At 42.5% G+C, this 144179-nt stretch overlaps 5 protein-coding genes across 8 annotated transcripts in view; 3 read left to right on the top strand and 2 right to left on the bottom strand.

The window, feature by feature from the left end:
• Nucleotides 1–9620, top strand: part of LOC138981325 (kinesin heavy chain-like) — a 40004-nt gene extending 30384 nt beyond the window's left edge. For 2 of the 3 annotated variants that reach the window (XM_070354208.1, XM_070354207.1), the window contains 2 exons: nt 3311–3435; nt 5518–9620. In XM_070354208.1, coding sequence (XP_070210309.1) covers nt 3311–3435 — 125 coding nt within the window. In that variant the 3' untranslated portion in view covers nt 5518–9620. The remainder of the gene's footprint in view (nt 1–3310; nt 3436–5517) is intronic. The other variant, XR_011460610.1, reaches the window with a different exon arrangement.
• An 841-nt stretch (nt 9621–10461) lies between these two features.
• On the top strand, nt 10462–47507 carry LOC138981322 (lysosomal acid phosphatase-like). 2 transcript variants are annotated; one of them, XM_070354201.1, is made up of 12 exons: nt 10462–10786; nt 11692–11853; nt 12234–12326; nt 17130–17216; nt 21267–21410; nt 22839–22931; nt 25447–25533; nt 26024–26147; nt 27608–27693; nt 45347–45518; nt 45885–46004; nt 46407–47507. In XM_070354201.1, the coding sequence occupies exons 1-12, from the start codon at nt 10655–10657 to the stop codon at nt 46580–46582; spliced, it is 1476 nt and encodes a 491-aa protein (XP_070210302.1). In that variant the 5' UTR covers nt 10462–10654; the 3' UTR covers nt 46583–47507. The 2 variants fall into 2 exon arrangements, with proteins under 2 accessions (XP_070210302.1, XP_070210301.1); XM_070354200.1 differs by having other exon boundaries at nt 11632–11853.
• Nucleotides 47508–63160: 15653 nt separating this feature from the next.
• Nucleotides 63161–91507, bottom strand: LOC138981319 (zinc finger MYND domain-containing protein 11-like). Its single transcript, XM_070354198.1, has 14 exons — nt 91377–91507; nt 86604–86897; nt 84468–84617; nt 79607–79687; nt 78871–79051; nt 77894–77952; nt 75596–75673; nt 74297–74415; nt 73705–73778; nt 71310–71566; nt 70697–70828; nt 69221–69454; nt 68312–68497; nt 63161–65331 (listed from the first exon to the last, which is right to left on the bottom strand). Exons 2-14 carry the CDS (start codon nt 86886–86888, stop codon nt 65209–65211), a joined length of 1959 nt encoding a protein of 652 aa, XP_070210299.1. The 5' UTR covers nt 86889–86897; nt 91377–91507; the 3' UTR covers nt 63161–65208.
• A 35-nt stretch (nt 91508–91542) lies between these two features.
• On the top strand, nt 91543–118707 carry LOC138981320 (formimidoyltransferase-cyclodeaminase-like). The gene is made up of 14 exons (XM_070354199.1): nt 91543–91684; nt 92209–92392; nt 93619–93747; nt 95967–96055; nt 96507–96680; nt 99478–99615; nt 101269–101400; nt 102035–102096; nt 103820–103946; nt 104308–104469; nt 106688–106731; nt 107064–107202; nt 108645–108740; nt 109254–118707. Exons 1-14 carry the CDS (start codon nt 91631–91633, stop codon nt 109338–109340), a joined length of 1617 nt encoding a protein of 538 aa, XP_070210300.1. The 5' UTR covers nt 91543–91630; the 3' UTR covers nt 109341–118707.
• A 478-nt stretch (nt 118708–119185) lies between these two features.
• Nucleotides 119186–125909, bottom strand: LOC138981317 (uncharacterized). The gene is made up of 3 exons (XM_070354196.1): nt 125317–125909; nt 120991–121458; nt 119186–120370 (listed from the first exon to the last, which is right to left on the bottom strand). The coding sequence occupies exons 1-3, from the start codon at nt 125576–125578 to the stop codon at nt 119754–119756; spliced, it is 1347 nt and encodes a 448-aa protein (XP_070210297.1). The 5' UTR covers nt 125579–125909; the 3' UTR covers nt 119186–119753.
• Nucleotides 125910–144179: the final 18270 nt, after the last annotated feature.

The following is a 144179-nucleotide window of genomic DNA, read 5'->3' as shown; positions in this document are numbered from 1 at the left end:
ATCAAATTATCAGATTTTTTTTATTTAAAAAAAAATTATATGAAAACATTAAAAAAGTCAATTATCTGTGTTTGTGCTGATATGAAAATATTGATCAGAACCAAACTGTCAGACTCATAAAAACCCAACGGATGCACTGATTTCTTATTCCATTGCATAGAAATGATGCTTCACAAATCATCAACAACATTACATAATTATATATATACACAAATGGAACAAAGCTATCAAGCCATTCAAAAGTTGCAACATTTTAATTACAGTATTTCTGTGCTCAATCCTAACACTGCAGCAAATTTCTGTAAAGCTGAATGTCCCTTTCCATGTACCAACATGGTCATACGCGGATTATTTAAAATGCAACTGTACCACCCGAAGCGTTGCAAACACCGGGAGAAGAGTAAACAACTGCAGACTTGAATGGACACTCATATGCACTCCAGATGCAGGGCCTGTGCAAATCCTTGGGCTGATGCATCACCTTCTTTCATAATCAGACTGCTATCAGACAAGCATTCAGTACAGGATATAGACCTTTCAGCGATAGATTGAGCTGATCAATGTTGACAAAAGCCGAACACATGTCAGCGGAGTGACGTTGCACAGGACCAGTATCCATATCTGCTTGTGATGGGTCAGAAGATGGCAAAGTATCTGTATCTTCTTATGGTTGGTCAGAAGATGGCAAAGCTGATGTTTCTGCTGTGGAAGAGGGTAGTTCCGGTTTAGCAAACTTTTCCATCAGGTCAATCTTTCTCCTCGCTGCCACCACAGGAGGACTGGCTCTCCCCTTGCTCCAACCTAATAAATACACAAACACTGATTTAATATTTGATACAACTGTCCATGGTTTTTGTTTGTAATAAGCTGCAAAATTTAAGACTCAATATAAACGTCAACAAGTGCTTGTACTTTATTTTGCAAATGACCATGTTACATGGGGTGTACCTCAACTTTTTGGCTAGGCCGGTAAATCAGAAATCCCAATCAGCCCCCAACCACTGAACCAGGCGGGTTTTCTTACAACCACCTCAGCGGCTCGTACCCACATATGTCGGTTGACGAACACACACACACACACACACACACAAAAGACATTCATTAATTGGCCCCTATCACAAAATTTACATGTCAAGTTTACTATGGGATTTGAGTAACCACACAATCACATACACACAGGAACTAATACTGAAACTAGCTGAATTATTTTCTTTCTTTCTTTTCATATTTTTCTTTTAAAATTAATTTATTTCATCACACTTGCTATGTATTTGCTTGTTTCTTGTCTGTTGTCTGTTTTGTGTGTGTGTGTGTGTGTGTTCTGTGTGTGTGTATACATTTTCAGATTTCCTAAACCTAGCACTGTTTGCAGGTGATCTTTATGCTTTTGATTCATGAGTTGCATCCCCAGTCCTTTAGTTTAACTCTTTTTTTTTCTTTGGTGAAGTAAACTGGATCTATTTTTTTTATTCCTTAGTTAATGGAAAAGATTTGACAACAATATTGCTGTCAATGATAGGTTGGTCAGCCATGCTGGTGTAAACCAATCCTTTAGAATTAGAGAACGCTCTCTAGTAGGGTACTTATTTTCCTACGGTCAATGACCAGAAACAGAAACTGTGTCAGTCGTACATCGCTCAGATGCTGCTTCTCAGTTTGACCCCAGACAAAGAATAATGATGACATGTTACACCATAGTAAGCTCTCAAGGACTGGCCAGCGAAGAACAATAAAATAGGGGTTGTGAAGACGATATCACAGAGATGATCGAGGGAGGGAGCGAGGGAATGGTCCTCAGGCGAGCGGCATGGTCAGTAAATTGGATCAAGAAACACGCAAAATACTTCAGACACAAACTGTTTATCATTTACCTGCAAACCCTAACACATTCTTACAACAACAACAACATAACAATGTGCAATAAATCACGTTGTCAAACAAACAAGATCGAAAAGAGAAAGAAGCAAAACCCACCTCGTCGAGTCAAGAATCTTAGAATGTCGTCTGCTTCAATACGATAATGTTGGTTCATTTCGGAGTGTTGTTACTTCCTTCTACTGTTCGCTGCTGCTGGTTCATCTTTCTCTGATATTTCTTGCCACTATGCCGAACATTTCCAATGTTAGGGTTGTTCTCCGCAGCTCAAAACTTTGAAAAATGCTGCTGAATCGGTGAAAACGTCATGGATTTGTTGACACCGGGGGACTGATAAGTTGTCTACTGCGCTTGCGCCAAATGCCTTTGACCTACATATATTTGCATATATTAATTCCGGGGTTTCGGTTGGAACGGATTCTCTCTCTTTGTGCCTATGTCAACGGAAATTCCCCAACGGTGATGACGTCATCTTGAAGAACGGAAATTTCCACACAGTTTGAACAGCGAAGGGTCATGTCATGTGCGCACATTTACCAGCACGGAGTATCCAAAGTTGACCATTTTTTCGATTTTTTGGATAAAACACAGACAAAAACAACAAAACATCGGTTTGAAAATGGTTTTATTTACATGAATACATGTCTAAAATGACAAAAGCAAATTATTGAATGCATTCCAGGATGTTCAAAGGTGTGAAAAATGCAACAACCCCAAAAAGGTGTATGAGACCAAAAATAACTCATTTTGCCTACCCGGTCTGCCCTTAAATACAGAAACACCAAGCATGCATCCCCAAAAATGGAGTATTACTATCAAAATGGGGGGGGGGGGGGCTGAGGACATAAAAGACCACCATACCCACGAGTGCAAGTGGGAATCAAAGCCCACGAACACACAAGAAGAAGACAGCTGTTGGGAAATCCCAGCTTGGCAGGGGACACCAACCACAGCATCATGGCTGTTGATTATGGCTTGCTGTCCATACAAATATGGCTCAAGAGAACGTTTTACACCAGGCCAGTAGTGAACAGTAGTACTGTCTCCGGGGATAAATTGTCAGCAATGCTGGTCAAATCTGAGTGAAAAAGAGATCGTTTGCTTGAATATTTCGCAGAATTTGAACAGTGATAGGAGTATGAGAAAATTGCCAAGGGTTTGTCAGAGGTTACAAAGGGAAGATAAAGGGAAGGTGAGAAGAAAATAAAAATAACTTATACTATTGTGTGGCTATGGATAATCTCTGTGTACTATTGTGTGGCTATGGATAATCTGTTTACTATTGCGTGATTATGAATAATCTCTGTTTACTATTGTGTGATTGTGGATAATCTCTGTGTACTATCGTGTGGCTATGGATAATTGCTTTTCAGTGAGTCAGCGTGTTGAGATATGCATGATATGTGTGTTGACATGTACATGATGCATGTTGCAGCCAAGCCTATCAGGCCGGGTCAACACCCAGGAAGCAGCACTACCCAGGCTACAGGTATCCGGGGTGGTGGGACCAGCATGGCCGCCAACGGGCCCGCTGTCATCAAGCCCGAGAGCCAGGCTTAGGTAGGTTGGACTGTCACGTTTCAATATATCACAAAAGGTGATTATGAACGGTTAGTTACTGCTAACTAACTAACCACACCACGATCCAGTCATACAAATAGATAGAATCAACAAAAGTATAAGTTTCAGACGCCTGTTTATATACTATCTCGCCACCTCCTTCGAGACTTCACTCCAAAAGATGTTTTATGTTCAAAACGTAAAACAAAGGTCACTGACAAAAATGCCAATTAAAGTTTAGAAAATGATAATAACAAGCTGATCCCGTGTATAGATAGAAAAGTTACTGATCTGCCAAAAGCGCTGGTTAATACAGGTGTCACACACCCCACGTTGTCACCACTCAAATAAAATCACAAACATAAAGGATGACTAGGTGGTATACAGGGTGCAATGACATGGTTCACTTAGCTTTTTGCCACTGAGTCTATCTCCACAACTGCTACGTTGAATGAAGTGCCGGCTGGCGTGGAAACGAAGCAGGGATTAGTGGAGATATCAGGCGCCTCACTCAGTCGCTGAAGGTCCTCCCCGTAGTCTACCAGAAATAGTAGAAAATGTAGCTGGTAGGACGACGACAGCGACAGCAAACCACCAGAACACCAGGTTACAGCATACAGCAGATGTTCCGGTTACAGCATACAGCGGACGTTCCGGTTACAGCATCCAGCAGATAAGTTGGTAAGAAGGCTGCAACAAAAAGCATCGGTGCACTAAACATTCCACGCTACCCTTCACACTCCACCTTTAAACATGTCACCCTTCTATATTTCATAGAGCACGTGGGCCTGCACAAACGAACTTTTAAAACAACAAATCAGCTATTTTCCTTCCTTCTCTCCATATCTGCAAAAACCATATACAGATTAGTATTTTAGCGTCACAAAGAGCAAATTATGCGCTAACCTGGAAAGAACAACAGAGAGTATTTCATTCCACAAACACAGACTCGTCAACAGCGTTAAATAACGATTTATTACCTCAACAGCCTATGTAGGTAGCTCTCCTTTAAGCGAATCCGCTCCCTTTGTATGGCTATCGCCCGTCGACGACTTTGAAGCCACACCCCTGGTACTGAGTTTATCTTTTGCGTTGAAATTCTCCAACCCTCAGCCCAGAAACACCTGACAACCTCGTCGTCAGAAACATATATGGTGGCGATAGGCGGTCACTCCTCCCTTGTCCTAAGAGCCCTCCTGTACTACTGCAGAGCAGGCACGATGACATCAAAAATATCACCTCGTGTTGAAATCCTCCAACTCTTAGACGAACAAGTACTGTCTCCTATCGTGCCTATGTTAAAGTGGGGCCGTTTCAAGTCTTCCCCAAAACACCTTGAAAATATCATGTGACTCCGCGTGTCACGTATCCAGTTCAGTTACCGTCAGTTTTGCCCTGACAGCAGAAATCACCCACGTGGAACCCCTGCAAAACGAAATCCCCGTGCTTCGCTATGCTTTGTCAGCGGTTTCATAACGTCACCCCGACTCAAGCACAGGCGCTTTCCATCACAATTGGAGATAGGCACTCGACAGAGTGTTCCTTTCTCCGTCCATGTCACTAAATCGTGACATGAACCTTGTACTCTTCACAACGTACACATAGACGTAATATGCTTTGATAAGGTAACTGCTTTTAAAAAAAAAACGTTAAAAAACTTAAACTCACAACTTACACACGGATAGATGTATGCTTTCATATGGTCACTGGTTTTAAAGAAACCCTTCAAATCTGAGAGCCAGGCTTAGGTAGGTGAGACCTTGTACTCCACAACTTTCAACGCATGTAGACGTATGATTTTATATGGTCACTGCTTTAAAAACCCACTTCAAGTCAAAGAGCCAGCCATGGGATATGGGTGGAAGGATGGGTCCCAACATGCTTGTATTTTCAACTCGTGTGTGTGTGTGTGTGTGTGTGCTTGCATGGCTGCTAAGGTGAGCAGTGTTTCTCAAGTCTTAAAGATTTTTATATGCTTGCCAAGACTAAGACAAATTGCTGGGCAGTGTCAGTTTATCTTCCTATGTGTGCATGTGCTATGTTCGACATTCTCACATCCATGCTATCTTTGCCGTGTTTCAGGTGCCTAGCTTGACCCAGGACGGACTCGGACGGACCCCCAGTGCTGACGGTGGTGCTGGCATGACGGTGCCAGCGTTCCCCCCACCACCCACCCCCCCTCGCTTCATGCTTTTGTCGTCATGGCAACACTGAACTGCAGGCCTCCCCAGCCTGTTCTTACGGCATTCCGCTTTCACTGTCGTTGTGGCCAGTGTTGGCTGGTGACATTGCTTAGTCGTCATCACTTTGATGCTCTCTTCTCCACTCTCCTCATTGTGGCTTTCAAGAGTGGAGTCATTGCTTGTAGGTGTGTAGGTCTGAGCTGGTCATCAGCAGAGTTGTGACTTTCAAGAGTGGAGTCATTGCTTGTAGGTGTGTAGGTCTGAGCTGGTCATCAGCAGAGTTGTGGCTTTCAAGAGTGGAGTCATTGCTTGTAGGTGTGTAGGTCTGAGCTGGTCATCAGCAGAGTTGTGACTTTCATCATTGTGTGTGTGTGTGAAGCACTGGTAGTGCAGTCCAACCCTGGAGGGGGGAGAGAAGCTTACTTTGACGGCTGCACAGGGGTACAGTGTACACAAGGGATAATAATATTTAGCATGACATACTATCTGAATCTGAGTCGTGATATATTAACAGCTCTGAGTGGTATTCTAGCAAGGTGTCTTTGTATTTTTCCCCGGATTTTTTGGAAGAAGGTGATTTTGAGCATGCTTTCCCTCCCATGTAAACTGTGGGCAATGGGTAGCCACTGTATGACAAAGAATGTACGTTGATAGCCTATCTTTAGTCATTTATAAGGACACCATGTATGTGGCTGCATCAAGCAGAGATGTAAATACTTTGTTCAAGCTGTATAACATCCCTAAGTACTTCGTAAAACCTATAACATCCAGAAATACTTTGCATAAGCTATTTAACACACCTAAATAAATGGTTTAATCCATTACACACCTACTGCTGTATTTCACAAGCAGATTTAACCGAAACTGAGTGAAAATTTGACTTGTGTGTGGGCTGAGTACAATACAAATTCAGTCCAGTTGTAAGGGTAAAAAGTTGTGGTTGTGAAATTGTGTTTGGAATGTTTACATTTTACACGGTTTTCCCATGAAGGTCACATGGCTTGATATACACAGATACTGGGTGGTGTATGTGAGGGGAGTGTAGAAAATGTTCTCTCTGGGTTGTGCTGTACTGCCAATGTTTCACACACAGGGCTAACCTTCATTCTCTATACTGCTCCATCAGCGTTTTGAGGAAGATTTGTGCAAACATTATTTCTGGCAAATATTTCAACCATCACTTTTGCATCAAACAAGCAGAGTAGATCTTCATGCACATCATATGCAGTTGTGCAACACAAGCTTCAAGCAGTTAAATTTTTGTGAATGCTTAATTAAAGACTTTAGGATTTGCTGATGCCATCAGATGAAAGGTTAATACAGTATCTAACTTATTTCTAGCTGTACTCATCTTATGCTCGTTTGTGTTTCATGGAAATGAGTTAAGATAAGAATTAATTTGCATGTAGATTCATGTGTGAGTGAGAATCAGGGTATACATATATTGGCGTGCATTCCGCACCAGGTGGATTTGTAAGTGCACCACAGGTGTTCACCAGAGTTGGGCATAATTGTCGATCTGTACCCTGCGTTTGCCCGGATTGTTACTGAATCATGCTTTCATGTTGTGCACGAAATCTCTCCCTGTTTCAAATCTTTCACATTGGAGGCAGGACACTGTTTGCTGAGCGGCTGTGGCTTCCTGATAATGTTGGTGGTTTCGGACTTTCGGTGAAAGGTTTCGCTACAAGGGAGAGATGTGTTACGGGTTCTGTGATTGGAACGATGCAACATGTAGCTGTCATGGTTTGTCGAGCCTGAAAGAAAATCATTAGAAACATCATTCGCGTTACGTCATACGCTCCGGTCAGCACAAGTGTGAGTTTCTGTCATGATGTGCGTGTCACTTTATATTTAACACAAGTGTGCTTTGTACATTGACGATTCCAGGTGTCCTGTGATGTACAGGTTAAGGTGTTTCACCATCGTTTACTCTGGCGAAGGATTCTCTCACAGTGTTGTGAGAAGAGAGGAGAGAATTTGATAACTTCATGTTGACAGTTGTATCATTTTTTGTTTCTGCTGACTGGCTGGTTGCAATATTAGTGTTGTGTGGCGCTGGTACCAGGCCAATTCTCAGAGTGTTGATCTTTCATTGTTTTATCAGTTGCTTGCCAGGTGGACTTTTTGGTTGCTGACTGTACTGTACATAATTAAGACCAGTTGCATTTGAAGGGACTCGGTGTGAAGTAGCTGACGGGTCCTGACAACCACACAGTCACAGTGTGTGGAGCACCTCCCCTCACCCCCTTCAGTCCTCATCTTGTGCTTTATTTATTTCAACTCGTAGTCAACTACCTGTCAGGTGCTATGTGATGTGTAAGGCTTTGCTTGCTGTTGTCGTCGGGCTGTATTCTGCACATGCTGGGTGTGGAAAATGCTTCTCTCCAGCCAAGCTGAGAGTGATTGGTCGCTTTGTCGTAGGTACGTTGAGCTTCAGAGCGATCCTGACAACTGCCTCACCTATCTTGGGCTTCAGTCGCATCGCACTTATTTCTTGTTGTGGAATGTACACACAGTGAGTGCATGACAGCAGGACACTTTTAGGAGCAAAGGATTGCTTGACTTGCATTAGAAACAAATTGTTGCTCCATCCGTAAGGCATCAGGCCTTGTGTTTTGACATGGTCAAATTGTGAAAGAGGCAGTAAAGTTTATCACAACTGCAAAGCCAACTGTCTGACTGGTTGGCTGTACAAAGACATGGTCGCCATTCACCCAGCATCTTGGCACAATTGACAAGTTAAAGCACGGCTGTGTGTATGGGAGTTATAGCACAATTGTGTTTAAGGGAGTTATACCTATGGCACAACTGTGTTAATGGGAGTTATACCTATAACACAACTGTGTTTATGTATCATATGACATTCATTACACCCATTTTATAAATAATAACAGTGAATGTATTTTTGTGGACATTTTTACATATACTTGTTTGTTACATGAAAATAAAAGCTGTTTGTGTTTTGATATTGACAGATTCGTTTTCTTCAGTGTGGATCTCTGATGTATGATTCATTGATTTGCCCATTTCCGTGGGCAGGGTTTTCCAAGAAGCTATCGCAGGTGTTTAAGAACTGAAATTATTTCTTCTGTAGAGTAAACTTGAGAATGAATGTGAGTGCTATCCACCATGACCTAAAGTGTCCAAAAAGGCATTCAACCCAAGCTTTCACCAGGGCATGGAAGCTGTTCAAAACAGATTTCCAGCTTGAGCGAAAGCAATATGTAAATTCTTTTTTGGGGTCATATTGGATATTGTAAGTCTTGTATAGCTGTTGCTGTTTTGCAGGAGAATAGTGCGGTGAAAGTGTAGATTTTTGTTTACTTGAAATGAAATTCAGGGGACGCATGTACAAATCTAAGACATATATAGGCATTCTTGATTGTGAGATTATCTGTTTTAATTTGTGGGTGCGTTTTGACATTGCCCCAGTAGTTAGTATTTGAAATGTATATTTTGACGGATTTTGGTTTCTGTTTTATTGTGCGGTGATTTGCTCGTGTCTGGTTGCCTTTTCCCTCTCCTCACTCTGCCAGTGCTTAGACAGCTCACCTATTTCTTCACACACACGCCGACAAAGTCAGTTGTATGAATGATGTAGTGTACAAAACAATGACATCACATTTCAGGTGATCAACATCTGCTTGTGCATGCAGGTGTATAGTCAGAATCTTTAGGAATATTTTGAAACATCCGCTTTTCTAAAACAAAAATGTATGCAACATGGTTGAGAATCATTCCGGATTCGACCAAACAGCTGTTGATGTTGTTCCGTTGTTTGTTGTCCCCGTACAATGATCGTGGCTGTAGGGTTTGAGTGTCCTCCCTGGCAGTTTGTCAGTCATCATGCAAATCATCTCTGTGGCTTTTCTCGCCTGTGTTTCTTTTCTGATCAGTTGATTTTGGTGAGGTCATATTTGTAGAGCCTTTGATATTGCTTGACTTTTTACCATGTCAGTTTCCAGGCTGGGTTCTGCACAATAAAGTCATCTAATGAGAGTGTGACTGTTTAGTTTTATTGATGTGTGTGTGTGTGTGTGTGTTGTCACAGCACATTAGCAAAAAAATACGTTAGGAGTTACAACTAGAGTTGGTTGATTCCAAAGTTATAATTCTTGGCTTTTTTTTCTTTGACACTTTCAGCTTGCAACTAACAACACTAAATATATTTTGGGCAACTATTTCCCACTTAAGATGTTAAATGTACATGTATATACTCATTCTAATGGACAGTAAAGTTAATTGTTCCTCAGAGTCAGAGGCATGCAAGCTCATCTGAAGAAAGTTATGTGCCATTTAGCATGGCGTTTTGCATCAGTATGACTGAAAATGTTATAGCACACGGCATGTATTACATTTCCGCACAGAGTCAAACCAGCAACATCATCTCAGTTCCTAAAACATTTCATTGTTGTACAACTTGTAGACCCCGACACCCAAACCGGGCGTCAAACATACCAAGGGAGATCATCGCAGCAAAGGCTCCCATACACAAAAGGGGATCATCTCCCTTTACTTATGTTGCATCATTGACATTTCATTGTTGTACAACTTGTAGACCACGACACCCAAACCGGGCGTCAAACATACCAAGGGAGATCATCGCAGCAAAGGCGCCCATACACAAAAGGGGATCATCTCCCTTTACTTATGTTGCATCATTGATCTAATTTTAGATAAGTGTGTTGCGTCCTGCAGAAGTCTTTAGGGTCATGGTTGTGAATCCAGGTGAATGAAGAAGACATGACATTCATGATTCTATTACAGATTTGTAAAAATCACACAGTTACCAACTTCGGGTTCTTTCGACACAAGTTTTGCCATGCATTTGCAGGCTCAAAAGCGAACAGTTTCGGCACTTACATGGTACAAAGAAGGAAAACTCACGTGATACCCAAAGCGATTCTGGTTGGACGAGAAATTTCGACGAGCAACCGCTGCATCGTCTGCTCAACGTGATGGAAGCAATTGAACGGGACGGTGTGTTTTCCTCTACGTTATAACAAAAACCTCACGTTACATCCAAATTAGCGATGGCGTCAACATGCTGTGTTATTGGTTGCAGTAATGGGAGTAACCGACTTAAAAAATGGTGGTCGGAAGATTGCAGAATTCATTACGTGCCTCGACGGTCGTTAGTGTGTGGTTGCGAACCACAAGTTCAGGTGGGCATTTGTTATCGCCTGTGTGTCGTGTTTTGACAAACTTTTAGTACGACTGATGTGAGCCGAATTTATTGGGGAAAGTTCAATGAATGCAAAAAGGTATGCCAACTAGTAGTGTGTCATGTTTCCTTTGCGTTGGGTTGTGGTCAAATACACAGCGGTTATCTGTTTGCGAGTTGCCTGGAACACGGTTTTTTAATAACATCTCTTGATCTTCACATATTTTGTCATGTGAATAAGAACAGAACAAGTTTGTCAAACATATTTTTTATTTTATCCGCATTGAATGAATTTACAACCGCCTTCTTGTTAATTGTTTATTCATAAAGACTACTTGTACTGAAGAAAATGTTTCCCCCTTTCAACGGGTGGAGTAGTGCGCCGGAGTAGTGTCCCTTGCGTAGAAACGTGGGCGAATAACACGATCTGCGCATGCGGTGAAATCAACCGGAAAAGGAAAAAGACATAAACATGCCAAAAAACGATATGCGCATCACCCGGAAAAGTCGAATCTGCTCGCGATAAAAGAAGTGCGCATGTGCGTCACAAGAAGCAGACGTTCACTTCCGGTCACAACACCTAAGCGAACACCTCCACGATAGCTTAGCTAATGAACGCTTTTTCTCTCGAGGATTTCATGCAGAATTGGTACGATTCAAAGAGAAGAGCAACATTGTGACGGCACAAACAATATGTTTCTCCACTGGCGATAAATATCTCACATAAGTGAAACTGGTGCTTTACTTAGATTGTCAAACACGTACGTATGACTCCGGGAAATTTGAACGGGGTATAATCTTGTTTCTATTACTATTAGCATTTTCTCATCAAATACTGATTTGTAGTTTCGCCTAGCTGGCCTGAAAATGAAGGAGCTGTGGACGATGATCAAAACTTGTCAACAGAGTGTGCTGTTCGTGTTGCTTCTTGGGGCAGCAACGCTGTCAACAACAGAGTCAGCGTTTGCTGGAAGCGGTGCCAGAAACCCAAGGACCAGTGACACTGACAAGAATGGGCGATCTGCTTTCAAAAGAGATAAGCCGTCAAATCTTGTCCTGCTGCAGATGGTGCGTATTTGGTGGGACATTGCAAATCGGTGGAAATAATCCTAAAAGCCGTCAGCTCGAGCCATAACCTTATTTATTTTCAAGTTTTAAGAAATGAATCCTTGATCCTTGCACAGAACAAATTATTTTGTATGCATTAAACAACAATATATATATAGTATGTTCTACTTCTACTTTGAATCAAGATAATGATTTGCCTACAAGCCATTCCAGGTTTTGTCAATTGCAGAGAATGCAGTCAGAGAAAATATATGCCCATAGTCATGATAGTGAAGCTGATATACATATATATATATATATATAGAGGCCCTGCGTGACAGTGACAAAGATATTTTTAAATGTTTAATGATTTGTTTCAATGGTTGGTCTACTGTTTTCAGCTGTTTCGTCATGGCGACAGAAGCCCAATGCATTTTTTCCCCTGGGACAAACACCAGTCCTTCTGGCCACAGGGACCAGCCCAGCTCACACAGGTATACAGTATGTTTGACGTTGTCAGACCTGCAACACCTAGAATTCTGATCTTGAATTGGTTTGATCAGCTCAGTTACTACGGGTACCACCTATCATGCACCCAGGAGTTAAAATCGACCAACATTTTTAAGCTTCAGATCGGGGTTTGATTTCAAAATGTAGCTTCTCATTTTCTGCTATGGTCGATTGCCAATAGCTTCTGACACCAGATTGGTGTGTTGGAGAAAGTGTCCAATTAACTGGTTCATTGGGACTCAAGCACTGGGTAAGATTTTGTAGCTGCTCTTAGAAATGCTACAATGGAACCCCCCTTTTAACACTTTCGCGACGGGAGGTGACTATATTAGTAATAGCGCTGCAACGCCCACGGACGGGAAGTGACTATTTTAGTATTAGACATACAAGGTACACGACTCGTGATTGCTTCCCGGTTTTTGAAGCTTGCAGTAAATTGAGTTGTTTCCCTTGATACACGTGGTTTTCTCTTCCGGCTTGATCAAATTAGTGCAGATTTGCGTGGTGTTTTCGAACAAAAAAAATGAATCGAAGGCGAGCCTTGTCACGGGAGGAGATTCTCTGGATGTTGGATCTTGAGGATCCTGTAGATCATGATACATCGTGTCGTTTTAGCCTCAAGAAAGCGATAATAGCAGTGATATTGAGGAAGAAACAGTCCCGTTGTTGCTAGTACGAGTCGGCAACTACACGTGGTAGGGGGTGATACTGCTAGACGAACATGTATCTCGGAATCGTGCAGGAGCTATGGGGGCGTGGCAGCACTGATAACAATGGATGGCTGGAGCCTTCAAATCCTTTTGGAATTGTTCATAGGTGTACAGTTGGTACTTTGTTGTGAAAATGTGACTTATATTCAATATGGATTACCTAGACATCATTTGGTGAGTGTTACAGTTTTGTTTCATTTGAGTCAGGATGCTGTGAGTGAATGCGTGATTTGCTTGTTTTTTTCTTTGTACTGTCTCCTTATTTCTGTGTACAATGTTAACAATATTTCAGCTAATTCATAGGTTTTACACCTTGTTTGGTTATAACATTATTTATAATACTTTCTGTTAAAAAATAACTTTTAAAAAAAGCAGTGGAAAATAAAACACACACAAAAAAACGTTAAAAAACACAAATTATCCCCCTTTCACCCCCCTTTCACCCCCCTTTGCTAAAACAAATCGCGTGACAAACTTATAAATAGCACGACTGAACTGGGCATCCATTTTTGAATTAGTACACAAAATTTGGTGGTGATTGGACTTAATTCAAGCTTGCTAGACAGATTTCTTTACAGTTACTGATTTTGGGGAAGTTTCTTGGTGGCAAGCTTGGGCAGGCAGGACGTTAACGCCGTGGCAGTGCTAGTCACAATAGTGTTAAGACCTGGGTCATTCTCAGAAATGGTGGTCCAAAGTGTTACATACAAAGTAAAAAATAAAGTGTCAAGAAATACAAAATAATTGTTTTTACTATGAAGTCTATTGTTTGCTATACATAATAATGCAAAAATTAGACAAAAAGAGTATTTGGTTGCTGAATAAGACTAAGAGACGTTTTAAAGTGTTGTATTTACGTGATGAATGTTGTAACATGGAAACCAAATTCCAACTTTAAACCACCTAAGCCTTCAATCCTTTGTGCATTTTTTATCAGTTCTGCAGTATTTTTGTGTTCTACCCAACACATTCTAGTTATGAAAGGTAAGGACTTCAACTAATTTTGGTAAAAAAATGACATTTGGAACAAAACTAAGGTGAATGTCGCAACACAGAAACGAAATGCTTGAACCACTTTCGGTTCCTGTGCAACAGACATGAATCTGCACTGTTTGGCCTTTCCTGCCGGCAAAACCCGTCTGACCCAAAATAACTACACAAAACACAATTCGTCAGAGTTTGCTGTATTTGTTGAAAGTTCCTGTTGCGTTCAGATTACCCATTTTAAGTACTTGATGAATGTCGAACATCGACGATCATTTTAAGTACTTGATGAATGTCGAACATCGACGATCAGAGGATACGAAAACTTCTTGGCTGCTTTGTTCCGCTAAACTTCGCGCTTTGAGAGACTGTTTGCACTCGATATCCTTCCGACACTACATTGTCGCCATCCGTGGTGTGTAAGTTTGTGACAAAGCTTTGCAGGCTCGACAATTAAGTAAAAACCATCTTCAGTCGTAACGTAGGTCGGGAAACGACGCCATGAGTTTCAGCAAATGATATGATTCTGGTGTTTTCTGTGAATATTTGGCTGTGATTCTAAGGACTATTTTCTTGTTCGAACTTCCTGTGCGCCAAAGAGCTAAAAATAGCCGTGATGTGGCAAAGTCATGGAGCACATTGCTGTCCGATGTTCGCGCGTCGAGTCCGGATACGATGCGTTACGACATTCATAATTTTTTGTTCGAAGCCCGTAACTTCAAATTCAGCGTGAGTTTTTGCAAAGATGTGTTGCTACGTCCAAGACTGAACTCCTGACTGTTGATTGCAGTAATTTGTTGGTGTTTGCATGTTTGCATTTAGCCATGAGACTGAACATATTGTTGATCACGAAAGTCGTGTAACGCTTCGGCGATCCGGAAACGGCCGAACTTCGCAATTGAAAAGCACACAAAAACAACACCAACGTATAGAAACCATTTTTATTGACATACAACAATGCTTTAATGTCTCAGGAATAGATTCAGATGAAAAAAGTTGTGGTAGAAATAATTTTAATTTACTTTTTCATGATTTCAAATGTGTCACCCCTACTCACTCTCACTGGAACACCATTTCTGAGAATGACCCACCTCCAAAAATCTGACGAAGTCAGGTCCTTAAACAGAAGGAGTCTTAAAATGGGGCTACATTTACTGAGGTTATGAATAGAAAGTCAAAGAGAACAGGGTCTTAAAAAAGAGAAAGCTTACAAGGGGGATTCCACTGTACTTGTGTGTGTGCAGATAGGCATGCAGCAGGCTTACCACTATGTACTTGTGAGTGTGCAGATAGGCATGCAGCAGGCTTACCACTATATGTACTTGTGTGTGTGCAGATAGGCATGCAGCAGGCTTACCACTATGTACTTGTGAGTGTGCAGATAGGCATGCAGCAGGCTTACCACTATGTACTTGTGAGTGTGCAGATAGGCATGCAGCAGGCTTACCACTATGTACTTGTGAGTGTGCAGATAGACATGCAGCAGGCTTACCACTATGTACTTGTGAGTGTGCAGATAGGCATGCAGCAGGCTTACCACTAAGTACTTGTGAGTGTGCAGATAGGCATGCAGCAGGCTTACCACTATGTACTTGTGTGTGTGCAGATAGGCATGCAGCAGGCTTACCACTATGTACTTGTGTGTGTGCAGATAGGCATGCAGCAGGCTTACGACTATGTACTTGTGTGTGTGCAGATAGGCATGCAGCAGGCTTACCACTATGTACTTGTGAATGTGCAGATAGGCATGCAGCAGGCTTACCACTATATGTACTTGTGTGTGTGCAGATAGACATGCAGCAGGCTTACCACTATGTACTTGTGTGTGTGCAGATAGGCATGCAGCAGGCTTACCACTATGTACTTGTGTGTGTGCAGATAGGCATGCAGCAGGCTTACCACTATGTACTTGTGTGTGTGCAGATAGGCATGCAGCAGGCATACCACTATGTACTTGTGTGTGTGCAGATAGGCATGCAGCAGGCTTACCACTATGTACTTGTGAGTGTGCAGATAGGCATGCAGCAGGCTTACCACTATGTACTTGTGTGTGTGCAGATAGGCATGCAGCAGGCTTACCACTATGTACTTGTGTGTGTGCAGATAGGCATGCAGCAGGCTTACCACTATGAACTTGTGTGTGTGCAGATAGGCATGCAGCAGGCTTACCACTATGTACTTGTGACTGTGCAGATAGGCATGCAGCAGGCTTACCACTATGTACTTGTGAGTGTGCAGATAGGCATGCAGCAGGCTTACCACTATGTACTTGTGTGTGTGCAGATAGGCATGCAGCAGGCTTACCACTATGTACTTGTGAGTGTGCAGATAGGCATGCAGCAGGCTTACCACTATGTACTTGTGTGTGTGCAGATAGACATGCAGCAGGCTTACCACTATGTACTTGTGTGTGTGCAGATAGGCATGCAGCAGGCTTACCACTATGTACATGTGTGTGTGCAGATAGGCATGCAGCAGGCTTACCACTATGTACTTGTGTGTGTGCAGATAGGCATGCAGCAGGCTTACCACTATGTACTTGTGAGTGTGCAGATAGGCATGCAGCAGGCTTACCACTATGTACTTGTGTGTGTGCAGATAGGCATGCAGCAGGCTTACCACTATGTACTTGTGTGTGTGCAGATAGGCATGCAGCAGGCTTACCACTTTGTACTTGTGAGTGTGCAGATAGGCATGCAGCAGGCTTACCACTATGTCCTTGTGAGTGTGCAGATAGGCATGCAGCAGGCTTACCACTATGTACTTGTGTGTGTGCAGATAGGCATGCAGCAGGCTTACCACTATGTACTTGTGAGTGTGCAGATAGGCATGCAGCAGGCTTACCACTATGTACTTGTGAGTGTGCAGATAGGCATGCAGCAGGCTTACCACTATGTACTTGTGTGTGTGCAGATAGACATGCAGCAGGCTTACCACTATGTACTTGTGTGTGTGCAGATAGACATGCAGCAGGCTTACCACTATGTACTTGTGTGTGTGCAGATAGGCATGCAGCAGGCTTACCACTATGTACTTGTGAGTGTGCAGATAGGCATGCAGCAGGCTTACCACTATGTACTTGTGTGTGTGCAGATAGGCATGCAGCAGGCTTACCACTATGGAAAAGAGCTGCGACAGAAATACAATAACTTCTTATCAAAGGACTACAACCGGTCTGAGGTGAGCCCATTTTGTGAATGTCAGAAAGCCAGTGCTGACGTTTGAAGGTATAGTCTCTCGGCCCTCTGTGCTTGACGTCTATCAGCCTATAAACATCTATACGTCAATCAGCCTCCACGTTCGTAGCGTATCATCAACTCATATCCCTAAAAGGACAATTGAGGACGTTAAGGACCCATACCTGTCAAGCTCTTGTGGACTCTCACCATAAGATTTTGCTCACAAAACCATAAGTTCGCACCAAAAAGTATAAGACAACGTGCATAATTGCAGAAGTTGTTAGATTAATCACCACAAGAACTAAATACATGCACACACACAAACAAGATATCAGCCTTATTTCACACATAATAAGAAAAACACACTTTTCTCAACACTGAACTGCACTGTTTTATGTAATTTTGAAATGCAAAGCATGTTTAAATGTAAATTGTACCGAGAATCACCTAAATTGTACAAAGACAGTCCCAAGTAACCTTCCCACATGGATCCCATGTGGGCCCCAAGTGGGATCCCACATGGTGAACAGGTGATGTTGTGGGAAGTCCCACATGGGCGCCATGTGGGATTTGATTACGACTTCCAGTGGGAGCCCAGTGGGAAGTAAATGGGACACGAGTGGGAAACGGGTTGGACACAACTGGGAAACGGGTGGGGCACGAGTGGGATCAGGGTGGGAAACGAGTGGGATTCACGGGTGGAAAACGAGTGGGATTCAGGTGGGATTCAGATGGGAAACAAGTGGGGTTTAAATCGGAAACGTGTGGGACTTCTTCTTAATTCTTTTTCTTCTGACTTCCGTAGAGGACTGGGTTCTTGCGAACGTCTCAGAGTCCTGCGAATTTAAAAATCATCAATGTGTAAAGAAGAAAAAAAACAAGAACAACTGATACACACAGATACATATTCCAGCACACACACACTAGTTTTTAATCACTCAAATCAACTTGACGCTGTATTACGAGCACGTGGAAAAGCCGTGTTGATGCGTTCATCAACCTTCGAGTTTGACAGTAATCCCACTAATCGTCTTCGCTTTGTTGAATATGAAGCCGCCATTATATTACTCGGTGTTCTTCAGATGTAATCTTTGATCCATGCACATGCAATACTCGCGCGCACGGAACGTATTCACAGTACATTCGCCGGCAATTGTAGCAAATTTCAAACACTCTCAATCGGCAGGCCCAACGCGGAACTGAACAGGGCAGAATAATAGTCCCGCAGTGAAAACAAAAATCCTTGAAAATATTTAGTCATCACGTGAGTAAATAAACCATTCTAGAGACAACAGTTGTTATTAACAGAACTGCAATAATTACACACATATAAAATACTTCGGTGTATTTTGAATGATAGTATTCTTCAACGTTTGCTACGATTCAAACGAGTCTAGTGTAAACAGCGTGTGCTGTGACGTCACCGATCTCGATGGGGCAACTTGCAGACTCGCACAGTGTGACTCGCGCTCACAGCGTCGGAACATTTTCCTCGCACGCTGTGTGGGAACGAAGAGGGAATTCCCACTTTTATCCCATTTCTGTCGAAGTGCAAGCTTGTTTCCCAGAGACTAAGGGACGGCCCAGGTCTATACCACTTTCTTCCCATAGCTTTGACTGTGGGAGTTCTGTGGGATGGGAGTGGGCCCACTCTCCCATCCTCTTCCCACTTATTCACCACTGGGAAACCAGTGGGAATTCAATATGCGTGTTACTTGGAGTACACTTCCAACCAGACACACATTTAGTGATTTACACCCCTCACAAAATTTGTACCAGAATGCACAAAAAACACCACATGATAGTAAAGGCACAAGACAAGTGTGTTTTAACAACATTCATTCATTGAGCACAGTGATTCAATCATGAATGGAAACCCCCACAAGATGTGCAAACGAGAACATTTTATCCAAACAGAACATGTAAAACACACAAGTTACAAGCCAAAATCTCATGTGTGTCTCAACAATCAAGGACAAATACCAGATCAACAAAAATATGTAAATGCTTTTGTTTGAGGTCGCGCATGTTCTAAAAACAAGTCGTATATGATCGGTTGTGACAGGCATCCGGTGCCAACTTTCGCTCTCTACCTCTTCGAAAATGCATCATAACGCCCTTATTTTTGAGTCACTTGAGAAAAAGTGACTCTATGTAATCGGTCAGTGTTAGTCTGTCCGGCCGGCCGTCCGTAGACACCACCTTAACGTTGGACTTTTCTCGGAAACTATCAAAGCGATCCGGCTCATATTTTGTTTAGTCGTGACCTCCAATGACCTCTACACTTTAACGATGGTTTCGTTGACCTTTGACCTTTTTCAAGGTCACAGGTCAGCGTCAAAGGAAAAATTAGACATTTTATATCTTTGACAAAGTTCATCGGATGTGATTGAAACTTTGTAGGATTATTCTTTACATCAAAGTATTTACATCTGTAGCCTTTTACGAACGTTATCAGAAAAACAAGGGAGATAACTAGCCTTTTCTGTTCGGCAACACACAACTTAACGTTGGGCTTTTCTCGGAAACTATAAAAGTGACCGGGCTCAAATTTTATGTGAACGTGACTCCCAGTGACCTCTACACTTTGACGTCTGCTTTGGTGACCTTTGACCTTTTTCAAGGTCACAGGTATGTCTTGAAGGAAAAAAATTGAAATATCATATCTCTGAAACTATTCATCGGATTTGATTCAAACTTTATAGGATTATTCTTTACATCAAATTATTTACATCTGTATTGTGTTGTGAATAGCAATTTCTTCCTGTCCATCTGATGCCTCATATAATATTCAGAACTGCGAAAGTGACTCGATCGAGCGTTTGCTCTTCTTGTTATTTATATGGCTTCACACAAGGTACAACGTGAGAAAATACTGTGTAGATACTAGAACAACAAAAATATTACATGTAAATGCTTTAGTTTGAGGTCGCGCGTGTTCTAAAAACAAGTCCGACATGAGCGGATGTGACAGGAATCCGGCTACTTTCACTTTCGATCGCTAGCTCTTCGAAAATGCATCACAACTCCCTTAGTTTCATATCTATGGCTTAAAACTTCGCACAACATGAGAAAATACCTTGAAGATACCGAGAACAACAATAGTACATGTAACTGCTTTAATTTGAGGTCGCGTGTGGTCAAGCGTGGTCGCACAGTACTCAGTCAGATCGCGCTGACGGTGTGCACATGCGCATTTGCCTTGTACGTCCGCCGGATCAGTTACCGCGAGATTTTTTAGCTGTTACTTTGTTCTCGGACGAACCTTTGCGATTTTTTTATTTTATTTGACCAAGTTGTTTTCTAAAAACGGTAAGATCTTTGGCATACGCCGTAAGACTTGAAAAACATCAAAATTCCGTAAGAATTACGCGAAAAACGTAAGACTTGACAGGTATGAGGACCCCTAGTACTAGCTTCCCCGTATTTCAAGTTATGGCTGCCACCTCCATATAGTTAAGGTACATTGCTGAGGCCCCTTTGACGAGTGGACACCTCCCATGAAAGGACACCTTCTAGAGTCCCTTTGTCCATTATCTTGACCAAAGTATACCTGTCATGACAGGCCACCTGCAATGTAGGGACACTTTTGGCTGGTCCCAAGGGCGTCCTTTCATGGCAGGTACCACTGTACAAACATTGTCCCAACAGGCACTTTGTGAAGCTTGCATTTGAGGAAAGTGTGCATTGATAGGGGACCCGGTAGCTCAGTTGGTAGAGCACTGGACTTGTGATTCTATTGTCGCATGTTCGAATCCGGGCGGGACAAACACAGGTCAACTTAATGTGCAGACTCAGAGACAGTATCCATGTTCCACCCCCGTGTCACCCTTGTGGCAAGTAAAAGACCTCGGTCGTTCTGCCATAAGTGCAGGTGGCTGAATACACCTAAACACGCAGACACCTAGGTACAGCGACTCTGTTGCTCCTCGCTTTCCCCTGGGAGGAAGCCACCTGAATTTCCCAGCAACGGGACATTAAAGTAATGAAAAGAAAAAAGATGATGGAGTCTCCAGCTGGAGTGACGTACATTGACTTTCTTGGTGTGGAGGTGGAGGTTCAGAGTACGGACAAGGACCGCACGCTGATGACCGCGCAGTGTTTACTGGCCGGTCTTTTCCCCGCCAACTTCACCTGGCCTCTGTCTCCGTGGCAACCCATCCCCGTGCACACACAGCTCAACTCGCAGAATCATGTAAGTGGGTTTGCAGGATCTTTTATAAGTAGTGTGGTAAATCTTGTATTTGCTCATCAGAACCCCTGATTTAAGCTTAACTCATTCGAGGCGCAGCTAAATTTCCCCTGTGTTCCCTGCCAACGCGCGATTTAGAGCCATTTTGAAAAAAATATTAAAAATCAACAACACAAGATAACCTTACATACCTTATGTTTTTGCAAAGTTTGAAACTTACTCTTTTAGAAAATATATGAAACATTTGAAAGTACATACCTTTTGTTGTCTTCATATCCACGCAAAATATCCAATTTGAAGCAAAACAAAAAAACTTTCTACGTCATGGGTTCATCATACACAATGTCATGATCGACACTTGCATTGCCCGAATCATCACCCAAATGATCGTCCATTGGCACAAAATCGTCACCAGAATCTAAAATATCATCTCCACTATCATCATCACTGAGGTCAAGATCAGAACCGTACTGAATAACACGTTCTAGCACTCTTTTCAAGTTACTACGTCTCAGCAGAACGATCCGCCATCTTGGAAAAGTCAAAACACGTGGGTCGCACACCGTCAACAAAATTTTTATTAATCCCAACAATTTAAGGGAAGGAACTGTTTACAGTGAATGGTACCACTGTAGACAGATAGAAGTTCATTGCAGGGGTTGTTTCCCTTGGTCAGCAGGACCGTTTACACCGTTAAAAATTCGTGATATCCGTCGGAACTCAAGTGCCGGCACGCAGCCAACGCTAAACACAGATGTCGGAATTCCAGTTCCGACGCGCCTCGAATGAGTTAACCTCCCTGTTCCATGAACTTGTTTTTTTTTTCTTCAGATATTCTGTTCATGAAGTCATTGAATTTACCTCCATTTTAAGACTCACTCTTTTTGTGACCTTATTTGTATTTAAAAAAAAGATTTTTGGTAGTTTTAAATGCGGGGACCACTGCAGGAGCAAAAGTAAAAGTGGAATGTAAGATCCTATCAGCTTTGTGTAGAACTAGTTTTGCATTCATCCCACTTATTCCTTATTTCTTCTTTTACTTCTTCTTCACTAATGGGCTGAAACTCCCACAGCTTTTGCGTGTATGACTGTTCTTACTCAGCCATTTTGGCAGCCATACGCCGCTTACGGGGGAAGCATGCTGGGTAGTTTCGTGAAAAAAAGGCTCAAACAGGAGTTAATTGTTCAAAATAATGTGAGTATTGGTAGTGAAACTCAAAATTGGAGATGTGAAATTGCATTTAATTCTTTTTCAGAATCCATACATGAAAGTAAATGTATGTGCATGTCAGTAACAAATAAAGAGCATTAAGTTCCTCTTACTAGTTACTTAGTGGAAGTTGCAGTGCATGCAAAATCTAACTGATATCCTCAGTGGTAATGGTTGAAAGCTTCATCTCACATTTTTGCGTGTGCTTTATTTATGTTCAGCTGTTTGCACATGCACCCTGTCCCGAGTTGGATCTTCTGAACAAGCAATATGAGAGTTCAGAGCCGTCCATGAAGTTCACGTCAAAATATCAGGTATATACTTTGTTATCTCCAGTGGACTTACACTCAGAAACTGCTAGCAAACTGCTGTTGTGGTTTTGCCTGGCCAGTGGAAATTCTGATACATTTGGCAAGGAGTTAATAGCATCAAGATTTTGTCAGTGTGAAATTTGTTTTTGTTTGCGTTTCTTTCTGTCAGTCTTTCTGTCTTCGATCTTTCCTTGTCCTTTCTTTATTTCTTTCTTTTGTAAATTTTGCTTTGGATATGGTATGCAGTTATGTATCAATTGAACATTCAATTTTGCTTCTTTGAGCCATGTTTAGGCGGTTGGCCGAGACTACGAAAGAGTGCATGCTTGTTTGCATTCAGTCATAAAATTAAATGGAGTTCTAGCTAAAATGGATCGATACATAATTGCTGTTTGTATTTTTGACCATAATAGGAAATTTTACACAGATTTCAACAGTCATTCAGAGCTGCCAACTGCTACGCTTTCAGTGTAGCAGGCTACGTTTTAGGAGCAATTGCTACGCCAAACTAAGGATTGCTATGCTTAAACAAATAATCACAAGCATGCCAACAGTTCCCTCTTGTTGAGAGTCCTGGTAGTCATTTGTGCCTTCCACTCCGTGTGGCGGTCATAAAACATAGTCTATACTGAAAGGTGGAACTGCAGATACTCTCTACACTGAAAGGTGGAACTGCAGATACTCTCTAAAGGGCATTTTGTGTTTCTGCATTATCATGAAACTTTATTAAAAATGTCTATTCTTGTGCAAGAAGGCATAAATGCAGATGTGAAAATACATTTTAGAAAATGCTACTCTCAAACACCATTTGCTACGCTGAAAATGACACCCAAAAAATCTAAATTTCTACTGTTGAGGCTTGACAAGGGTTGGCAGGTCTGGTCATTGTTCACCTCGACCCTTAGCATGGTCTCTGAGGAACACTGATTGTCTCCATTTGTGTAAACTGTCATATTTTGGTCAACGTACAAATATTGTTTATTGTATGTCTAAAATTCATGCCGTATGATTGATGAAATAAGATGTCTGTGTTGCAGCCACTGTATGATGAGATGTTTGTGTTGCAGTCACTGTATGGTGAGATGAGGTGTCTGTGTTGCAGCCACTGTATGATGAGATGTTTTGTGTTGCAGCCACCGTATGATGAGATGAGGTGTCTGTGTTGCAGCCACAGTATGATGAGATGAGGTGTTTGTGTTGCAGCCAGTGTATGATGAGATGTTTGTGTTGCAGCCACTGTATGATGAGATGTTTGTGTTGCAGCCACTGTATGGAGAGATGAGGTGTTTGTGTTGCAGCCACTGTATGATGAGATGTTTGTGTTGCAGCCACTGTATGTTGAGATGTTTGTGTTGCAGCCACTGAATGATGAGATGAGGTGTTTGTGTTACATCCACTGTATGATGAGATGAGATGTTTGTGTTGCAGCCAGTGTATGACAAGGTGTTTGTGTTGCAGCCACTGTATGATGAGATGAGGTGTTTGTGTTACATCCACTGTATGATGAGATGAGATGTTTGTGTTGCAGCCAGTGTATGACAAGGTGTTTGTGTTGCAGCCAGTGTATGATGAGATGAGATGTTTTTGTTGCAGCCAGTGTATGATGAGATGTTTGTGTTGCGGCCACAGTGTGATTGGATGAGATGTTCGTGTTGCAACCACCGTATGATATGTTTGTGTTGCAGCCACTGTGTGATGAGATGAGGTGTTTGTGTTGCAGCCACTGTATGATGAGATGAGATGTCTGTGTTGCAGCCAGTGTATGATGAGATTAGATGTCTGTGTTTCAGCCAGTGTATGATGAGATGAGGTGTTTGTGTTGCAGCCAGTGTATGATTAAATGAGATGTCTGTGTTGCAGCCACTGTATGATGAGATGAGATGTTTGTGTTGCAGCCACAGTGTATGATGTGATGAGGTGTCTGTGTTGCAGCCACTGTATGATGAGATGTTTTGTGTTGCAGCCACCGTATGATGAGATGAGGTGTCTGTGTTGCAGCCACAGTATGATGAGATGAGGTGATGCAGCCAGTGTATGATGAGATGAGATGTTTGTGTTGCAGCCACTGTATGATGAGATGAGATGTCTGTGTTGCAGCCACTGTATGATGAGATCAGGTGTTTGTGTTGCAGCCAGTGTATGATGAGATGAGATGTTTGTGTTGCAGTCATTGTACGATGAGATGTCTGTGTTGCAGCCAGTGTATGATGAGATGAGGTGTTTGTGTTGCAGCCAGTGTATGATGAGATGTTTGTGTTGCAGTCATTGTATGATGAGATGTTTGTGTTGCAGCCAGTGTATGATGAGATGAGATGTTTGTGTTGCAGCCACTGTATGATGAGATGAGATGTCTGTGTTGCAGCCACTGTATGATGAGATGAGGTGTTTGTGTTGCAGCCAGTGTATGATGAGATGAGAGTATGATGAGATGAGGTGTTTGTGTTGCAGCCAGTGTATGATGAGATGAGGTGTTTGTGTTGCAGCCAGTGTATGATGAGATGAGATGTTTGTGTTGCAGCCAGTGTATAATAAGATGAGTAACTTGACACACACTGAAGTGAACAGGGACAATGCAGGCCAGATTGCTGACATGTTGTTTTGTGAGGTGAGACACTGTTGCTTGTCTGCAAAGAAACGTTTTAAACCATTTTTAAACCATAACTGTTATATTCACTGCTCAGACCTGTATTTGTGATAACGAGAAACGTTGCAGAAATAGTCATGCCAGCAGCGTGTTCCTCACCTTATGTTGTGCATAGTTTGTACTTTTCCTCAGTCTTACTGCAGATTGTGTGTGTGTGTGGGTGGGTGAGTGTGTTCACATGACTGTGTGTGTGTGGGGGTGTTCACATGAGTGTGTGTGTGTGTTTGTTCATATGAGAGTTTGTTTGTGTGTGTGTGTGTGTGTTCACATGAGTGTGTGTGTGTGTGTTCACATGAGTGTGTGTTCACAGATGTATGTGTTCACATATGTGTGTGTGTTCACATGAGGGCGAGTGTGTGGCATATTTTGTGTGTGCACATCAGCATGTGTATTTGCGCTTCTCAGTACCAATCAGTAAGCAATAGACGGTGAAGGCTGGTTGTGTTTTCAGTCACAGCACAACCTGTCCCGCCCACAATGGATGACTGACGACATGTTCCATCAGTTAATGAGCCTGAGGGATGAAAAGTACACTTTGCATTTCAAGGCTGCTGGCACGCCTCGTCTTAGTGGAGGTAATTGATTTACCTTTTGAACCCTTTTCCTGCCTTCAGCACATCAGCTGACGCCCTGGGTAACTTGCTGACGCCCTGGGTAACTTGCTGACGCCCTGGATAACTTGCTTTAACAGGGACTTTAGAAAGATAACGATAATTTGTATGTTGTTCCTTTTTATTCACCATTAGGAAATATGCAGAGAACAGGACTTTTTGTGTGTGGTATTCTTACATAGGTTTTTTTTATGGAAAGATAAGAGAGGAGAAGAAGAGTATTTTTATATAATTTTGAAATGGGCTGTGTGACTATATGTTTATTGTGCTCTTTTCTTCTTCTTTTGTTGTTGAAGATACATTTAGCATAGCCAAAATAATGTTGAAATAAATAAATACATTTAGCATAGTCAAATACAAATAAATTTAAAAAACTGACTTCAACAGGCAACAAACTTTTCAACAAACAAGAACAGAAGAAGAAAAACAACAAACAAACACACAATGTGTGCATGTGTAGTGTGTTAATTTATACATCAAGGGCACACTGTTAGTTGTCAAGTAAGTTAAAAATGTCTTGGCAGCAAACAGGTTAAGTGCTTTCATAAGTTTGTTCAAACAATTAACCTCCCCCCCCCCCCCCCCAACCCCTCCATCATTGTAAGCCCTCCCCCATTTAAGTCCCTAGTTTTTCAGATTTTCTGTTCATAATGTATGTAAATTTACCTTAGTTTTTAGACGCTTTCCCTTGAATTTTAATTAAGACCCGACTTTCTCAGATTTGTGGAGGTCTTCAAAAGGGGATTCCATCATTACCATAAGTTCCATCATTTTAATCTTCTTCTTTTTTCTCACTTTATTTCATGCATCTTAACCAGAGGTGTTTATACAGTACATGTAGAACTTTGTCTTGCTGCCACGCCGTAATTGTCATAAGTTTGTGATACACATATCTGATTTTCTTTTTGCTGGGTTCAGAATGTTAGTAAAGTAGGGTTATGATTGACGTCGGCCTCTTAATCGGAAGGTCGAGGGTTCGATTCCCGGCTGCGGCCGCCTGGTGGGTTAAGTGTGGAGATTTTTCTGATCTCCCAGGTCAACTTATGTGCAGACCTGGTAGTGGCTTATCCCCCTTCGTGTGAACACGCAAGCACAAGACCAAGTGCGCACGGAAAAGATCCTGTAATCCATGTCAGAGTTCGGTGGGTTATAGAAACACGAAAATACCCAGCATGCTTCCTCCGAAAGCGTTGTATGGCTGCCTAAATGGCGGGGTAAAAACGGTCATACACGTAACATTCCACTCGTGCAAAAACACGAGTGTACGTGGGAGTTTCAGCCCACGGAACGCAGAAGAAGAAGGGTTATGATTTTTCCATAACTGAAAGCACACATACATGATGAAACTGATGTAATGTTAAGTAATGGTTAATTTTGCCACTACGTCATTGCAAGGATGAGAATTAGTTTTGTTTTCTTCCTAGGGCCCATGTTGGCAGAAATGATCAAAAACATGGAGGAACGAGCAAAGGACCCTGCCTCGACAAAGAAAGTGTTCTTGTTTTCTGCTGTAAGTATTGCATGTCTTTTTCTTTCAGCAAGGATTTACGGAGGCTGAAATTGTCAAATTGTCAAATTCAAAAACTAATTAATCCCAGAAACGTTGAGATTGTGTAGAGATTGAACGGGGAGTGACCAACTTGTAACAGTTGTTTTTTCTTTACTTTCATATCTTGGAATGTGAAAAGCAAGATTGGTGCTACAATAAGCTGACCTTTGTTGGATGTACATGTTTTCAACACTTCTTATACACGATTCATAGAAAGGTTAATGTATGCAAGAATTGAAGGTTGGACATCTGTCTGAATGATCTACTTTGTACCCTTCTTTTTCAGGACACCCCCTCCGCCTATTTAACACTCCTCCCCCTTTAAGGCCCAGCTTTGTTTATCAGATTTTTTTTTATATTGTTTTGTCAATAACAAACGTTCCAACAACCTACCATTCTTGTTTCTTGATTCTGAATTTTGGAACGTTGGCAGTCTATTTGTTTTTGGATTTACTTATCAGATTTTCTGTTCACAATGTTTGTAAATGTGCGCCAGTTGTAATACTCACTCCCTTGTAAGACCTGGCCGGTGGGCTCAGAGGTTTGGAGGCCTTAAAAGATGTGTTTGACTGTACCAGTGTTACTGTAGACTGGTTTGACATGGCGTTCCAGTGTTACTGTAGACTGGTTTGACATGGCGTTCCAGTGTTACTGTAGACTGGTTTGACATGGCGTTCCAGTGTTACTGTAGACTGGTTTGACATGGCGTTCCAGTGTTACTGTAGACTGGTTTGACATGGCGTTCCAGTGTTACTGTAGACTGGTTTGACATGGCGTTCCAGTGTTACTGTAGACTGGTTTGACATGGCGTTCCAGTGTTACTGTAGACTGGTTTGACATGGCGTTCCAGTGTTACTGTAGACTGGTTTGACATGGCGTTCCAGTGTTACTGTAGACTGGTTTGACATGGCGTTACTGTAGACTGGTTTGACATGGCGTTCCAGTGTTACTGTAGACTGGTTTGACATGGCGTTCCAGCGATAATCCAAAAACAGATACACTGCTAACGTTTTAAAATTCAGAATCAAAAAGCGAGAGTGTTAGGTTTAATTATTATCTGTACCATTAGTGTTTGTCTGTCTATCTGTCCCATTAGTGTTTGTCTATCTGTACCATTAGTGTTTGTCTATCTATCTGTACCATTAGTGTTTGTCTGTCTGTCCCATTAGTGTTTGTCTGTCTATCTGTACCATTAGTGTTTGTCTGTCTATCTGTACCATTAGTGTTTGTCTGTCTATCTGTACCATTAGTGTTTGTCTGTCTGTCCCATTAGTGTTTGTCTGTCTATCTGTCCCATTAGTGTCTGTCTATCTGTCCCATTAGTGTTTGTCTATCTGTACCATTAGTGTTTGTCTATCTGTACCATTAGTGTTTGTCTGTCTATCTGTCCCATTAGTGTTTGTCTGTCTATCTGTCCCATTAGTGTTTGTCTATCTGTACCATTAGTGTTTGTCTGTCTATCTGTCCCATTAGTGTTTGTCTGTCTATCTGTCCCATTAGTGCTTGTCTGTCTATCTGTCCCATTAGTGTTTGTCTATCTGTCCCATTAGTGCTTGTCTGTCTATCTGTCCCATTAGTGTTTGTCTATCTGACCCATTAGTGTTTGTCTATCTGTCCCATTAGTGTTTGTCTGTCTGTCCCATTAGTGTTTGTCTATCTGTACATTAGTGTTTGTCTATCTGTACCATTAGTGTTTGTCTCTCTATCTGTCCCATTAGTGTTTGTCTATCTGTACCATTAGTGTTTGTCTGTCTATCTGTACCATTAGTGTTTGTCTGTCTGTCCCATTAGTGTTTGTCTGTCTATCTGTACCATTAGTGTTTGTCTGTCTATCTGTCCCATTAGTGTTTGTCTGTCTATCTGTCCCATTAGTGTTTGTCTGTCTATCTGTACCATTAGTGTTTGTCTGTCTATCTGTCCCATTAGTGTTTGTCTGTCTGTCTGTGCCATTAGTGTTTGTCTGTCTATCTGTACCATTAGTGTTTGTCTGTCTATCTGTACCATTAGTGTTTGTCTATCTGTCCCATTAGTGTTTGTCTGTCTATCTGTACCATTAGTGTTTGTCTGTCTATCTGTACCATTAGTGTTTGTCTGTCTGTCCCATTAGTGTTTGTCTGTCTATCTGTACCATTAGTGTTTGTCTATCTGTCCCATTAGTGTTTGTCTATCTGTACCATTAGTGTTTGTCTATCTGTACCATTAGTGTTTGTCTGTCTATCTGTACCATTAGTGTTTGTCTGTCTATCTGTACCATTAGTGTTTGTCTATCTGTCCCATTAGTGTTTGTCTGTCTATCTGTCCCATTAGTGTTTGTCTGTCTATCTGTACCATTAGTGTTTGTCTGTCTGTCCCATTAGTGCTTGTCTGTCTATCTGTCCCATTAGTGTTTGTCTATCTGACCCATTAGTGTTTGTCTATCTGTCCCATTAGTGTTTGTCTGTCTGTCCCATTAGTGTTTGTCTATCTGTCCCATTAGTGTTTGTCTATCTGTACCATTAGTGTTTGTCTGTCTATCTGTCCCATTAGTGTTTGTCTGTCTGTCTGTGCCATTAGTGTTTGTCTGTCTATCTGTACCATTAGTGTTTGTCTGTCTATCTGTACCATTAGTGTTTGTCTGTCTATCTGTACCATTAGTGTTTGTCTGTCTATCTGTACCATTAGTGTTTGTCTATCTGTCCCATTAGTGTTTGTCTGTCTATCTGTACCATTAGTGTTTGTCTATCTGTCCCATTAGTGTTTGTCTGTCTATCTGTCCCATTAGTGTTTGTCTGTCTATCTGTACCATTAGTGTTTGTCTATCTGTCCCATTAGTGTTTGTCTGTCTATCTGTACCATTAGTGTTTGTCTGTCTATCTGTCCCATTAGTGTTTGTCTGTCTATCTGTACCATTAGTGTTTGTCTATCTGTCCCATTAGTGTTTGTCTATCTGTCCCATTAGTGTTTGTCTGTCTATCTGTACCATTAGTGTTTGTCTGTCTATCTGTCCCATTATAGACCAATGTATTGATTCAACATTGGATTTCCCTTATTTGAGCCATGTGACATTAGTCCGACAAAAAATCATATTAAATTACATATTCTTACTCCGAATCACATATATACTGTTCAAAAAAAGAAACGCATAGCTTGTAATATTTGGTTAATTTAGTTATATGGCTACAAGGATATCCACCAAACTGCAGAAAATGTTTATCTGGTCGTCGACCTTTCGTCCATTGCCACAAGTGAGCTCTGCACGTGACGCATGCGTTATCAGTGGCTACAATGTCAAAATTGCTCATTTGGCATGACCACTCGTCATGCTTGAGTGTAATCTCGTGAAACTCGGGGAATATTGAGCTCTCACCATGTCTTCCAAAACCCATAAAAGCGGATTGTTCGCCACAAAGAAATCAGACGACAATTCAGCGACGAAAGATGGCCCGATTGAGCAGAGAAGACCGCCAAATTGCATTGGGTCGTTTACAAGCAGGCCAAAGTCAAAGTGCAATCGCCAGGCACTTCCACGTGTCCCAGAGCACCATCAGTAGACTGTGGGTCAGGTTTCAAGCCACTGGCTCCGTTGCTGACTTGCCACGAGCGGGAAGACCAAGGGCGACAACTGCTGCTCACGACCGCTTCATACGGCTCCGCCACCTCCGGAATCGTTTCCTGTCGGCCTCATCTTCTGTCCAGGCTCTCCCCGGGCCACACCGATTATCGGACCAGACCGTGCGGAACCGCCTGCATGAAGCTGGTTTGAGAGCTCGCAGACCTCACAGAGGAGCTGTCCTCACCCGCCGCCATCGCCAGAACCGAGTGCAGTGGGGCAACCAGCACCTTTGCTGGACCGTCCGGAATCACTGAAGACACGTGTGGTTCAGCGACGAGTCCTACTTCCTGCTCCAGCGACATGATGGTCGGAGGAGGGTCTACCGGAGAGTAAACGAACGTTACGCGCCCAACTGTGTGGATGAGGCACCCGTTCATGGTGGTGGAGGCGTCATAGTGTGGGGGGCGATCAATACCGCTGGAAGGAGCACCCTGGTGCACGTCCAAGGGCGCATAACTGCCCAGCGATACGTGGAGGAAATTCTGCACCCACACGCCCTTCCTCTTCTGGCTGACCAGGATGCCATATTCCAGCAGGACAACGCTCGCCCGCACACAGCACGACTCACCACCCAGTTCCTCACCGACCACCATGTCCAGGTGCTTCCCTGGCCATCCATGTCGCCAGACATGAACCCGATAGAACACCTCTGGGATGAATTGGACAGACGTGTGCGCAGGCGAGAAGAAGCGCCGGCAAATCACCGCGATCTATTGCAGGCACTTCAGGAGGAGTGGGACACCATCCCACAGCAAGATATCCGGCATCTGATCCAGTCCATGCCCAGAAGGTGCCGGGCAGTTGTTGCTGCTCAAGGCAGTCACACCCCCTACTGACTTGACAGCCTCGGCACCCAATCGTATTGATTGACTGATTGATTTGAAGATGCAAATGAACTGTGTGTGCATTCAACTGTGTCCATACCAAATTTCAAACAAATAATCTAAATATTGGATTTTCTGTTAATTTTTTCGAAAAATAAAACAAATTTGGCAAGTAGCAACTATGCGTTTCTTTTTTTGAACAGTATAGCATTGACACAGTCTGAGATGCTAAGGTCTGAAAACGCTTACCCGTCTAACATTTTCAAAGGGAAGCAACTCCATCACCAAAAGAGCTAAAAATAGCCATGGTAATGAGCACATACTCTGTGAGTTACCTCACTACCTCTATCACCACGTGGCAACAATCATACGACTTTTTCAGCCTCTTGAGAGAAGGTCGTTTGATTTTTGCGCTCCCGTGGTTGACTCTTGTGTTGGTTGACACCTGCCGGCCACGTTACCCGTCTACTTTGCTTGCTGGCTTCTGTAGTTGGTGAGCTCGTTCCTTTTGTCGTTTTATTGACAGCAGGGGCGGACGAGGGGGGTGTGCACAGGGTGCACGTGCACCCCCCATCCAGCAAAAAAAATAAATAAAAAATTGGAAAGCTGATTCTATGACCATTTATAAGTTCAAATGGCACCAGATGGCACCATTTTGCTTCTTTGAGCCAAATTTTTTTCCGGGGGAGCATGCCCCCGGACCCCCCTAGCAAATTCGGGCGCTTTGCGCCCATCACATTCACTTTCGATTCAAAGTGCACCCCCGATCCCCCTTACAAAGCAACTGATCCGCCCCTGGACAGGAATGTTTGCGTTGTAGTTGCTGAATTTCTGTCCATTTTGGACTTGTGTTTTTCAGTAACTTTTGTGGGTTGACGCCATTTTTGTTGTTGGTCAGCATGGCTGACTCGGATAAAAAGCGGGGTAAAGCCGACGTTAAGGGCAAAGTTAAGCCTAAGTCGTCTTCTTCTTCCAAACCACCAGTGATAGTTGTTGTTTCTGATGAAGCTCGCAACACGGTTATGACTGTGCCTATTTCTGCTCCTAGCGCACTTGCGTCTAGCTCTCAGCCGGACACTTCTTTTGTTTCTGCCTCTCCCTCTGTGTTGGCATCGGAGCAGGGTGCTCTGGTGTCTTCTCTTCTTAAATCTTTGGTTCCAGAGATTCGTAGCATGGTTAAAGAGGAGATGCAGCGTTCCACGCCATCCACTAGCGTCGTGCTTCCTCCGTCCGTGGGGGATGTGCGGTCCTTGGCTTCTTTGTCGGCGCCTTTGGCTTCCGGTTCCAGGGAGCAGTTTCTTGTCTTTTCGGTTTCTGCCGCCCCGGGCGGCACTGCCGGTAAGTTGAACTGGTCCAACAGCCCTCGTGAGGCGACCGGACACTCCCTTTTGGGAGACAGTTCTCTGGGGCATTTTCACAACTTGCATGCTCTACGCGTGCTCGGGCGTTTCAGAACAAGGGCGGCAGCCGTTCTCAGCTGCTGCTCTTCCGGTTCCCACCGGAAGCATAGGTCCCCCAACACTCGTTCACTCCGAGGTCGGTGCTGGGGTTGACCGGAGACTGGCCTCCGGGCTTTATGGCTTCTGGCCTCAGTCTACGCAGCCCTCGTTTCCGCATTGTGCGGCTTCGTCGGTTGCATTTCCGGCTTCGGACGGATACGCTGTTTCTCTTCCTGGCACTTCCGGGCGGATGCCGGTGAGGGAGCAACAGCGGCCGGCTTTCGGGCATGCAGTGCCTCGGCCGGGGCAGTCGTTGCTTCACCCTGTAGGAGGGGTGGCTTCCGCCTATTCAGTTCCGGTAGCTTCGGATGGTCGCTCGACTTACCCTTCCTCTCATGTCAGTCAAGGGATGAGTCAAGATGATTTCCGGGTACACGGGTTTCCGGTTTCTGTTTATCCGGCACACCCTTCCGCCACCGGCGACTGTGACTTCGGTCAGTGTCCTTCGCTCGGTCAGTCTGTTGCTAGTGAGGAGACACGGTCGGGATTCCCGTCTAGGCTCAAGGCTGCACTTGAAGCTGTGGCGGAGGTGACATCCCGTTATTTTCCGGAAGGTGCATTAGCTTTGTCGGCTTCCGCTTCGGTTGCCCCTTCAGCTATGTCGGCTTCCGCTTCGGTTGCCCCTTCAGCTATGTCTGACTTTCGTCCCGCGAAGGAGGAAGATTCCTGCTTCCGGTTCGAAGAGTCCCCTTCGGTGGCTTACCACCTTGCGCATGTTTTGGCTAAGCCATCACAACCCGGAAGTGGTATTCCCTCTGTCCCTGTTCCTCTTCTGGTTCCTTATGGGCCAGTTCCGGAACAGGCTCAGCCTTGGCTAGCTTCGGAGTCTCAAGCCTCTACCTTTGTTCCTTCGGGGCATAGGAAGTTCAACTTGAACAGATCCGGTCGGAACTTGCTTTCGTCCTTCGCTCTTCCGCGCACAACTTTACAGGTGTCGCAGGAATTGCTTCCTCTTTTGGTCAAACCATTGAAGCGTGATTCGGGTGTGACGGTAACAGAACACACCCTTCTCGCGTCAGAGGAGAAAGGACGTCAGCTCCTGGAGCTAGCATCCATTTCTGAAACGATCATCAGGACGCTTTCTCGGTCGCTGACCGAGAGTCTTGATCCGTTCACACTCAGTGAGGATCAGGATGCCGATGATGTCTCTTCTCTTCTTGCAGCCCTTGCTAGGGTGAATGAAGAGCAGATGATGTCTCTTCTCTTCTTGCAGCCCTTGCTAGGGTGAATGAAGAGCAGATGCGACTATCCTCCCTGCACTATGCTCACGCAGTCATGTGCAGGAGGGATTTGTTCCTCTTGCACTCGCAGTTTACGGATCAGGTTACCAGAGACACGTTGAGAGTGTCTCCGGTCGCAGAGGGGTCTCTCTTTGGTCATTTGGCGCTTGACGCTCGACACAAGGAGATCCAGTCAAATAAGGACCAACAGTTCTCTGACTTTACTCTGCAGGGGATCAAACAGAGCAAGCCTACTCTGCAAAAGCAGGCTCAGTCCTCTGCTCATCCCAAACCTGCATCCAAACGGCAAGCTCAGGTTTCTCGTGGTTCGAAGAAAAGAACTGCTTCGGGAAGGGGGCGGGGCGGCTCTAGCAGCAAGCCCCACCCCCAATGAAGTGCTCCCGATCTCACCCCCCTTCCGCTTTCCACCTTGGTGATGGCGGGAGGCCCCTCCCGGGCACTTTCGCATTGGATGGTCTCTGTAAACAGCCAATGGATTGTGGGAGTGGTGAGGTCGGGCTTCCGACTGCTCTGGCAGGAGGAAAAGGCACCTCTTTCCCTGCCTCCGCCGGTCTTCAAGCCCCCCTTCTCACAGGAAGCAAGGTCTGTTCTTCAGGCGGAAATTGCCTCCCTGGTACAGAAGGGCGCGGTGGAGAGGGTCCTAGATCACAGCTCCCTGGGGTTTTACGGGCGTCTTTTCGCAGTTCCCAAGGCTTCAGGAGCATGGCGTCCTGTTTTGGATTTCTTTCTTGAGAGAGATAAAAATTTAAAATGGAGACGCCAGCCTTGGTTAGAGACTCTCTCCGTCCAGAAGACTGGGCGACCTCGATTGATCTGACGGATGCATATTTCCACATTCTTATGCATCCGGCCGACCGGAAATGGCTTCGTTTCCGATGGGGCGATCAGATCTACCAGTTCCGTGCACTTCCCTTCGGGCTGTCTCTCGCTCCGTGGATTTTTATCATGGTGGTGAGACAGTTCTGTGCACTGGTGCGGTCGCAGGGTATTCGACTGCGGGTGTATCTGGACGATTGGCTCATTTTGAACCAATCCCAGACAGGCTGCTCGCAGCATACCCAGTCGGTTCTTCGAGAGTCAAAGTCGGAGTTGATTCTGTCCCAGACATTCACCTATCTAGGTATGTCTTTCGACACGGTCTCTTGGACTGTCCAACCCTCCCAGAGGAGGGTGGACAAGCTCCAAGCTCTCATTCGCTCCACTTTGCCTCCTGAGGGCTTCCCTCCGGACGCTCGCCTCCATCTTGGGGCAGATGGAGTCCATGGCTCTCTTGGTTCCTCTGGGCAGGGTCCACAAACGGCCTTTTCAGTTGGCACTGAAACCGTATGTGGACTCTCCTCGGGTGGACTGGAACGCCCTTGTCCCTCTTCAGGGATGGTTTCAGTCCACGACCCTTCAGTGGTTAGACACGGAATGGGTCTGCAGAGGAGTGCCGATTGCCTTGCCTCCCCCAGACATGGACCTCTTCACGGATGCGTCCTTGCTGGGGTGGGGGGCACACACGGACCTACGTACAACGTCAGGTCTGTGGTCGGCGGAACAGAGCCTGTGGCACATCAACTTGCTAGAGCTAGAAGCTGTGGCTCTAGCTCTGGTCGAGTTTCTTCCCTCCCTTCATGCCAAGCATGTTCGTCTGTTTACAGACAACATGACAGTGGCTGCTTATCTCAACAAGCAGGGAGGTTCGCGGTCCCCGTCTCTCTTGAAGTGGTGTTCGCAACACCATATCACGATCTCAGCCAGGTACCTTCCAGGGAGCCTGAACACTCTGGCGGACGCGCTCAGTCGCTCCGACAGGGTGCTTCAGTCGGAGTGGACGATCACTCACGGGGCACTGCTTCGCCTTTGGGCCCAGGTCCAAAAGCCTCTGGTAGACCTTTTTGCCACAAGAGGCTTCCGGTGTTCGTCTCGCCGTTCCCGGATCCTCAGGCATGGCAGACAAACGCTTTGGACTTTCCCTGGACGGGTCTGGAGGCGTACGCCTTCCCGCCGTTTCCGTTACTCAGCAGAGTAATCAGAAAGGCGGAGTTGGAGTGGCCGGCCCTTCTGTGCGTTGCCCCCCTTTGGCCATCGCAGGCCTGGTTCCCGGACCTGCTCAGGCTCGCTCACGGTCCTCCCATTCCTCTCTCACAAGTGAGAGGGGAGCTGGTGCAGCCCCGAACAGGCGTTCCCAGTTGCTCAAGCTTCACGTGTGGAGGTTGTTCTGGACTCACTGATGCGTGCTGGAGCATCAGAATTGACAATGGACTTAGTCGGTCGCTCACACAGAGCGTCTACTTCGTCTGTTTATGCGTCACACTGGAGGGCCTGGGCCGCCTGGTGTTCTGCTCGTGGATTGAACTCGGTTGCTCCTCGCCCCATGCAAGTTGCCAACCATCTTTCCTTCTTGTCCTCCCAGGGGGCTTCCACTTCCTCTCTGAAGGTACGGAGATCAGCTATCTCAGCTACTCTCAAACAGATTGGACGTTCCATTAGCGTCAGCGGAGTCATTGCAGCAGTCATTAAGGGCGCGTCCCTTAAGGAGGCTAGATCTCGCTCTCCCACTCCTAAGTGGGATCTTTTCCTCGTGTTGGAATTCTTGCGTTCAGCCGAATTCAAACCTTTGAGCGACGCTAGCCTTTCCAATCTGACACGGAAAACTCTTTTTCTGTTACTGTTAGCAACAGCCCATAGAGGTAGTGAAATTCATGCCCTCTCTGGAATTCCAGAGGATATCTCGTATGAGTCGGACGGCTCAGTCTCTTTGCGATTTCGCTCGGAGTTTCTGGCAAAGAATCAAGCTCCGGAACAAGCCTCTCCTCTGATTCTGGTCAAGCCCCTTACCAACGTTTTGGCTCCTGCGGATCCAGACTTGGTTAATTGCCCAGTTCGTGCCCTTGGTTTTTACCTTGCTCGCACTCAGCCGGTCAGGTCTAGCTCACAGAAGCTCTTATTCATCTCGCTCAACACAGCAAGAGAAAAAGACATCTCTAAGGTAACGTTGGCCCGGTGGGTGTCTTCCCTCATCAGACAAGCTTATGGGTGGAGCCACTTGAACAAAGGGGGGGCGCAGCCTGCCATTCCCCTGGACTCGGCCCGAGCCCATGAGACAAGGGCTTGGGCATCATCTTTAGCTGTCTTGCGCTCTAAGAGGCTAGAAGAGGTGCTGTCCACAGCATTTTGGCACTCTGAAGATGTTTTTATTAACTATTATCTTCGGGACGTTTCGGCTGTCCGTCAGGATGGCTCTCGTGGACTTCCTGCATTGATTGCAGCTGGCCAGTTTCTGGCAAGGATTTGAGAGTGAGTTTGAAATTTTTTTTTTTTACTTTCCCACCGCCTTGTTGAAGCTATCTGCTATATGTGATTCGGAGTAAGAATATGTAATTTAATCGAAAATTTTAAAAGTAAATTTTCATTTGATTAATATACTTACCCGAATCACATAGTTTATGCCCTCCCACCTGCCCCGCATATGGTTTTTTAGTTGCTTTAAAGACGTATGATTGTAGCCACGTGGTGATAGAGGTAGTGACGTAGTACACACCAATGGGAGGTAACTCACAGAGTATGTGCTCATTACCATGGCTATTTTTAGCTCTTTTGGTGATGGGGTTGCTTCCCTTTAAAAATGTTAGACGGGTAAGCGTTTTCAGACCTTAGCATCTCAGACTGTGTCAATGCTATATGTGATTCGGGTAAGTATATTAATCAAATGAAAATTTACTTTTAAAATTTTCAATTTAGCACTAGCAGGTAGCGGAGACTACGAAAGACTGCATGTTTGTGTGCGTTCAATCGTAAAAAGTAGGAATTCTAACTAAAATCGATTACCGGTAATACATAAATTTTATTTGTATTTTTGACCAAAATATGACATTTTACACAGATCTCGACAGTTGGAGAAACACTGACTGTATTGATCTGTGTAAATTGTTATATTTTTGTCAAAATTACAAATAACGTATATTGGGTCGATGTACTTGTGATTGTTTTGTTTTGTTAAAGGCACAGTGCAGCTCACAGCCTTCGTTTTGCGTTTTTGTTGCAACTGAGTGCATTTACAGTTCAAAAATCCTCCTATGGTAGTAAAACAAACCCAAAACTACCCAACGACGACATTATGTGAAGCTCGACAGTTTCTTGTTCACGCGAGTGCATAAATTAACCTAGTTATTACGTGGTGTTTGGTCGGAGTTCGATTCAACTGAGTGATTCCGGCCTCCATTTTGTTTTACACAAACTCATGATGACGTCTGACATAGTTTGCTTAGTGACGTGTCTTTTTGTGCATGATGTGGTGATCTACCTGATCTAAATTTAGATCCAAAAATAGGCCAAGACCAGCCGGGTCCGAGTACGAAATTAATTCGTAAAAAAATCGCAATTCTTGACTCTTTGGGTGCAAGTCAATGAAACTTGGTAGTTCTTCTAACGGATAGCTGCCTGAGGTATGACTAAAAGCCCCAGGGGCTCCATGCACCTGGATTAAATTACATATTCCTACTCCGAATCACATGTAGCATTGACACAATCGGAGATGCTAGGTTCTGTACAGGCTAACCGTCTAAGGGAAGCAACCCCAACCACAAAAGTGTAAACGTAGCCATGGTAATGCCCATACACCCGGGGAGTTACCTCCCCTCGTGCATGCCATGTCACTACTGCTACTGAACACGTGGTTCCTATCATTCGACCTTACAGCTTTCGAGGGAGCAGGTTGTTGTATTTTTGGGCTCCCCTGTGGCTGCGCTGTTGGTGTTGTTTTGACACCCACCGGCCACGTTACCGTCTATCTTGCCTCCTGCTTCGTAGTTGGTGAGCTCTTTCCATTTTGGTCATTATTTTGACAGGAAATTTGTTGTAGTTGCTGATTTTCGTCCGTGTTTGGACCTGTGATATTTCAGTGACTACTGTTGGCCGCCATTTTTGTTGTCAGCATGAGTTGACAGTTTTTGTGGCTAGGCCGATGTATTTTGGAGGTAAACGTATTTTTACCTTCTTACTTGCTTGCTGCTTTGTTTAGTTGGTAAGCTTGTTCCTTCTTGTCTTTAGTTTGACAGGAATTTATCTATAGTTGCTGAATTTTTTGTCCGTTTGGACTCCTAAATGCGTTTCAGTAACTTATCTTGTGGCCGCCACTTTCGGTTGCTCAGCTTTCCTGACAGCTTATTTCGGTGGCTAGGCCTATGTTATGGTGAGGTTCTCCTTACTTTACCTGCGTTTTTGCCTTCTGCTTTGTTAGTTGGTAAGCCATTTCATATTTCGTCATTACTTTGACAGGAATTTTTGTTATTGCTTAATTTTCGTCCGTTTTGGACTTCTAAATTTTGTCCAGTAACTTATCGCTTGGCCGCCATTTTGTGTATCAGCGTCGCTGACAGTTTCTTGGCTAGGCTTTAGCAGGTATCTACCAGTCCGTAGGACTTGTCGTGGTTTCGAATTTAACATGTTTGTTATGTTTTGTTCGTTACTCTTTCTGCCTCGAACAAACACTTTGTGGGGCAGTCATATACTGTTGTACGTCCTGTTTCTTCTCCTCGCCTTCTCTGCCGTTAGCAGATCAGGTGTTTGAGTTATCTTTGTGAAGAAATGTTCGCGTTCCAAGCCTGCGTCTTCCGTTGGTCCCGCTGTCTGTGGGCGACGTCACCTTGTTGGCTTCTTTGACGCTTCCGGCCGAGACGTTGTCTAGGGCGGATGTTTTGCTTCTTCGTCTTCTACCGCTGTGGTTGGCGATTCAAGTAAGTCGAGCTGGTCCACAGGCCCTCGTGAGGCCGTCGGACAGTCCCTGCTGGGACACAGCTCTTTTCGGCGGGTTCACGACCCGCAAACCCCTGTTCAGTCGCACCCTGGCTTCACTGAAGACCATTGTGTGGCTGAGCAATGGCGGCAGTTGGTTCCGGCTACTTCTCCGACGCACGCACCCGCTGGGGTCGTTTCCGGATTTGTCTAGCCGTTTCCGACTGCTGCGCTTCCGGCACTCGCCGGAAGCATAGGTCCCCCGATGTACGCACCCGCTGTGGTCGTTTCCGGGGTTGACCAGGTCCCCCGATGTGCGCACCCGCTGTGGTCGTTTCCGGGGTTGACCGGACGTTGCCCCCCGGGCATTCGTCCTCTGTTCAGTCGCACCCTGGCTTCACTGAAGACCATTGTGTGGCTGAGCAATGGCGGCAGTTGGTTCCGGCTACTTCTCCGACGTACGCACCCGCTGGGGTCGTTTCCGGAGTTGTCTAGCCGTTTCCGACTGCTGCGCTTCCGGCACTCGCCGGAAGCATAGGTCCCCCGATGTACGCACCCGCTGTGGTCGTTTCCGGGGTTGACCAGGTCCCCCGATGTGCGCACCCGCTGTGGTCGTTTCCGGGGTTGACCGGACGTTGCCCCCCGGGCATTCGTCCTCTGTTCAGTCGCACCCTGGTTTCCTTGAGGACCATTGTGTGGCGGAGCAGTGGCGGTAGCCGTTTCCGGCGCTGCGCTTCCGGCACTCGCTGGAAGCATAGGTCCTCTGACGTACGCACCCGCTGTGGTCGTTTCCGGAGTTGACCGGACGTTGCCCCCCGGGCATTCGTCCTCTGTTCAGTCACACCCTGGCTTCCTTGAAGACCATTGTGTGGCCGAGCAATGGCGGTAGCCGTTTATGGCGCTGCGCTTCCGGCACTCGCTGGAAGCATAGGTCCTCTGACGTACGCACCCGCTGTGGTCGTTTCCGGGGTTGACCGGACGTTGCCTTTAGGGCATTCGGGCTTCTGGCCTCCGTCCTCGCATTCGGCGCTTCCGCTTTTCGCGGTCTCGTCTTGTGCTTTCCGGCTCCGCCCGGATTTACTGCTCCTTTCGCTTCCACTTCCTCCCGGATGTAGGTAGCTGAGGAGCAACGCCAGCCCTTCGGGCAGGTGTTGTCTCAGCCCTGGCCGATGTAGTCAGCGTTTCAACCTTCGGTTGTCGCGTCGACTGCCGTTCCGGTTCCTGCGGCTGCAGACTTGCCGTCTTCTCTCTCTTAGCCTGTTCGAGGCATGAGTTAGGACGACGTCGGGGGGGACGGATTTCCGGTTTTCCGGTTATGCCGTTTCACCGGCCTTCCACCAGTACGTGGACTTCGGTTTTTTCGCCGGTTGTGTCGGACATTCAGTCTGTCGTCAGCGATTCCACATGTGCTGGTTATTGGGAAAAAGGCTTAACGCTGTCCTCTAAGCTGCGGCAGAGGTCACGTCGAAGGTTTTCCCGACGGGGTTTCGGCCTCCTACACTTCCTGTCTGGAAGCATAGGTCCTCCATCACAAGCGCACGTAGTGGCTTGTCTGGGGTTGATCGAGGACTGGCCTACGGGCGTTCGGGTTCCGGCCCCAGTCCTCTTCTGTCCTGTCTCACTCTTGTTCCGTCGTGGGCATTTGTGTTTCACAAGTGCAGAAGCCGTTGTCGGCGTGGTGTTTCCGGTTTTACTGGAAGCATAAGTCCTCCATTTCAAGTACACGTTGCTGTTTTGACTGGAGTTGACAGAGGACTGGCCTACGGGCGCTTGGGCTTCCGGCCTCAGTCTACTCTATGCAACTTTCGCTTCCGTTTTTTTGCGGTTTTGTCTGCTGCATTTCCGGCTCTGTTCGGATACACTTCTCCTCTTCCTGACACTCCTCCGGAGGTCGGTGGGTGAGGAACAGCGGCTGGCCTACGGGCATTTAGGCTTTCAGCCTCAGCCGGGGCAGTCTTCACTTTACCTGTTGGGTGTTGCGTTTACTGCCTATTCAGTTCAGGTGGCCCTGGACGTTTCCCCTATTCTCGACCGTCAGTAGGGGGATGAGTCAGGTCTTTTTCCGGTTGGATGGTTTTCCGGTTTCCGGTCTTCTCATTCATCAGTTTACCACCAGCAGCTGTGACTTCGGTTTGCGTTCGTAGCTGAGCTATTCTGGTTCTCAGTCTTTAGTCAGCAATCGAACACGTTCTGGATTTCCGTCGAAGCTCAAGCTTCGGCTCAGGATTTCCCTTGGGTGCATCGACATTGGTGGCTTCCTTGTTGGTTGACTTTGTTGTCGATGTCGGACTTCCGTTCCGGGAAGATAGGATGTTTTCCTACTTCCGGTTCCTTAGTCACCTTTTGTAGGTACCACGGTTTGAGGTTTTGGCTAGGCCATCTCCTCCCGAAGGTGGTATCTCTACTGTTTTGGTTCTGCCGCTGTTTCTACTATGGTTCAGTTCCGGAACATGCTCAGCCTTGGCTGGCTTCGGCTACACGGGCTTCACCTTTTGTTCCTTCTTGCTTATTCAGCCTTTGGAACTTGCCTCCTTTCTCTACTCTGTTGGCCAGCCCTTGCTAGGGTGAGCATGGAGCAGATGAGGCTGCCCTTCCTTCACTACGCTCGTACGGCGGGTGTCGGAGGGACTCGTTTCTTTCGCTTTCTCAGTTCCCTGAACAGTCAAAGAGAGTCGCTTAAACTTTGCCTGCAGTAGAGATTCAGTCGAATAGAGATCACCAGGTCTCTGACTGCTTTACAAGGGTTGAAGGAAGGTAAGGCTAGCATACTCAGAAACATGCTTAGCAAAAGCATGCTCATTCCTCTGGTTAAGCTAAGCTGGCAGCCAATAGGCAGCCTTGGCCGGGCAACAGCCATTCCACGTTGCGGCGATGGTGGTTGTTGCCTTCCCGTTTCTTGTGGCTTGTGGGGTTCTCTGGCTTCAGGTTACCCCTGTTTGGCCACAAACGTTTGGACTTTGGTCCTTGTTGTCTTTCATCGAGTCGGACTCTGTCTTTCTCTAGTGATCAGACGCGTTCTGGTGTTTCGTCCGAACTTAAGGTACGCTTGAGTTGGCCTCGGAAGTAACATTCAGGTTTTCCTGAGGGGGTATTGTCTTGGACAATGGATGTTGAGGAGTAGTTCTTTGTGGCTTTCCTCCTCTCTCTCAGGTTTTGGCTACTCTTCTCCTTCGGGCAGAGGTTTAGCTAAGGTTCGGTTCCTGTGACTTCAGTCTTGGGCCTTTCCTCTCTTCTTCCTCATCTTAGTATGAGGCGAGTCAGGATGACGTCTGTTGGGTCGGGTTTCCTTACAGTCACCCGGCTACAAAAAGGCAACTTTGTCTAGGGCGGTTGTCCGTTTTTCTCCGCGTTGGACTCTGTCTTCAGACAGGGACAGACGCGCTCTGGGTTTTCTGGCCAAACTCAGGTAGGCTCTTGATTTGGCTAGGAAGTTAACTGCCTGTTTTTTCCCTGAGAACTCTGGTTTCGGGAGTCTTATGGCTGGCTGGCTTCACGGTTACGTTTACCAGTCTTGGTTTTCTGCTTTCGGTTTTTGATTCACTCTCGATTACCTTCAAGCAGACTGTTTTGGGAACATTCTGGCTTTTAGCCATTTTGTTTATGGTTGCCAGTCACATCGGTTTTTGACCACCGTGGGTCCTCACTTCCGGTAGCTTACGCACAGTCGTAAGTGGCTGCTGTCGGGTGCTACCTCTCTCCCTGCGTTCGCAGGGACTGGTAGGGGATAACTGGCGACCTTCTATTTGTGATTGGTCACTCTTATTTTGAGCTGACTTCTTTCTCACAAGCCTTTTGGGCTTTACTACATCCCAAGGTTTGCAGACTTTGGCATGGTTGTCTTAAGGTCACCGCGGGGGTTCGTCCTTCTCAGTTGAGGGGACAACCTTACGCACGGATCTTCTCAGGACATTAGCATTTCCTTCCAATAAAAGGGGGGGGGGAAGCTTGTCTTTCCCTTGGCTCGCCAGGGTTATTATCCAAGGCTTGGGTCTATTCCTGTGCTGTTTTTTACGGCTAGGAGATTGGAAGAAGTGCTGAGCACAGCTTTCTGGATCTCTGAGGTTGTCTCTTTCGCTTTTCGCCTGAGATACTTCTCGGCTGTCAATCAGGACTTTCCTTGGTTCCCTCACTGCCTGTTGGCAGTGGGCCAGCCCTGGCAAGGGCTTTTGAGTGGGTTAGTTTTTCTTTCCCACTGGGACCGCCCTGATTCTTTGGCAGCGGTCCAGGTTTTTGGCAAGGTTTTTTGAGTGAGTTAGATTTTTCTTTCCCACCGCCTTGTTGTTGTAATCTGCTACATGTGATTCGGAGTAGGAATATGTAATTTAATCGAAAATTTTATTGTAAATTTTCATTTAATAAATATACCTACCCGAATCACATAGTATATTCCCTCCCGCCAACCCCGCTTTTGATTTGGAGAATTTATTCTTTAGGTCGAATGATAGGAACCACGTGTTCAGTAGCAGTAGTGACATGGCATGCACGAGGGGAGGTAACTCCCCGGGTGTATGGGCATTACCATGGCTACGTTTACACTTTTGTGGTTGGGGTTGCTTCCCTTAGACGGTTAGCCTGTACAGAACCTAGCATCTCCGATTGTGTCAATGCTACATGTGATTCGGGTAGGTATATTTATTAAATGAAAATTTACAATAAAATTTTCGATTTGACAAGTTCAGTACCTTTAATTAAACGTTCCAATAACTTACCATTCTTGTTTCTGATGACGACGTATTCCAGCATGACAGCAACATCGCCATGTTGGGCCGAGCGTTAGGAATATTCAACAACCTTCAGCCGCCTTATGTCACCAGCATCACTTTGGAGTTGCATCAACAGGAGGGCAACTTTTTCGTCACCACTCTCTTTAACAACCACACAACTGGCGCCCCCTTCAAGGAAAATATCACAGGTATGAGGGAGAGAAATGTACATAGGAGATGCTTACTTCACAGCTGGACGGTTTGTGCTGAGGGTTGTCTGCTCAAGGGTTTAGAAGTAAAAGGTGGCTTTGTGTGTGTGTGTGTTTTGTCCGTCTGTCCCTCTCTCTCCCTCTTTCACTCTCTCTCTCTCTCTCTCTCTCTCTCTCTCTCTCTCTCTCTCTCTCTCTCTCTCTCTCTCTCTCTCTTTAAAACAGACAGACAGATAGATACACACACTCGCGCACACACACACACGCAATCTATGTAAAAAACACTTGCGTTCCAGTTTGCCCTTATTTTTTTCTCGAATGTTTGTTTTGATTGAGCATCACTGCAGCATATCTATGTCATCACAGGATGTGCAACGGCGTGTCCACTGCAACAGTTTCATGACCTGCTGAGGGGCAACATGCTGTCAGCTGCTGATAGACCAGCTGCCTGTACTGTCGCCGAATCTTCCCATGCCGTCACAAAAAGTGAGTCAAACAAAGTATAGCCAGCTTTGATTCAGAGTTTTTCAGCCCTTTGAGACAACTGAAAAACACGAGATAAGTATGTGGGTTAGAATCCCAGGTTTGGGGATTTATTTTTCACAGGGTCAACTTCGTGCACTCTATTCGGTGTCCGAACAACCCAATGTGCACACATGCGTACATTAAAGATCCAAGAGCTCACAGCTCTCAGGGCTTGAAAAACACAATTAGACACACAATCATCATTTCTCGCCACTCATCATTATGATGGTATCTGGAAACTTTGATGATACAAGACCAATGCCGGTGTGTCGAAGAAGACAGCTTCAGTGGGCCTGTTTGAGTCAAAATATCACACCATATTCTCAGCATATTACTCAAAGCTATCTTTCTGTTCTTCCACAGCTGTTTTACCTATCCTGGCCGTGGCGTTGATCGTGGTGGTGGTGGTCTTCTTGCTGTACCGACTAAAGCGAACAAGGCAGACTGCGCATGGACGCGAGAGCAACTTCCAGTATCGACAGCTTCTTCAGCCTCTTTCTGACAGCGAGGATGATGACGACCACATTGATGAGTTGTAGCGCAAGACTCACGTTGGCTTGTGTGTGTGTGTGTGTCTGTGTGTGTGTGTGTGTGTGTGTGCAAACGTGTGCTCTTTATCTAATGTGGATAAAAAGTTTAAGGCGATGTGCCTCGAGAGGGAGTGTGTGTACATATGGTTGCCTCTGTGTGCGTGTTTGTGCGTGCCTCTGTGTGTGTATGAATTGCGTATTCAGTAAATATTGATAGTCATACAGGTACCACAAGTGCACTGATTATTTTTGTGGTTACAAATTTACACATATCTCTAAACTTTCCAGCATTGTCTCTGTGATTCCAGTGAGTGCATGAATATCATTATTAGCTGTGATCTTTTAAGTGGATATATATATTCTTGTCTCATAATTATACTTCTTTGAATACATGTACCCAGAAATGTTGATATTCCTGCCCCTAGATAATGGTAATAGAGCAAGCATCTCTGGTTTAAAAAAAAACAAGAGGCGAAGCCTTCAAAGCTCACATAAGAAATAGACAAACAGTAACACAAACTCAATCATTCCGTCACACATACACACCCACACAGCTTAGGTGACACTGTGCAAGAAAGAGAGACACTAGATCTAGATCTGTCTGTGTCTGCATGTTGCCTACTTACAGGAACACGACTGCTCAAAAAAACAATGACCGAGACCACACACACCACGCGAGAGAGAAAGACTACAGGGAGGCATGCCGTCATGATGCATTAATTGACGTCAAACACTTTTGACCGTGACGTAATCTTATGCGAGCTTTATCCATAGTCTTGGATAACCACTCACACATAGACTCGGAAATGTTAAAGTTTCTACCACAGACATACACACACACACACACACGCACACACGCACACACACACGCACGCACAAACGCACAGACAGACAAAGTTACGATCGCATAGGCTACACTTCGTGAGCCAAAAAGTGTATGTATGTAACATGGCGTGAAAAGAAGGGATGCCTTGGAATTTTTGACCAGGTGAGTTTTTATAGGCTAACTCAGCCTCGAGAAAATAGTTAGCCTCATCGTCTCTTGTCAGGCTTTTACTTGGGATAAAGGGCATCCCTCCACTCGGTCACATACCAACAGTCAACAGCCCGACTGCTTGCTGTGCTCATTTGGAATTTTTTGATGAATTAATTTCTGAAAAAGGCACCAGTGCCTTTTGCTAAATTATTTCTTGAAAGAAATACCATTGTGTACACAAAGCACCGAGGCTGTTCATTTTTGGTATGCATGGTAGCTCAGTGGGTAGAGCATGGAAGCTATCCTCAGGTCACAGGTTTGAATCCAGGCCAAGACGGACATGGGTCAAGTTTATGTGACGACTCAGAGATGGTATCCATGTCCCACCCCTGTGTCACCGCTGTGGCTTGTATAAAACCTCAGTCAATCCGCCAGACTTGCAGATGGCTGATAACACCGGTACATGCACACACCTGGGTAGCGTGACTCTTGTCGCTGCTAGCTTTCCACTGGGAGGAAGCGACCCAAATTTCCCAGCAATAGGATTACAAGGTAATGGAAATGAAAATCCTACTACAGGAGCAGCAATTTCCTGTGGCCTTGGCATGGCACGATTCTAGGCAGCACCTGATGAATGTAAGGGGGTTTTCAGCGTGACTGTGCATGGTTGAGTGTAGTTGACAGGCATAAGACATCGGCCTCCTAATCGGAAGGTCGTGAATTCAAATCCCGGGCGCGGCCGCCTGGTGGGTTAAAGGTGGAGATTTTTCCGATCTTCCAGGTCAATGTATGTGCTGACCTGCTAGTGGCTTATCCCCCTTCGTGTGTACACGCAAGCACAAGACCTTGTCAGAGTTCGGTGGGTTATAGAAACACGAAAATACCCAGCATGCTTCCCCCGAAATCGGCGTATGCTGCCTCAATGGCGGGGTAATTAAAAACGGTCATACACGTAAAGACCCACGCATGCAAAAACATGAGTGAACGTGGGAGTTTCAGCCCATGAACGCAGAAGAAGAGATGTACCACTCTTTGTACCTTTTCTTTTAAGGGGGGACAGGGTAGGCAAGCACTTTTTTTTTCTTTTTGAAACGGCTTACTGCTTGTTTTGATTTTTGCAAGCAGAATAACCAAATTAAGGGAAACCATTTTAAATTTTGAGTGAAAAGCAATTTTGGGGGGTTTTATTCACCAAAATGTGAGAAAAACGTTATAAAATGTGCTTTTTTTAAAATGTTGCAGTTTGTGAACCAGTGCATGTTTTGATCCAATTTTTCTTCTTTGCAGCAATATGTGTGTGTTTAATAGTTCTGTGTATCGAAAAGCATTTCTAAGCAATATATTATTTTAATTTGGCATTTTCAGTTACCGGTTCAGTTCTGATAAGAAAAATACATGAGATCCTAACTGTCAGACTCATAAAAACCCAACCAATGCACTGAACTCTTATTCCATACACAGAACTGATGCTGTACAACTCATAAACAACATATACAAAAACTGAACAAATCCATCAAGCCTTTCAAAAGTTGCAACATTTTAATTGTAGCGTTTTGTCTGAAAATTACATTCAGAGAAAACAGCATTTTAAAGATTTGAACCAGTACATAAAAAAACCAGTAGCACAGTGCACCCTGAATTCATATGTTTTTATCAGAATGACCACTTTACTATGTAGGGAAAAGGATTTGACAATCAAATTATCAGGATTTTTTTTATATACATCATATGAAAACAGCCATCTTTGTTTGTACCGATATGAAAACATGAATCAGAACCAAACTGTCAGACTCATAAAAACCCAACCAATGCACTTAACTCTTATTCCATACACAAAACTGACGCTTTACAAATCATAAACAACATAAACAAAAATGAAACAAATCCATCAAGTCATTCAAAAGTTGCAACATTTTAATTACAGATGTTTGTCTGAAAATTACATTCAGAGAAAACAGCATTTGAAAGATTCCAACCAGTACCTCAAACTAGTAGCACAGTGCAGCCTGAATTGATATGTTTTTATAAGAATAACCACTTTACTATGATGGGGAAATGATTTGACGATCAAATTATCCAGACTTTTTTTAAAAAATCATTTGAAAACTCATCTATGTTAGTGCAGATATGAATCAAAACGAAACTGTCGGACTCATAAAAACACAAGGAATCCACTGTATTCTTATTCCATGCACAGAAATGGTGCTTCACAAATCATAAACAACATATACAAAATTGGAACAAATCCATCTTGCCATTCAAAAGTTACAACATTTTAATTACCACATTTTGTCTCAAATTACATGTAGAGAAAACAGCATGTAAAAGAGTCTCACTAGTACCCCGGTAAACTAGTACCACAGTAGAGCTTGAATTAATGGGGTTTTTTTTTTTTTTTAACCAGAATAACACTTTAACTATGAAGGGGAAATGATTTGATAATCAAATTATCAGATTTTTTTGATTTAAAAAAAAATCATATGAAAACATTAAAAAAGTCAATTATCTGTGTTTGTGCTGATATGAAAATATTGATCAGAACCAAACTGTCAGACTCATAAAAACCCAACGGATGCACTGATTTCTTATTCCATTGCATAGAAATGATGCTTCACAAATCATCAACAACATTACATAATTATATATACACAAATGGAACAAAGCTATCAAGCCATTCAAAAGTTGCAACATTTTAATTACAGTATTTCTGTGCTCAATCCTAACACTGCAGCAAATTTCTGTAAAGCTGAATGTCCCTTTCCATGTACCAACATGGTCATACGCGGATTATTTAAAATGCAACTTTACCACCCGAAGCGTTGCAAACACCGGGAGAAGAGTAAACAACTGCAGACTTGAATGGACACTCATATGCACTCCAGATGCACACAAATCCTTGGGCTGATGCATCACCTACTTTCATAATCAGACTGCTATCAGACAAGCATTCAGTACAGGATATAAACCTTTCAGCAATAGATTGAGCTGATCAATGTTGACAAAAGCCCAACACATGTCAGCGGAGTGACGTTGCACAGTACCAGTATCCATATCTGCTTGTGATGGGTCAGAAGATGGCAAAGTATCTGTATCTTCTTATGGTTGGTCAGAAGATGGCAAAGCTGATGTTTCTGCTGTGGAAGAGGGTAGTTCCGGTTTAGCAAACTTTTCCATCAGGTCAATCTTTCTCCTCGCTGCCACCACAGGAGGACTGGTTCTCCCCTTGCTCCAACCTAATAAATACACAAACACTGATTTAATATTTGATACAACTGTCCATGGTTTTTGTTTGTAATAAGCTGCAAATTTTAAGACTCAATATAAACGTCAACAAGTGCTTGTACTTTATTTTGCAAATGACCATGTTACATGGGGTGTACCTCAACTTTTTGGCTAGGCTGGTAAATCAGAAATCCCAATCAGCCCCCAACCACTGAACCAGGCGGGTTTTCTTACAACCACCTCAGCGGCTCGTACCCACATATGTCGGTTGACGAACACACACACACACACACACACACAAAAGACATTCATTAATTGGCCCCTATCACAAAATGTACATGTCAAGTTTACTATGGGATTTGAGTAACCACACAATCACATACACACAGGAACTAATACTGAAACTAGCTGAATTATTTTCTTTCTTTCTTTCTTTTCATATTTTTCTTTTAAAATTAATTTATTTCATCACACTTGCTATGTATTTGCTTGTTTCTTGTCTGTTGTCTGTTTTGTGTGTGTGTGTGTTCTGTGTGTGTGTATACATTTTCAGATTTCCTAAACCTAGCACTGTTTGCAGGTGATCTTTATGCTTTTGATTCATGAGTTGCATCCCCAGTCCTTTAGTTTAACTCTTTTTTTTTCTTTGGTGAAGTAAATTGGATCTATTTTTTTTTATTCCTTAGTTAATGGAAAAGATTTGACAACAATATTGCTGTCAATGATAGGTTGGTCAGCCATGCTGGTGTAAACCAATCCTTTAGAATTAGAGAACGCTCTCTAGTAGGGTACTTATTTTCCTACGGTCAATGACCAGAATCAGAAACTGTGTCAGTCGTACATCGCTCAGATGCTGCTTCTCAGTTTGACCCCAGACAAAAAATACTGATGACATGTTACACCATAGTAAGCTCTCAAGGACTGGCCAGCGAAGAACAATAAAATAGGGGTTGTGAAGACGATATCACAGAGATGATCGAGGGGGGGGGGGGGGGGGGGATGCGGCGGCGGCATGGTCAGTAAATTGGATCAAGAAACCCGCAAAATACTTCAGACACAAACTGTTTATCATTTACCTGCAAACCCTAACACATTCTTACAACAACAACAACATAACGATGTGCAATAAATCACGTTGTCAAACAAACAAGATCGAAAAGAGAAAGAAGCAAAACCCACCTCGTCGAGTCAAGAATCTTAGAATGTCGTCTGCTTAAATACGATCATGTTGGTTCATTTCGGAGTGTTGTTACTTCCTTCTACTGTTCGCTGCTGCTGGTTCATCTTTCTCTGATATTTCTTGCCACTATGCCGAACATTTCCAATGTTAGGGTTGTTCTCCGCAGCTCAAAACTTTGAAAAATGCTGCTGAATCGGTGAAAACGTCATGGATTTGTTGACACCGGGGGACTGATAAGTTGTCTACTGCGCTTGCGCCAAATGCCTTTGACCTACATATATTTGCATATATTAATTCCGGGGTTTCGGTTGGAACAGATTCTCTCTCTTTGTGCCTATGTCAACGGAAATTCCCCAACTGTGATGACGTCATCTTGAAGAACGGAAATTTCCACACAGTTTGAACAGCGAAGGGTCATGTCATGTGCGCACATTTACCAGCACGGAGTATCCAAAGTTGACCATTTTTTCGATTTTTTTGATAAAACACAGACAAAAACAACAAAACATCGGTTTGAAAATGGTTTTATTTACATGAAAACATGTCTAAAATGACAAAAGCAGATTATTGAATGCATTCCAGGATGTTCAAAGGTGTGAAAAATGCAACAACCCCAAAAAGGTGTATGAGACCAAAAATAACTCATTTTGCCTACCCGGTCTGCCCTTAATAGATGATTGTCATTTGTTTTACCTCATGTCTGCCCTGCGTGTGATGGTGTGATCGTGACTGCTGTAGTGTGGGCGTGTGTGTGTTGGTGTGTATGTCAGTGAATGTGTGGGCGTGTGTGTGTGTGTGTGTCCGTGTGTCTGTGTCTGTGTGTGCGTGATTTTACCAACACTACGCTAAATTCCTTGTGCTTTAAATGTTTTTTTAATGTCACTTGGCTCAATAAATACTGTATTCTGTATTCTGTATTCTGTATTCTGTTTGAAGGGATAGCTGCAGCATATTTTATTGTGAAATATAGTAACTATATTTGGTGCTCACATACATAATACTTACTCACTTTTTTCTGTAATATTGTATTGCTTAAGGTTGTGTGAAAATAAAACGTTGGGTGCTGTGAAGTTGGAATGTGTGTGTAGGTGGCGCTATGGCCAGTGAGCTTTACTTCATTTTCTCTTACATTTTTCTATTTGTTGAAAATTGTGCTTGTTTTCTACACAGCTCCGGGTAATTCCAGAGTTTTGTTTACCTGGCTGTGCAAGTGAACGTAGTCTATTTTTCTGGGTTTTTTTTTTTTGGTGTCATTCACTCAGACACATGGTGCTGTTTGTCGAAGGGTCTCCACATGACGGTGGAGTTTGTCCCTCACTGGCGTGTCAGCAGGTCAGAATTCTGCTGCTCTCAGGTTTTGGTGGGTCGGACAGGCCCGCAGGAAATGCTCCACTGTCAGTGTTTGTTTAGTTTGTATTTTGCTGGATATATAGGCAGCAGGTGGTGAGCTTATATTGTAAACAGCAATAGGTTATATTCCCAGTTTTTTCTTCTGCATTTCCGGCCATGCTAGATTGTAAAAAATGTGTTTAGGCGAAGTCGGCGGTCCGCTGACTGTGCTGATTGTCACAGCTTCTCATGGGCCTCCACTACACTGGGCCACGTCTGGCGTCTCAGGGTGTCAAAGGTGGGGCAGGACTGCATGACGTGGTCAGGGTTTGAGACCCCATGCCACATAGGCCTTCGTCTGTGTTGTATGTTCCCATCTAATTATGATGTGTTTTGGGGGCGGGGAGATATATAGGCATTTTCAGACTGGAGTATCTTTTACAAGCGTTGCCTCTTTATGTATGTACCGCTGAGGTAAAGAAATTCTTTTCAGATTTAAAACTGCAACAGCACTCCTTGCCTACAGAAACCAGCAAAGGATCTTTGACTTTGTTTTGTGTGGCTCATTTCATGCCAACATTTTAAAAAGAAAGAAAGGGTGTTTTTCTGTATCAGTGGTGCTAGACGCCATAACATTAAAAAAAATGCTCAAACGGTTTCCTGTCTGAAGTGTTCTGTGAGAGTGGTGTTTTTTTTATGAAGCCAGTCCTAGGGTACGTTTTGATTGTTTATCTTGAAGCAAGAGGTAAAGATGAACTGTGTTAATTACACATTAACATGCTTCCATTTGAAACTTCGAGGTCGTCATCGTGGTGGCGGTGTGGGTGATGGTGTGTGGTTGTGATGTGTGTGTTGTGGGTTTGTTGATGTGTGTGTTTTTCATGTGTGTATACATTGTATTATTAGTATGTGCCTGTGTGAGTACATGTGCGCACATGCTAAATGTTTGATGACAAGCACTCACATGCATGGACTAGAACCATTAGGTCAACGCAAATTGTCAAACTGACCTGTACTGCAAGCAGACAAAACAAATCACATCACATCCTCACTGAAAACACACAAGACACGAAGCATCTTAGCAACAGTTTTATACCATAATAAAGACAAGACAAGATCCATTCCTGCTCAAAAATATTGCTACAGGTAATCATGATAATGTTGGACATACATTTAAGTTCTACTGTACCACCCAATCACACCTTTCTATACACTATGGATATGAACCAACAAACATGACTTGAACCAAAGAATAAAATTAAAGCACTGAGAAAAATGCTCTTTAAGTCTATGTGTAAAAGACAGCCTCTTTCACATTTCATTTGAATATGTTTTGCTACGTTTTGTGGAAAAGCAAAATGTTACAACTGGATGAACCAATATGTTCACAAAAGGAAAGTAATACAGCAAAAAGATCACTTTTCATCTTGCCTACAAAGCACACACACACACTGCCGGTACCATCATTCATGCAACGCTCATTCATCAGAAATTAGGCCACACAGAAAAGTAATCCTCACCTCTCCCCTACCCCCATTTTCACTTATGCTTGTTTCAAAGTGTACAAGCTTCTTGTGTGTGCAATTTTCCTTCATATCCGCAAAATTAAAACAAGGCACGGGAATTACAAATTTTGAAGGAAGAAGAAGTCAAAATGGATGGTATAAATATCACAGAAGCTACTTATAAATGACAAAAAAATAAAAGTCCCTTAAGTAAACGGTAAAGAATTAAAACTAATGGAAAACCTTGTACAAACTAAAGATGTAACACAGCTCAGAAATACCCTTGTCCTGATCCTGAAAGATGCGAACAAATACAAACAAACCAAAGACTATGTTGCAAAAACAAGGATGTCCAGTGTGTGAACCAGAGCCAGATCATATTGCTAATCTAGAAAAACAATGTCATACATTTTTATTTCTCTGTGGGTAGTTTTCTCATGCTCTGTGTGCAAGCTTGGCATTGTGAGACTTATATGTCCTGGCCACTTTTTCAAAACATTCTAGATTTTGATGTGACATTCTCCAGCTTCAAAGTGCACCCAAGATCAAAACTGCTGCTAGGATTTTCTTGCTTGTGAGACTTATATGTCCTGGCCACTTTTTCGAAACGTATATATACGTATACCAAATGTTACATTGGCCAGCCTCAAAGTGCACCCAAGAACTATAATTTAAAACAGCTACAATAATTTTCTTGCTGGCTTCTTTTCCTGCTGAGAGACAGACAAACAACTCCAACATGTGAATAACTCTATCCTACAGCTCAGAGCCGACAAACAACTCCAACATGTGAATGACTCTTTCCTACAGCTCAGAGCCGACAAACAACTCCAACATGTGAATGATTCTATCCTGCAGCTCAGAGCCGACAAACAACTCCAACATGTGAATAACTCTTTCCTACAGCTCAGAGCCGACAAACAACTCCAACATGTGAATAACTCTTTCCTACAGCTCAGAGCCGACAAACAACTCCAACATGTGAATGACTTTCCTACAGCTCAGAGCCGACAAACAACTCCAACATGTGAATAACTCTTTCCTACAGCTCAGAGCCGACAAACAACTCCAACATGTGAATAACTCTTTCCTACAGCTCAGAGCCGACAAACAACTCCAACATGTGAATAACTCTTTCCTACAGCTCAGAGCCGACAAACAACTCCAACATGTGAATGACTCTTTCCTACAGCTCAGAGCCGACAAACAACTCCAACATGTGAATAACTCTTTCCTACAGCTCAGAGCCGACAAACAACTCCAACATGTGAATGACTCTTTCTTACAGCTCAGAGCCGACAAACAACTCCAACATGTGAATAACTCTTTCCTACAGCTCAGAGCCGACAAACAACTCCAACATGTGAATAATTCTATCCTACAGCTCAGAGCCGACAAACAACTCCAACATGTGAATGACTCTTTCCTACAGCTCAGAGCCGACAAACAACTCCAACATGTGAATGACTCTTTCCTACAGCTCAGAGCCGACAAACAACTTTTGATGAGAGGATGCGAGCAGTCTTCATCAACAGACAACAGGATAGACAAATGCTCACCGCGAGGCCACAATGAGAAATGCGCAAGGGGAAAGTTTGAAAGAAAGAGGAATAAGCATCATCTACAAGGGGAAAGTTTGAAAGAAAGAGGAATAACCATCATCTACAAGGGGAAAGTTTGAAAGAAAGAGGAATAACCATCATCTACAAGGGGAAAGAGGAATAAGCATCTGCATCTACAAGGGAACAAACGAACAGGCTGCTGCCCCAATATAACATTCCAAAATGGCAGAGAAAGTACATACTGAAACAAATGCGCACACAAAAATCACTTGCATACACAAAAAAACACATTCCTACAGTTAGAAACTAATTCTGTACGCTAAAAAAAAACTGGTTTAAAAAAGCATGAGTGCCATCTGAACTCGGAGTACAACCTTCACAACAAGCCTTTGCCAACCTGCTAAAGAATCAAGACAGATACATGGGTGCAACCTGGAAAATTCCAAAAACCGGCAAAAGTTGGGGTCCAGCTTTTTTAGTATTTAAAATGCCAAAAAAACCCTCTCCTGGAACAAAAACATCGGCAGCCGATGAAACCAAAAACCGGCGTGTAGCCGGCAGAGTTGCACCCATGCAGATATGTGGTACAAGCACCAGCCAACAAGCACCAGCCAACAAGGAACAGCACTGAATGTCACTGTCACGTGCAGACAGAGAGTGTGCAGACAGTGCCACCACAACCACAACGACAAGGACGAACACTGTGATTGCCCAAGCTTTCAACGCTACACAATTCATGTATCTGTATCAGACACTTTGTCTCTACCTTAGGGCCCGGTCACACAGCGCTGCGTCCTTACCACGACCATGCCGATCTGAAAAAGGGGCATATCGCTGTCAAAATCCAGCACATGGCCAATGTCCAATCGATACATAAAATTATGTTCTGAATTTCTCATGTCATACTTGAAGCTCTGGATTGTTGGGTCATCGAATCATGAGATTGTGTGAAGTTTGATAGCTCTAGTTTTAAAGACACCAAGGAAAATGACAATTTCCCCTTTTGTTTTTAACCTGAAAATGACCCTGCTGCGACCTTAAAATCTGACTAGGGTTTACCTGGAGGCCATTAACCTCTGTGAGCATGGTAAGTACAAAGTTCTAGCTTCATAAACCTTTGAGAAATTGATAATTTTGGACACAAACTTGACCCCACTAAGACCTTTCGATTTGACTAAGGACAATCAAACTTGTGTTATGTCTGGAGGTCATCAAAACCTAGTATTGTGTGTAAAGTTTCAAAGGTATAGCTTCAATTCACCTCACCTCACCTACGCCTGTGACCCCGTCTGGGGTATAGGCCGCCAATCAGCTCCCTCCATGCATCTCTGTTTTGGGCGAGTCTTTCCAGCATTCCCCACGTCTTTCCCATGTGCTTTACGTCTGCGTCCAAATCTCGGCGCCATGTGTTCCTGGGTCGCCCTCTCTTTCTTTTACAATCCGAGAAAACCTCCACATTTCTTCCTTCCACCCACATCAGACAGCTTTCCAGACGGCCTAACAGTCTGCTCATTAATAAGACTCTCCTGGTTGCTCAGGTGAGTCAAAAAAACTAAACTTAATAAAAAATTTAAAAAAAATAGTGTTCTAAAAACCAACGAAATAAAGGTAAGGGCCAGAAAGATTTGAGGAACAGGTGCGTATTTTATGAACCTGGTCTGAAGAGTGCGCACACAAAAAGATTTGAAGAACCAGAGTTCACGGGGCTGCACATTTCATGAATCTGGTCTTCAGACTGCGCACACAAAGAGAGGGAATTCTTTCACCAAGGAATCTTCAAAAACTGTTTCCAAAGAAACCATCACCAACATCAAAATAAAACATAAAATTCACATGACACTACAACCACAATACCTAAGATTTTTGATGCAATCCTGGCAACAACAAAATGACACACTGTTGCGAGATCTCACCAGCCTAAAAAAATACCTTCATGATTGTACGTTGGAAACAAAATGACATTTATCTGCTTATGAGGGGTTAAACAGCAGCATCATAGATCAGACAAAAAAAGCAAAGCATTTGCATACATGGTGATACAATTAAGCACAAAGTCAAATAAAGTTAAAGAACAATAATAACAATTAACAACAGCTAGTGCATCCTGGCTGATCAAAAGAACTGATTAACATGTAGGCAGGGTCAATCAGACACGGTCAGAAATCCATGGGAGTGTGTGAACTTTGATAGCTCTAGCTTCAAAACATTGTAACATGCACACAAAGGCTCACGCCAGCTAACCAAGCTGGAACAGTGGTGTGTACCAACACACAAAGGCTCACGCCAGCTAACCAAGCTGGAACAGTGGTGTGTACCAACACACATTCAAGACGGCGGCCCACACGCGGGAACAGAATGAACAGTACGTGTCATCAAACCAAGGAAAATGTGAAGCAAGAACTTTTCTGTTTTCATCTTGCTGCTTCAGTGAACCCCCCCTTGTAGGACCCCATAATTTAAGCCTCCCTCCTTTTTAAGACATTGTTTTCTCAGACTTTCTGTTCATAACCTCAGTAAAATGACCCCCATTTTATGACTCCCTCCTTTTTAAGATCCAATTTTTGCAGATTGTTGGAGGTCTTAAAATGGGGTTCCACAGTAAAGACAGTGGGGCTTAATGTCAGCAGTGAAATCATGCCAAAAGTTAGGCCATTACTGGAACAAGAAAACCACTCCATGACCATCAGTCAGCACCATCCTGAACTCAGGTCAAAATGAGTTCGGCTCATTCTCTCCCTGACAGGATGCCTTGAGTTTCCTTGTCTGGCAAGGAAACCTATATTTTTTCTTATTTAGAGCTTTTTGTAATGTATTATTGATATAATCAGATTCGCGATCGTCGATAATGATTTTTCATGGTGTTTTGTAATTTGTAAATTAAAAAGGAATTGATATGTAAGACAGTTTCAAGCGAGCTATTTTTCGCGGCTGTATTTACTGTGCAAACAACTCTAAGTATGGCAAAAGTGTCACGTGATAATCAACCGTTTGGTTTCGGCGCTAACTGGAGCAGACGATTTTTTCTGTAACCAGATCACAGTGATGAAACCATATATTACGGTCTCCTTCCGGCAGCAGTCCCAAACACACACACGCACAAACACACAGAGCTTGCTACTACATAGCACATCAATAATTAAAGTCTAAACAACGAAGTGACTGTGGTAAGATGAACAAAGTTAAAAAACAAAGGATTACCGTACTCACCAATACAAAGACGACACAAGACGATTACGAATTTTCGCTTCTGGAAGCTTCATCACGAAAAGAACACAAAAGACAACAAAAAGCAGACGCAACAAGGAACAAACAGGGTTTGAAAGAAAATGGAGGGGAAACGGAGGTTTCATGATAAATCTGACTGTTCACACCAAGACCAAAACCAAAAACAAGTTGAAACACTCACGAAACACCCATACTATCCGGCTAATCTGACCACAACGCATTTACACAAGGAAATTGACAGGACGCTAGATAAACAAGATGGCGTGATTATTGAAGCAGGTGGAGGTGGGTGTCGGGGCCACAATCTGGTCTTGCAGCAAAATCCAAGGCACATACACAATCAAAAGGTTTAGAAAATGAACCAACGTTGAGAAAAACCAGGTCTGCACATTCACAGACAGACTGACGATTGCGTAAGATTTGCACCACACTGAGTGACACAATTCTGTCACCACTTGTCTTTTACATCTCAATGAATGCAGCTATAACAAAATTATTCTCGACCTAAACAAAGAATTGTGGAAATACAACCACCACCAGACATATCACGTGCATGAATAGCTGTCAAGTTTCAAACAGAATATACACAACTAAAACATCAACCACAGCTGGAGAGAGGGACTGCCAAGAAAGAAAAGAAAACCATACAAAAATAAGTCTTGCAACAAAAAACAACAAAAATAAATGAATAAAATAAAACCAAGAAATATCAATCTGCAACAGTTTGTCCACACCACACAGAATGAACTGTCAAGTCGATTTTACCAGCAAACAAGAAAACCAGACACACCTGACACTGATTTTAGACACAGATTAAACTATAATGAGACAGAAAAAAGGTATGCTCACACTCAGAGAAACAGTACTATGTGACAGCATTCATCCCATAAAGAACTGGTCTCCACCCACATCGCGAAAAAAGCACATCTCACATCTTGAATAATGAACATCTGTAGCCTCCAGCAGAAAGACGCAACAAACACTTGTAAAATGTAAAGAAACAAATTATTTCTAAAGCCAGTGAGGTGTTACCAATCCACCTGAACAGATTTTCTCCATAATCACAAGAGAAGTAGACACAAAAGCAGACAAAGAAGTAGACATAAAAGTAGACACAAAATTAGACAAAAATTGACATAGAAGTAGACATAAAGGTAGACACAGAAGTACACACAGAAGTAGACACAGAAGTAGACAAAAATTGACATAGAAGTAGACATAAAAGTAGACATAAAAGTAGACAAAGAAGTAGACACAAAATTAGACAAAGAAGTAGACAAAAATTGACATGGAAGTAGACATAAAGGTAGACACAGAAGTAGACACAGAAGTAGACATGGCAGTAGATGTAGAAGAAGATATGGAAGTAGATGCAGAAGTAGAGCACATGGCACATCCCATACAGCACAGCAGACTCAACTAAAAGTCTAAGTAGGACACAACCAGAGGCGAAAGATTCAGTAGCGAGTAGCGAGCCTCGCAAAGGACGGACAAAAATAGTAATGAATGCTGAAATAATCTAGTAATGGTGCAGTCAAAACTATGTGCATCATATCATTTTTTGATAAAAAAAAAGGTAAAGGTCAAAAGAAATATGGAGAAAGAGAGAGAGAGGTGAAAAAAGTCAACTTAGAAATAAATGTGCGTTGCACAGTTAAGTCTATGTCTCATCTGTTTGTCTTTGTTAAGGCATCATGTAAGCAGATAAACAACTCACTGAGCAGAAGAGTTGTATCGAGAGAATAGACGAATTTTGTGAAATTACTGCGTCAGATTTGTATGGGTTGTGTCAGAGTTGCATGCTTTCCCTGGTTTGTTCTTGCTTTTCCATACAAACACTGAGGCAAGCTACACTTGGCATTGTAGGCTGGCGTCAGTGTTTCTATAGTACCGTAAAATCCCTAGTAAACGCCCAGTATCTAGCAAACGCCCACCCCCCACTTTTGGCCAAAAGTTGTGCAGAGGGGTCAATACCTAGCAAACGCCCACCCCGGTTTAAAGAAAACAAGTTTTAGGACAGTCGGCCTCCTTTATCTACGATTGGTGCACACTGTTCGATGGTTCTCCTTTTATTTTTGGGGGGGAGGGGGGATAAAATTACGTCATGTCCCACAGTGAAGTTGTTCAGTGACATTTTTTAATGAGTGTTTAACACTTCTCTATGTTCAGCCATGCCGAAGCACAAATCCTTTACAGTGACATACGCTCGTACAAACTAAAAGCCTTTAAATATCTTGAAAACGAAGCTGCAGACAATGTTTCGGTATGTGCCCGCGAGTTTTCTTCCAGAAGAAGCTGAGAGTGGAGACGACAGTGAAGACGATGATGTTGACTTCGAAGGACTATAATGAGCCCACGATCATCAACCCTACCAGATCTCCAAACAAGAGAAGAAACTGTGTTTGTGCTGACGTTAGTCCGAGAATGAGAAGAATCAAGCTCACTTGTGTTCTTTTTTTTCTTCTTTTTTTCAAGCACATATTTATTTGTGTAAACAAACGGTATGTTTAATTTTCATCAAAATTGCATAAATCACATGGTTGTACCACTTTATTTCTCTCGTGAAAATGTGATGACACGTTATCTTGCAAAGGGGTGGATACCTAGCAAACGCCCACCCCCTACTTTTACCCGAAATCTGTGCGGGGGGGGGGGGGGGGGGGGGGGGGGGGGGGGTGGGCGTTTGCTAGGAATTTTACGGTATATGGAAACGAGGAAAGCAACTCTTTCATGAGCCAAACAAACTTGACAGAGTTATTTCAAAACATCATCTATTCTAACAAATATCTGAGTGGGTGAGCACGAGGAGCTCATCACATGTCTCTTGAGAGATACACAGGAATGCATCATTATATATACACATGTACAGCACATGCATGCAACATTATTTCTCTTCAAGTCTCTATAGCATAATCATTGTCGCACAAATCACCATCATCTGTACAATTTCATATTTGCGTCTTAATCATCTGTTCGTATCACCACGCATTCTCTCCTACACTACATCACCATTCAGCCTCGGTATCTCAAGCAGTTTGCCTGGGGGGGGGACAAGTTCAAGGTCAAACTGAGACAAATTTCATATTTGCGTCTTAGTCATCTGTTCATATCACCACGCATTCTCTCCTACACTACATCACCATTCAGCCTCGGTATCTCAAGCAGTTTGCCTGAGGGGGGGGAGGGGGGGGGGGAGGGGGGGAGGGGGGGGGGGGACAAGTTCAAGGTCAAACTGAGACAAATGTAAGTGTGAGTGCTACCAGTTTTGATCTAAAATTAAGATTTCAAGTCCACAAAAACCGGACATGGTGAAGAAGTCTAAAATCTGCAGGACTGTTGCTAAAGAGACGAGACACATTTTTGACGTGACTTTCCTAGAATGGTTGAGTAACTGATTTAGCTTTCAGATCAGCTTGCACCAGTTCCAGTAACTATAAGATTTTGATTTTGTTGACAAAAAGGAGAACTGGTTGAAAACTGAATCCGGCATCTCACTTATAAAGGGAACATTTCTCAGTTTCTCACAAATAAATAGAAACCTTCAACAGATTATATGTAACAATGACCAAATTTCAACAATGGATCATGATGATAAGGCCTAAAAAAAAAATAGGTGTGGTTACGGTAACCCGACCTACCCTATTTTTAGGGGCCGACCCAATAACTTTTTATTACATTTGTCAAAAAAAGAAAAGAAAAAAGAAAACGAGTGCAGAAAACGCAATGAAAGCGAAAGCGCTCGAGTCGCACACTTATTTCCCTGTCAAGTAGGTTTAATTTGTACACATTAGAAAAAAAAGTTTAAAAAAAAATAAAAAAAAGTGATTGCCTACCTTCCTACCCTATTTATTTTGGCTATGTTACCGTAACCACACCTATTTTTTTTTTTTGTCTAATAATCTTCCAGCTGAAATATGACAATGAAAGGAACGCCCTGCAAATCTCAATGGTTGATCAAAAGGAAAAGAAGGAACAAAGGGAGAGAAGTCGGATGTTGGCTACAACAATGAATCAAGCATATCACGAAGAAGACAACTCTCTTGATAATGGGAATTAAATATTGGTTGACGAACGGAATAATTTATTTGCTGGAAACAATGGGAGATAATATTTCTCTCTCCCTGTGGAGACGCAAAACAACATGCAGCCCACATCCTGCAGGAATCTCCAGCCTCTGAGGAGAGAGATCTGGACAAGGCCGGCGACCCTCCACGAGAAGCTGCATGGACCTGTGGAGTCTACATAAGACCACCAGCTTCCTATCCAGACCTGGACTCCAAGTGTAAAGGCGAACGACAAGAAGAAGAAATTTCTCTTGATGAGCAGAATGAAAGAAATATTAATGTCATTAGAGAATGAGGGAAAATCCCATTTCATGGACGAGGAGAACGAAAAATTAAATGTGAAAAGTCTACAAAGGTGAGGCTGAAAAGACTATCTGAAGAGAGAGCTAAAAATGAACTGCAAAAACCTTCAATCTGCATAGAAAGTCTTCCTTGGTGAAACCATTATCTGAACAAGTCTCAAGACAAACAAGGAGTCTGCAGCTACTCCACGTGTCATCTGACTTCCAATGACGCAGTCAGGAGAAACACCTGTCCTCTTCACCTTTATACAGGTAGAAAACCCAAACATGGAAATCCTTTACTTGACATCCTGCATGATTTGTGAGCCGCTACTCAAACTGATAAAAGTAACCTGCTAAAATGGGTAAAAGGCATTAGAACAAGACATACGTGCATATGAAACTGCACATGTTGAACAAGAAACTTCAGAGAAACCTAAGTGCTATCAGCTGACACTGTCGACTCTCAAGACAAAATGCAGCTACCTGTATGACAAAACAATGCACATGCTACTTTAAAAAAACAAGACCCAGCTACTTGTATCACCAACTTACTTATTTCCACACTGAAATAAAAACCTATTCTCCAGAGAAGAAAGAGGCAAACTAAAAGAGTGAAGTAAAAGCAAACAAATCACTATCAAATAAAAAAAACTTTCTGCAGGTTTATGGTATCAATGCCTATCAGCAATGTGTACCTGACGGCAGATAATTACACAAAGAGCACATCATTACCTCCTACCATACTCTGTGAAGATAGCTGTCATACTGCCTGACAACAAACTCCGTGAAGATAGCTGTCAAATGTCCCAAAATAATCACACTTCATATGCCTGAATCCTCCCAAAACAAACTCAATATTTCCTGATAACACCCCCCAAACAACAAAAATCTAAAACAAATGACACCTGCGCTGGGTGATAGGATGAATCAGTGACATCATCTAGCATTCGCCTTATCAGTGACATCATCTAGTATTCGCTGTCAAATGTCTTTCACAAACCTGAACCAGTCAAATAGAAACAAATTCTCACAATGTCAATTTTTAAAATGTAAAAAAATTTTTTTTTTTTTTTTAAAGTGCTGGCTGATGAGACGAATATCTGACATAATTTAGCATTTGCAATGGTTTCTACAGATCGTGTGTCATACACTTGTCCAACCCTCCCGGCGGTACACTCAGCATGGGGGGGAATACATGAACATGATCAAGGGGATCCATGACGTACATGCTGATAACAATGCGATACTCTGTGATGTGAGAGATAAAAAGGACGATGACTGGGGGAGGTCAGCGCTTGCGACGACAGACGCGCTTGTGTTCTTTGTGCCAGTGTTCCTGCTGACACCGCACGCTGCAGTACGACGTGTTCCAGCAACAGTGGTACATGGCCTCCTCCTCACAGTTAAAACACTGAAACACAGTCAACACACATCACTCATTTTACAGTCAAACACTTGAACATGGTCAACACACATCACTCACTTTACAGTCAAACACGGTCAACCCACACCAGTCTCTTTACAGTCTGACACACTTGAACACGGTCAACACACATCAGTCTCTTTACAGTCAAACAATTGAACACAGTCAACACACATCAGTCTCTTTACAGTCAAACACTTGAACACGGTCAACACACATCAGTCACTTTACAGTCAAACAATTGATCAGCAGACACACTCAATCATTTTAGAGTACTGGGTGAAACCTGTCCTCGCCACCACCTCTTGATAACCTGCCCATGACCACCACCCCAATGGATCCCTGACAAGGTGTTTTTCTGTCCGATTTTCCCTTTCCTATTGACCTCCTGTCTGTAGGGACCACTTGTTGATGGTTCCTTGGCTGGTCGCTACAGACAGGTTGGACTGTACAAACACAGCACAGTCATTCTGCAGTCAAACAAACACAGCACAGTCATTCTGCAGTCAAACAAACACACACTCATAAAAGTGCTGTGCTGTGCTCTGTGAGAGGTGTTTTCTTTGTGTTTAATATTATTTTGTTTGGACCCAGCTATTGATGTGTACATTGTTGTTAAACAGTTGTTTGTTGTATGTTTATCAGGGTTTGCTAGTGTGTGATAGGGTTCGTGTCCGTCTGTAGATGTTAGTTTCTTTGTTAGTCCTGTGTTGACAATTCTTCGACAAGCGCTTAGAACTGTACCCATGGAATACGCGCTAAATAAGCTTCATATTGATTGATTGATTGATTGATTGAAAAGTAACCTGCTAAAATGGGTAAAAGGCATCAGAAACTGCACATGTTGAACAAGAAACTTCAGAGAAACCTAAGTGCTATCAGCTGACACTGTCGACTCTCAAGACAACATGCAGCTACCTGTATGACAAAACAATGCACATGCTACTTTAAAAAAAACAAGACCCAGCTACTTGTATCACCAACTTACTTATTTCCTTACATTGAGTCCTTTATAAAACACACATTTTGTTCCACAGTCAAGCACAACTCAATCACTCCGCAGTCATTAAATTACAGTCTGACAAACACAGCATAGTCATTCTGTAGTCAAACACGCTCTCAAACACGCTCAGCAGACCTGTTACACAGTCAAACACAACGCAATCACTCTACCAACACAAGTCATGTGGTTGTACGCTGCACAAACATCCAAGTCACATTCTCATTCTCACAATCAGTCTGTATTGCTAGTTTGGAATCGTACGCATGTGCAACTGATAATTATTTCCACAGCGATTGTGCCTGACACAAATATGAAACGCATGAAGTTCTCTTCATTAAAGCTGTGGTCTATTTATGACTTTCCGGGGCTACGAGTTTGAAAATATAGGGCTGAGAATCATGTACAGAATTCTGTACAGCGAACACTGCCTGAAACCCCACTTGAGCGACGTGTATGACCTTGAGAGCTTCAGTCAACGCTTGAATTTTGCTGTGATAACATCCGGTTAGCTCTCTCAGGACTTATATTTTATTTTCAAGAGAGATCAAGGGAAAATATAAACGCCTCGGAGGAGATTCGAACTCACGACCCTGAGATTTTCGTGGCTGATGCCCTAACCACTTGGCTACTGCGCCAATTGTGAAATGGAAGGAAAAACATCAATATGAATTCATTTTATTTCATTCTTAAAGCAGCATGATTTATATCTCTATCCGCCCACTGTTCAGGAGTGAATATAACTATTTCTTTGATGTCTGTTTTCAATTGCACAGAGCTTTGGAGGGAATCAATTACAGTTCTCATTTTTCTTGCATATTGTAAATAGAGATATCGCAGCAATGACATGGCGCGAATGACGTTAAGCATGGTGGTATAAACATGTTCTGCGATTCCGTGAAACATGTTCTGCGATTCCGTGAAACATGTTTTCAAAATGAAGGCAAAATTGAACGGCAATTTTTACGTTTTGCAACGCATGAATGGCAATTCAAGCGTAGAATGATATATAATGATTAATTTTTCTCTCTGTGTAAACACTGGTGGAGTGGCCTTGCAGTTAAGACATCGGCCCCCACATTTTGAGGTCTTGAGTTCGAATCTCTGCCCAGGCGCTTATTTTTTCTGCTCGATCCCTCTCGACAAGTATGCTCAGCTCCGAGAAAGCAAACCGGATGTTACCACGGCAAAATTCAAGCGATGACTGAAGCTCTCAAGGTCATACACGCAGTATAGGTGGGGTTTTGGGCAACGTTCGCTGTACAGAATTCTGTACATGATACTCAGCCCTACCTTTTTCAAAACCGTAGGCCCGGATAGTCATAAATAGACCACAGCTTTAACACTACTCAGCATTCTGTACACAGTGCTACAGATAGCCTTTAGCTACAGTGAAAACACCCCCCCCCCTCTTTAAGCCCTCTAAAAATTAGGTCTTAAAAATGAGGGAGTCTTAAATTGGGGGGGTGGGTCCTTCTTCTTCTTCAGCGTTCGACGATGGCTGTGTCTAGATTCTTTGGCCCGTGATGTTGACGAAGTGGGCTGTCATTTCCAGGTCCTGAGTGCTGCCCCATAGCTTGGTGTGCAGCGATGTCCCTGTGGGCCAGACATGTTTCCTCTCACTGCAGTGGAGTTGGCAGGTCTGCAGGAAGTGGTCCGGTGTCTGGTCCGCCTCTCCACAATGGCACAGGGCCGACTGTCTGATGCCGATCCTTTTTAGGTGGCTGTTTAGTCCACAGTGGCCTGTCCGGAGGCGGAAGACAATGGTCTGCTCGTGACGAGTGAGCTGATGGAGGGCATCTTCGTGTGGATTATATCCATTGTTTTTCTTTTTGAAGGTGGATTTTTGCCTGTTTCGGATTAGGGTCCTGGCTTCACTGTAAGTGAGATGGTGGGTCCTTAAAAGGGGTTTTCCCTGTACTAACGAGTCCTGCAAAGGAGCAGAGGAAACAAGAACAAAGTACGTACCCATTGTTTTTTCTTGGTCTGAGAGATGGCCTCTTTGTGCTTGGCGGCCAGTTTCTTCATCTCCTCCATGTACTGCTCCTTGCACTTGTCCTCCGCTGCCTTGCGCGCCTTCTCGATCTCACGCGACACGTTGGTTGTCGCCCGGGCAACTGCTGCCTGCTTGTCCTCCTCAAAGTCCTTCTTCAGCTGTTGACACAGAGTGTTTAGCGTCAGTAACCAGCAGTCGTTCTCTTTAGATGTGGACACAAGGTCTAGTCAAAAGTTAGTAGTCTTATCTTTAAATGTGTACAAAGTGCCAGTCAAAAGCTATAGCAGTCTTTTTCTTTAGATGTGGACGCAATGTCCATTCAACAATTAGCATTAGTAGTTTCATCCCTCATCCATTTATTCCCCATTGTATGTATATGTCCACAAATGTGCATGTGCAGAGAGAGTGTGTGTGTGTGTGTGCACAAGCGCGTGTACCGGTATGACTGTATGCCCGAGTGTGTGCGTGCCTGGCACGTCTGCAGTGTAACCACCAAACTAAAACCATCACCCCAGCTTACCACCAAACTAAAACCATCACCCCAGCTTACCACCAAACTAAAACCATCACCCCAGCTTACCACCAAACTAAAACCATTACCCCAGCTTACCACCAAACTAAAACCATCACCCCAGCTTACCACCAAACTAAAACCATCACCCCAGCTTACCATCAAACTAAAACCATCACCCCAGCTTACCACCAAACTAAAACCATCACCCCAGCTTACCACCAAACTAAAACCATCACCCCAGCTTACCACCAAACTAAAACCATCACCCCAGCTTACCACCAAACTAAAACCATCACCCCAGCTTACCACCAAACTAAAACCATTACCCCAGCTTACCACCAAACTAAAACCATCACCCCCAGCTCACCCTGTCTGTCAATTCTTTCAGTGCCTTATTTTTCTCCTCCTCGCTCTGCTTCTTGAGCCGCTCGCTGACATCGGACGTGGCTTTGTCCAGACGCCCCTGCCACTCCGCCTCGCTCACTTCACTGGGTGCCGCTAGTCGAGGCATCTTCTTCACCGGTTCATCGTCTTCATCGTCGTCATCTTTATCGTCCTGCGTGTCTGACTTGTCCGTCTGCGTTCCAACCACATGCGTTTTCTGCAAAAAGATGACAAAGCTGTTAGAGTGTATCATTGTTGACATGACTGTATCATTGTTGACATGACTGTATCATTGTTGACATGACTGTATAATTGTTGACATGACTGTATCATTGTTGACATGACTGTATCATTGTTGACATGACTGTATCATTGTTGACATGACTGTATCATTGTTGACATGACTGTATCATTGTTGACATGACTGTATCATTGTTGACATGACTGTATAATTGTTGACATGACTGTATCATTGTTGATATGACTGTATAATTGTTGACATGACTGTATAATTGTTGACATGAATGTATCATTGTTGACATGACTGTATCATTGTTGACATGAATGCATCATTGTTGACATGACTGTAGAGTTGTTGATATGACTGTATAATTGTTGACATGACTGTATAATTGTTGACATGACTGTATCATTGTTGACATGACTGTATAATTGTTGACATGACTGTATAATTGTTGACATGACTGCATCATTGTTGACATGAATGCATCATTGTTGACATGACTGTATAATTGTTGACATGACTGTATAATTGTTGACTAGACTGTACAGTTGTTGACATGACTGTATAATTGTTGACATGACTGTATCATTGTTGACATGACTGTATAACTGTTGACATAACTGTTATTTTGCAGTTCGTACAAAAAATACAACTCAGCACAACAGGAGTGCTGTTGATTTTTGATACAGTTATACCTGCGATGCGAGGCCCCTCCGATGAGTGCAAACCTCACAAGAAAGGACACCTTCTGTTGTCCCTTCGTCTCCTCATGTTACCAAAGTATAGCTGCAGGCCTCCATGTAGGGCCATTTCTAGCTGGCCGCAGGCTCTTCCTTTCATGGTACCCATCACTGTAACTACTCAAGTGGAAGGTTGTCCTTAGTGCATGCAAAACCCCAAGAGAAATTTCACAATGATTCTTCTGTCACATTGCTACCCGTGCCTGCCTTTAAAAGTCTGCAAGATTCCATTTTCAGCATACAAAACTCTTTAATTGGTTAGTCTGATCACTTTCAATGCAGTAACAAAAAACTCCTGTCAAGGTGTTTCATGAGTGGGTACGGATATATCCGTAGCTGGGAGACAGTGAGTTAAAGCAGGGCTGGTCTTAGAACAGAGGTGGTCTTAAAACAGGTTTCACCGATTTACTTTTGTAACTTTTCTGAATTTGAAACAGGGGTTAAGGGGTTGTTAGGGTTTGACATGTCTACTCACCGTTCTCTGTGTCTGTGTGTGTAAGGATGACGTCACGGTGGGTTTGCTTGCCGTCTTGACGTGCAACGCTTTGGGCTGGGTCACCTTGTCCTCGCTAGAGGTCACCACGAACGACTCATCAGGGGACGCAACCTGAGGAATTGAGGAGTAACGAAAAGCACCATGAAGCCCTTTCAGAAAACATGTAGACTGAACGTTACCATGCCAGGCAGCTTAAACATACCACCTTCACAGCAGGGATGTTGCAAGGATTGTTTTTCTTTGGTAAATTTGTCAAAATGGTTATTAAAATATCAGTAATTTTCACAAGTGATGGCAGTCTTTGGCTTTACCTTTGCCCCGTTGTAAAAAAACTTAAGCAATCCTGCCGAAATGATGGCAAACTTTTTTTGCAAATTTGAAATCAGTTTTGGTGATTCACCGCCGTCCCCAAACATCAATGTTTATCATTTTGTATTCTTGGTTAAAACTGACGCAGGACTCTAATTTGATAGTCAGTATCTTGACAGAGAACGACTTCCTCTAGCACTTGGTCTCTGTAGCTATCTTTTTGCACAACAGCAATATCAGTTGTTTGTCAAAACTGACTCAGTAAACTGACTGCACACAGTACCTTGACTGAGGCCGACTTCCTCTTGCGCTTGGTGTCGACACTGGTGGACGTGACCCTCCTGACATCCACCTCCTCCTCCTCCATCTCCTCCTCCAGGGGTACCCGGGTCTCCTCCTTCTTGTCCTCCTTCTTGTCCTCCTCTTCCTCCTCCTCCTCGAAGCCTTCCTTGCTGTTCATGTCCTGGTCCTGAAGCTCTCGCTCTCTCTCCTCCAGCAGTTGCTGGTGAACCTTCAGCTCCTTGCACGCCTTGGTGAAACCTGCAAATATTCATGTGAAATGTATCACAGTAAAACCGGTCGAATGAGGTTACTGGTAGGTGGTTGTCATTTTCATTACTTTATTGTCCCATCGCTGGGAAATTTGGGTCGCTTCCTCCAGTGGAAAGCCAGCAGCAACAGAGTCGCGCTACCCAGGTGTGTGTGTGTTTAGGTGTAATCAGCCACCTGCACTTATGGCAGAATGACCGAGGTCTTTTCCGTGCCACAGTGGTGACACGGGGGTGGAACATGGATACCGTCGCTGAGTCTGCACATATAGTTGACCCATGTCCGTCCCGGCCCGGATTCGAACCCGGACCCTCAGATCACAAGTCCAGTGCTCTACTAACTGGGCTACCGGGCCCCTCAAATTCTGAAATATTCAGTTGGTTCCACTGCCAGCAACAGAGAGAAAGACAATGACAATGACAATGACAATGACAATTCTTTATTTTACGAGGGTAGTAGATTAAGCAGTGGTCTGCTTTTTTACATCCAGCCCTCGCCCTAAAGAGGGACTAACTACAAAAATGAAGATCAATGTGCTGTGAGTTCAACTCCCTATGGCAGCAAATGCATACGGGGATAGGCCTCCAACATCACGACACATCACTGGACTATGAGGACTCCAGTCACTCATCATGTTCAAAACACGCCGAGAGCCAGGTTGCTCAGTTGGAAGAGCACTGGACTTGTGATTTTAGGATGCTAGTGTCACGAGTTCAAATACAGGCTGGGACAGACACAGGTCAACTTTACGTGCAGACTAGGAGACGGTATCCATGCAGACCTGCCTACCCCAAAAATTACAAGGAGTAATGAGCCCAGCCCAAAAGAGTAATCTGGTGGTAGAAAGAGTAGTTTTTCGTTGCCAAAAGTAACGGCCATCGGTGGGTGTGACTAAAAGGAGAACCCAAATGAAGAATATGACACTACCTTGCCTGTAGACATCCTCATTTTTCTCCCAACGGAGAAATAGTTGTTCATAAAGTCTTGCAGGACACAAACATTCTTCTGCACACTTTCTGTTCATATTAGTTGCTTCGCAAAAATAAAATGTCATTGATTTTATCAAATTGTGAAGTCAGTCAAAACGACCAAAGAACACAGCACTGGGAAACTACACTGATTGGAACGATCTAGGATGATGTGGTTGTTTGTCCCGATGTGCTTCGCACAGTCATTCTTTCCTCCGTGTGCACATGAAAAATCACTGTGGCAAAGCGAACACAACACGTGGCTTGGTCCTTTCGATAGAGGTGTTTGCCGGAGCTAGCCACTCTCGGTAACAGTGACTCAAACGCAGGACTCTCAGACGTTTGCAAGAACCCAGTCCTCTGCGGAAGAAAAAGAAGAAGCAGGTCTCAGGCATGGCCAAGATTCTGAGTAGCTGGTTTTGTACTTCTGTTGAGCGGCTTTCTTCATTTTCGCTGCAATCGGACCACCACTGTAAACAGTTTCCTTGTCAGACTCTGACGGAGACTCTTCGTCCGTCTCATGGGGATTTTTCGCGCGTCGCTTCATTGCACTGCAAAAGACGTCGTCTACCTTGCTTGTGAACAGACCGGATGTGCGCTCGCAAAGCTCAGCGAGAGCAAAAATACGGTTCAGATTTATATCGGGACAAAATGTGAAAAATCGTACTTTCGGTTTCTTAAAAATCGTATTTCTATCGTGGAAAGCGCAGTGGCGTAGTTTGGAATAAAAATCGTAGTAAATTACGCCCAAATCGTAAGGGTAGGCAGGTCTGTCCATGTCAGACCCCCATGTCACCACAGTGGCATGCAAAAAAACTGTCACAGATGCAGGTGGTTGATTTATACACCTAAACACGCACACACCTGGGTAGCGCGACCATTTTAGTTGTTTGGAACAGTTCCTTTGTCTATAGATTGACTGCGACATTGCTGACGGAATATTTACATTTAAATAAAAAGAAAACACACCAGTAACCAGGTTAGGTACGTTTATATCTATAATCAATATTTCGGCACGTTACTGCCTTCTTTGGGATGGTAAGCTTATATTTACATATTTACATGTCATTTTATTGTGAGAGCCTTTATGTTTCACATCTTTCACTCTTTGGATGCAATATTTCAACTACTACTGGGATTAAAGTTGAGAAGGAAACTCACCAACTGTTCGTTTGACTGTGAGGCTGTTTAGGTTGGTCGTGACTGGTCTGATGTACTCTGCAGGTATCACTGCTCTGTTGAGGGAAAAAGATAGAACGTTTGTGACAAGCAGTCAGAAATAAACAAATACATTCACAAACAACTGTATCATTTCGTTATGGCTAAGACTGGAAGGTCCACACAGAACTGCTAAAGTACACACGCACGCGCACACACACACACACACACACACACTCATAATAATGCCTGGGATTCATCTGGAAGCAGAACATGCCAGAGCCAGTGATCTATTAAGACTGACTTTCCAGGACCGTCACCTATCCTGGAGTGCTGGGCCGAGGTGCACGAGAAAGTTGCCAACCGGGTTGGTCAGCCAGCCGTGATGTTAGATTGGTTGAAATTGAGTTTTGTTGTGAATTCAACGAATCAGACCCTGCGGTTTGTTCTCTCCTGATTGGATGGCACCCGCTTTCAGTTCATGCACCTAAGCCCAGGCCTTCGAAAGACTTCCAGAGTACTGTATCCCGTGCTCTTGCCTCTAGCTTACTCTTGATCTTATAAGAACATAAGACCCCTGCAGAAGTCAACTAACCTCTGATGCCAGCCTCCAAAGAAACGTACGTCCATCTTGCCCTCCACCTCGTTGATGACCTTGGCCGGCCAGTACCCGAACCCCTTCAGCTTGGCGTACACAAGGTCGTGCGGGGGATTCTGTGAACACAACATCCATTTCTTTACAGTCATGTCAACAGTGAATACAAAATGATTCAGTGGAGCTCGTCATTATTATCCCCCATCCCCCATCTCCTTAACTGTTTTGCCTTTTTTCCTGATGGGGTACAGTAGTCATTGGAATGGAGAAAACACTGAAAACGGGTGACAGAACACAACAGCTTTAACTTCCAAAGAGAAATTAGAGGCTGGATAGGAAGTACCTGATGAAACCTGAACTGTGAAACTTGGATTTCTTTCTATCAAAGGGCAGGCAACTAATTGCTAAAACAAGAAGAGCAAACGCTCGATCGAGTCACTTTCGCAGTTCTGAATATTATATGAGGCATCAGATGGACAGGAAGAAATTGCTATTCACAACACAATGAGTCACGTTCACATAAAATTTGAGCCCGGTCACTTTTATAGTTTCCGAGAAAAGCCCAACGTTAAGTTGTGTGTTGCCGAACAGAAAAGGCTAGTTATCTCCCTTGTTTTTCTGATAACGTTCGTAAAAGGCTACAGATGTAAATACTTTGATGTAAAGAATAATCCTACAAAGTTTCAATCACATCCGATGAACTTTGTCAAAGATATAAAATGTCTAATTTTTCCTTTGACGCTGACCTGTGACCTTGAAAAAGGTCAAAGGTCAACGAAACCATCGTTAAAGTGTAGAGGTCATTGGAGGTCACGACTAAACAAAATATGAGCCCGATCGCTTTGATAGTTTCCGAGAAAAGTCCAACGTTAAGGTGGTGTCTACGGACGGCCGGCCGGACGGCCGGACGGCCGGCCGGACAGACTAACACTGACCGATTACATAGAGTCACTTTTTCTCAAGTGACTCAAAAACCAAAAAACCCACCACCATCAAATCTAACATTCTGAATCTATCAATTTAGCTCATACACGTTCGAGCACACTAAGTGACATATAATCACTAACACTTAAAAAGCATTGCTTAAAATACAAGAAACACTGGAGTCACTTTATGATAATGTAAATTTCATGAACATGTAAAACATGAATAAAACATTGTTTAAACGACTGGAGTCGGACAACAAAAATCCTGCTGAACCAGTCATTTGGCTCTTGTGCCAACATGTTCCCTTTTGACTGGGACATGAAAAGGAGAAAAGGCACCAGGTCTAAAGACAAATCAAGGCAGAATACTCACACAGGGCTGGCAGAACCACTGTTCCGGTTTGGCGTTGGACATGTAGTAACAGTTGGGGCACAGCTCTATCTCGTCCAGCTGTCAACACACACATCAAGCAATCAGATATATTAGGCCAAACAAAAATATATGTTGGTTTGGGGTAGCCCGACCAACCCTATTCTTTCGAAAAAAAAAAAAAATTTAATTTAATTTTGGCACATTTTGCGAACCATACCCAGACTAAGGGAAGTAACCTACTTTAACCACTTGCCTGCCTTAGGACGGGTATACCCGTCCTGCGCATGTGCAGCCGCAGCGCCTTAGGACGGGTTTACCCGTCTTGACGGTTCCGGGATTTTCCAGAAGTGTGATGTCACTGCTGACACAAAAATAGCAGCCAATGGCTTTGTAGGATACCTCATTCTCATGAATAAACATAAATGGTGACGCGGTTTTGCGTCTGAAGGCTATTTTCGGCCTTGGCGACAGGATAGGGGAGAGAAATCTCGACTCGTCAAAATGGCAAACGGTGAAAGTCGACCGGGCCACGGTAGGAAAAAACAAAGCCGGACTGACGCTACAGGGGGTGCAAATGACTATGGATACTGACAGGGGAAGGGGGAGATCTTCTTTCGGACGATTCGTTGCAAACAGGTAGATGATAGTGATTATAATCCTTTCTTGGAGCGAGCAAAACAGCCACCTGTGTTTGATCCACAGGCACCGGAAGATGCGCCGGACTGATTTTTCAAAAGTTCATATTTAAACATCATTATAAGCCAAACTAATTATTATTTCCATGATTAGACACTAAAAATAGATTCTTGGTTCAATTTCCCTTAAAAATAACATAGGTTTTACTTACCTACCTACTGCAAGTTTGGAACTAGAATTGTTTGTGAATTATTACACCCCGAACTCCAATATTCCCTGGCAGTCAGGAATGCACATACGCAAGTTTTGATTGGCAGCGTAAAGGTTAAAATTGACTAAATTTAAAACATAAAAAAATATTTTAAAGAATAAAAAGCCGACCTACCGACCTTATCTTTTTGGGTTACGTTACTCTAAACCAACATATATTTTTGTTTGGCCTAATAAGTGAGAGAGAAAGTGTGAGAGAGAGAGAGCATGCATTCATATTGTAAGTAGTTAGTAAGCTTACTAGCTGATTTGTTGTTGTTAGTTGACTGGTGTGCTTGTTCTAATCGCTATTGTTGAGCTGGTTTGCTTGTATTTTCTAATGTCACGATTTTGTATATTGTGTGTGTGTGTGTGTGTGTGTGTGTGTGTGTGTTTGTGTGTGTGTGTGTGTGCATTTGCCTGTGTGTGTGCATGTGTGGGTGTGCATGTGTGTGCTTGTGTGCATGTGCGTGTGTGTGTGTGCGTGTGTGGTTTTTTTTTTATTTGTAAAGCACCTGGAGCTGTGAATCTGGAATGCGCTATAGAAAAGTTATTCATTATTGTAATGCAATCAAGTTGGCGTTTTAATGAAACAGATCCTGTGATTGGTCAGAATGCCTCAACTCATTAAAAATTACCGGTCATTAATTGTCGATAACCACTTGCTAAAAAAGCCATTAACCACCTGCTGGCGAGGCGCATTGATACAGCCTCAACTAGTCTCGGTTAGCTTTGAGGGTCATTTTACAAGTAGGAAATATGAAGGCCAATACTGAGATCATAAGGTATGCGAAGTGATGACGTCGAATACATGACGTAAGTTGATGCATGAATTCTTCCGGACTCAATTCCAAAGATCGCTTTTGTGATGAAAAGAATTTGTTTCAGAGTTTGCTGTCCAGAAACCCGTAAAAAAAAAAGGGAAAATGTGTGTGAAAGAAAACAAAACAGGAGCGGTGTGATAAGATAGGAATACAAATCGTGTTTTTACATCATGTATAGAGTTACCTTACTTCTGTCATATGTACAGTCACTTTTGTCCTATGTTTGTTTGTTCATGGGCTGAAACTCCCACGGCTTTTACGTGTATGACCGTTTTTACCCCGCCATTTAGGCAGCCATACACCGCTTTCGGAGGAAGCATGCTGGGTATTTTCGTGTTTCTATAACCCACCGAACTCTGACATGGATTACAGGATCTTTTTCCGTGCGCACTTGGTCTTGTGCTTGCGTGTACACACGGGGGATGTTCGGACACCGAGGAGAGTCTGCACACAAAGTTGACTCTGAGAAATAAATCTCTCGCCGAACGTGGGGACGAACTCACGCTGACAGCGACCAACTGGATACAAATCCAGCGCGCTACCGACTGAGCTACATCCCCGCCGTCCTATGTAGTTTGCAGTTACTTACGTCATATTTGCAGTCGGTCAACATGATGCTGGCCAGGTCAGTTATCCCCCCTGGTACATCTGAAAACACAGAACAACAATATGTTTAAATCACTGAGGCTACAGAAAAACTTATAAAGTTTTCATTTCCCTCATGACATTATAGGCCAGTTACTAGTGAAACATGTGGACATCAGCACGTGTGGATTGCTTGTCTCACTAAAAGCAAGGGAACTCACTCTTTCACAACCCTTACAAACCTGACAGAGTTATTTTCGGAATTGGCCTACTAAAAACCAGCATAATGCCAACCAGCATAATGCCAACCAGCATCTTCCATGGCAATAACTTCACCGTGCTTGGCAGAAGATTGTACAATTTAAATAAAGTAACAAACCAAATAAATAAATAACTCGGTAGATGTAATGTAAGTGAATAACTAACAGAGCAGCCTACAGTTCTGGTGTATTGTCCAAACAATTTAGTGTTAGTGATTAGCTTATAAACAAAAGGATATTTTCAGCCATAAAGGACACAGATATGTGATATATGGTCCGAGTGAATGTTATGCGAGTGGTGAACTAAATAAAGAAATCAGAAAGTGTACTGACTGCCATAAAGCAGGACATAGTTGTGATGTATGGTCCGAGAAACAAGAAAAGCAAATGCTTATAAGACTCCCCTTCGTCATGTCCTTTAGCAGTGGAACACTGCATGGCCGGCTTACCTCACTCCACTCATTCCTGAGACTCTCCTGATTACTCAGGTGAGTCTTCATCTTCTTCGATCATGGGCTGAAACTCCCACGTTCACTCATATTTTTGCACAAGTGGGTTTTTTTTTCTTTCGTGTTTGACCGTTTTAACTTCACCATTCAAGCAGCCATAAACATAATGTGAGTGATTAAAGTGTACTGACTGCCATAGAGTAGCATACCGTTGTGGTGTATGGTCTCAGTAAATATAATGCAAGTGATTAAAGAAACCAAAGTGTACTGACTGCCATAGAGCAGCATACAGTTGTGGTGTACGGTCTGGGCGTCAGCGTAGAACTCCTCCAGACAGCGGTACCTGGAGGTTTGAACCTTGGACTCCATGGCGCTCAGGTCCATGCGCTGGTAAACGAAGCGGTCAAAATCCTCCTCCTCCGCCTTCGTCCCGATCTTGTGCAGTTCTTTTGTCTGGGCAACACAGTGTATCATTCCTTGAGTAATCTCCCCTTGCACAAATTACAGTGCTTCTCCCACCTAAAAATCGCCTGATTCTGAGAAAATCAGGCCTTAAAAAGAGACTGAGTCTCAAAATGTTATAAACAAGAAGTCTGAGAAAGTTATGTCTTAAAAGGGATGCAATCTTAAATCTTGGGTTACACTACATCATAATTCATATTGACAATAAGAATAATGCATAGTGTATCACACTCACAAATGCCAAGCTATAACACTTCCACAGCATGCATCTTAAGGGGAGAGGCAGCACATAAAATTGAATCTATTATCAGTGTCTGTTTGCAATTTCTTTATACAATATTTCCCCTATCATCAAAGCACTTGCTTCTAGCCTAGGGCGGAGGAACTGCACAGTTGTTTGTGAATTGACTTTAATTTGCTTCAGTAATGTATGACTTTACCGACTACCAGTCTGCCTCATACTGTTTTGTGTGTATGACTGTTTGTGAGTGTTGTTTTCTAATCATGCGATGGTAATACCAAGCGTTTAGCAACACAGAGACTCACCTTTTCTCGTAATCTTAAAATTGTGTAACTTAAAAGCGTGTTCAACATTTTCTTCTTCATCTTGTTTTTCTTCTTCCCCGCCTGAAACACAGCAAAAGTAAGTATAATTATTGCAGGCAACTTAGCTGTTTATGTGTTCTTTTCAGACAGTTTTTCAAGTGTCATGTTTCCGTCATTCAAAGTCAAAAGCATGGTAATACATTTGACATGCACAATCTCACACTAACCTCAGTGATGTATCAGGGTTCAAGTACTTATTTTTGAGCTAGACAACTCTCACCACTCTCATTGAATACAAGGGCTCTTTCAAGGTGACACATTTTCTGAATAATATAGCAAAGATTGTTGTGAGAGAGAGAGAGAGAGAGAGAGAGAGAGAGAGAGAGAGAGAGAGAGAGAGAGAGAATGTGTGTGTGTGTGTGTGTGTGTGTGTGTGTGTGTGTGTGTGTGTGTGTGTGTGTGTTTGTTTGTGTGTGTGTGACTGTGTGTGTGTGTGTTTGTGTGTGTGTGTGTGTGTGTGGCTTCCGGCGAAGCCGGCGTACGATGCGCACTGTACCCGGCGAAGCCGGGTATTCGGCTCTACTTCTTCCCGGCAAAGCCGGGTATCCCGGCAAAGCCGGTACCCGGCGAAGCGGGTAATCATCTAGTATAATATATATGTATTGTTCCTAATGTACAGTGTCTGGGCATGACGCGAATGGTGTCAACACTGCCAGACAAGCGGTGTCAATCATAACATCACTAGACAGTGCCAGACAAGCTTCTTTATTTCTTTATTTGGTGTTTAACGTAGTTTTCAACCGTTCAAGGTTATATCGTGACGGGCCAGACAAGCGGTGTCAATCATACCAGCACTAGATGGTGCCACCGCCCATGGTCATACACCAAGGACACTCAGCTACAGATAAGACAATAACAAAAACCAAAAAAACAATTTAAAATTAAAAAAAAATGAACAAACAAAACAAAAACACCTACAATACATCTAGGCTTAGGACACAACCAGTACAAGATAGGTGCCTATTCAAATAGGTTACTTTTACAGATAGGAAAACCATTTTGAATTCCAAGTACTGTTAGGTTTCTGTTCAGAAACAAACTTCAAGTAAAGGGGCGTTTGTTTAACCAAACTAGCCTGCGACCCTGTGCACGCTTTTAACATGCAAATTCTTAAAATGCCTTGAACAATCTACTTACATACATATTGTAAAGACTAAAATGGACACAGACACACACTTACAGTACACACAATGAGTAACAGCTAAAAGTACACACACACACACACACACACACTTACAGTACACACAATGAGTAACAGCTAAAAGTACACACACACACACACACTTACAGTACACACAATGAGTAACAGCTAAAAGTACACACACACACACACACTTACAGTACACACAATGAGTAACAGCTAAAAGTACACACACACACACACACTTACAGTACACACAATGAGTAACAGCTAAAAGTACACACACACACACACACACACTTACAGTACACACAATGAGTAACAGCTAAAAGTACACACACACACACACACTTACAGTACACACAATGAGTAACAGCTAAAAGTACACACACACACACAAATAAATCCAGGACTCAACTTGTTTTGGAAGTAATAAAAACAGATTTAACAGCTTTACAGAATGTAAAGCTAAAACCAAGATGAAGTAACCTCTGGCAACTGTCTGCATAACGAATATTCAAAATGCTGAAATGGCACATGGTTTCAAAGTCTCTCTTCAGACACAATTCTTGAGGTCTGTGAGGATTAATCATTCACTTTACGCTGCTCTTCAATTATGTATGCAGCACTACCATTCTGTAAAGAACTGAACACAAAAAAAGCTATAAAAAAAGCGAAATACAAAGACAAAAAATGTACCCAAAATAGTGAAAGTGTTTGACACACAAACCCACAAAAACAGACCAAGAAATTCGCCCCTACACTGACCAGAACAGACAAAACCCCAAAATATGTGAAAATCAAATCCAAAAGACCCATGCTTCAACCAGAGGTTAGGGTACAGTAAAAACAGTCCAATACAGTGGTACCTATAAGACAGGACATCCAAAGTTCCAGACTCTTCTGCGCTGGTCTATTAACCTGACCATGAATCAAAATGTGGGTTATGGTACAGTAAAAACAGTCCAATACAGTGGTACCTATAAGACAGGACATCCAAAGTTCCAGACTCTTCTGCGCTGGTCTATTAACTTGACCATGAATCGAAATGTTGATACTTGTAATGTTGGGGCTTTGACCTTGAACTGGCCCCATAGTTGTCCTGTCAGTGTGACTTGGAATAATAGGCCGTGAAAAGTAGGATATGCGCCGAAATGGCTGCGATCTGCTGGCCGATGTGAATGCGTGATGTATTGTGTAAATAAAATTCCATCTCACACGGCATAAATAAATCCCTGCGCCTTGAATATGTGCGCGATATAAATTGCATAAAAATTAAAAAAATTAAAAATAAATCCCTGCGCTTAGAACTGTACCCACGGAATACGCGCGATATAAGCCTCATATTGATTGATCACTGAAGCAAGCCTCAGATAAACTGTAGTGGCACCACCCTTTTTAAGACCTTGCCGTTTCACATGTTCTGTTCTTAACCTCTGCAAAGTCACCTCCATTTCAAGACTCCATCCTCTTTAAGACCTCATCAACATTTCTAAGATTTGTGGAGGTGGTAAAAGCGAGGTTCCACTGTACTGCACTAAGCAAAGCACCTAGCTGTGTGAATCACGCACCCCTGCGCACACCTCACACACACTTGCTAGCCCTCTAGCCTGTGCAGGTACAGGACATACACAGTCACACACAACACGCAGGGAGCACAATAAACAATAACACAGGTGTGCAAAAGTGTGCTGTCCACTCTATCCATGCATCGCTGGCTTCCAAACACAAAGCGGTGTCTGCAGGTAAATGCTGGAAGCTAGCCTCTACATTACAAGACAATAAAATAGCTCTACAATAAAATATCAGAATATTCATCTGCGCCGCAATAATTGAATACAGTTCACTATCTCTACCAACAACCACAAATCACAGTAATGAGAAATGGAAGTTTACATCAAACCGCAAAAAAAAGAAAAACACTCAACATTTAAGGAAAAAGTCTGGCACACTGTTCCACAAAAGAAAAACAAACAAAAAAACAAATGGATAAATAAATAAATAAATAAATAGACACAGAATAACATGACAAGAACAGAATGCCTGTGGAAATGGCATGCATTAACTGAAGAGAGGTCAAAGGTATGGAGGGGAACCCAGCCAAATGCAAAGCTAAACACAGACAGATCCACAAGCAAAAAGATCTCACAAAACCCACCTCTACTTCCTGAAAAACAAGAACAAACCAATGCATTTGCTCATGTGAAACCCAATCACTCTTTTCTCAGACAAGCTAATACCTGATCATCTATCTATTCAGGATCTAATATCCTCCAACATCAGCCGCGCAAACTATGTAACATTCAGCTGCTTAAGCAAGGAGAAGAGAACTGTCAGAAAGAACTCTTGGTATAATACAAATGCACAGTCAATGCAATGCAAATCTATGTACCTGTGACTGATCTAAACATAATGGATAGCGCACAGCCAAAGAAACAGCTTAACCAGAGTGCCGCCATCTTACTATATCCCACCACACTGACAAACAGGGACAAAGGGAAATCATCGTAGTTTCAAGAGTCTTCTCTCCCTTGAATACGAGTAGCACCACTGACCTAAACAGGTTCATAGATGCGATCTGCATTCATTTTATGTTTTCGCAGTTTGTGTTCAAGGAAATGGAAACTTCTTTCTTCTTCTTCTTCTGCGTTCGTGGGCTGAAACTCCCACGTACACTCGTGTTTTTTGCACGAGTGGAATTTTACGTGTATGACCGTTTTTTACCCCGCCATTTAGGCAGCCATACGCCGTTTTCGGAGGAAGCATGCTGGGTATTTTCGTGTTTCTATAACCCACCGAACTCTGACATGGATTACAGGATCTTTTTCGTGCGCACTTGGTCTTATGCTTGCGTGTACACACGGGGGTGTTCGGACACCGAGGAGAGTCTGCACACACAAAGTTGACTCTGAGAAATAAATCTCTCGCCGAACGTGGGGACGAACTCAAGCTGACAGCGGCCAACTGGATACAAATCCAGCGCGCTACCGACTGAGCTACATCCCCGCCCAAAATGGAAACAATTTGGTTTCTCAATAGGTGCGATCTTACGCTGTCGACCTAGCGTCGCTGTATCAAACGGTGTCCCAAGATGGCGGATCCGGTGGCGTCAACGTTTTGATAGCCAATAAGAAGGGATGTGCTATCCATTATTTTTAGATCAGTGGTACCGGTACACAGGACTTCTGGTTTAATGCGGACCAGAGAGTAAGAAAAAACCTTTTAAAGTGTACATGTAAAAGTACTAAAACCTACTGTATCTGAGTGTCTCTTACAATTGAAATTATTATGCTTAAGCTGACCAACTTACCACCAACAAAACACCATAGACAGTGGGAATTCCTATTAGTAAACATTTTTTTCTCATCATGAAACTGATGTCCAAGCTTTACTCAGTTAATATATTGATTTTTTTTTAAATTCCGTCTTTTGACAGTTCACCTACATTTAGGAACATTTCTACACAGTGTCTATTGCTGATGAAAATAATTTTGATTTTGTGCTGGTATACCAGCAGTCTCTCACACACCATACACAGTCAGTCTTTCAATGCTAACGCCCATCTTGCAGTATTCCTGTGGATCTTACAATACTACATTTTCGTCTCTCTTAACACAAAACAGTATACACATGTATACATGTACGTCACCGCCTACTTACTTTACATATGGAGCAGGTGAATTTGGAGCCAGAGTGATCCTGGTCAGTGCAGTTGGTGTGGTAGGTGCGGAAACATTCACTGCACAGAAGCAGGTCACCCGGCTTGTGGCAGGTAAAGCAATACCAGTCATGGCCATCCCTCATCTCAGTCTGAAATGAGATCAACAACATCACAGTGTGAAATAAGATCAATAACATCTCACTGTGAAATTAGATCAATAACATAGATCAATAACATCTCAGTGTGAAATTAGATCAATACCATCTCAGTGTGAAATGAGATCAATAACATCTCAGTGTGAAATGAGATCAATAACATCTCAGTGTGAAATGAGATCAATAACATTTCATTCTGAAATTAGATCAATAACATCTCAGTGTGAAATTAGATCAATACAATCTCAGTGTGAAATTAGATCAATAACATCTCAGTGTGAAATGAGATCAATAATAGCTCAGTGTGAAATGAGATCAATACCATCTCAGTGTGAAATTAGATCAATTTGTTTTGATCACGTGACAAAGTTGATCATCACGTGATACTTTTGCCATATTTAGAGTTGTTTGCACAGTAAATACATCCGCAAAAGATAGCTCCCTTGAAACTGTCTTACATAACAATTCCTTTGTAATTTAAAAATTACACAACACCATGAAAAATCATTATTGACGATCGCGAATCTGCTTATATCATTAACACATGACGAAAAGCTCTAAATATGTTAAAAAAAAATTTAAAAAAATCGATTTTCTCTCCAGAGAAGGAAAACAAAGGCATCAGGGATACATGAGACCCGAAGGGTAGGAACTCTTTTTGACCTGAGTTCAGGATGCCTCTGATCAACATTCTTCCATTTTGTTGAAAGCAGGTATACAATGCTCTCCGTTATAACCAGTGGCAGTGGGATCTGCTTATACTGTCAGAAGAATCAAGAATGGCAAGCATACATGCAGTCTATCAGTATCACATACAGTTGTAACCCATAATATAGTCATAAATGTGCAAACGTAAGCTAAGCATAAATCTGTTCCGCAATAATCCGATTTGGCCCCGTGTGAGGTTCACGCTCCCACTGAGTGAATCTCAAAGGGCCGCTCTTCTTTCAGTATGTAACTTCACTTCCACAGGCTTAATTCGGGACTTTTCTGTTCACTGCAAATGACTCCAATCAAAACTACAACTGACTTAGTGGATTCAGCTATACATAGAGAATACTACATGGCTTGCTGTGTCATACCAGATTTACACGAGGTTTTTTTTTTAAATATTGAACTGCGAGCGAAAGCGAGCTGTTCACTATTTGAAAAAGCAACGAGTGTAAATCTGGTACGACACAGCAAGCCATGTAGTATTCTGTTTATCCTACATACTGTACTTACGTGTATTTTACTGAAAATGTCCTGCAGTCGAGGCAGATTAATTGAAGACGCTTGTTTTGGAACCTCGATCTCTTCTAAAGCCTTGTGCAATCTATTACGTCAAAGCAAAGAAACGTCACTCTGAAAGTGTGGCGTGACGTGCTAGTTCTAAAGATTCATCGAGGGTAATTAGCGAGCGCAATTTTTGTTTCTATAATGACGTTTGTCTCGGTGACTTTGGCATCATAAGCAGTGGAAAAACAGGTCCCTGCCAGACTTGCTCGACATGACCTCATTTACATGATATACACACGTGTGATTTGAACGATTATTATCTCACGGGTGTCTGTCTCACGTATGTAGGATAAATTAGAATATTCCCCCAATTTAAGACTCTCCCTTTCAAGACCTTATTTTATTTCAGATTTTCTGTTTATAACCACTGTAAAATTTACCCCCATTCTAATTGAGACCCCCTCTTTTTTTAAGACCTGATTATCTCAGATATTTGGAGGTGGTAAAATAATAAATAAAAAAAATAGTCTGTTTACCGTAACCCGACCGACCCTATTTTTTCCGCGCGACCCTAGACTTTTGTTTGGCATTTGGGGAGAAAAAAAAAATGTACAAATATGGTTTTTTGGAGAAAAAAAAAAAAATCCTGACCTTCCGACCCTATTTTTTGGGCCTATGTTACCGTAAACAGACCTTTTTTTTGTGTGGCCTAAACAGGGGGTTTCACTGTATAACTGACTTAGTGGATTCCACAATACTTACATAATCAAACTCCTCAGAAGTGGGGATTTTGTATCCTTCCTGCTCCAGTCCAGTGCGAGCCCCTTTGAAGCCGACGGCCAAGTACTCCATGATGAATCCGTCCTCCACCACACTGTCGAGCAGGCGCTTGCAGTCCCCGTAACTCATGTTGTGCTCGCGCTGCACGTACTTGGAGATCCGCTCCAGGTTGGGGATCTGCTTCTGCTGACGGATGTAGATAACCGCCTCCAGGAACTGCTTGGTCTGCACCACCGTCGCCAGTCGACGCTTCACTGGGCGCACCATGTTGTTATGCTGGAACAAGACCAACAATCCGTAATGATTCCGCTCTGACACAGTTCACACTGTTGTCAGATTACACTTCACCGTGCGCACCATGCTGTTATGACGGAACAAGACTAACAATCCACAATTATTATTCCGGTTTGACACAATTCATTCATTTTTCACTGTCAGACGACGTGCGTCAACGCGAGCACCACTGATGATGATAGTACTGTTATGCTGGAAAGATCAACAATATTGATTCCATTGGAGAAGAATGCAAATGATTACAATGCCAACAGCAGAGTATGACTATGAACAGTCCCCATGAGAGCTCAACAAAAGTATAGAAAAAAACACAAAGACCTTCACCATAACACAGCTGAATGTTTTTGTGTGTGCAGAAATTACACTTGAAAATAGTCAGGTACATATAGCCCAGTTGAACTTGAAGGAAATTCATTTTAAAGATAAAATGTTAAGTAATTAACAAACCAATTTGATTTCATTCGGGAATTAATATAGCAGAACATGAACTAGATCTGCAAGAATGCATGCTACTGAAGAAGTCTATAAACTATACTGAAATGACTTCATTCAAATGTGTGTTTTATGACTGATTTTGCATGCATGAATATAATGTGTACCAAAGAAGAAATACAGGAAATACACCCGAGTGATGAAAACAGATCACAGTCAATCTCATGTCCTACGCGAGACTGCCATCAACTGCTGAGTTCAGTGCCACTTCGATAATTAAGACTGAAGTACTGCTACGCAGCTTGGAGCAAATGGATTTACTTCACTACACAGCTGTAGTTACAACATAACATAAACAGCTTACAAAGTTACAGCACAGCGATGCCATGGCGTGCCGGTAAAGTGATCAGATCATAGTCAATTGGAGCGTAACACGATGCGCTTGGCTGATGGCAAAGCGGAGCACCAGTGTCATTATGAGGGTTCGTTAGTGAACGTGCTATTTTCTTTTGCAGTGGCTACAGTTGAGTTACGCCGTCTGTAACTCTACTCGGCTGCGCTACGGTTACGCCACTAAATTATTTGGGTCCCACAGTGATTCCCCAACGGCGTAACTTTCTTTCTTTCTTTATTTGGTGTTTAACGTCGTTTTCAACCATGAAGGTTATGTCGCGACGGGGAAAGGGGGAGAGATGGGATAGAGCCACTTGATAATTGTTTCTTGTTCACAAAAGCACTAATAAAAAAATTGCTCCAGGGGCTTGCAATGTAGTACAATATATTACCTTACTGGGAGAATGCAAGTTTCCAGTACAAAGGACTTAACATTTCTTACATACTGCTTGACTAAAATCTTTACAAACATTGACTATATTCTATACAAGAAACACTTAACAAGGGTAAAAGGAGAAACAGAATCCGTTAGTCGCCTCTTACGACATGCTGGGGAGCATCGGGTAAATTCTTCCCCCTAACCCGCGGGGGGTAACGGCGTAACTCTGCTTGGTCGTGTTAGGGTTACGCCACAAAGAATTTCTCATCACAGACGGAGTAACCTCACTCAGGTGTGCTAGGCCTAGCCGGGTTACACCACACCGCCAAGGTGCGCTCTCGCGATATGTACTTCCGGTTTTGTCTGGGCGGCAGGTGGCCATTTTAAAGTGAAGGCCGAGCGAATACGGACGTGTCCAGCAGTTCATGAGCAGTGTTTTGTATCAGTATACAGGCCGGTGTACTTCGGTCATGGATTGGGAAGAACATTCTAATCCTTCGATAGTTTGCAAAAAAGCTATCTCGGTTTTCAGTGAAAAGAACGCTTTTGACCAGCTATACGCCCAACGAATGGTTGTGTGATGCGCCCGCAGCGTGTTGGCATACATACATGTGCTTGTCACATCTCGCTTTCAGCCTCCACCGCCGGCTAGCCAAGCTGCTTGCAGCACCGGCGAAAAAGAGAGCAGCCTTGCGTAAGTCTCTCCCTGCCAGTAAGCCTCTCCACGACAAGTCCTATGCAAGCTTTAAAGCAACCCTCCATGAGGTGTTGGGTGGTAACTGGGGGCCTTAAGTCCCCAGGCAGAATTGCAAGGGTGCGGAGGAGGTTTGGCCCCGAACATGCGGCATGCAGGCCCACCGGTGTGTGAACACACCCTGGCGCCCATGAACCAAACCACCAGGAATGGGTTACCTACAAAGACTCTACGTCCTAACGGCTGACCAGGCGGACGAGGAGAGTGTACTCCCAACGGCTGTGAAGGCGGGAGAGGACCCTTAGTCTCACATCCCAAAGGTAAAACAGATGGACGAGGAGCTCCCAACGGCTGTTTTAGCAGATGAAGATGCCCCATGTTTTGCTGCTTTCACAAGCGCCGGGTTGGAAAGACTCGTCAGCCCTGACAGGCAGCTTTCCTAGGAGAAGGACACTCGGAAGTCAAACCCGGCCAGATGAGGGCCGGACTCCGTGTCTAGGACAAGGAAAAGCCCAAAATCACACCCACGAAGGCCTACCGAAGACGGAAGACACTGACCTTAAGGAGAGGTGAGAACCGAGTGTCTACGCATCACCGATAAATATGGTTGTGTTTACATCATTGAAAACCGTCGAACGCTGAAGAAGAAGAAGACCAGCTATACGTTCGGTCATCGCGAACTCTGCAGGTGCAGCAAAAACAAGCCCCCCAAAAGACTCGATCTCTAAACAATTAACAATGACAGCAATCCCTCACAGACTCCCTCCATTTGCACCATTACTCCATGATAACACCTGACGGAAGTCACGATCGGTGGACACTGAGGCTGCACAACAACACACCAGCATGCCAACACAGACACACACATTAGGATACAGACACTCGCGCGCACGCAAATAAATAAGTTTTCATCAGTAATGAAAGAACAGGTTTTCTTTTGAAACAATGTTCAAATCATAAACAAAAACAGCAATGACACACGCTTGGTCTGTTTTTATGCATTATATATAGTGCGCTCCTTCGTAAATTCTCACACAAACATGAAAATATAAAGCAATGAACGTTGCAGATGTCTGTTATGATTTCAAACAAACATGTTAACAAAACACAATCTAAGGAAGAATTTTCAAAATTTCTGATGAGAATTTTGAAAAAAAGTAGTACATAAAGTGATGAACTGTGTGGTGTGTGGCCTCAACTTCAAAATGGTGTCGTGGCATATAGGCGTAACTTTAGCGTCAACCAAAATAGCAGGGTGCCGTGATCTTAATATGGTCGAGTGACTGTACGCCGTGAAAAACACGGCGTAACCATAGGCGTAGCCTTTAGCGAGCGGGTTACAACACTTAACTCGCTTATCCGCATTAAAATTATGTCATGCCTAACTATAGAATGTCCGAGTAGGATTACGCCGTGAAAAGGGTGTAACCGTAGTCATGCACTGCCATTTTTCCGTTGATCAAAGGCCAGAAGTGGTTTTTCAACGTATTGACACAGATAAAGATTTTCTTTGCACTTTGGCCCAGTTTGGGCTGGAGGTTTGTGCCGGAACGTTTCTAGATCAATAAACTTTGGGTAAAAACTTTATTTTTAAGGGTGTATCAAACAGTCACATGACCTCCAACAAGACTAGAGAAAACCTACAGGAAATGCACCCGGGTGTATAGACCCTATCGGTATTCCAAGCTCTCGTAATCTCTCGCAAACTTCAGAGCATAGCAAAGCATGCGGTACAGCGATCTCGTGCGAGCTGCACAAGCCAAGGTTCGAAGTTCTCGCGATGTTCAAAGCATAACAAAGAGCGTGTCTCGCGAGAGCTGCTCAGATACCGAAAAGGTCTATTCACTGTATACAGGAAAAACACCAACAGGAAGTGCACCCACTTTTGGACATAGACCCCTTCTGCAAAAGTTGGTTACGATAGCTCAGCAGGTCCTTTCTGCCAACATGCATGTCAAGCAGTCGTCTGGGTGTCTAAATTAAACTCACTGAGAAAACGTGTTCTTAATCAAATCAAACAAAATTCCCTTCCTTGTCGGGGAGCCTGTCTCACAATCATGTCTAAATGAACAGTAACACGAATCCACAGGGTCGGAGGACATAGTAACTAAAGCAAGTATGGTGACATTATCCAGAATTACTTGGCTGTAGCCAGTGGTAAGTACAGCGATTACAATGATACGAGTATAGTACCGAACAAAATGTAGCGTTGTCGTTGAAATCAACACCAAGTGCAGGTGCACCGGTGAGTAAAAATCAAGTAGTAAATATCTTCCTTAAAAATTGTTACACCAACTTTTCCATTCCAAATCATATAACCAAGTGTTTATTGGGAACTATCGAAGCTTAATACGTCTGCAGTGTATTAGAAGAATACGCCAAAGGATGGATGTTAGATTTAAACATCACTGACACGGATTGTCATCGTGTGTCCGATAGACGGATCTGGGATGTCACCATCAACGCAAATTTTCACAGTATGACAACCTGTCAATAGTGCAGTTTTCTGTTAAAGCAACGAACATGTAGTTACAAAGGAACAATAGAAATGAACTTCTCTAACCTAGGTGTAGTTGAGATCACGACCGATATGTGTGCGGTGAAATAAGTCCCGGCAGATGCTAAAAGGCCGACAGCAATGGTAAAATTCTCAAAACAACCATCATGGATGGCCACAGAACGTAGACCACAAAAATCGATGTGTCATCAAAATCGCCAAGGGAGGTACGCAAAGCGTGATGACGTTTTACCCTAGTGTACTGCTGCCGAAATTCCCGTCCGTCTGCTGTTGAAAGTTTTGAAAGATTCTTTTGCACAATGCCACGCATAATCGAATGTGTTCCGAACTTCTCGGAGGGAAGAAACAAAGAAGTAAGTAAATGTTAGGGTACTGCAAAGTTAACTTGGCTGCCAGTGATGCTGTTTGTGGACAAAAATCACATGTATCTCACTACATTCCTGAGACTGCTTTCCGGTCTCTGACCTAGCACTGGCCTGCAGGTCTTATCTGGCCCACTTGAGATTATGCTTACACTTTGCCTGTACCCTCACTACTCCAGGCTTCAAGATTGCAGCAGAGCATACTCAATCTCTGCAAGTTTGTAATATTAAAGCGTCACTGGCAATTACAGAAAATAAACAAGTATGGAAAAATAGATCATTGCCATACAGACAAGCATTTACAGAACCTGTAGACATTCTAAAGATGCTGTGACTGTTTCTAATTTATAGAAATTCAGCTTAGTTGGAGTTATATAATATGGTCACACATAAAGATCAGGTGATATCATTTTTTACTATTAGCTGTCATGTTAAGTTATGGGCCGTTTGCATACTGAAAGGCAATAAGATTGGGTTAATGAAGTTAATCATTACAACTATTTCTCTTCCTCCAGGTGATAGAATCCATTGCCAATGCAATCGCTCACACCGAGGGCTGCAGCCTGCTGGATGTGGACCCTGGCATGTCCACCAACCGCACCGTCTACACTTTTGTTGGCTCCCCAGACGCGGTTATTGCAGGAGCCATGAATGCAGCTCGAGCCGCATTCCAGCTGATCGACATGAGAACGCACCAGGGTGAGTATATATGTACTGAACATGTCATGGGAATAGATGAGGGTGGGATCAGAATAGACTATTTTCGGAAATAACTCCATCGGGTTTGTATTGGTTGTGGAAGATCGAGTAACCTTTTCTTGCAAAACCTCTGCCAAACATTGGAGGGGCCGATCATTAGTGAGGGGTGTGTGGGAAATACACGGACGGGAGCATGTGTTTCCGACACTCCCGTCACTAGTGATTGGTCCCTCCAATGTTTGGCAGAAGTTTTGCAAAAAAAGGTCACTCTCCCACAACACATACAAACCCAATAGAATTGGTCTAGTACATGACATACCACTGGGCAGATTGGCGTTGTACTTGTGTCGTCAAATTATTGGGCCCTGTTGCTACATTGTCCTGCTCTTTTGACTTTGTCTATTTTGATGACGTGATACCGATACATGCACAGCCTGGTGGGAAACTTACGATTAATTTTCTTCTGCTGATATTATGACTGGGTGGCCGAGTGGTAACGCACTTGCGCTCGGAAGCGAGAGGTTGCAAGTTCGACCCTGGGTCAGGGCGTTAGCAATTTTCTCCCCCCTTTCCTAACCTAGGTGGTGGGTTCAAGTGCTAGTCTTTCGGATGAGACGAAAAACCGAGGTCCCTTCGTGTACACTACATTGGGGTGTGCACGTTAAAGATCCCACGATTGACAAAAGGGTCTTTCCTGGCAAAATTGTATAGGCATAGATAAAAATGTCCACCAAAATACCCGTGTGACTTGGAATAATAGGCCGTGAAAAGTAGGATATACGCCGAAATGGCTGCGATCTGCTGGCCGATGTGAATGCGTGATGTATTGTGTAAAAAAAAAATCCATCTCACGCGGCATAAATAAATCCCTGCGTCTTGAATATGTGCGCGATATAAATTGCATAAAATAAAAATAAAAAAATAAATAAATCCCTGCGCTTAGAACTGTACCCACGGAATACGCGCGATATAAGCCTCATATTGATTGATTGATTGATATGAGGAAGTCACTGAGACAGACTTCTTTCTTTAAATTCTTTCCCAGTTCCTGGGAGAAATGACAGAAAGTTTTACTTGACGTCATGTTTCGCATTATGACGTCTTCTTGAACTTTGTTTCGCTTATGACGTCAGAGATGTTAATTTGGAATACAGGGTAAAGACGAGAAGTCTTGGTTTGTTTTGTTCGATGTTGTTTGCCGTTAATAGATTTATCTGTTTGGACAGGTGAGCACCCGAGGATGGGCGCGATGGATGTGTGTCCCTTCATACCTGTGCAGAACGTGACTATGGAGGACTGTGTGGAGGTGGCCAAGGAGTTTGCTGAGCGCCTCGCCATTGAACTTGACATTCCTGGTGAGTTTGGGGTTGTATGTGAGGGTCTGATTCAGCTGATTTGATGTCAATGAGGTGAAAGACATGACTTTATGGACCTATTGTTACTATCCTTTGGTAAAAAAAATGTTTTCAAATTCGATTTCAATAAATAGACCTTTTTGGTTTCTGAGCAGCTCTCGTGAGATATCCGCGAGACACTTACTTACTTAGGCCCATTGCCCCCAGCGGAGCATAGGCCATTGACGACATTTCTCCATCACACCCTGTTATCCGTGAGACACACTCTTTGTTATACTTGTACTTGTACTTGTGCGACGTAGTAGGTTTATAGAAAACCTGTTCACCGATCTTGGTATGAAAAATAAGCTGCTGTGCTTGGGCTCTAGCATTGGCAGTTTGGGATGTATATATTCCTAGTAGGGTTCCAGTACGTGTCTAGTTTTGACTTGAAGGCGTTGACGGTGTCGACTGCTACGACATTGTCTGGTAGGCTATTCCAGTCAAGGACCACTCTCTCTGAACGTCGCGAGAACTTTGAACCCGAGCTTTTGCAGCTCGTGCGGGATAGCTGTACTGCATGCTTTGCTGTGCTCTGAAGTTTGCAAGAGCTTACGAGAGCTTGGAATACCGATAGGGTCTATTGAAGAACATGTGGTCATATCCAGATTTAGTCTTGTGTGAGCTTGGTTGCCACACAGCATATTCTTTCGGTAAGTGACATGACTTCCAAGGGGCTGTATCTGAAGTATGCAGGGGTGGGACTTTTCCGCGAATCCGCGGATTTCCGTGGACACAACTTACGAATTCCGCTGGAGTAATCTATTTTTCCGCGTCAAATGATATTTAACGAGTTTATTCTCAAATGGCATTTATTTCTCAAACAGTTCGGAATCATATTTGGTACAGTCTTCGCCTTTGCCTTTTCCGGTTTGCGAAACAAAATGGTGCACCGCAAAGACACTGTCGAACGAAGCAAATGTTCAACATTGGATGAAAGTTTGAAAAACAAGTGGAAATGGAATTGGACAGAGGAGAAGGTTCATAAAGAACTTATTGGAGAATTCATCACAGTATCTATAACTTGTTGACTGAATGATATGGAGAGAAGTGAAGATGGAACAGAACACTGGAGGCTTGAGAGTTAAATTGTTCTGACTGAAAACTCCTGATAACTAATAGTCATTTTGAGCTTCAATGCATTGGGGCGTCACTTGGATTATACTATTGCCAGTATTGGATTATGGATACATGGTTCATTACGTAAATATGCACCATTACAATGTTACCATTGTTGTGTGAAAATGTTTTTTGTTTGTTTGGTTGGTTGTTGTTGTTTTTGTTGGGGGAGGGGGGGGGGGGGGGGGGGAGTGAGGAGAATGTCTTTTTTACCTGATCCAAACAAGTACAATTTTACTTTCAGAATGCACAAGATTGCACAGATTTTAATGTACTATTTTAAACAAAATCGGGGGGGCATGCCCCCGAACCCCCCTAGAAAAAAGGGATTTCCTCTTTTTTCATCACAAGAGAGTCCCACCCCTGAGTATGCTAAACATGCCCTCGCTTGTTCAGATGTGTGCAGGAATTTGCTTGTGTACAATGATTAGCTGTTGCAACAAGTAACAGATATAGATATGCCTATCTAACTTTGCATTCCTTTTTGTCTGTAAACAGTTAAAGCTCCCTGTGTGCGCTCCCTTAGGTACATGTGTGTGTGGATGTGTATGGGGAGTGTATTAGACAATAACAATAATAGACACTCTATTGTCCATAAAATTAAGTACATGTACACTAAAACGAAACAAATGTAATGCCGCTGAGCCAACGTACATTGTTTCATTTCATTTTCATTACTTTATTGTCCCATCACTGGGAAATTCGGGTCGCTTCCTCCCAGTGGAAAGCTAGCAGCAACAGAGTCGCGCTACCCAGGTGTGTGCGTGTTTAGGTGCAATCAGCCACCTGCACTTATGGCAGAATGACCGAGGTCTTTTACGTGCCACTGTGGTGACATAGGGGTGGAACATGGATACCGTCTCTGAGTCTGCACATAAAGTTGACCTGTGTCCGTCCCGGCCCTGATTCCAACCTGCGACCTTAGGATCAAAAGTCCAGTGCTCTACCAACTGAGCTACTGGTTGAAATTGTCGTGATGCATTTTTAGTTGTGCAGTAACAAATAATTATTAACATGCCCATGTCTGAACTACAGTCTTAAGTGTATTTGTGTCACTCCAGTGTACCTGTATGGGGAGGCAGCAATCGATGAGAAGAGACAAGCCTTGCCAAATGTGAGAGCAGGAGAGTATGAGGGACTTCCAGAAAAGGTACGTGTTCGTGTGATGACTATCACTCTTTGTGAAGGTGTTTGTTGGTGAAACATGTACAGTACCTTAATTTAGGGAACGAGCAGGTAGAGTGTCTATGCTCTCCCTTGGTAGGTTGTTTCTTGTGGTGTGAATGCATGTAGCTTTCATTGAAATATTGCCTCAAAGGAATAATAGGAGCTGTGTTGAACCATAAATGGTGACAGAAAAATGATTAGTTGATGACTAACTGACCTACTCAATGGCATTGTGTTCTTTTATATTCATATCTGGTTTTTCAATTTCAGTTTATGAATTGATAAAGACTTCAAGAGGGGTTGGAACAAAAGTCAATCAATATTATTTCTGTTGTAGGTGATGTTTTCTATCCTACATTTTCTATCCTATCTTGGCACAGAACTCCACTGCAATGGACAAAGGCCTGATAATATTTCATGACAAAATCTTACAGCTGCAAGACCCGGAGTGGAAGCCGGACTTTGGTCAGGCGGATTTCATCCCACCATGGGGGGCGACCGCAGTGGGGGCGAGGAAATTCCTCATCGCGTACAACGTGAACCTGCTGGGCACCAAGGAGCAGGCACACCACATTGCACTGCACGTCCGTGAACAGGGATCACCCGGGGTGGGTGTACTGCACCACTCACCTCATCTCGGCTGTCTTTCTTTCTTCTACAGTGGAACCTCCAGTTTAAGACTCCCTCCAGTTTAAGACTCCCTCCTGTTTAAGACCCGATTTGTCAGACTTTCTGTTCATTATAACCTCTACAGAATTACTCTCGTTGTTGAGATTTGATTTTCTCAGATTTTGTTCAGGTCGAAGGGAGGTTTCACTGTACTTGGTTGGCCGGAGTATTTTGAGACAAATACACTGGAAATACCTCTCCTCTTCCCCCCTCCCCCCCCCCCCACCCCCTTCCCATTTCAGACTAATTTTTCTCAGATTTTCTGTTTATGATGTCCATGAATTTACCTCTATTTTAATACTCCCTCCCTTTTAAGATATGATTTTCTCAGATTTGTTTAGATCTTCTGAGGGTTGTTCCATGGTATACAAAACTTTTGTTGTCTGGATGTGTTTGTTCCTTGTGGTTGAGCAATACCTTGATAATTATGAAACCCTAAAGAGACACCACAGACTCTTTTTGACTCAACTGAGTGATTAGCGAGTCACAGGAATGCATGAGCAGTGGCAGACAGCTATCCATCAGTGAACAAAACACTTACCATTGAGGTTTCCTTGTATGTTTTTGGAGCTAGAGCTTTAAAACTGCACACACGTTCTGGGAGGGATTACCTCCAGGCAAGGTGAAAATCTTATGGCAGTTTGGCACCCGTTTAATGAACCAAAAGAAGAGATGGTTCTACCAAAAAAATAGATGCTTTCACCAAAAGAAAAGATGGCTTGAGTGACAAAGAATTAAAGTACCAAAAAAAATTTTGATCCGCCAAAAGAATTGCTGTCTGAACAAAAAATAAAATAAACTGGCAAAAGCAAATATACTCAGGCAAAAGAAAATATAATCAGGCAAAAGATTGACTACTTCAGGCAAAAGAAAATATAGTTTCAACAAAAGAAATGAATAGTCATTCTCCAATACAGTGAAACACAGTGTGAGTGGTGGTCATTGTTTTGACTCACTGATTTCGCTTAAGCAGAGGTGATTTGTGATCACAATTACAGGGCCGGACTAGGCGAAGAGGAGGGGGGGGGTTGCCAGTGGTGGCCCAGGGGGATGTCCCCCCTGGCGGCAGGGGCGGATCAGTTCATTTTATGACTGGTTTTTTTCAAAAGTATATTGTGAAGCTATGGGTGTGAAGGCGCAAAGCGCCGAGCCGACGGCGCGAAGCGCCGAGCCGACGGCGCGAAGCGCCTAGCTTGCTAGGGGGGTCCGGGGGCATGCCCCCCCGGAAAATTTTGAAAAAAAGGATGCAAAATGGTGCAATCTGGTGCATTCTGAGGATGATCATTACCAGTTTCAGGCAGCAGATTTTGTCATTGATTAATACCCCAAAAATTGAAACTCAATGTAAAATAAAGAAATGCATACCTCATTCAATATTTTTATTTTTTGGCTGGGGGGGCGGAAACCCTAGAACCCACCCCCCCTCGTTGTGGGGGTCAGGGGGCGAAGCCCCCTGAAGCTGACGGGTAGGTCATATTCTGAGATAGGAAAATGGTCGCTCCTTGCATGAAACGGCATAAAATAAGCAATAATAAAAAAAAAATTAAATAAGTAAGGTACATGTTTAGGCTAGGGGGGGGGTTGCGCAACCCCCATAACCCCCCCGGTAGTCCGGCCCTGACAAATTCAGCTGAATCAAGCAAGGAGACAGATTCTGTCAGTTGAAACTGGAGTTTGAAGGCACACCGAGATTGCCGAAGCACCACATCGCACACTGAAAATGTGGACAACAGCGTTTCAGTGGGCAACGTCACCAGCTGAGTTGCTGAAGACTGGGAACACGATCTTCGTGGGATCTTCAACACTGGAAAAGGAGCTCAAGACTGCCATCTGAGAGACCGAAGAAAAGGTTGAATCATCGTCCTGGGCTGACTTCGAGGAGTATGCCACATGTCGGAGGTCGGTGTGGAAGATTACAATCGACGAAAACAATCAGTTTTTCTGCAACTGTCCGGAGTTCCTCAAGTGCTACGTGTGTCATCATTCAATGGGCATGGAGATTCGTTTGGAGGTGACCAACCCCCCTGCCCAGGCCAAGACCATCCCAATCGGCCAGAAGCGAAAGTGCGGGCGCCCAAAGTTGTCGAGACCAGCGCTTATCAGGCAGTGAACACACTGATCTTGACTGCTCTGTACACTGATTTTATCATTATGATTATGATATGGAGTGACACTATTTTGTCTCTGAAAGTACACTAAACTTTATATTTTTTGTTGACAGTAGCTATTTTGTTGTTGAAATAAATCGGTTTTTTGTTGAGAATTCTTTTGCAAGTCTCATTTCTTTTTTAGGTAGAATCAATTGGTTTTTTGCTAGAAGCATCTATTTTGTGGGTGGAAACATCCGATTTTTTGTTGGAATATCTTTTGCTAACTAAGCAATTCTTTTGGTGAAAGCATCTATTCTTTTGGTGATTTAATTTATTGCCAAATCTTATTACAGTTGAGTCAATTAGGTTCTCAACATGACCAGTTGTTGTTTTTAAAGCCGAACATCCCTCTCCAGGGCACAAAGCCTTGAAAGCCACAGTGCAAAATTTAGTGTTTCCAGCAACATTGGATGCAGTTCAGACACCAAAAATAGAGCTACACCCTATGTTGGCCTTTAACCTTTAGCACTCCGAATTCTAGCCAGCATATACTTCCCCTGCAGCCACATTATTTTGCTTACCTAGCAACAGAATAACACCCTCTCACAGGCCTCCAGAGTCATAGTGTGAGCACGTTGTGTTTCAGCCGACACGCCTACCCAAGGTGCAGGGAATGGGATGGTACCTAGAGGAGGCCAACATGGCGCAGATCTCCATGAACCTGACAGACGCCGACGTCACTGGCATGCACACAGCCTACGAGGCCTGTCTCGACAAGGCAGAGGTCAGTCATAACGAGAACAATGTTTGTGATATATGCTTACAGGGAAAAGATGGTACAGGGGCTTATGGGTTGTAGTTAGTCCAGTTCTTATAGAAGTGGGTGTGTGTGTGTGTGCAGAGCTGCCAACTGCTACGATTTCAGCGTAGCATGCCACGATTTTGCAGCAATTGCTACGCTGCTACACTGCTACACTAAGCCCAAAACTGCTACGCTCAAACAAAAAATTACAAGCATGCAAAATGTCCACTTATCACTCGAAAATCAGCAGCAGTCAGTTAAAACTGCGCTTGTGATGGAAAGGTCTGATCCAATCAGGGTACGGTTTTGTCGTACATCCAATCGTAATGGAATACAGTGTCCTTAATTAGAGAGTGATTTCTTAGCCTAGCTAAAAAAAGAAGATCTCTTACAGATAATTCACCTCGGCTTAAGCATAAAAAGAAAGACGAACTGCTCAGCAGGAAACGAATGTCACCTGCCTGGCAGCGCTACAGCTCTTGTCCGCCATGTTGAAAACCACAACTCCGTGAAGACGGAGACACCAAGTTTACAACACAATTTACCAAAATGCAAATGGCGGCACAAGCTATAAACAAGAAGAATCTGTTACAGATAAGTCACTAGACTTAAGCTTAAACAACAGTACGAACTGCTCGGCGGAGAAAGGACAGAACTTGTCTGAGTGAGCAACTGCTCTTGTCCGCCATTGTGAAAAGAAAACGAACTCCGTGAAAACAGAGAGAGACATTTTCACCAGTGAACAGTTCAATACCAAAATTGTAAACAAGAAAGATCTCACCAACAGCTTAGCAAGATGTACCTAGGGTCCATGGCCTTCCTCACAGGAGGCCAAAGGCTGAAAAGCCTAGAAGAAGTACGAACACGTCTGAACACAAGCGTGTTGAAGTAGGGAATGACTATACCGGCGGTATGTACCGCGCATGCGCGGGCTGCCGGTGAGGGGAGGTAACTACCAGGGCCTTGACTTAAAGGTTTTGTTTTGTTTTGGGAGTTACCTCCCCCTGTTACCAGGGTTTGTACTTCAATGTCTAAGCATCAAACGGAAGTTAATGCCATATATGTGAGTTCGGTAAGTATATTAATTAAATGAAAATTTATTGTTGACATTTTCGATTATGCTTCTCTTTGGGCTTCACAGGGGTTGGCAGCTATGTGTGTGTGTGTGTGTGCCAGGTTGTGTGTGTGTCACGTTGTGTTTGTTAAGGACTGTGCAGAAAAATCTGGCATGTCCATTGTAGTGGAGTTCTGTGCCTGTGTGTGCATGTCGGTGTAAAACTTCAGATAACACTACGTTTATCATGCTGGTGCGTATTAAAGTGTATACATGTGCTTGTGTAGTTGTGTGTGTGCTTTCAGTATCGAGACAATATATTGTACTACGTTGCAAGCCCCTGGAGCAAATTTTTGATTAGTGCTTTTGTGAACAAGAAACAATTGGCAAGTGGCTCTATCCCATCTCCCCCCTTTCCCCGTCGCGATATAACCTTCGTGGTTGAAAACGACGTTAAACACCAAATAAAGAAAGTATCGAGACAGTGATGTTTTCCCAAAGCATTTTGATTTGGTCAATATTTCTGATTGAGTATACATGTATGTGTGTTTGTCTGTTTGTCTGTCTGTGTGTGTGTGCAGGAGCTGAACCTAGCGGTGGTGGGATCCCAGATTGTGGGGATTGTGCCGCTAAAGGCACTAATGGACTCTGCCGACTACTTCATGAAGAAGGACAACCTCTTTATTCTGGAGGAGGACCAGAAACTCAGGCTGGTGAGCAGCTAGAACTTTATGCGCAAACATACACCAGGGGGAGCCACTGAGACTGAGAGAGAGCACATACTGATAGGAGAGAGAGAGAGAAAATAGACATAAAGACAAAGTAAAGGCTTGTGATCAGCTAGGACATGTAGCGCTAACACACAACAGGGCTAGCCGCTGAGACTGAGAGAGAGCACATACTGATAGGAGAGACAGACGGATAGACAGACAAACATAGAGGCTGGTGATCCGCCAGGACAGGTAGTGGTAACATGCACAATGGGTAGTTACTGAAAGAGAAAGCACATACTGATAGGAAGGAGAGAGAAAGAATAGAAAAAGAATAGCCTTGAAGACAGGCTTGTGAGCACCTGGGACATTAGAGCTAGCATACACCAGGGGTATAGTTACTGAGAGATAGAGCACTAATATGAGAGTGAGAATACTGTATTATCTCTTTGTTTCATCTGCTGAATAGTACAAAAGTCTAATGCTTTAGTTGCATTGCATTATGATTCAAGCAATGGTTAAACAGTTTGTTTGAGTATGTTTGTCCCAAGCCATCCATGAGTGGACAGGTAAGAAAAGCAGATTTAAGGCTCTGGTGTCATTATATTATTTAAACTCTGCCACGTTTCTGTTGCAGGTTATCAACAAACTAGGGCTAAACTCTCTGGGAGCGTTTAGTCCGAAGGAAAAAATTATCGAGTAAGTGTGCGGTCTGGCGTGCGTATGTGTGTGCATGCATGCGTGTGTGTGTGTGTGTGAAAAGTACGAATCTTTACCAACAAAATCCCACTGTGGCACTGTGTGCACTGTGCAAAGGAAGCTGCCAGGCTGTTGATTGTTGGTGTGTGTCCGCGTGGAGGGATGCTCTCAGCCCACATACAACTTGAACACATCTGGGATGACTTTGCAGGTTGTACGTTTAGCCCACATACAACTTCAACACATCTGGGATGACTTTGCAGACTGTACGTTTAGCCCACATACAACTTGAACACATCTGGGATGACTTTGCAGGTTGTACGTTTAGCCAACACAACTTCAACACATCTGGGATGACTTTGCAGACTGTACGTTTAGCCCACATACAATTTGAACACATCTGGGATGACTTTGCAGACTGTACGTTTAGCCCACATACAACTTGAACACATCTGGGATGACTTTGCAGACTGTACGTTTAGCCCACATACAATTTGAACACATCTGGGATGACTTTGCAGACTGTACGTTTAGCCCACATACAACTTGAACACATCTGGGATGACTTTGCAGACTGTACGTTTAGCCCACATACAACTTGAACACATCTGGGATGACTTTGCAGATTGTACGTGGTGATGTGTGTAACATGATGGTGTGATGTACAGGTACATGATATGGTGTGATGTACAGGTACATGATATGGTGTGATGTACTGGTACATGATATGGTGTGATGTACTGGTACATGATAAGGTGTGATGTACAGGTACATGATATGGTGTGATGTACAGGTACATAATATAGTGTGCTGTATGTTTCAGGTACATGATATGGTGTGCTGTGTGTTTCAGGTACCGTATTTGACGGATTACAAGACGCACCGTTTTATAAACCGCACCCCCGACTTTTAACAAAAAAATTGGGACGAGCCACGTATAGGCCGCGTCACTATATTAGCCGCCGTCGAAAAAAATATAATCAGATCGTGTCAATCAATCAAAACCACCAGGCAAACGAAAGTACGGTATTTGGCGAAATCGGCTCCGAGAATAAACAAGTGAAACAAAGAAGAAAAGTGAAAAAGTTTGAAGAAAAATATCACACACACAATTTGTAACCAACACACACATGTAGTCCCGCCCGGAATAAGCTTTTTTGGGATGATTTACGACTTTTGCGCACATTTCGAGCAGACGAAAACACAACATGGCGGCTCTCGCTCCTACAACTATCGCGAGACACAGAAAAACGAAATCTCGCACGCGCGAGATCCTGATACATCCGGTGTTTCTCTGTACACTATCTTGTCACGACGACTTGTTGACAAACGAAGATTCGCGAAAGAAAGAGAAAAGCGCCGAGTCTTGAGTAGAGAGCTAATAAAGTACCGGTAATCGCTAATCGAGCGAAATGAAAATCCGCGGCGACTTCCATTAGGTGAATGCTATTCAAGTTTAGGTAACGTTTTAGCCGCATCTTTTTATAAGCCGCAATGCGATTTTTTTTTTTTTAAAGTCGCGGCTTGTAGTCCGTCAAATACGGTACATGATATGGTGTGCTGTGTGTTTCAGGTACATGATATGGTGTGCTGTGTGTTTCAGGTACATGATATGGTGTGCTGTGTGTTTCAGGTACATGATATGGTGTGCTGTGTGTTTCAGGTACATGATATGGTGTGCTGTGTGTTTCAGGTACATGATATGGTGTGTTGTGTGTTTCAGGTACATGATTGCAACTGACCCTGACGGTCCGCTGGTGACCATGGACCTCAAGGACTTTGTACTGACTGTCGGCTCTCGCTCCCCCACCCCTGGGGGCGGCTCTGTGGCCGCTCTCTGCGCCTCCATGGTCAGTGCTCAACTTCTTAGGTCTCCCATCCCCCGCCCCCCCACCGACGCTAGGCTCCATGGTTGGCTTAATTCGGTGTGAATGAGAAGTGTGACCTCACCTTATGGTTATCGCCATGGTTACAGGGGGCGACGCTAGGCTCCATGGTCGGCTTAATTGGGTGTGAATGACGAGTGTGACCTCACCTTATGGTTATTGCCATGGTTACAGGGGGCAGCACTAGGCTCCATGGTGGGCTTAATTTAGTGTAAATGACGAGTGTGACCTCTATTGCCATGGTTACAGGGGGCAGTACTATGCTCCATGGTTGGCTTAATTTAGTGTAAAGTGACGAGTGTGACCTCTATTGCCATGGTTACAGGGAGCAGCACTAGGCTCCATGGTCGGCTTCATGACGTACGGCAACCGTAAGTTCCACAGCCTGGACGGCAAGATGCGGGAACTGATCCCACCGCTCTACAAGGCCACGAAGGACCTCATCCCTTTTGTGGATGCTGACGCTGCCGCCTTCAGCGAGTACATGGTCAGTAACCACGTGAACAAGGTCTTTAGATGGATGTGTGAGGCAGTATACATAATGTACATTTAGATGGGCGCAGTGGCTGAGTGGTTGAGATGCCGGCCTCCCGTACGGATGGTCGCGGGTTCAAATCCCGGCCGCGTCTGGTCGGTTAAGGGTGGAGATTTTTTCCATCTCCCAGGTCAGTCTTTGGCAGGTAAGGTTAAAAGGAACACTGAACTGCGGATGTGCAGAGTAGGCCATTGTCACCAACAACAAAAACTACAGAACAGAGTAGGCGTCATGCTCATTGCAGAGTGTATTATAGATGTGATAGCGATTGAAAGTGTTATACAGATACATGTATTTTAGTGAAATTACAGTTAATTCTTATCATTGTGGACACAGCTATTGACACAGAGTGTGCATGACCTTTTGCAGGCAGTCTGATTAGACTGATGACCAGTGACCAGAGAAGTTAGTAACACTGTTTATTACATACTTAGTGTGCTGAGTTTTGTGTGACTGCACGGTGACTGCTGTACAGATTTCCCCTCCTCTCTGGGTCTGTTGCATCTGCCTAGTAGTTGACCAGGACAATGCTCTATCAGACCCTTCAAGACCTCTTGTGCATGTTCGCAGAGGGCCTTTTCCCTCCGTGTGGAGGTGATTTTTTTGTAGATTGTGTTTACTTTTGTGAATTCTTTTCCTTATGAAAATATTATTATTCTACTACCCCGTCAACCGCTGACTGTCATTTGAAGACAGGAAGTAGATTAGTAGGAATTAGAATTGGACCTTACAAGATGATGTCGCTGGAAGGTTTTGTGTGTGAAATCTGTTGTGTGAGGGTCATTGATCGGTCCTGTGTGTAGCAGCATTCTCATGGGGCTGGTGAAAGCGCAGTTTTGAAGCATGCAGGATTTGCTGTGATTTTCAGGCCTTTTGAGGCAAGCGTGTGTTACGGTGGCTGATGCATGACACTTAGCATTTTGCTATCAGGTCTTCTTTTGGGATTTGCATCATGCATTCTGCTCCTGGATGATTTTGTTGACTTTCATTTTATTCTAATTGTGTGACTGAGTTTGAACCCCAAAACAGACAAGAGTGCATGGTATATTTTTCAATGTTTACATATTATTACATGGAGACATTCTATTATGATGCTGAAACATTCTTTGTGAGACGTTCTATTACCCTGCTGACACATTCTTTGTGAGACATTCTATTACGATGATGAAACTTTCTTTGTGAGACATTCTATTACATTCTGTTATGATGATGAAACATTCTTTGTGAGACATGTTATTACCATGATGAAACATTCTTTGTGAGACTTTGAACAGTCAAGAAGCATGATATTATGAATTGTATTTGTCTGACTTGTTGTTTTTGTTGTTGTGTTTTTGACTTAAAACATTCGGATACAAGGCACTATGCAAGATTGCAGAGGTCACAGCCACAACGGATTCAAACCAGAAGTCCAAAACACAAGTTCAGCTTTGCCTCTCTTCTAATTAACTTTTTTTCTTTCTTTTTTTTGAGTCACTTGAGAAAAAGTGACTATGTAATCGGTCAGTGTTAGTCTGTCCGGCCGGCCGGCCGGCCGGCCGTAGACACCACCTTAACGTTGGACTTTTCTCGGAAACTATCAAAGCGATCGGGCTCATATTTTGTTTAGTCGTGACCTCCAATGACCTTTACACTTTAACGATGGTTTCGTTGACCTTTGACCTTTTTCAAGGTCACAGGTCAGCGTCAAAGGAAAAATTAGACATTTTATATCTTTGACAAAGTTCATCGGATGTGATTGAAACTTTGTAGGATTATTCTTTACATCAAAGTATTTACATCTGTAGCCTTTTACGAACGTTATCAGAAAAACAAGGGAGATAACTAGCCTTTTCTGTTCGGCAACACACAACTTAACGTTGGGCTTTTCTCGGAAACTATAAAAGTGACCGGGCTCAAATTTTATGTGAACGTGACTCCCAGTGACCTCTACACTTTGACGTCTGCTTTGGTGACCTTTGACCTTTTTCAAGGTCACAGGTATGTCTTGAAGGAAAAATTGCCTCATATAATATTCAGAACTGCGAAAGTGACTCGATCGAGCGTTTGCTCTTCTTGTTTCACAACATGTTTGTACTGTTAATCTATGAATTTCAATTTTTAGTTCTTTTTTGCCTTTTTTTTAATTTTAATTATTTAGTTTTCAGTTAGTTGTTTGATTTTTTTCCAGTTGGCTTGCAAGCTTCCTAAAGACACAGAAGATGAAACCAAAATGTGAGTTGTTTCCCTTTGAGGTTTACATGTTGTAGCTCACGGGCAAACCTTCACTCCTGCAGGTTAAGGGAGGGGTGGAGGAGAGGAAGAATATGGAAGACAGGAAATTGATTAGGGATGGGTTTAACTGTTTTGCTATGGTGATTCCAATGTGTTTTGGAAAACTCACTGAGAAGTGTTGCAGGACTGTAGTTTATGTGATCAACTCAGATGTTCTGTTCATACCCTCTGTAAATTTACCTCCATTAAAAGACTTGATTTTTTCCTATTTTTGATGGTCGTAAAGGTGGGGTTCACCTGAAGATATCATGTGTATACCTGTATACTTGCAGCCGTGAGATGGCAATGGAGAGCGGGCTGCTGACGGCGGTGCAGGTACCGCTGTGTGTGGCCCGTGTGGTCAACACTCTGTGGCCAGCGCTCAAAGAACTCGCTGCCATCGGCAACATCAACTGCAAGTCCGACCTTCAGGTAGGGATCGATACTTGTAGCTGTACAAAGCTGTAGTTTTGTGTGTGTGTGTGTGTGTGTGTGTGTGTGTGTGTGTGTGTGTGCACGGTTGTGTTTATAATGCTACTCTTACACTGTGCCGAATTGCCCTTGCGAATAGAATTTTCCAATAATTCACAATGATCGGGACATGGTCGCAAGACATTCGTGAATGTTCTTAACCATTCGCCACCATTCGTCTCTTGTTTTGAACATAGCAACATGTTCATAATATTCGCAAATAAGTCATATTTTTAACTTTTTGCAACGTACTCGTAATTATTCGCAAGACATTTGTAATCATCGCATTGTATTCGTAACGCTCGCAAGGCATTGGCAACCATTCGTTATGCCTGTCTTACACTGTGCCGAATATCCTTGCGAACATTCGTAATCATCGCAATGTATTCGTAATGCTCGCAATGCATTCGCAAACATTCTTTATGCCTGTCTTACACTGTGCCGAATATCCTTGCGAATATGGATTCGTATGCATTCACAATGATCGGTAGACATTCGCAAGCACTCTCAACCAATCGTAAGACATTCGCAAGGATTCGTAAGCCTTCGAATGGTCAATATTTGTCCTGTCCATTAGTCTCTTTTTTTTGGTGCCAAATACTACATGTTCATATACAAATTTCTTGCGAATGTCTTACGAACGGTTGCGAGTGCTTGCAAATGTGTACCGATCATTGCGAATGCCTTGCGAGCGCTACGAATACCTTTACGATGATTACGAATGGCTTGCGAATACTGAAGAATATGGCTTCCTTGCGAATATTAGGAGCATGTTGCTAATATTCGCAACAAGAGACGAATGGTGGCGAATGGTTGAGAACAGTTACGAATGTCTTGCGACCATGTCCCGATCATTACGAGTTATTGGCAAATTATATTCGCAAGGGAAATTCGGCACAGTGTAAGAGCAGTATTACGAACAATGCGAATTGCATAACCGCTTTATTCATAAAATGTTTGCAAGCACTCGCAAGGCCAATCGCAACGTTCGTAATACATCCGCAAGACATTCGTATATGGATATGTATGCATTCGTAATGATCGGTAAGGCTTCGAATTTTCAAAATTTTTTCCTGTCCATTCGTCTCTTTTTTGGCCGAATACAACATGTTCATATTCGCAAGGATATTCGGCACAGTGTAAGACAGGCATAAAGGAATGTGTTTGTTTCTATGTGTCTGGCTGTGAGGACTATTTCTTCACAGCAAAAGTTGAAAACATTATTTATTTAAAAAAAAAAAGAGTTGTCAGCAATCCAGCAATGTGTTGTATGATTTGAACAAGTTTACTGACTCTGAATCCTATTGAAGTCAGTCAACGAGAGTGTAAGCCTTTCTGCATAGCTGCCAACCCTCCCGGGTTTTCCGGAGTTGAAGAGTGCTGCTCTGTGTCTTTTTAAACAGGTGGGTGCAAGAGTACTGGAGACAGGTGTGTGGGGAGCCTACTACAATGTGATGACAAACCTCAAGGACATTAAGGATGAGAGCTTTAAATCACAGGTGAATAATCATTGCCCTGTCTTACCTTCCTTTCAGTCCCTCCTTTCAGTCTCACTTCTGGTAGTAAAAAGCTCAGTAAAATACCAACACCTATGATCTTTCAAGGGCAGAATATGATTATGAGTTTGTGTAAATGACAGTGTAAAAAACATTCAAAATGCTTACAGCAGCATCTAGGTTGTGAGACGTTTTTAATGTATCCCAGAATTAAGGTAAAACCATTGTCAGCAACAAGAATTTGTTTTTCGTCCTGCTCTCTTTCCACAATCTCTGATGTCATTTTTGAAAACTAGACTTCAACAAAATTTGATTAAAAGCATTGTCAACCATACTCATTTGTTTTACTTCATGCATTCTTTTCACAATTTCTAGTTTTTTAAAAAACCAGACTAAATACTTCTTATCAAAATAAAACCAAAATCATTGTCAATGGGAATATTACATTTTTCCTTTGTGCAATTATTTGTCTTAAGTTCGTTGACAAAAACCTGTTTCTTTCCTTCCTGATTGCAGGTGACGGCAGAAGTGGAGGGGTCGCTGAAGAACGCAAAGGAGGGATGTGCTGCCATCCTCCAGATCCTAGAAGAGCGCAAAGAATAAATGGAGATTTTCGTAGTCCTGCAGCCCGCTTGTTTTTGACTTTGGAGTACAAAGAGGCCAATAGTGATATAAAAGTTGATTATTGTGATATCAGAAATGTTCTGCTTGCTTAATTTTTGCTCAAAATGTTGATGAAATTAGATGTTGTTTTTTGTTTGAATCAGAGGTTTGCTGATTGTGGACACATGTAATGACTGTTGAAGTATTTAATGATTGTTAACATATGTTTGTTTCAGATAAAGTATGATTTTGTTTCTGATTGCTGACAATCTTTCATTGAAAAATGCAAATGAGTGCTTGGCTATTTTTTCCCATTCCATACTGCATTGGCTTTTTTTCAGACAGTTTTCCTACAAGAACTTGACTAGGGCCTGTGTGTGTAACTACAGTTACAGGGACAATCTGAAACAAATGAGGTAGAGCGCTGTTAACCATTCTGATAAGCATCGCTCCACGGCTATTGCCAGTTGTCTCTCTGACCGGACGCTACAGTCCTACGCGAATCTATCAAAACAAGAATACAGAGTTATCTCCCATATGTTTTTCGCGAGCACTGATCTAAATTTGAGATCAGTGTTCGCGAGACGAAAATGATTGCAGATTGGCCGACTTCGACAGTGATCTCCGTTCTGTTCTTCACAGTTATGATAAAGACATCGTTCTAAGGTCAAAACAAGCCAAAATTTTGGGACTGCTGCCGGAAGGAGACCGTAATATATGGTTTCATCACTGTCAACTGGTTACAGAAAAAATCGTCTGCTCCAGTGAGCGCCGAAACCAAACGGTTGATTATCACGTGACACTTTTGCCATATTTAGAGTTGTTTGCACAGTAAATACAGCCGCGAAAAATAGCTCGCTTGAAACTGTCTTACATATCAATTCCTTTGTAATTTAAAAATTACAAAACACCATGAAAAATCATTATCGACGATCGCGAATCTGCTTATATCAATAATACATTACAAAAAGCTCTAAATATGTAAAAAAAAAATTGGTTTCCTTGCCAGACAAGGAAACTCAAGGCATCCTGTCAGGGAGAGAATGAGCCGAACTCATTTTGACCTGAGTTCAGGATGGCTGTTAACAAGCATTGAAATGAACAAGCGACTTTCATCCTCTCTATATCCTTTCATCCTTTATACGGTAACAGGGTTGAAAAGGTTAACATTCTGTGTTTGTGTTATTCAGGGAAATCATACTTTTGAGCTTTACATCATGTTTTATGATAGCTTTACTCCTGGTCACAGGGAATCCTTTTTCTGAAATTCTTTACACATGCTGTTGGCACAGCTTTAAAAATCCTCAACCAAAATGTCCACATCTTCTCCTGCGTCTAGTATTATAAGTACAACTTAACATTGAGGCTTAATTGTCACTCCTATTTTCATTGTATGGTTATGATGTTGAAGTCTGTCAGTACAGTGGTGCCTGCAATGTGAGGCTTCTCCGATAAGAGGACACCTCCCAAGAAGGGACACCTGTTGTCCCTTTGACCTAAATACCCAGCACCTGTCATGACAGGCTACCTGCAATGTAGGGACACCTTTGCCCAGCCCCAAGCGTAGCCTATTATCACAGGTACCACTGTATGACAATTTGTAGCATATCTTTTATTTTGTATGCCAGTAAAATATCTCTTGAAATTGTGTACATTTACTATTTTACTCTTGCTGTTGCATATATACTTAATCCTTGAGAAGTGAGCTGCAGCCTAAATTGCACACAAACACAACATTATTGGAAGCAGACCCGTGTTTGCCACTTGTGTACTTCTGTCAGTATTACATTGCAGTTTTGAGAGGTGCTTTGTATTCTCAAAGCTAAAAGCATAAACATTTTGTATGCGTATTCATGGTACAATTAACTGCTGCTCTTGTTTTAATGACTGAAAGTGCATTTTATCAGCACAGTTTTATATTTCAGTGAATAACTGTCCACTTTCAAGCAGCTGTTAAAAAATGGCGTGTCACCTGTAAGCAGCCAAGTATGAGTATCTGGTACTCTTGCTGTCACCAAAACAAGAATTGCTATGTATAGATGTGCCCTTTTTTCCCTGAGATAAGTAGGATGAAGTTCAAGAAGTAGAATTTATGTAACTGCATGAGACTATGGTGAACAATTTGGAATCAGATGTAATTTTGTGTCTATCTGTTGTTGTTTTTCTTCTACAAACCTGTTCTTTCTTCAAACATGTACTTTGAATGACTATTATTTGGTTTCATGCTCAGCTGAAATATTGTTTACCTGTTAGATCATGAGTCTTTGGAAATGAAAACAAGTCGCGTAAGGCGAAATTACTACATTTAGTCAAGCTGTCGAACTCACGGAATGAAACTGAACGCACTGTATTTTTTCACCAAGACAGTCCAGCTTCGTCAATCCCCGCGTGAAGGAAATCGCTCACCTTCCACGTGCAAAACGTAGTGATATTGACACGCCAGATTAGCGCGGTAGCGTATTGTGCTAAGCAGGAAAGCGCGCTTTTCTGTATTCTTGTTAACTTTCTGAGCTTGTTTTGAATACAACCTATCATATCTATATGTTTTTGGAATCAGGAAATGATAAAGAATAAGATGAAATCATTTTTGGATCGATTTCTTAAATTTTAATCGTAAGACTAATTCATCTATTTTCGTTAATTGTGATCACATTTTAAGAGTAAACATGACATATGTACATATTTTTAGATTCAGAATGTGATGAAGAATACGATGCAATCAATTTTAAATCTGTTTGCGAAAAATCGATTTTAATGACAACTTTAATAAGCAAACTCATTAATTAAATTTTAAGCCTCCAAGCTGAAATGCAATACCAAAGTCCGGGCTTCGTCGAAGATTACTTGACCAAAATTTCAACCAATTTGGTTGAAAAATGAGAGCGTGACAGTGCCGCCTCAACTTTCACGAAAAGCCGGATATGACGTCATCAAAGACATTTATCAAAAAAATGAAAAAAACGTCTGGAGGTACCATACTCAGGATCTCTCATGTCAAGTTTCATGAAGATCGATCCAGTAGTTTTCTCTGAATCGCTCTACACACAAACACACAGACACACACCACGACCCTCGTCTCGATTCCCCCCTCTACGTTAAAACATTTAGTCAAAACTTGACTAAATGTAAAAAAGGTTACTTTTCAGCAGTTAACTGATATGGGCTGTTGTTATTTTAAATACTTATTTTAATGTTAACAGAGAGTTGATGAATAACTCGCGCCTTTTTTCCTGTGGCGTGCAGGTATGATCCGTCCATAAAGAGTTATGTAAAAATCCACACATATCTTGTATCTAAAGTACCTCCAAAGTCCTTAAAGACGATATGCCTTATTATTGTACCTTTTAAATATTATTTCTTTTAACAACTACGATGTCTATTTTAAAAGGCTAAATATTAACTTGTGAGTGGTCTGTGTGTGTAGTCTTCTTCTTCTTCAGCGTTCCTAGATCAGGCCTCAGATTTCCAGTCTAATATGGGTTATGAAGTTTGTGGTCGTGTCCAGGTCTTGTTTGGTGCCCCAGAGTTTCTCCGCTAGAGTAGCTCCATGCGGCCAGTGCTGTGTCCGTGCGTCTTGGTATAGGGGGCAGGACTGCAGGATGTGCTCTGGGGTCTGTGGGCCTGTCTCACATGAGCAGTCAGGTGTGTGCGACACCCCAAGGCGATACAGGTGGGCACGCAGTCGGCAGTGACCAGTCCGTAGTCTGAATATGGTGGTCTTCTGTTGACGTTGTAGGTGAGGCATCTGATCATCAGATGGGTGGCTGTGTAGTTCTTCCCAGATGTGTGTGTAGTGAAATATAGTGCACTGTGTGAATGCTTTACTGTCACATGTCAAGCAGTTGATAGGTAATGTGTAGGTATTCTGTGAACTTTCTTGTCATTGTTTTTTAATTGTAGCTTAAAGTGAGGCTGCATCATGTTGGTGTGAAAGCTTCTGTTTTGGGGCAGACATGTTTTTATTGTTTTTATTTTTTACATTAGCAGATGGCTTGCTTTGCTGCTGTAGTGCATTTATCGATTTTGATGGAAAGATTCTTTTTTTGTAAGTTTTGTTTTGCGTGAACAGTTAAAAGCTTGTTAGTTTTCAAAATGATTACAGATCTGTATTATTTAACAAGGCACATAGTACAGTAGTTTATCTTTTTTCTTCTTCTCATGTGTGAGATAATAAAGTTAATTTGACTTTGACCAGGCAAATTAGTTGTAAACGTCCTGTACCACCTTCAATTTTATTCATAGCTCTCATTCACTACATTGTCAGTTTTTGAACTTCTCCTGCCATATGCTGTGTGAAAAACAATGACAAACAGAAACATTTCTAAATCCTTTGATAACAGTTAACTTTCAACTTGCTACCCCCAAGCTATTCCTACCTTCTGTTGTCTGTTTCTCTACAGATTTGAATTCCAGTATATGGCATGTACCATGCCACCTCTTAGTTTGTCTTGACTCAATGTCATAATAGCTTAGATAGTGGGTTTTTTTTCCGGTTGTTTCAAATTGTTTTTGTATTGTATAGTTAAGTTTTTAGTTTGACCGTACAGTTGTGCTTATATATATTGGTCAGATGGTTTCCGTTGTCACCAATGATCCAGTAAAATGATCCAATAAGTTTGAAAGAACTCAATGAGGATTTCAAATTCCTCAGTAATAAAATAATGCATCGATTGAACACTGGATTTCCCTTCTTTGAGCCATGTGACGTCAGAGGCCGACAAAACTTCATATTTAGGCGGCCAGCCGAGACAACAAAAAAGTGCATGTTTGTGTGCGTTCAATCATAAAAACTAAAAGGAATTCTAACAAGAATCGATCGATACATACCGTATTTGACGGATTACAAGACGCACCGTTTTATAAGCCACACCCTCGACTTTAAAAAAAAAATTTGGACGAGCCACGTATAGGCCGCGTCACTATATTAGCCTCCGTCGAAAAAAATATAATCAGATCGTGTCAATCAATCAAAACAACCAGGCAAACGAAAGTACGGTATTTGGCGAAATCGGCTCCGAGAATAAACAAATGAAACAAAGAAGAAAAGTGAAAAAGTTTGAAGAAAAATATCACACACACAATTTGTAACCAACACACACATGTAGTCCCTCCCGCCCGGAATAAGCTTTTTTTGGGATGATTTACGACTTTTGCGCACATTTCGAGCAGACGAAAACACAACATGGCGGCTCTCGCTCCTCCAACTATCGCGAGACACAAAAAAAGGAAATCTCGCGCGCGCGAGATCCTGATACATCCGGTGTTTCTCTGTACGCTATCTTGTCACGACGACTTGTTGACAAACGAAGATTCGCGAAAGAAAGAGAAAAGCGCCGAGTCTTGAGTAGAGAGCTAATAAAGTACCGGTAATCGCTAATCGAGCGAAATGAAAATCCGCGGCGACTTCCATTAGGTGAATGCTATTCAAGTTTAGGTAACGTTTTAGCCGCATCTTTTTATAAGCCGCAATGCGATTTTTTTTTTTTTAAAGTCGCGCCTTGTAGTCCGTCAAATACGGTAAATGTTATTTGTATTTTTGACCAAAATATGACATTTTACACAGATCTCGACAGTCAATGTCCACCTCGACCGCTAGCGCGGTCTGGGATGAACACGGACTGTCTCGATCTCTGTAAAATGTCATATTTTGGTCAAAAATACAAATAACGTATATTATCATTTTTATCTTATATTCCATCAGTTTCCTTTGTAAAAGCCATGTGAGCCAAAAGCTGAAAGCATTTCATGATCTGCCATATAGATAGTATCTGTTGTCCCTTCAGTCACACACTCATAAACCCACATCATGAGTAAAAACATTATGCAAAGTTTAGGAGCAGGGCCGGTAAGAAACGATCTGTGCCTGCATGGGCGGATAGTATATTTATCCGTTAGTCATGTTTCAACCATTTCTAGTCATATAAATGTTTTCCACAAAAAAGAACTGATGTATGAAGTGTGGCAAATAATGTAATCATATTTATTCATAACATACTGCATTTACACCTATTTTGTGGAAAGACGAGTGGCTGAACTGTGAAGTTGAAATGTGTTATCGGTGATTGGGGACGAACTGTTTTTGTCTGACTGAATTTATCAGTGCTAGTAAGCTTATGCAATCATATCTAAGGAAGCTAAAGCTGTTCATGGAATTTGACCAGTACCGTATCAGTCTTATCTCTGTTTCTTTTTTACGTTTAAAAAACCCAAAGGATAGCATGTTTTCTATGTAATCAAATGTTCTGTTGTATTGTTGCCGAAACACTGCCAGCATGGTGCAATTCATATAGCCAGATATTGAAAAATTGAAGATGAACATTCAAAAAAGAAAAACACTTTTCTTTGCACTTTGCACTGAATAGAGAGGGTCACAAGCATCAAAGGATTGTACAACGGTGTTTCTTGAAAACATGTTTTGACCAGTATCGTAACACTCTGCGCATATTTAGTTTTCATGAGTGCTCATCCCTACGTATAAATCTCTCTCTCTCACTTAATTCTCCACACATGTATAGTTGCATTACATGCTTTCATATATTAATGCTGATTTTGGTTTACTGCACAGAATGAAAGCCAAAAGCATTTTAACGTTTTACTCAAGACATAATACATATATACAAGTTTTGATTTTAACATGCTCAGCTATGATTGTTTTGTTCCCTTGCATGTTACTATGATGTCTACATGCAATCAGTCTGTCTCAACATGATCTCACTTAGGATTTCACCCATATCTATCTGTGGTCTGTTTTCTTCTGGTTTGCTTTTTGCTCCAAAGGTCATCAGGAAAATTACGAAAAATTGGCTTCTGGCTTTATAACATGAACTCGGGCGCCATGTTTCATGAGAATAATATCCTTGAAATCCTCTGTCTTTTAAGGAATTAAATAAAAACTATAGTCCATTAAGTTGGCTGGCTGAAAATAAGGCATTTTGACTCTGTTTTTGTAAATGTGTGGTGACTGTCATGAAGTTTGGCCCACATTTAAAGCCAAACTTTTACTGCTGTATGTATGTTTTTACAATTCAATTTGCGTTTTTATATGTAGAAAATGTGATTGATGATGCATTTAATGATAAAATGATTTAACAGCATTCCAGATTTTCTAAGGTTTTTATGAGCTTGTTTTTCAAAACAGCACATTGTGCTTTAAATGTTTTGTGCTTGGCTAAAAGGATTGCTGTAGCATAGGCTCAGTTGTCGGTATATATGTTACAGTTAATCTGTGAAACCAGGGAATACATGTATTAACTAAACTGTTTTAGGTAATACATGAATTAACTGTTTTTTTCCGTCAGCTAATTCATGTATTACCTAGTTAATACACGTATTCCCTGGTTTCACAGATTAACTGTAACATATATGCAGGTAAGAGTTACGCAATAGTGTGTGATCCTGTCCTTTTATAGAAAAGCTGAACATTGATTTTATAACTACTTGGCCTAATTGGAACATTGTTTAACTCCTCTAACCAAAGAATGCTACTGCTGGATAAACATGAAGTTTGATCAGTGTAATTTATTGATCAATTACAGATCATAGTGATAAAGGAAAAATGAAAGTAAAGGCCAGTGATTTCGCTGTTACATTGATGTCAGACAAACACTTCTGAAATGTTGTAAGTTATGAGAAGGCCAACAAATAACACATGAAGTGTTAGAATATTAAGCAGGAATACTGACCTTTCTCAGATTAAAAAAAATTGAGTGTAAAAATATTCAGCAGAAATACTGAATTTTCTCAGAAAACAAAAGGAATGTTGTACTCGGCAACAATCACAGAAGTTTCACAAATGAAAAATGGAGTGTTTTATTCTTTAAACAATATTAAATTTCACAGAAGTTTCACAAATGAAAAATGGAGTGTTTTATTCTTTAAACAATATTAAATTTCACAGAAGTTTCACAAATGAAAAATGGAGTGTTTTATTCTTTAAACAATATTAAATTTCACAGAAGTTTCACAAATGAAAAATGGAGTGTTTTATTCTTTAAACAATATTACATTTTACAGAAGTTTCACAAATGAAAAATGGAGTGTTTTATTCTTTAAACAATATTAAATTTCACAGAAGTTTCACAAATGAAAAATGGAGTGTTTTATTCTTTAAACAATATTAAATTTCACAGAAGTTTCACAAATGAAAAATGGAGTGTTTTATTCTTTAAACAATATTAAATTTCACAGAAGTTTCACAAATGAAAAATGGAGTGTTTTATTCTTTAAACAATATTAAATTTCACAGAAGTTTCACAAATGAAAAATGGAGTGTTTTATTCTTTAAACAATATTAAATTTCACAGAAGTTTCACAAATGAAAAATGAAGTGTTTTTTTCTACAATATTAAAATTTCACAGAAGTTTCACAAATGAAAAATGGAGTGTTTTATTCTTTAAACAATATTAAATTTCACAGAAGTTTCACAAATGAAAAATGGAGTGTTTTATTCTTTAAACAATATTAAATTTCACAGAAGTTTCACAAATGAAAAATGGAGTGTTTTATTCTTTAAACAATATTAAATTTCACAGAAGTTTCACAAATGAAAAATGGAATGTTTTATTCTTTAAACAATATTAAATTTCACAGAAGTTTCACAAATGAAAAATGGAGTGTTCTATTCTTTAAACAATATTAAATTTCACAGAAGTTTCACAAATGAAAAATGGAGTGTTTTATTCTTTAAACAATATTAAATTTCACAGAAGTTTCACAAATGAAAAATGGAGTGTTTTATTCTTTAAACAATATTAAATTTCACAGAAGTTTCACAAATGAAAAATGGAGTGTTTTATTCTTTAAACAATATTGAATTTCACAGAAGTTTCACAAATGAAAAATGGAGTGTTTTTTTCTTAAACAATATTAAAATTTCACAGAAGTTTCACAAATGAAAAATGGAGTGTTTTATTCTTTAAACAATATTACATTTCACAGAAGTTTCACAAATGAAAAATGGAGTGTTTTATTCTTTAAACAATATTACATTTCACAGAAGGAAAATGCATGGTGTTTTCAAGTAAGCTGAAGTAAGCATGAAAGTTGCGTAACAAAGAACAGTCACATAGGCAGAAATATTTATTCACTGTCCGTGGAATGACATCCCGCCTTTCTGTCTTTACACATCACGAAAATGAGAGGAAATACAGCTGCAGGGTATTTGTACAATTACTCTGTTTTACCAAATTGATGTGTTTCTTTGTTTGGTGTTGGTTTGAACATGTTGATCTGTGCTTGCATTTGTTGTATTTTATGATTTTAATTTTTTTATTAATCAGACTGGCTACTTTCTGCATCTATTTTATCAGTTTTGTAGGAGACAATTCGAGTGTGCATTTTAATTGCAAAAAAAATTGAAGTAATCAACATTCTCACGTTTTGGTTGTTGAAAGATTGCATTATCATTACTGGTCACCAGTCTGTCTTGGTATGTCTGTGTATCCAATCGTTTACTCGTTTGTATCAACATGCGCTCATGTACTAACAAAAACTGAGCGTCCGCACTATGAGTGCAAGCGCGCGGAATGTGTGTGTGTGTGTGTTTGTTTGTGAACACAAAACCTAACCTTCCAGAACGTTCCTGACTGACGTCAAAGCACTCACAATAAAGACAAAAGCCCACTGCATGCAACTGCCTTCCAGAAGTCTTGGGGGTGTTGCTAAATAAACTAGAATAAACGTGAGACTAAACCTCGAAAAATCCCCAGGAATAGCTAAATGATAGACAAGTTTAATAATTGATCAGATCTCGAAAACAACTTTTCAAAAATCTCTCTCTCTCTCTCTCTCTCTCTCTCTCTCTCTCTCTCTCTCTCTCTCTCTCTCCTGACATTTTCCCACGTAAATGATAATAATAATAATAATAATGGACATTTGCTATAGCGCATAATCATATAAATGCTCAATGCGCTTTACAATAACTAGAATTAACATAACTAATAATAAAACCATACGCAATGAACAAAACCCACAATCTACATAACATAGCATACTCAGCATACTCCATGCAAGCAAACGCAAAAGCTTAACACACTCCAAGCACATAAGTCGTAAGACCAAGCAAACAGGGTAAAGACAAAACAAAGTCATACAAGCAAAATTAATACCGAACTCCATGCAAACAATACTCAAAACTCAAAAAACATGACAAAGCAACGGAATGAGAAGAAGCCATATATATACATACAAATTCAACAACATGGACACACGTGAAAACAGCGTTCAAGCAGCAGCTTATGATGAGTCATGAGGAACTTGCCCTTCTTGTTTTGTGGTCACATCTGTTTGTGTCCGTGCGTGCGTGTTTGCGTGCAGGGTGTGTGTGACTCTAGGTGTGTATGTCCGTGTCTGTCCGTCTGTCTGTGTGTTTGGGTAAAGAGGGAGGATGAGGACATCCGATTTCGATTCACACTCTAGTTGTGACGTCTGTGTTTAGAATTCACCCAGCGTACAACATCAGTAATATCCGAAAAGATGAGCAGCACAAAAGGCACCACCACACAAATGACACCCGTGACACCAATACTGGTGCTAGACACACGTCCGTCCACAGCGCTGGTGCGACGTCGCCTGGCCATGGAGGTGCTGTTTGGAGCGATCAGCAATCTGCTCAATCCTGCTCTGTCTCCCTCGCCATCTGGGGCTAGTGTAGCGTTGCTTGCACATAAACAGTGACATGGGAATGGGTTGGAGGTAGATCCAGTGGATTTTTCTGTTGTGGAATATGAAGCCGATCCGGTCATTTCTGTTGTAAGATTGGTAGATTGTACTGTGTTTGATGTTGATTGGGTTGTTGGTGACGTGGATTTTGTCGTATGTAATGTAGATTCAGTTGTTTGTGGCGTTGAATCAGTTGTTTTTGACGTTGACTCTGTTGTCTCTGACGTTGATTCTGTTGTCTGTGGGGTAAAATCTGTGCTTGATGTGGAAGCCTCTGACGTTTCAATGGTGTCTCCGGTCGGCGAAGCCGTTGTTGTGCCGTTGCTTGATGCAGTAGTCAAGGCGTCACCAAGAACTTGGCAAGTGAAATCTGAAAAGCAAAACAAGCAACATAATGCTGAATATGTCAGGAGCAATGCGCAAACAAGGTAACGACTATTAAACTCAGTGTGTGTATGAAATAACTTGTTTAACTTTTTGGCTCATCACATATGATCAGTATTGCCGGCCGCATGCATCATGTGCACGGGCAGTCCTACGGAACCATTCAGCACACGGCAGCACATTGGTGACCAGGCATCATACACCACAAACAGAAATGTTCCACTTTTGAACACATTTCTGTGACAAATTTTGAACACAGTGTGACATAGCACATAGTTCTACTGGCAAAAGAGGCACCAATAATATAAACATTCGATCACGGGTGTTCATTTGAACACTATGTTTGCTACTTTTGCCTGTCACTATTTACTATGTCACATGGGAACCCGCAGTGAAAAAGAAAGAGAGGACGGCCAAGAAAAAGCTGGAGGCGTGACACGGAGGCAAAACCAAAGAGGCAAGGCAACAGCTAGCTGGACAGACGCAGAAAGAACAGCCCAAAACAGAGTGCGATGGAGAAACGTCGTCAATTGCCTATGCTCCGCTGGGGGCAACTGAAGGCCTAAGTAAGTAAGTAAGTTCGAGTTTTCCTCCCGAGGGACTTACCCACGCGCCACAGTCCCGCCTTCTCCCAGCCCGCGACAAAGACGAAGTTGACGGGGACGACGATGGTGCCATAATGCTCCATCGTTACGTGCTGCGTCACAGATCCACCCTCTTCCTCCTCCACCCCCACCACTCGCACCACCCCCTCCCCCCAGCTGACGTAGAAGGAGCGAAACTCGTCACAGCTGAGTGGCCCGGGATCCACCTTGACCAGCACGTCGTCGTCCTGACACGCGGCGCGAATCGCCGACCTGGTGTTGCTCCACCCCCCGATGACGATCTCATACTGTGGGTCCCCGGTGGCACAGGGGGTGGCGCTGCTGGCGAGAAGCACGTGCGCGTTGTCACAGATGGTGACGGAGAAGCAGAGGCGGGAGAGGGCGGAGACGTTGACGTGGGCTGGTGGGGTCACGGCCTGGTACTCATTGCTTGCTGGGCTGACCACCTCCACATAGGCCTGGCTTCGTCCTACCAAAAGGACACAACACGTTAATTGAATGTTCGTGCTGCTGAAAGTTCGCTTCTGGTCAATACATTTTCATTATCAGTGAGCAACAAGAGGATGGAACTATGGAAAGACTGGTGCGAAAAAAGAGCCGTTTCTTTTGTTTGTTTGTTTGTTTGTTTGTGTGTTTGGTTGTTCGTTTATCTGTTTGTTTTTTGCTTGCTTGTGTGTGTGTGTGTGTGTGTGTGTGTGTGTGTGTGTGTGTGTGTTTGTTTGTTTGTTTGTTTGTTTGTTTGTTTGTTTTTTGTTTGTATGTTTTTTGTTTTTATGTTTGTTTGTTGGTTTGTTTGCTTTCTTATTTGTTTGTTTGTTTGTGTTTGTTTGTTTGTTTTGTTTGAAGGAAGGAGACACAAAATAAATTAAGCTCACGGTGAATGAAAGAAATACACAAAACAGTTATCAAACAAAGAGAAAAACAAACATGAAAAGAATGTCAGCGCACGACGAAGAAAGACTTGTTTTCTCAACACAGAGTATAAGCAATATGTTGGTCACTTAAAAAAGGTCAAGTTTTTCGTTTTCCTTTACATACATTGTGGTTAGAAAAAGAGTGTATACAACTCTCCTGTGTTCACTTTCAAGTGAATAACTATCGTTCTGATATCATTTTAAAGTGAAGCTAAAGAAACCTGGTATCGGCACTGCTGTGCATCTCCTATGATCTCAATGGTATCAAGGCACGCCTTTGCCGCGACAAGGTTTGCCGATACCGGCACTTGTCTTGTCTAGACAGTGACGTCATTCATAGATGACGCCAATCATAAATGACGTTTGTCAAGGGAACTTATGCTTTCAAGTGTTGCTGCTTCCAGTGACAGGAAGGTATAGAGATTGATCATTGTATACAATCAATTTATCATTGTATACACAAATTACACAAACGTCATCTTGTGAGGGACCAAAAAATATTGAAACTCTCGGATGATTTTTTTGTGTGGTATCAACCTCGACCTACGGTCTCGGTTGATACCACAAAAAAATCATCCTCGAGTTTCAATATTTTTCGGTCCCTCACTCGATGACGTTGTGTAATCTCTATGTCCTTGCAGCATTATGTCTATCGCAATTTAAGCAAGAAACGTATTACAGATCAGAAACGTTGCAATGTACATTTTGTATTCACTCAAGAGGCGCGAAGAACGCTTGGAAGGATTTTGAGCATGACGTACACATGCTACATGTTGTTGACAACCACCCGTCTGTGGGTGTGTGGGGTTTTAGCCGTGGGTGCTATAGTAGGTGGGAGTAAGCTTTTGTAATGTTTTTGATGTTGCTGCCAACAGCACTTGGAAGTCGTGGGTATGTTTTGCTTTTCTCTTAAATTACATTGTGATGGGTCGTTTTCCTGCACAATAAAATCAGTGTCACTGTCAGTGTCTCTTTCACTCCCCCCCCCCCCCCCCCCATCTATCTCTCTCTCTCTCTCATTGATTTCATTGAAAAATGTTTGCTTGACACCATTCAGAGATGTTAGATAAGTCTATATTCGACTAGATGATTACCCGCTTCAATCCACGATGAAGACCTCGAAGTTTCAAATGGAAGCATGTTAATGTTATTGTAATTCAATCTGACGACGATCTCTTTCCTGCTTTCATGCGGTTGTAAACAGACAGAATTGGTTCTGTTCTGTTCACACACTACTTTCAGTCCACCTACCTGCAAGGGTCAAGTCCCAAGAAATATGTCTCTGTATTCCTATCGTATCACTCTGCTCCTGTTTTGTTTTCTTTCACACACATTTTCCCTTCTTTTTTGACGGGTTTCTGGACACCAAACTCTAAAACAAATTCTTTCATCACAAAAGCGATCTTTGGAATTGACTGACGTAGTCCTGAAGAATTCATGCATCAACTTACGTCACGTATTCGACGTCATCACTTCGCATACCTTATGGTCTCGGTATTTCGTTGGCCTTCATATTTCCTACTTGTAAAAATAATGACCCTCAAAGCTAACCGAGACTAGTCAGGCGGTATCAATGCGCCTCGCCAGCAGGTTGTTAATGGATTTTTTAGTGAGTGGCTATCGACAATTAGTCCCCGGTAATTTTTAATGAGTTGGGGCATTCTGACCAATCACAGGATCTGTTTCATTAAAACGCCAACTTGATTGAATTACAATTACACATTAACATGCTTCCATCTGAAACTTCGAGGTCTTCATCGGGGATTGACGCCCGACCAAAGGTAATTGAAGCCCGACGGAGCGAAGCGACGGAGGGCTTCAATTAGACTTTGGGAGGGCGTCAGTCAATCCCCGATGAAGACCCAGAAGTTTCAAATGGAAGCATGTTAATGTTATTGTAATTCAATCTGACGACGATCTCTTTCCTGCTTTCGTGCGGTTGTAAACAGACAGCATTGGTTCTGTTCTGTTCACACACTACTTTCAGTCCACCTACCTGCAAGGATCAATTCCCAAGAAATATGTCTCTGTATTCCTATCGTATCACTCTGCTCCTGTTTTGTTTTCTTTCACACACATTTTCCCTTCTTTTTTGACGGGTTTCTGGACACCAAACTCTAAAACAAATTCTTTCATCACAAAAGCGATCTTTGGAATTGACTGACGTAGTCCGGAAGAATTCATGCATCAGCTTACGTCACGTATTCGACGTCATCACTTCGCATACCTTATGGTCTCGGTATTTCGTTGGCCTTCATATTTCCTACTTGTAAAATGACCCTCAAAGCTAACCGAGACTAGTCAGGCGGTATCAATGCGCCTCGCCAGCAGGTTGTTAATGGATTTTTTAGCGAGTGGCTATCGACAATTAGTCACCGGTAATTTTTAATGAGTTGGGGCATTCTGACCAATCACAGGATCTGTTTCATTAAAACGCAAACTTGATTGAATTACAATTACACATTAACATGCTTCCATTTGAAACTTCGAGGTCTTTATCGGGGATTGACGCCCGACAAAAGCTAATTGAAGCCCGACGGAGCGGGTGTGTGGGGTCTTAGCCGTGGGTGCTAGTAGGTGGGAGTAAGCTTTTGTAATGTTTTCGATGTTGCTGCCAACAGCACTTGGAAGTCGTGGGTATGTTTTGCTTTTCTCTTAAATTACATTGTGAATGGGTCGTTTTCCTGCCTGCCAAACGGTTGTGTGACGTGTCTAGTGTGTTGGCGAAGTGTCTTGTGCTTGTCACTTCTCGCTTTCAGCCCTCACCGCTGGCTATCACCGTCTGTCCTTTTTTGGACAATGCGAAAAGAGAGCAGAATGCGTCAGTCTCTCCTGCCAGTACAATAACCTCTCCACAACAAGCCCTATGTAGTGCCTCCATCGCGACGACAGGCGACGGTAAACTGGGTACCGCAAGGCCCCAGGCTAGACTACAAGGACTCGGAGGAGGTTGGCCCCTAGACGTGCAGCATGCGGGCCCACCGGTGTGTGGAAACGCCCAGGTGCCCACGAACCAACCTCCAGCTATGGGTCAAATAGCCGGGCAGGATAGGCTCGTCAACCCTGGCAGGCAGCTATCCTAAGAGAAGACCACTCTGAATTCAAAACGAGGGTAGAGGAGGCTCATCATCCATGGAAGGAAACTCGTCTAGGAGAAGGAAAACTCCGAAATGAAACCCACGCAGTCCCTCGAAGACGGAACGGCACTGGCCTTTTTTAGTCTTTTTAGGCGGGGAGCAGACCGGGTGCCTACGCTACCCTCGACAAATGGTTGTGTCATCAACGAATCAACGTGATGGGGGGTCGTTTTCCTACACAATAAAATCAGTGTCACTGTCAGTGTCTCTTTCACTCCTCCCCCCCATCTCTCTCTCTCTCTCTCTCTCTCTCAGTCTCGGTGGCGTGTTTCTCACCCGAAGCCACCAGAAGAAGAGCAAGAAGAGCAAGGGGGAGAACTGTGTTTGTCAGCTGCACACGTGCACGAGTCACGACATAATCTTGTTTCATCATTGTCTGTGCGCTTGGCTCGTCTGAAACAGAAAGCAGCATTGCTGTAAAATCTTGTTTCATCATTATCTGTGCGCAAGCCTTATCTGAAACAGAAAGCATCAGTCCTGTAAAATCTTGTTTCATCATTCTCTGTGCGCAAGCCTTGTCTGAAACAGGGAGCAGCATTGCTGTACTGAAATCTTGTTTCCGACATCATTCTCTGTGCGGCTGTAAAATCTTGTTTCATCATTCTCTGTGCGCATGGCTTGTCTGTAACGGAAAGCAGCATTGCTGTAAAATCTTGTTTCATCATTCTTTGTGCGTATCCATTATCTGAAACAGAAAGCAGCATTGCTGTAAAATCTTGTTATCTGTTTGCGAGTTGCCTGGAACACGGTTTTTTAATAACATCTCTCGATCTTCACATATTTTGTCATGTGAATAAGAACAGAACAAGTTCGTCAAACATATTTCTTATTTTATCTGCATTGAATGAATTTACAACGTCCTTCTTGTTAATTGTTTATTCCTAAAGACCACTTGTACTGAAGAAAATGTTTCCCCCTTTCAACGGGTGGAGTAGTGCGCCGGAGTAGTGTCCCTTGCGTAGAAACGTGGGCGAATAACACGATCTGCACATGCGGTGAAATCAACCGGAAAAGGAAAAAGACATAAACATGCCGAAAAACGATGTGCGCATCACCCGGAACTCGCAATAAGAGAAGTGCGCATGTGCGAGATCTAAAATGGCCGCGGAACTGTTAACTGGTGTATTGCCTTGCTTAAAAATTCTGACGACAACAAAATGTCAATGTTAATTACACATTAACATGCTTCCATTTGAAACTTCGAGGTCTTCGTCGGGGATTGACGCCCGACAAAAGGTAATTGAAGCGGCTTCAATTAGACTTTGGGAGGGCGTCAATCCCCGATGAAGACCTCGAAGTTTCAAATGGAAGCATGTTAATGTTATTGTAATTCAATCTGACGACGATCTCTTTCCTGCTTTCATGCGGTTGTAAACAGACAGAATTGGTTCTGTTCTGTTCACACACTACTTTCAGTCCACCTACCTGCAAGGGTCAAGTCCCAAGAAATATGTCTCTGTATTCCTATCGTATCACTCTGCTCCTGTTTCGTTTTCTTTCACACACATTTTCCCTTCTTTTTTGACGGTTTTCTGGACAGCAAACTCTAAAACAAATTCTTTTCCTCACAAAAGCGATCTTTGGAATTGACTGACGTAGTCCTGAAGAATTCATGCATCAACTTACGTCACGTATTCGACGTCATCACTTCGCATACCTTATGGTCTCGGTATTTCGTTGGCCTTCATATTTCCTACTTGTAAAATGACCCTCAAAGCTAACCGAGACTAGTTGAGGCTGTATCAATGCGCCTCGCCAGCAGGTTGTTAATGGATTTTTTAACGAGTGGTTATCGACAATTAATGACCGGTAATTTTTAATGAGTTGGGGCATTCTGACCAATCACAGGATCTGTTTCATTAAAACGCAAACTTGATTGAATTACAATATAATAATTATACACACATGTTATCAAAACAAATACAAGAGCATTTCTGAACCCGTTGAAACATGACATTTTTTTGCCATCATTTGTAAGCAAGGCAACTGTTCTCTAGAGTTGTAAATCAAGATTATCCATGTAAACCAAGATTATCCATGTAAACCAATTTATCTCAAACACATATCATTACAATTAAATTGGTGTTTTGATAGCAGTCTATCATTCAGCAAGCTTTTCGTGAGGCAACCACTTCAACGAGTAGGCTAACTGGTGTCATTCATTTGCATTTGATAAACATATGTATCGATCTTGCACTTGTGTAACACACACACAAACACACACGCGCGCGCACACATACACACACGCACACACACACACACAAACAAACAAACACAAACACACACACACACACACACACACACACATACACACACCGTCACACACACACACACACACACACACACACACACACACACACACACACACACACACACACACACATTCGAGCGAACCCAAATAAGATACGTAACTATGAATGGTACTTGCAACTACGCCGGGAAGAAGAATGGAGGTTAACAAGTACTGTCAATTCAATAAAGGAAAAGGGAAAAACAACAAACAAACAAACAAAGAAGCAACAATAACAACTGAACAAAACAAAGCAAACATCTGAATGTTGATAACAAAGACAGAAAAAGCACAATACACAAACAGCACAGACAAAAACGAAGCAATGAACATGAAAAGGGAAACCGTGAAGTAGTCCAAAACAGGCAAAAGAATCAAATACAGAGATAAATTGATTTGTTTGAAAGAAATATATGCATTATCCTCAAACATACACACAAACACACACACAAACACACACACACACACACACACACACACACACGCATACACACACACACACACACACACACACATAATCAATATCCATACTTACAAGCAAAACGAAGCAGTTCTTGCCAGTTCGTCTTCAGGCGCGTGTATAACGAACCACACAAAACAAAACCAAAACCCCCCAATATGATTGGTAATTGAACAGAAACACCAAGGATGAAGACAAAAAATTATCGAGTCCCACATTTATTGCTCTGTCAGACACAAAGTAAACAGTAATCTTGAAAACACAAAAGACTGATATCACTGGTCAAAGCAAACCCCTGGAGTCACAGTATTCGCTTCTTATCGTCTTTCAGTCTCCGCTCTCCTGCTCCGACAGAAACCGTAAGGCTGGCCGAGACCATAAAAGAGAACCAAACAGACACACACACACCATAGATGGATATCTATGCACACACACAGCGGGCAGAGCAGCCATGAGGATAGAAGGAGAGAGAGAGAGGGGGGGGGGGGGGGGAGGCAGGGGGATTCTACCTGGTTGCTTCATAATGCAATAACAGTCCTCTTCATGGATGACCGACAGAGCGAGACAAGGACACTGTCGCTAATAAGACAAACACTCATTTTCTCTCAGGTGCCAGGGACTGAACTGGTTCTCAATATCTCTCACTTACTCTGGCCTATATGCAATTTAAAGCGCTTATTTCACTTTGTTTATGAGATAATAATTATCCAATTCGTCAGAAAACTTTCCCCACATGGCTCCTTAGATTGCATAACTTTAACCAAGAATCTTTTATTCTTACGTTGCTGCCTAGATTAACAATGCTTACGCCCCTTCGGGTTTAATTTTTTTTGTATATATAGAAACGAATTAGTCAAAACTTGATCTTTCTCATAGCTTTATCTTTTTTCTTCGCTTCAATAATTTGTTAAACAAACGCAAAGGTGAATTTCTTTCTTGTGAAGCGATTTGAAGCAAGGTACGATTGATGGCGAGAGCCCCTTTGATGAACTGATTAAATGGTTGAAAACGACGGGCGCAGTGGCGTGGTGGTAAGACGTCGGCCTCCTAATCGGGAGGTCGTGAGTTCGAATCCCGGTCGCTGCCGCCTGGTGGGTTAAGAGTGGAGATTTTTCCGACTTATGTGCAGACCTGCTAGTGTGTACACGCAAGCACAAGACCAAGTGCGCACGGAAAAGATCCTGTAATCCATGTCAGAGTTCGGTGGGTTATAGAAACACAAAAATACCCAGTATGCCTCCCCCGACATCGGCGTATGACTGCCTGAATGGCGGGGTAAAAACGGTCATACACGTAAACATCCACTCGTGCTAAAAACATGAGTGAACGTGGGAGTCTAAGCCCATGAACAAAGAAGAAGAAGAAGAATGATTGAAAACAACCACGGGCGCAGTGGCCTAGTGGATAAAACGCCAGCCTCCCCAGGCTAAGGTCGTGGGTTCGAATCACTGCGTGCAGACCTATCAGTGCCTTATCCCCCTTCGTGTGTACACGCCGCAGGCATAAGACTAAGTACGCACGGTAAAGATCCTGTAATCCATGTCAGAGTTCGGTGGGTTATAGATACACGAAAATACCATGCATGCATCTCCTGAAAGCGGCGTATGGCTGCATGAATGGCGGGGTAAAAGCGGTCATACACGTAGAATCTCACACGTGCAAAAACACGAATAATACGTGGGAGTGTCAGCCCATGAACGCAGAAGACGGAAGAAGAGGAAACAATGCACGGTTGATGGTAAGGGCCCATTTTATTTTATTTTATTGATTTTATTTATTTATTTACGAGGATTTATATCGCGCACGTATGTCACCACACAAGGCGACTCAAGGCGCATGTTACCTATTAATGCCGTGTGAGATGGAATTTTTTAAACAATATATCACGCATTCACATCGGCCAGTAGATCAACAGCCTATAGGCGCTGCATCCACCTTTCACGGCCTATTATTCCAGGTCACACGGGTATTTTGGTGGACATTTTTATCTACGCCTATACAATTTTGCCAGGAAAGACCCTTTTGTCAATCAGTCGTGGGATCTTTAACGTGCATACCCCAATGTAGTGTACACGAAGGGACCTCGGTTTATCGTCTCATCCGAAAGACTAGCACTTGAACCCACCACCTAGGTTAGGAAAGGGGGGAGAAAATTGCTAACGGCCTGACCCAGGGTCGAACTCGCAACCTCTCGCTTCCGAGCGCAAGTGCGTTACCACTCGGCCACCCAGGGAGGGAGGGAAGGAAAGAGAGAGGGAGGGAGGGAAGAGAGGAGGGAGAGAGAGAAAGAGTTAGTGAGTGAGAAAGAGAGAGAGAGAGAGAGAAAGACGGAGAGAGAGAGAGAGAGAGAGAGAGAGAGAGAGAGAGAGAGAGAGAGAGAGAGAGAGAGAGAGAGAGGGAGAGAGAGTCTGTCTAACAAAATAATTTAAAACCGATTGAATTGTTGAAAACAACGCAGCAGCGTGCAGTGTTCAGTCCTGATATTCTTCTTCTTCTCTTCTTCTACGTTCCCGGAGTCCTGATATAAAAGCTCACTTAAATCAACCCCACCAATCAAACTGGGTTTGTACAGAATATTGCAAAAGAGCACTATAATTAATTTACTATAATGACTAGGCCTATACGTACCTGGATTCGCAGCAGGGATTTGAAACAATCATTGAGTGATGAAAGCGCCTTTAATTAACTGGTCGGGTTGATGGAAAATAACACAGCGTGAGTCTTGAGTGCTGAACGAAACCCTCGATCAGTCACGCGAATCACACTGGGGTTCCGCAGAATACTCAAAGAGCGTACTTCTTATCTGAAATCTCAGCCAAGCAGAACGTGAGTAAATTCCCCAGCCCGGGAGGAAGATCATACGATGCTATTGAAGAAAACGACGCTGATAACGTCTTGTGTTAGACTAGGTCACCAATGTAAAATATCTGGAGGGAAATCAACACAATAGAGAGTAGAGACGAAGATTGAGTGGTGGGGGTGGTGGTTGTGTGGGTGATGGTGGGGGTGTGATGTGAGAGTGGTAAAGAGGGAAACAAGGAGGAGAAGGGGAGAAGGCGGGGGTGAGCTCAAAAAGAAGCGATCAGGGATACCGTATCGCGATCAGTGTCGTATCTCAAACTGCCTTTCTTTTCATTGGATATCTCTCTCTCTCTCTCTCTCTCTCTCTCTCTCTCTCTCTCTCTCTCTCTCTCTCTCTCTCTCTCTCTCTCTCTCTCTCTCTCTCGCTCATAACAGAGAGAAAGAGAGAGACAGACAGAGAGAGACAGACAGACAGAAAGACAGACAGACAGACAGAAAGTGAGAGAGAGGGATAGAAAGACAGAGAACGATAATTGAATTGAATTGTATTGGAAATTATTTTTCGAGGGTTACAGAATAAGCAATGCAAACATGCTTTTTTCATCCGGTCCTCGCCCATTGAGGGGTAACTCAATAACAAGAACAAATAAAAGATAAGTTAAATAAAGTAAAAATTACATGATTAACATGTCCATCAATCAATGATACATTTCTCTCTCTCTCTCTCTCACTCTCTCAGAGAGAAAGAGAGAGAGAGAGAGAGAGAGAGGGAGAGAGAGAGAGAGAGAGAGAGAAAGAGAGAGAGAGAGGGAGGGAGGGAAAGAGGGAGGGAGGGAAGAGAGGAGGGAGAGAGAGAAAGAGTTAGTGAGTGAGAAAGAGAGAGAGAGAGAGACGGAGAGAGAGAACAAGAACAAGAACAAGAACAATTCTTTATTTTACGAGGGTAATAGAGTAAGCAGTGATCTGCTTTTTTACATCTGGCCCTCGCCCTAAAGAGGGACTAGTCTAAAATTGCTAAAGAATAAGCAAGTAAAGAAAACAAACTACTGCTACATGATTATAATAGAAATGAAAGTAAGAACATATCATCAATTTACATACAATACATTGCTTAAATGAAAAATGTAAGTTCATTTGACATGAGTTAAGAATTATAGAGTAGATTGCACTGACGCAACAACGTTGTAAGTGCCATGCCCATTGACATACACTGCATTCGAAAGAATCAGTGTATATAAAAATAATAATACATTGTTAAAAAGCACCGGTTGTTCGTTTTAACAACCATTCTAGCGACAACAGATGTTTATTTAGACTTCATGAGATAAGACGTATATCTGGTCTTAAAAACGTTTGTGCTGCTAGTTTGCCGTAGGATTGTCGGAAGAGTGTTCCAGAGACTGCTACCTGAATAGACTAAACTAGATTTGAATAGGTCAATCCTAGGCAGAGGCATGTTCAGTCTCATCAATTGGCGTGAAGTTTTTAACGTGAATTTGGAAAATATGGTTTGAGGTACACATCCATGAATAATTTTATGCATAAGGGTACCTTTATTATAACTTAGCCTTGCCTTCAGAGGAAGAATGCCTAAGTTCATGTAGTCTAACTCAGATAGGGTTGTTTTCTTTAATAAGACTACTTTAAGCGCTCGCTTATGTAATCTAATTAGTGGTTTGAATGAATTTTCACTTGCCGAGTCCCACAAGGTAGACGCGTAGTCAATAACAGACTGAATATGAGCATTAAAGAATAATTTCCTGGCTTCCAAATTCAGAAAGTGCTTGATTCTAGATAATAGATAGACCTTCTTGGACACTTGTTTAGACAATTGTTCGATGTGGTGTGACCAAGACAGGTTGTTATCAATGGTCACTCCCAAAACTTTATGATGGTCGACTTTTTCAACAAGTTTATTATTAACCGTTAGATCGTGAAATATTGAGGTTATGTTCTGGCGTTTTTGCCTAGTTGTTATTATCATGCTTTTTGTTTTTTGGGGGTTAAGGGACATGTGATTTAGCTCAGTCCATTCACTCAACTGGTTTAAACTTTCTTGCAGTGTTTCTGATAAACGACTTAAATTTGTGTTACTAGAATGTATGGTTGTGTCATCTGCAAAAAGTTCACATAAATTCTCAATGTGAAGGGGAAGGTCATTTATGTATATAGAGAAGAGGAGAGGGCCTAAAACTGACCCTTGTGGTACGCCATATCGTACATCCTGCATACTTGATGCTGAGGCGTTTGCGTATACAGCCTGTTGCCTGTCAATAAGAAAAGAAGTTATAAGTTCAACAGAATCAATCCCGAGTCCATACAATGTGAGTTTCCTCAGTAACAACTTGTGATCAATTACATCAAAAGCTTTGGCAAAATCGACAAAGACAGCTCCACAAAATTCATTATCGTTGATCTTTTCCAACCACTGATCAACAAGAGAGACTAAGGCAGTGTGACAGGAGTGATGAGCTCTAAATCCAGACTGGTTAGGGTGAAATAATTGATTGTGATCAAAGTGCGATAATAGGTGTTTGTTTATATGTCGTTCCAGTGGTTTTGATAATACTGAAAGTATAGAAATCGGCCTGTAATTTGAGGGGTCTTTCTTTTCGCCAGATTTAAACAGAGGAATGATTTTAGCCTGCTTGAGGGCTATTGGAAAATAGTTTTTTTCTAAACAGAGATTATAAATGTAAGTGAGGGTGTCAGAAATTACAGGGGCTGATAACTTTAGAATCCTTCCATCAAGCCCGTCTATTCCCCGGGTACCCGTTTGCTTTAAATGAGCGAGTGCGTGAAATACTTCAGGCACCGTAAGCGGAGGAATATTTAACTGAGATGAAATTTGTTTTGATTTACAGAAGTCTTCCAAAACTTCCAATTTATTTAAGGTTGTTTTATCATTTATAACAACCTTTTCAGCTATTTTGGAAAAATGTGTGTTTAAATCATCAGGTGATATGTCCTTTAGGCAACTTGAAGTAGATGCAGTCGTTTTATTTGTAAGTTCATTTATTGCTTTCCAAATGTTCTTTGAATTTTGTTTTGAAGAAGCAAGGTCTTGAAAATACTTTCTTTTTTTTAATCGTTTCATTGAATTAACTTTATTTCTCTGTTCTCTATACTCCTCTTCTTTACCGATTGACTTTAAAAAATCACGATGATCAATTGCATCTTGTAATTCATCATCAAACCACTTAGGTTTTACTATGTGTTTGACTCTCTTAATTCTCCATGGAGCATGTTGATCATAAATGTTAGTGAAAGCATTCAGCCAGTGCGTTAGAGCAGCATCAGGATTCGTATGATTATAAACCTCAGGGAGAGAGGAATTACAGAGGTCACGGAGAAATGTGTCTTCGTTGAATTGAGAAAAGGATCTATATTTTATTGTCTTGTGGCCAGCTTTAGGAATTTTTACACCCTTTCTCGACCACGTTAGACAAATGGGAAAGTGATCACTGCAACCACTAGCTGGAACACAACATTCAAGAGAGAGAGAGAGAGAGAGAGAGAGAGAGAGAGAGAGAGAGAGAGAGAGAGAGAGAGAGAGAGAGAGAGAGAGAGAGAGAGAGAGAGAAAATACGATACGAATACGAATACGAATACGAAAGTTTATTCAGTTTTAGGCCAGAGCCCCTTCTGAAGGGTATGCGCCCATATACAACATAATCATAGTAGAATATTGTGTTGTTTTATAAATGACCCAAATTTGTACACATCAAACAGTAATACATGTGTACATAAATCATGTCACAGTGATTAATCTTTTCATTCCCTGATAAATATATTGTGCTAATTTGGATATTTGACTGACATTTCCAGTAGACATAAGCAAAGTATATCGGTACATACATGGATGATTATAATATTTTGGCTTTATCAATAATACTCTTAGGTCACGTAGTGCAGGGCAGCAAAACATAAAGTGTATTTCATTTTCTTCAGCCAATTTACACAGACGACACAACAAATCTTCCTCACTCCGTACACTATACCTACATCTGTGTACAGCAAGATCCGATACACCGAACCTAAATTTAGTTAATGCACTTTTCACATAGCTGTTCATGTCCATATCTATATACGCTTCAGTACTGCTTCCGGTCTTAAACAATCTGTATGTAGAAAATCGATCACTGCTTTGCATATGGTCGTTCCAGTCTTGCCATCTGCAATCTATCAATCGTTGTCTGAAACATTTCAAAAATCCACCAATACTGTCCACCCCTTGGTTGTACCATACATCTGCAAACCCATGAGAGAACAAACACTTTCGAACATCCGTCGCCCATGTAATCTTGCCATTACCAGTCTAAATTATAGAGAACTTTGTATGCTTTACGTGCAATCTTAGAATTTTCCATTCTTGTTAATTTTAGCCAATATGTATTGCACTTTACATATGAGTTTAGATATATTGGGAATCTTCCCAATTCACCATACACAAGGTCGTTTGGTGTTCTCATGTCTTCATGTAGGAATCGTTTCATGGCGAATAAGTGCAGTTTTTCTATTTCCGTACCTTTTTGGAAAGCCCAAATCTCAGCACAATATTGCACAATTGGTTGAACTTGAGAATCAACCAATTTCGTAAACAAATTTGTAAGAACTACTCTCTAACTTGTGCAACACACGAAGTATACCAAACACTGCCCGTTTACCCCTACTCACCAAATCTTGACAGGAAACATTAAAACTGAGTCTCGTGGAAAAAAATATTCCTAAATACTTATAAGCGTTAACAGCAAGAGTCTAACAAAATAATACCTCACACACAAAGGAAAAGGTGCGCACGCGCGCAACACACAAAACACACACACACACACACACACACACACACACACACACACACGCACACACACATACACACACATGCACACACACACACACACACACACACACACACACACACACACACACACACACGCACGCACACACACATACACACACATAGGGGAAGGGCTCCTAATATGGACCGGCTCCTAATATGGACCACCTTCTGTTCTGACAAACTAACGGCGCTAGAGCGCTCAAAAAAGTTTTATTCGCTGTATTCACCCTCTCTGGATAACTTGCACATGTCAAAACAGTTGCAGAAACAGAAATCTCAAAACCGTTAGGCTTTTTCTCTTTTTTTCACTTTTGGCAGCGTTCACTCTAAATTTGCCGCCTAAAACGGACTCGTTTCTGTCCACAGCCAAAGCTTTTATCACACAAAAATTGCTATATATGACAGCTAAAACTGTATTTGTTACATTTTAGCAGTGTTGACCCCGAGTTTCTACTGCAAACAAAAAATAATAGCAAAATCTCAAAGTATCTGCGAGTCCCCTAATATGGACCACCTTCAACAAATCGAAGAAAATAAAAGCTAAAGGCTATTTTTATTAATTCATTAAGAAGCTTGCTGGAAATAACCTATAACTAGCCCTCGAGATTTAAAAAAAATGCATCAAAAAGTCTTCTTTTCGTGGAAGTTGATAATTTCACTTATTTTCACTCTGTTTTTGATAAGCTTCTTTAGTTTCCTGGTGTGCTTCAAATAATGCTCTCATCAACCTGAAAGAGATAAATCTAGAGCATATTTTAATTAGGCTGACTTGTACACTAAGTTGTATCATGTTATTTTGAATAATAGGGGGCTTTTTACAGTGATTCGTGAAGGCCGCTTCACTGGTCCACATTAGGCGCCCAGGCTCCTAATATGGACCCTTTGTGATTTTTTCTGTATTTAAATTTTGCTGAATGTTTATCAAAGCTATTTCACTCTAATTAGGCCTAACGGTTAACCTAAGAGAGAAGGACTACCAAACACAAAATGAAACTTCTTCGCAAGAAAACAAGCTATCAGCATGAAACAAAACGTGGTCCATATTAGGAGCCCTTCCCCTACACACACACACACACACACACACTCACACACACACACACACACATACACACACACACACACACACACACATACACACACACGCACACACACACACGCGCGCAAAAAAGAGACATTTGATTTAACATGAATAATGATAACTTGAAACGAAAAGCCTGACCACTTTTAGTCACACGACTTGATTTGTCGATAAGACTTGCAGGAACATCGAAGGCAACACAAACTCAGTACACACAAACCATTACTAAACCAGACGACTGAAGGGACACTGTTGTTTACCAGTCACGACAGACACAATGCATTAACATTATCTGTGCCCTGTTCCTTGTTTTCCAAGGTAATGCTTTGCTTTCTTCGGGCAGTCAGCTTTCAATTCTCCTTTATTTACACCCCCGGTATAGGGGTGTGTATAGGATTCGGTCGATGTGTTTGTTTGTTTGTGTGTTTGTGTTCGCATATAGATCTCAAGAATGAACGGACCGATCGTCACCAAACTTGGTGAACAGGTTCTATACATTCCTGAGACGGTCCTTACAAAAATTGGGACCAGTCAAACACACGGTTAGGGAGTTATTGGTGGATTAAGATTCTACAAGGACTTATAGAGGGACATATTAATGGTCAAAGGGAAATAACCTTCTCAGTTGGTGGCAGTGAGAATGGTAAGGACGGGGGTGTTTTTCCTACCTCGGAGGAATTTCTTGTTTTCATTACATTTAGCCAAGTTTTGACTAAATGTTTTAACGTAGAGGGGGGAATCGAGACGAGGGTCGTGGTGTATGTGCGTGTGTGTGTGTGTGTGTGTCTGTGTGTGTGTGTAGAGCGATTCAGACTAAACTACTGGACCGATCTTTATGAAATTTGACATGAGAGTTCCTGGGTATGAAATCCCCGAACGTTTTTTTCATTTTTTTGATAAATGCCTTTGATGACGTCATATCCGGCTTTTCGTGAAAGTTGAGGCGGCACTGTCACGCCCTCATTTTCAACCAAATTGGTTGAAATTTTGGTCAAGTAATCTTCGACGAAGCCCGGACTTCGGTATTGCATTTCAGCTTGGTGGCTTTAAAATTAATTAATGACTTTGGTCATTAAAAATCTGAAAATTGTAAAAAAAAATAACAATTTATAAAACGATCCAAATTTACGTTCATCTTATTCTCCATCATTTTCTGATTCCAAAAACATATAAATATGTTATATTTGGATTAAAAACAAGCTCTGGAAATTAAATATATAAAAATTATTATCAAAATTAAATTGTCGAAATCAATTTAAAAACACTTTCATCTTATTCCTTGTCGGTTCCTGATTCCAAAAACATATAGATATGATATGTTTGGATTAAAAACACGCTCAGAAAGTTAAAACAACAAGAAATTCCTACGAGGTAGGAAAAACACCCCCGGGATATAGCTCAGTTGGTAGCGCGCTGGATTTGTATTCAGTTGGCCGCTGTCAGCGTGAGTTCGATCCCAGGTTCGGCGGAAATTTATGTCACAGAGTCAACTTTGTGTGCAGACTCTCTTCGGTGTCCGAACCTCCCCCCGTGTACACTACATTGGGTGTGCACGTTAAAGATCCCACGATTGACAAAAGGGTCTTTCCTGGCAAAATTGCTTAGGCACAGTTAATAATTGTCTACCTATACCCGTGTGACTTGGAATAATAGGCCGTGAAAGGTAAATATGCGCCGAAATGGCTGCAATCTACTGGCCGTATAAAATTTCATCTCACACGGCATCACTGCAGAGCGCCTAGAACTGTACCCACGGAATATGCGCGATAAGACTCATTGATTGATTGATTGGTCAAAGGGAAATAACCTTCTCAGTTGGTGGCAGTGACTGAGTGAGAATGGTTATTTCCCTTTGACCATGAAGATTTCCCTGTATAAGTCCTTGTATAATTTTAATCCACCAATAACTCCCTAAGCGTGTGTTTGACTGGTCCCAATTTTTGTAAGGACCGTCTCAGGAATGTATAGAACCTGTTCACCAAGTTTGGTGACGATCGGTCCGTTCATTCTTGAGATCTATATGCGAACACAAACAAACAAACAAACAAACAAACAAACAAACAAACAAACACATCGAGCGAAACCTATACACACCCCTATACGGGGGGTGTAAAGAGAGGTACAGAAAAGCGTGCTATCCTTCTTAGCGCAACTACTACCCCGCTCTTCTTGTCAATTTCACTGCCTTTGCCATGAGCGGTGGACTGACGGTGCTACGAGTATACGGTCTTGCTGAAAAATGGCATTGCGTTCATTTTCAGTCTGTGAGTTCGACAGCTACTTGACTAAATGTTGTATTTTCGCCTTACGCGACTTGTTTTTCTTCTTCTAGTTTTATAGAGTTGTTATGTGACGTCATATCTGTCCGTTGAAAAGTTGGGCCACACTGTGGCGACCGCCACGCATTATTCAATTAATAGTGGGGCTCGTATGTTGCAGACGCACTAATCAATCATTCACATCTTGCAACAAACATCATACTTTGTGATATTGTTCCTCATAATTATTTAAGGGATTTCAGATACAGAGCCACTTCAGAAATCTTTGTTTTTGATAGGGAATAAAAAGCTGCATTTACAGCAGACGAAGTTTGTACCAAAAGCGCTCAGCAGTAAATATTCCCAACTCAGCAAATGTAAAATTCAATGCCTTACCATGCACCAGAAGTTGTCTGCTGATAACACATGCACGACATAAATACTCTTATGGGAATTTTTGTGTTCTGGTATTTAATTTGATCGTTTTTAGAATTTTATATATCCGCAGCATAAAAATTCAAGATGGCGGCCTCCGCAACATTGCGTGTTTTGATTTGAGCGAAAAGAACGTAGATTCTGAAGGTAAGTTTTCAAGAATACGCATCCATTCACCAATGTCACATCATTTTACTGTTTAATTCTCCCCTGGGGTCTGTTATTCATCGGGTGAAGCGCTGAAATGCAGAGATTTTGTTTAATCTTGCAATAGCTCATTAGCTGGATTGTGATGCTGATAGATCTAGATCTATCTGTTGATTACAAGTAAGGAAATCATGATCGCCACGCTGGTGATTTTAAACAGATTAAACGAACTTTGAATAAAAGGCGAGGAGAAAGAGATTGTTCATGATATGATAATTAGTCCTGCCTACGTTAAGGACTTCCATAAGTCTCTAAACGGCTGTGGTGGGGAGGGGTAGAGTCAAAAACTGAGTGAGGGCCAGATAGTAGGATGACCAGCTGGAGATAAAAACACTCCAATCCCCATGTCTTTACAGTGTTGTGATCAAACTTTCAAAGACGGTAGGTAACAGACAAAAGCATACAGTGTATGCTAATGAAATGAGATAAGTGGTTTTGAAAAAATGAAGAGGTACCGCTCTTTGAGTTTTACAATTTTGGTTTGTTGCTTGTTTCTCATCCTTTTGCTTATTTTAAGTTGACCGTGCATTGGTGTGAATTTTATTTTTACAGGATATATACAAGAGTTACACCACATGCCGGTTCCTGGGAACAAGCGTTCTGCAATTATTCCGGTGCCACAGAAGGGAGCTGATTTCACTAGTACTACTGTATCAAGGTTTGTTACCTAATACATCATGTCTAGCTTAACAGTAAGATTTTTTTATTTGTATTAATTGGAACATGTTTGCACGTATCATTTGTAAGCGACCTCTGTGAATTTGATGGGTTTAACGTACCCTCACTATGGTCAACATTCTCTGAGCGACTGTTTGAAGCGAATACATGTAGCGGTCAGAAAGATTCCAGAATCAGTTGGGTCACTGGAAACTGTTTTTTTTTTTTTTAACCTGAAACAGTAAGAATTATACGAATTCATGAAATAAAATTTTCTTTCATTTTGGTCTGTTGTGTGAAGACTTGCTAACCCGGCTTTGACCGACTCTCTGAGATAGTAAACATTATTCAAATACATTCAAATAAAAATGTCACTTTTCATCTTTTGTGTGAAGGGTAGTACCCAGGCTGATTTCCTGCACCATGGATGTAGAGGAGGCCAGACAGTCTGCTTCTCATTCCAGCTGTGTTGCGGTTTTTTCTGCTCATGAAGTGTATTGCCACATAGCCAAAGCCATTGGCCAAGAGAAGTCACCCTGTCTGCCCATTTTGCATAGCCTTATAGGCTGTGACACTATGTCGTTCTTCAATGGTATTGGGGAAACAGAAGGCTTGGGAAGTATGGCAAGCATTTGAAGACGTCACTCAAACTTTCTTCAGGTTGTCTGCTCCTCTTTGTAAGCTGAGTACCACTGACAGGACAGCACAAGAGCTTTTTGGTGTACATTTGTAGGACAAAACCAGCAACGTACTGGGTGTAAACAGTGCTAGACGGTACCTCTTCAGTAAAAAGAGCTGCCAAATTGACCATAATCCCCTTACAAGTGAGGTGCTGCTGCAGGACATGAGATTGAGAAGAGCCATCTACATATTAGACTTCCCAACTCTGTGGGCTGGCAGTTCAAGGCTGGAAAGCCGTGGGAGTCATTCTGGACGAGCTTTCAAGAGGTATCCAGCGTGTGCCGAGAACTCATGAGGTGTGCCTGCAAGAAGAGCTGAACAACAAAACGCTGCAAATGCTGCTAAGAAGGACTGCAGAGCACAGCTCCCTGCAATGTGCCGAGAACTCATGAGGTGTGCCTGCAAGAAGAGCTGAACAACAAAACGCTGCAAATGCTGCTAAGAAGGACTGCAGAGCACAGCTCCCTGCAAATGTGCTTGCATGCCTGTAAAAACTGTCAGCATCTAAATTGTGCAAAAACATTATTGCACCCATTTTCATACCCCAACTCAAACATTTATTCCTGTGTCATTTTATTCAAACTGTCTATGCCATTAAAGGCTCGCATCTTCGCTGTCTGGCACTTTTTTTTTTTACATCATCATTTACGCCGTCAAAATAAGGATACCCTTGACGTGACAAAGAGATGTGACAAAAACTTCGGGTACCTTTTAAAAAGCCGACGACAATTCCTGAGGCACAACTGGGTCACTGTTGTATACGAAGAGAAAGTCAACTTGATTATCCATCCAGAACAGGTTGTTTTATTTCGCCATCTTGCATATTTCTAGTGTTGTGCCATTGTACCTACTGATGTATGTGTCGATCTCACGGATGAGATGTTTATGTGTCAAATTTGAGGGATACCCAAGTCAACTAAAATCCATGTATTTTAGCAATGACCAAGTGGGTTGCGTTGAAACTTTCAGGAATGTGTGTCTACACACGAGGCGTAGTTCAACCGTTTGAGTACACTTTCAAATTTTCACGAAATAATATTTTGAAAACTGCCACAGTTGGTGTTGACTTACATCCCACATATTTTTGACTTCGCATGTATATATGACAGATGGTTGTTTCAAGCACTGCCAAAGTTTCTTTTGAGTATAGACACTTGCGGAGTGTGCTAGTTGTGTAAACACATGAGAACAAACAACCTTTTCGAAATAATAATAATAATAATAACGATTACTTATATAGCGCGTAAACCTCGTGGTGACGAGCCCAGAGCGCTTTACACTTACACAATCATAATACAAACAAGGAAAGAGAACTAAATCCGAATAAATTCAAACATGGTCACACACACCCACACACGCACGCACACACACATGCACACACACACACACACACGCGCGCGCACACACTCACACACAATCTTTCTTTCGTCATTGTCAATGTTCAGGTAACCCGCAATGTCATTCCATGTACGCATACGTTATTCTAGTACAACACACACAGGCACATACACATCCTCATGAACGCCACACTTTAGTATATAATACACGTGGCAGCGCCGATGACTCACCGATCATGGGATCTCCTTCAGAGGTCTAACTTAAACATGTGTGTTTTGAGGGCTGTTCTAAAGGCAGATGGTGACTGGGAATCCCTAATGCTCCGGGGGATTTTCTCCCAGACAAGAGGTCCCTGGTACTTGAAGGATCTCTCAAATCCATAGTTAGTTGATTTTCTGTTTCTTTTTGGTTTACTAAGTACATTGGTATCTGTTGCAGAGCGAAGAGAGGAGAGGTTTGAGTATTTTGATAACATCTCAGAGAGATAAGCAGGTCCTGTACCATGAAAGAAAGAGAAACAAATGCATGCAATTTTGTATTGAATACGACTTCTTACAGGCAGCCAGTGAAGGGATCTCAAAACAGGTGTGATGTGGTGTCACATGAAATACAGTGATTATGAATTTTAGTCGACTTTTGAGTTGATACATTACATTTTTATCAGTTTTATTTTGGGGGTACCCTTATTTGGGCGGCGGTCAAATAACCCATGTAAAGGCCACCTTTTATCTTAAAAGTGTTCCAGTTAGCCAAGTTGAGTGCCCTCAATAGCATACATTGAATACAACAGCACAGGAATGAATGTTTTCGTTTTGGTATGAAAATTGGTGCAATATATTTATTTTTGCACAGTTTAGGTAATCCTCAAATTCTTCAACCCTGCCACCCACACCGTCCAATCATTCTCTGCACCAACAATACATGTATTGTTTTGTTTAAAAATGTTTTTGTGTTAGTTTCTATTGCAAGAGAATGTCTTGTAGCATAAAAAATGCCTAAATACCCTTTTATTGGCGGCCATTTTGAAAATTGTTAAAAAAACTACTGATTTCTTAATTTTTTCACGGTGGCTCTGTATCAGGTTTGGTTAAGCAAAAGCAAATGTCCATTTACGCCAAATTTGCTGTTAATCACATGAAGTGAAATATGCCTAACATACCCAACCGTTTACACTGGCGGCCATTTTGAAAAATTGTTTAAAAACTACCCATTTTTTAATTTTTCGCGGTGGCTCTGTATCAGGTTTTGTTAAGCACATAAAACTCTTCATATTTGCTAAATTTGGTGTTTGTTGCATGATTTGAATGATTTTGCAACATAGGAGCCCCACTATAAAATGTCATTGTCCCGATCCAGGCTATGTGATTGTATTTTAGCTTGGAAGCTTAGTTATGGATCAACTGATTTGCTGATCAAACGGTTGTGTGAAATTCAAATACATGTAGCAAGAACAGACACCAAAGAGGTTTCATTCTCTTCTTTATGATTTCCTGAATCCCAAAGTAAACGGATTTGTTGCGTTTGAATGGAAAATGTGATCAACGGTGCAGAAAGTTCGTTTAATGCAAATGCGGTTTGTTTTACCGAGACTTGTCGGACGACAGGTCTCGGCAAGCTAAACACTTATTTCTGTTGGTGAAGACTGATCTAATGTGTTCAGCATTGATTTTAATATAGGCCATCAGATTGATTGCATGTTTTAATATTGCTCGAAGGGACTTTTTTTGTGTGGTGTGTTTTGTTTTGTTTTTGGTCACCAGCATAGGAACCTTTTCATGTTACCTGTTAGAATTTGTTTCCCTCTTTTAATGTACGTATTTGGTTGTCTCCAAGGAACCTTGTCAGTTTCATTTACCAGATCCGCTTCCCGTTTTATCTGCACGCGTTTCTAAAGAGCTATTGTCGGCTTCTAACGGCATTGCTCATTGTTCAGTAAAACTTGCTTCGAGGACGGATTAAAGTCTTGTTCTCCTGAACAATGACAGCAAACTGTCAGCGGTTCATGTGTTTTTTTCTGCGTCATAATTCATCTCTTTCGACAACATTTTAATGCTTCATTTTCCACAAGGTTCTGATCCTTAAGCCGTGCTGTGAAC

The sequence above is a fragment of the Littorina saxatilis genome, linkage group LG12, assembly GCF_037325665.1.
Source record: "Littorina saxatilis isolate snail1 linkage group LG12, US_GU_Lsax_2.0, whole genome shotgun sequence".
Lineage (NCBI taxonomy): Eukaryota > Metazoa > Mollusca > Gastropoda > Littorinimorpha > Littorinidae > Littorina > Littorina saxatilis.
The sequence above is the reverse complement of the archived record's forward strand: the minus strand, read 5'-3'. Positions and strand labels throughout refer to the sequence as shown.

Bases quoted from the DNA above. Each gene is read 5' to 3' on its own strand.
- LOC138981322 (XM_070354200.1), top strand. From the start codon at position 10,655: ATGGCGTCAACATGCTGTGTTATTGGTTGCAGTAATGGGAGTAACCGA. The intron at 26,148-27,607 runs GTAATTGATTTA...TTTTCTTCCTAG, and splicing joins CACGCCTCGTCTTAGTGGAG to GGCCCATGTTGGCAGAAATG. The intron at 45,519-45,884 runs GTATGAGGGAGA...ATGTCATCACAG, and splicing joins CTTCAAGGAAAATATCACAG to GATGTGCAACGGCGTGTCCA.
- LOC138981319 (XM_070354198.1), bottom strand. From the start codon at position 86,888: ATGGTGCGCCCAGTGAAGCGTCGACTGGCGACGGTGGTGCAGACCAAG. The intron at 71,567-73,704 runs GTGAGTTTCCTT...GAATATTTGCAG, and splicing joins CACAGTCAAACGAACAGTTG to GTTTCACCAAGGCGTGCAAG. The intron at 69,455-70,696 runs GTGAGTAGACAT...ATCTTTTTGCAG, and splicing joins ACACACAGACACAGAGAACG to AAAACGCATGTGGTTGGAAC.
- LOC138981320 (XM_070354199.1), top strand. From the start codon at position 91,631: ATGCCACGCATAATCGAATGTGTTCCGAACTTCTCGGAGGGAAGAAAC. The intron at 103,947-104,307 runs GTCAGTGCTCAA...CCATGGTTACAG, and splicing joins CCGCTCTCTGCGCCTCCATG to GGAGCAGCACTAGGCTCCAT. The intron at 108,741-109,253 runs GTGAATAATCAT...TCCTGATTGCAG, and splicing joins ATGAGAGCTTTAAATCACAG to GTGACGGCAGAAGTGGAGGG.
- LOC138981317 (XM_070354196.1), bottom strand. From the start codon at position 125,578: ATGCTGCTCCCTGTTTCAGACAAGGCTTGCGCACAGAGAATGATGAAA. The intron at 121,459-125,316 runs GTGAGAAACACG...TCCTTTTGGTAG, and splicing joins TCTTCTTCTGGTGGCTTCGG to GACGAAGCCAGGCCTATGTG. The intron at 120,371-120,990 runs GTAAGTCCCTCG...TTTGCTTTTCAG, and splicing joins GGCGGGACTGTGGCGCGTGG to ATTTCACTTGCCAAGTTCTT.